This window comes from Triturus cristatus, chromosome 7, assembly GCF_964204655.1.
Source record: "Triturus cristatus chromosome 7, aTriCri1.1, whole genome shotgun sequence".
Lineage (NCBI taxonomy): Eukaryota > Metazoa > Chordata > Amphibia > Caudata > Salamandridae > Triturus > Triturus cristatus.
Genome location: NC_140590.1, coordinates 40,026,741 through 40,148,636, shown reverse-complemented (window position 1 = coordinate 40,148,636; position 121,896 = coordinate 40,026,741). Strand labels below are relative to the sequence as shown.

Sequence of the window (121,896 nt, the reverse complement as noted above, 5' to 3'; positions counted from 1 at the left end):
TTCTGGTAAAACAAGCTGCTTTACACTTCTTCTGGACTTAGCCTGAAGGCTGCTCTCCACAGCTACCACTTAAGAGTGCTGTCTAAGGTTGTCGAAGACCACTAAAATCACCATAAGGGTTGTCTGGATTGGTGCAAGGTGCCCACTTACATAAGTGTACACCATATACCAAGCCAGCTTCTCACAGACCCTTAAAAAGTAGTGTCTTAGGTACTAGTAAAACACAGACAGGTTTCTTCCGAAAGAGTTTATTAACATGAATAAAGAACAGTTTTAAAGGAACATAGTGCCATCACTCAGAACATGTGACAACAGTTTTGCATAAAATGACAGTACTACCGGAAGCTGTCCTAGTCGGGCTCCCTGTACCGTTGCGGCGGTCTCCATCCGTGGGGTGCAGAGTGGGTGGTTTAAGGAAGGAAGAAGACGAGAGTCTATTAACCATTTCCATATCTCAAGGAATACTAGTAGAGAAAGACTGGTGTGACGTCCTTATCTGCATATTAAAGTGGTGGGAGTGCAAAAGAGGCCTAGAGGGCACAATGGTAGCAGGGGCTGAAAAAAACAGGCCTATATCGGTATATGATGGAATTGCAGAGGCTAACATGGTATGTATCTGTACATTAAAGCAGTAGAGCTGCGTCGGGGGGAACTGGGGGCTGGAAAGCAGATCTAGATCTATAGATTAGGTTAGGCTTCTAAGGATACGGTAATGAGACAGCAGTGATTCAAGGGGCCCCAGGGGCTGGCAAGCAGGTCTGCATGCATACAGTGATACGACAACACTGATTAAAGGGGCCCCATGTCTGCATGCATACAGTAATAAGATAGCACTGATTCTAGGGGCCCTGTGTCTGCATGCATATAGTGATACGATAGCACTGATTCTAGGGACCCCATGTCTGCATGCATATAGTGATATGAAAGCACTGATTCTAGGGGCCCCATGTCTGCATGCATATAGTGATATGAAAGCACTGATTGTAGGGGCCCCATGTCTGCATCTATACAGTTATACGATAGCACTGATTCTAGGAGCCCCATGTCTGCATGCATACAGTGATATGATATCACTGATTCTAGGGGGCACAGGTCTGCTTGTATACAGTGATATAGCACTGATTCTAGGGGCTCCTTGTCTGCATGCATACAGTGATATGATAGCACTTATTCTAGGGGCTCCAGGTCTGCATGTATACAGTAATAACAGTGATTTAAATTGGCATCTACAGCTTGTAAGCAGATCTGCATCTGTAAATTCAGGGTTTTGGGTGATGTATGGGGGAGTAGGGCATGAAACGTCTATTAAGGGGGCAGGGGTCGAAGTATATCTGAATCTGGTAAATAAAGGGTAGGGGTGCTTCAGTGGGTCCTGGGTGAGTATGGGTCTTGGAAGGTGGCCTGTTTCTCTATATTAAGAGGATGGGGGGGATTAAGGGTTACTGGAGACAAGGGCAGTGGATTGGGGAGAGGGTGCTTTGGTGGGTGCTGGGGGAGCAATGGTCGTCTTGGATGTTGTTCTGTTTCTCTGCCGTTAGACGATGGACAGCGGGTTGTGGGGGATGGGGGTGCTTCCTTATATCCCTCACATTGATTAGTCCTCTAGGGTAGTGTGTGGACCTTCCCATTGGAGGCCGCCAAACAGTGAACCCCTCTGATGGGAGGAAAGCGTGGACCACGATTCGCGCAAATGTCATGAGTGCCGGAAGTGACATCACGCACTCATTGACCCCGTACGATGTCACGTTGTTGACTCCTTCAACTGCCTCGTATGTACTGCTGACGGGCTGGACAGAGAAGGAAGCAAGGGAAACTGCTAATAGTTCAAGGATTCCTGGGCCTTGCTCAAGGCCTCTTCCTGCCTCAGCCTGGGGACCCTGGGACCGGGCAAGCCAGGGCAGGGCTAGGGTGCCCGTTTGGCACCCCTGGGGAAGGAGATGATCATTTTAGATGTCGGCATCTGAATTATTCTATTCATTTCTTCACGATAAGGAAGGATCTGTGGGTAGCAAGCCTTGGCACAGTGGACATTTTGGATCAGAAATCAGCAGGAGGGACCCATTCTTTGGATAGAGGTGGCCAACACTCTTCCTCGGCCCATTGGTGGCCTCAATGCCTCCTCTTCAGCTCCCTTGCCATCTGGCAAAGTACGCAGTACCCACAGAAGCACTGGCAGAAGAAGTCTCGGCAGATGGAGCCCTGTGGAAGGAAACAGAAGAAGTGAACAAGTGTGCCCCCTAGCTGCCACTGCCCTCCTGTTGCGTTACAATGGGTGTAGCCCACTGCTGCAACACCCCCCTTGCGACACCTCATTGGGTGTGCCCCACTGCTGCCACCCTCTCTGGCTGCCTCTCCCTGAGTGTGCCCCACTGCAGCCACCCTACCTCCAGCTGCATCTCACTGAGTGCCCCACTGCTGCCACCCCCCTCCAGCCTCATCTCACTAGGTGCGCCCCACTGCTGCCACCACTCCTCCGAGCTGTATCGCACTGGGTGTACCCTACTGCTGTCACCCCTCCAGCTGTATCTCAACTGGTGTGGCCCCCTGCTGCCACCCCTCCAGCTGTGTCCTACTGGGTGGGCCCCCACTACTGCCACCCCTCCTCCAGCTGCGTCTCACTGGGTGTGTCCTACTGCTGCCACCCACCCTCCAGCTGCATCTCTCTGGGTATGCCCCACTGCTGCCACCTGCCTCCAGCGGTGTCTCACAAAGTGTGCTCCACTGATGCCAGCCCCCTCCAGCCGCATCTCAGTAGGTGTGCCCCTGTGACGCCACCCTTCTCCAGCAGCATCTCAGTGGGTGTGTCCCATTGCTGCCACCATTCCTCTACCTGCATCTCACTGGGTGTGCCCAACTGCTGCCACCCCCTCCAGCTGTGTTTCACTGGGTGTTCCCCACTGCTGCCACCCCCCTCCAGCTGCATCTCACTGGATGTGCCCAAACACTGCCACCCTCCCTCCAGCTGTCTCTCACTTGGTGTGCCCCACCACTGCTTCCACCCTTGTCCAGCTGCATCTTACTGGCTGTGCCCCCATGCTGCCACCTCCTCCAGCTGCATTTCATTGGGTGTGCCCCACTGCTGCCACCCCTCTACAGCTGCATCTCACTGGGTGTGCCTACTGCTCCCACCACCTCCTGCTGCATCTCACCATGTGTGCCCCACTGCTGCCACCCCTCTGCAGCTGCATCTCACTGGGTGTGCCTACTGCTCCCACCCCCTCCTGCTGCATCTCACTGTGTGTGCCCAACTGCTGCCACCTGCCTCCGCTGCCTCTCACAGGGTGTACCCCACTGCTGTCGTCCCTCCAGCTGCATCTCACTGGGTATGCTACACTGGAGCCACCCCCGCTGCTGAATCGCACTGGGTGTACCCGAATGCTGTCACCTCCCTCCAGCTGCATATCACTGGGTGTACCCCATTGCTCCCACCCCCTCCTGCTGCATCTCACTGGGTGTGCCCCACTGCTGCCACCTACCTCCAGCTGCATCTCGCTGGGTGAACCCCCACTTCGGCTACCCCCCTCCAGCTGCGATTCACTGGGTGTGCCATCTGCTGCCATCCCCCTCCAGCTGCCTCTCACTGGGTGTGCCCCACTGCTCCCACCCCTCCTGCCTCATCTCACTAGGTGTACCCCACTGCTGCCACCACTCCTTCGAGTTGTATCACACTGGGTGTGCCCCACTGCTGCCACAACCCTGCAGTTGCATCCCACTGGATGTGCCCCACTGCTACAACCCCCTTCCAGCTGCACCTTACTAGGTGTGCCTCACCGCTGCCACCCTCTCCAGCTGCATCTCAAAGTGTGTACCCACTGCTGCCACCCACCTCCAGCTGCATCTCACTGGATGTGCCCCACTGCTGCCACCCTCCTCCAGCTGCATCTCACTTGTTGTGCCCCACCACTGCCACAGCCCTCTACAGCTGCATCTCACTGGGTGTGCCTACAGCTCCCACCCCCTCCTGCTGCATCTCACTATGTGTGGCTCACTGCTGACACCCCCCTCCACTGCCTCTCACAGGGTGTACCCCACTGCTGTCACCCCCCCCAAGCCATCTCTCATTGGGTGTGCCCCACTACTGCCACCCCGCTCCAGCTGCATCTCACTGTGTGCCCACTGCTGCTAGGCCCAGATCTCTGTACTGGGGTGAATGTATGACATTGTTCTATCCATCAATTGTTCTTTTTGCATTTGTCACCCCTCCAGCGGCATCTCACTGGGTGTGCTTCACTGCAGCCACCCCCGCTGCTAAATCACACTGGGTGTACCCCAATGCTGTCACCTCCCTCCAGCTGTATCACACTGGGTGCACCCTATTGCTCCCACCCCTTCCTGCTGCATCACACTGAGTGTGCCCCACTGCTGCCACACCCTTGAAACTGCATCTCACTGGATGTGCCCTACTACTGCCACCCTCCATCCAGCTGTCTCTCACTTGGTGTGCCCCACTGCCGCCACCCCTCCAGCTGCATCTCATTGGGTGTGCCCCACTGCTGCAACCCTCTGCTTCTGTGTCTTAGTTGGTGAGCCTCACTGCGGTCACCCTCCCTCCAGCTGCATCTCACTGGGTGTGCCCCACTGCTGCCACAGCCCTCTACAGCTGCATCTCACTGAGTGTTCCTACTTCTCCCACCCCCTACTGCTTCATCTCACTGTGTATGCCCCACTGCTGCCACCCCTCTACAGCTACATCTCACTGGGTATGCCTACTGCTGCCACGCCCCTCCACTGCCTCTCACAGGGTGTACCCCACTGCTGTCACTCCTCCAGCTGCATCTCACTGGGTGTGCTCCACTGCTGCCACAGCCCTCTACAGCTGCATCTCACTGGGTGTGCCCCACTGCTGCCACAGCCCTCTACAGCTGCATCTCACTGAGTGTTCCTACTTCTCCCACCCCCTACTGCTTCATCTCACTGTGTATGCCCCACTGCTGCCACCCCTCTACAGCTACATCTCACTGGGTATGCCTACTGCTGCCACCCCCCTCCACTGCCTCTCACAGGGTGTACCCCACTGCTGTCACTCCTCCAGCTGCATCTCACTGGGTGTGCTCCACTGCAGCCAGCCCCGCTGCTTTATCGCATTGGGTGTACCCCAATGCTGTCACCTCCCTCCAGCTGCATCGCACTGGGTGTACCCCAATGCTGTCACCTACCTCAGGCTGCATCGCACTGGGTGTACCCCAATGCTGTCACCTCCCTCCTGCTGCATCTCACTATGTGTGCCTCACTGCTGCCACCCCCCTCTGCTGCCTCTCACAGGGTGTGCCCCACTGCTGCCACCCCCTTGCAGCTGCATCTCACTGGGTGTGCCCCACTGGTGCCACACACCATCCAGCTGTGTCTCACTGTGTGCCCACTGCTGCTAGGCCCAGATCTCTGTACTGGGGTGAATGTATGACATTGTTCTGCATTCTATCCATCAATTGTTCTTTTTGCATTTGTCACCCCTCCAGCGGCATCTCACTGGGTGTGCTTCACTGCAGCCACCCCCGCTGCTAAATCACACTGGGTGTACCCCAATGCTGTCACCTCCCTCCAGCTGTATCACACTGGGTGCACCCTATTGCTCCCACCCCTTCCTGCTGCATCACACTGAGTGTGCCCCACTGCTGCCACACCCTTGAAACTGCATCTCACTGGATGTGCCCTACTACTGCCACCCTCCATCCAGCTGTCTCTCACTTGGTGTGCCCCACTGCCGCCACCCCTCCAGCTGCATCTCATTGGGTGTGCCCCACTGCTGCAACCCTCTGCTTCTGTGTCTTAGTTGGTGAGCCTCACTGCGGTCACCCTCCCTCCAGCTGCATCTCACTGGGTGTGCCCCACTGCTGCCACAGCCCTCTACAGCTGCATCTCACTGAGTGTTCCTACTTCTCCCACCCCCTACTGCTTCATCTCACTGTGTATGCCCCACTGCTGCCACCCCTCTACAGCTACATCTCACTGGGTATGCCTACTGCTGCCACGCCCCTCCACTGCCTCTCACAGGGTGTACCCCACTGCTGTCACTCCTCCAGCTGCATCTCACTGGGTGTGCTCCACTGCTGCCACAGCCCTCTACAGCTGCATCTCACTGGGTGTGCCCCACTGCTGCCACAGCCCTCTACAGCTGCATCTCACTGAGTGTTCCTACTTCTCCCACCCCCTACTGCTTCATCTCACTGTGTATGCCCCACTGCTGCCACCCCTCTACAGCTACATCTCACTGGGTATGCCTACTGCTGCCACCCCCCTCCACTGCCTCTCACAGGGTGTACCCCACTGCTGTCACTCCTCCAGCTGCATCTCACTGGGTGTGCTCCACTGCAGCCAGCCCCGCTGCTTTATCGCATTGGGTGTACCCCAATGCTGTCACCTCCCTCCAGCTGCATCGCACTGGGTGTACCCCAATGCTGTCACCTACCTCAGGCTGCATCGCACTGGGTGTACCCCAATGCTGTCACCTCCCTCCTGCTGCATCTCACTATGTGTGCCTCACTGCTGCCACCCCCCTCTGCTGCCTCTCACAGGGTGTGCCCCACTGCTGCCACCCCCTTGCAGCTGCATCTCACTGGGTGTGCCCCACTGGTGCCACACACCATCCAGCTGTGTCTCACTGGGTATGCTCCACTGCTGCTGGCTCCTTCAAGCTGCATCACACTGGGCGAACCCCACTGCTGCTACCCCCCTCCAGCTGCGATTCACTGGGTGTGCCCTACTGCTGTCCCCTCCAGCTGTGTCATACTGGGTGTGCCCCACTGCAGCCACCCCTCTCCAGCTGCATCTCACTGAGAGTGTCACTCTGCAGCCACCCGGCTCCAGGTGCATAACACTGGGTGTGCCCCACTGCTCCCACCCCTCCTGCCTCATCTCACTAGGTGCGCCCCACTGCTGCCAACACTCCTCAAAGTTGTATCAGACTGGGTGCGCCCCACTGCTGCCACCCCCTTGCAACTGCATCTCAGTGGGTGTGCCCCACTGCTGCCATATCCCTGCAGCAGCATCCCACTGGATGTGACCCACTGCTCCAATCCCCTTCCAGCTGCATCTCAGTAGGTGTGCCTCACCGCTGCCACCCCCTCCAGCTGCATTTCAAAGGGTGTAACCACTGCTGCCACCCACCTCCAGCTGCATCTCAATGGGTGTGCCCCACTGCCATCCCCCTCCAGCTGCATCTCACTGGGTGTGCCCCACTGCCACCCTCCTCCAGCTGCATCTCACTTGGTGTGCCCCACTGCCAACCCCCTCCAGATGCATCTCCCTGGGTGTGCTCCACTCCAGCCAGCCCCGCTGCTTTATTGCACTGGGTGTACCCCAACGCTGTCACCTCCCTCCAGCTGCATCGCACTGGGTGTACCCCAATGCTGTCACCTCCCTCCTGCTGCATCTCACTGTGTGTGCCCCGCTGCTGCCACACCCCTCAAGCTGCGTCTTACTGGGTGTGCCCCACTACTGCCACCCCCTTGCAGCTGCATCTCACTGGGTGTGCCCCACTGCTGGCACACACCATCCAGCTGTGTCTCACTGGGTGTGCTCCACTGCTGCCGGCTCTTTCAAGCTGCATCACACTGGGTAAACCCCACTGCTGCTACCCCCCTCCAGCTGCAATGCACTGGGTGTGCCCCACTGCTGCCACCCCTCTCCAGCGGCATCTCACTGAGTGCCACTCTGCAGCCACCCGGCTCCAGGTGCATATCACTGAGTGTGCCCCACTGCTGCAATCCCCCTCCAGCTGTTTTCACGGAGTGTGCCTCACTGCTCCCACCCCTCCTGCCTCATTTCACTAGGTGTGCCCCACTGCTGCCAACACTCCTCAACGTTGTATCAGACTGGGTGTGCCCCACTGCTGCCACCCCCACCAGCTGCATCTCATTGTGTGTGCCCCACTACTGCCCCTCTCCAGCTGCATCTCACTGTGTGTGCCCCACTGCTGCCACCCTCTAGCCATCTCTCATTGAGTGTGCCCCACTGCTGCCACCCCGCTCCAGCTGCATCTCACTGAGTTTCTGCTCACTGCTACTACCCCCTCCAGTTGCATCTCACTGGGTATGCTCCACTGCCACCCTCCTCCAGCTGAGTCTCACTGGGTGTGCCCCACTGCTGCCACTCCCCTCCAGCTGCGTCTCACCGTGTGCCCCACTGCCAACCCCTCCAGATGCATTTCACTGTGTGTTCCCCACTGCTGCCACCCCCACCAGCTGCATCTCACTGTGTGTGCGCCCCACTACTGCCCCTCTCCAGCTGCATCTCACTATGTGTGCCCCACTGCTGCCACCCTCTAGCCATCTCTCATTATGTGTGCCCCACTGCTGCCACCCCGCTCCAGCTGCATCTCACTGAGTGTGCCCACTGCTGCTACCACCCCCTCCAGTTGCATCTCACTGGGTATGCTCCACTGCCACCCTCCTCCAGCTGAGTCTCACTGGGTGTGCCCCACTGCTGCCACGACCACCTCCAACTGCATCTCACTGGGTGGGTTCTACTGCTGTCACCCCTCCAGCTGCATTTCACTTGGTGTGCCCCACTGCTGCCACGCTCCAGCCATCTCACTAGGTGTGCCCCACTGCTGCCACCCCCCTCCAGCTGCGTCTCACTGGGTGTACCCCAATGCTGTCACTCCACTCCACCTGCATCTCACTGCTGCGTCATCCTGTACCTGCCTTCTGTGATGTAACATTGTTGGCAGCACCCACACTCAGAACATTTTTTTAAAACTACTGCCCTCTCCAGACATCCCATACCTCCTCCAGACTTGGTTCTCTCCTCACCCTCACTTCTCCTCTCTGAAATAGTTCTCAAATAGCCATATTTCAGCATGTCTGCCTTTGCACAAACACCCCAAACACACCCTGACGAAAACAACTCATCCCTGACACCTAAGAAAGCACAACCGTCACACAAAAACATGCACCGACACACACGGCTGTCAGACATTTACACATCAGAACATCATGAGACAACAGAGCCCACGTGCACAGAGGATGACATTCCAATATTTATACCCACCACACTCAAATACACCCAAGCACATCCTCACACGACTAAACACACACAAACACATCTTGACACACCATAGCAACCTCCAACACAATGGCATACCAACGTGCACAACCACAAAAAGCCAGGTAGTGTGAGGTCTCAATTGTGCTCAAGGGTACTGGCCAGGGAGTGTGAGGGGTCACTTGTGCTCAGGGGTACTGGCCAGGGAGTGTGAGCTCTCACTTGTGCTCAGGGGTACTGGCCAGGGAGTGTGAGGGGTCACTTGTGCTCAGGGGTACTGGCCAGGGGGTGTGAGCTCTCACTTGTGCTCAGGGGTACAGGCCAGGGAGTGTGAGGGGTCACTTGTGCTCAGGGGTACTAGCCAGGGGGTGTGACCTCTCACTTGTGCTCTGGGGTACTGGCCAGGGAGTGTGAGCTCTCACTTGTGCTCAGGGGTACTGGCCAGGGAGTGTGAGCTCTCACTTGTGCTCAGGGGTACTGGCCAGGGAGTGTGAGGGGTCACTTGTGCTCAAGGGTATTAGCCAGGGGGTGTGAGCTCTCACTTGTGCTCTGGGGTACTGGCCAGGGAGTGTGAGCTCTCACTTGGTCTCTCAGGTGGTGGCTAGGGAGTGTGAGCTCTCACTTGTGCCCAGGGACACTGGCCAGGGAGTGTGAGCTCTCACCTGTGCTCAAGGGTACTAGTCAGGTATTGTGCGCTCTCACTTGTACTCTGGGGTACTGGCCAGGGTGTGTGAGCCCTCGCTTGTGCTCTGGGGTACTGCCCAGGGAGCGTGAGCCCTCACTTGTGCTCAAGGGTACTAGCCATGCAGTGTGAGCTCTCACTTGTGCTCAGGGACACTGGCCAGATGTGAGCTCTCACTTGTGCTCGAGGGTACTAACCAGGTAGTGAGAGTTCTCACTTGTGCTTAAGGGTACTGGCCAGGTAGTGAGAGTTCTTACTTGTGCTCAAGGGCACTGGCCAGAAATTGTGAGCTTTCACTTGTGCTTAAGGGTCCTGGCCAGGGAGTGTGAGCTCTCGCTTGTGCTCAGGGGTATTGTCAAGGAAGTAGGATTTCTCACTTGTGCTCAGGGGTACTGGTCAGGAAGTGAGAGCTCTCACTTTTGCTCAAGGGTACTGGCCAGGGAGTGTGAGCTCTTGCCTGTAGTCAGGGGTACTAGCCAGGGAGTGTGAGCTTACACTTGTGCCCTGGGGTACTGGCCAGAGTGTGAGCTCTCGCTTGTGCTCAGGGGTCCTCACCAGGGAGTGTGAGCTCTCACTTGTGCTCTGGGGTACTGCCCAGGGAGTGTGAGCCCTCACTTGTGCTCTGGGGTACTAGCCATGTAGTGTGAGCTCTCACTTGTGCTCAGGGGTACTGGACATGGTGTGAGCTCTCACTTGTGCTCAGGGACACTGGCCAGTGTGTGAGCTCTCACTTGTGCTCGGGGGTACTGGCCAGGTAGTGAGATTTCTCACTTGTGCTTAAGGGTACTGGCCAGGGAGTGTGAGCTCTCACTTGTGCTCAGGGGTACTAGCCAGGGGGTGTGAGCTCTCACTTGTGCTCCGAGGTACTGGCCAGGGAGTGTGAGGGGTCACTTGTGCTTAAGCGTACTGGCCAGGGAGTGTGAGCTCTCGCTTGTGCTCAGGGGTATTGGCAAGGAAGTATGATTTCTCACTTGTGCTCAGGGGTACTGGTCAGGAAGTGAGAGCTCTCACTTTTGCTCAAGGGTACTGGCCAGGGAGTGTGAGCTCTTGCCTGTGGTCAGGGGTACTGGCCAGGGAGTGTGAGCTTACACTTGTGCTCAGGGGTCCTCGCCAGGGAGTGTGAGCTCACTTGTGCTCTGGGGTCCTGCCCAGGGAGTGTAAGCCTTCACTTGTGCTCAAGGGTACTAGCCATGTAGTGTGAGCTCTCACTTGTGCTCAGGGACACTGGCCAGATGTGTAAGCTCTCACTTGTGCTCAAGGGTACTAACCATGTAGTGTGAGCTCTCACTTGTGCTCGGGGTACTGGCCAGGTAGTGAGATTTCTCACTTGTGCTTAAGGGTACTGGCCAGGGAGTGTGAGCTCTCGCTTGTGCTCAGGGGTATTGGCAAGGAAGTATTTCTCACTTGTGCTCAGGGGTACTGGTCAGGAAGTGAGAGCTCTCACTTTTGCTCAAGGGTACTGGCCAGGGAGTGTGAGCTCTTGCCTGTGGTCAGGGGTACTGGCCAGAGAGTGTGAGCTTACACTTGTGCCCTGGGGTACTGGCCAGCGAGCGTGAGGTCTCACTTGTGCTCAGCGGTACTGGCCAGAGTGTGAGCTCTCGCTTGTGCTCAGAGGTCCTCGCCAGGGAGTGTGAGCTCACTTGTGCTCTGGGGTCCTGCCCAGGGAGTGTGAGCCTTCACTTGTGCTCAAGGGTACTAGCCATGTAGTGTGAGCTCTCACTTGTGCTCGGGGGTACTGGCCATGGAGTGTGAGCTCTCACTTGTGTTCTGGGGTACTGGCCAGGTAGTGTGAGGTGTCACTTGTGCTCAGGGGTTCTGTCCAGGGAGTGTGAGCTCACACTTGTGCTCAGGGGTACTGTCCAGGGAGTGTAATTTCTCACTTGTTCTCAGGGGTACTGGCTAGGGGGTGTAAGCTCACACTTATGATCAGAGGTACTCACCAGGAGTTGTAAGCTCTCACTTGTGCTCAGGGATACTGGCTAGGTAGTGTGAGCTCTCACTTGTGTTCTGGGGTACTACTTAGGGAGTGTTAACTCTCACTTGTGCATCAGACTTGCGCTGGCATTTCTGCCTCACAATGACATAGTCTCCTCTTGTGAACACAGTGCTCCTAGCACATCGCTTTCTATCCATGTAGATCTTCATTCTTTGTAAGATGAATCAGCAGCACGGAGATTATTAATGCCAATAGATCTTTCAGCGGTCCATTGTGGCAACTTGGTTCCTGTAGCTCTCCTAAACATTAAGGTAAAAGGGCGGTCACCCGTGGTGGAATGGGTGGTGGAATGGAAGTTGACCTGTATGCATGAAGCGCAGACTGAAGAACTGATTTGATTTGAAGCTTTTCCAGCGCAGCGCAGCGTGCTGAACGGTCTTCTTGAGGGTGCTCATGAACCTCTTCACAACTCCAATCGCCAGCAGCCAGAGAAGTGTTCTTTTCTGATGCTTGATATTCAGATGAGTGAGAAAATCTTTAAATTCAACTATTGAAAGGCGGGCCCTTGCCAGATTTCAAAAATCGAAAGACCACCCCATGTTGCAAAAATACTTTATCTCCCAATGACTGTCATGAGTAGTTGATGACAAATCTTCTACAAGGGGAATACTCACTGACTCAAGAATGTGCTGATCATCTTTAATTGGTAGACTGGATCATTAACTGCAGAAGGGGCTCTATCCAAATTGCAATAACTAGCTCCGTCATGTCGAATTGCGCAGATATGTACTGAAAGCGCGGATGTAACACATGATGATTCTTCATTATAACGTATGGATGTTACATTTGTGAAAGGTAATAAAACAAAAACAACCCAATAGGAGACGAAAAGGTAGTAATGTACCTGCAATTCTCTTCCTGGTCGAGTTGGTGATATTCTTTGCTCAAATCGAGATCGGAAAAGTCCTGGGGTATATTTACAAGGGCATTGTGCCACTGGAATGACACTTTTTCCGACATTCCAGTGGTGCAATGCCCTGCTCCATATTTACAAAGTGGTGTTAAGCCACTTTGTATGGCTTAACGCCGCCGTCTAAATATCATCCCCTCACGCTGCGAGAAAGGGGCGTGCAATGGGTGCTGCTGTGAGCATTCCACTGCAACACCCATTGCTTTTTGATGGATCTGTAAATCTGAGGCAGCGCCAAAAACTAACACCATTGAATAGCAGGCGTTAGCTTGGTGCAACGAGGAGAAATACTTTAATGTCTTCTTGTGTTTGCTCTTTCTATGTGCGCTGCATTCTTCAGCACGCATAGAAAGAGAAAACCGCCTTTAAAGATTGTTTATGTGTAGGAAGGGACACCTTCCTGCACATAAACAATCAACCTTGCAACACAGGCTCACTTGCACCATGGTGCAAGAGTGCCTACGTTCCATGGAATCATCCGGCCACGCAGGCGCCCTTGCACTATGGCGCAAGGTTGTCTGTGTTGGCGCTAGACCGCTTTTATTAGCGCAATGGAAAACACAGGGGTGCGCCATATTCTTGTAAATATGGCACATCCCTGCGTTTTTTAAAAATAGTACAGCACTGCTAAATGACGTGCAGCGCCACACTATGCTATTTCCTTGTAAACATACCGCACATTCTCCACTCAGCTGCTTGATCATGTCAGCAATGTGCGGACATGGATGTCATTCTCTTTCAATTGCCTTGCTTGCTTGGCGCATATCAACGCAGATGCGCACAGCTCCTCCACTATGGGGGATACCCATGGTATCAGACCAGTAGACAACTCAATGATGTCTTGTTTCAAAAATGTCTCATTTCTTTCTCAACGGCCTCTTGTAAATGAAATTCAGAACGACAATGTCATTGAGTAACAACATGTGTCCTCATTTATGTGTAGCTGTACTTTCATTGTGTGAAGTCTTCCTAGTCCATGAAACAACAATGGAAAGCGTTTCACTATCCCAGGGTAGGCATTGATTTTGTAGTTTACAGAAATCAGCCCCATGTCAGCAGCAATGCTAAAAGTGAATAAACAGGAACTCGATAAAGTACTTGGCAGGCCATGAATTGGTGCTTGTACTTGTCTTTTTATGTTTCACGGTTGCTATAAATGAACCTTGACTTTTCTGTGCTGTTGATGCAGCCCATGTATACACTCTGGTGTTCGACTGGGTTGTACGGGGCACTGGAGACAGTTCATTGTACTTTGCCACTGGCATAATGTTGATCGATGCACCACGTCTATAGTAAAAGGTATGGAGCACCCATTCACTTTCATTGTTTTACATTTTTTCCCCATTAAATCATCACCAAAACTTTAATTACATGAGAATTTCATGAGAGTAAATGTTAAACAGCAACATATCAGAAAAAACTTATATTATAAGAGCTACAATTAAACTGGGTGCAAAAATAGCAACTTCATCATTATTAGAAGGAAAAATAATTTAAAGATGGGAAAAATAAAGAGACGATTATCTTCCATACAATCTGGTTGCATACTGGTACCTTTTTTATACATTTAATTACCCTCCTTCCATCTCTTTAGAGGGGCCCATATGTTTTCTCCTTTTCTTCTTGCTTTTGGGCCTTTTTCTCATATACCCCTTTCTCTAGGTTATAAGTGGCTAATAGTCTACCTAACCATTGCTGAAATCCGGGTGCCGGAGGATCCAACCAAGCTGAGGCAATGCATATTCTAGCAACTGCCATGGCTATGAAAAGAAAGGGACGATAGTCCTCTAGTGCATCATTTTTGCTAATTCCCAGCAGTACAAGTTGGGCTGTTAGATGTATTTTTATTTTCTGTGATAAATTCATAAACTTTTCAATTTCACCTAACCAAGTACCTAGAGCGGGGCATGTCGCAAACATATGTATCAAGTCGGCTTCAGTACTGCTGCAGCTAGGGCATGCGATTCCATCCTGTCCACCCCACTGAGCAATTCTAGCCGGGGTATAGTATAATGAGAACAGTGTTTTGTAGTGTTGTGCCTGTAATCTTGCCAACCTCAGCACTATCCTTCCTATTTCAGGGACTCCCAAAAATATATTGTGTTCTGTGCCCAGCTTCTGTTCACATTTAGACCCAGGTTTCTCAAGGTCATCCTGGATAAGCGTAGCCAGCTCCGAGTAGATCGGACTCATTGTGCACCCTTCTTCAGAGCGGACCACATCCACAACTCCATTATTGTTGAAACCTATGATACCCCCTTTCTTTTGGGTTAAATAACTCCGGACTTGTAAGTATTTAAAAACGTCCCTAATATGTATCCCAAATCTGATTTGGATATCACTAAATACTAGTATACCCGATGTATCTGGAAGATCTCCTATCGAGCGGATTCCTGCATCCTCCCATCTTGACATAATATTATCTTCCGAAAGATCTCTGGCATAGTTGGATTTCTAAAGAGTTGCGTGCAGAGTTTTAAATCTAACTTTTTTATAGTAACTTGGCTCAGTATAGTTCAGGAAGCAACCCCGTGCGGCCTCCCCTATTAGTAGTTCGTACACATCCTCCGACCCGGGTTGGTTCTTCTGCTCTTCTGTTTTCCCTCCCAACAATACATTTGGAGAGTGGCGGCCCAATAGTATAGTCTTAAATCAGGGACGCCCCCCCCCCTCCTCCTTTCTCCTTGGCTAATGTCATGAGTTTGAGTGCCCCTCTAGTCTTACCGTGCGACCAGATGAACCTGTTGAGCATATTTCTTATTTCTTTGAACCAGGACTACCCAAACTCCAGGGGGATGGTCCTGATGAGATAAAGTATCTTGCGGAGAAACAGCATCTTTATTATGTTGCATCTACCTACAATAGAGAGGTGAAGATTGTGCCACCTGTCAAAGTAATTTTTCCCTTTCCTTATTATTGGAGCAATGTTAACCTCCACTAATCGCTCAAGTTCAGATGTAATATTTATCTCTAGATATGTAGCCATATTTGTGACTCGTGGACACGTAAAAGCGGACACCATATAGACAACTATTTGGGGTTTTTGCTGGTTAAGCTGATACCCTGAGATTAGCCTGATTCTGCTCCTTCGTTACCCATTTCAGTGACTGCAGTTTGGGGGTCAGGTGTAACAACTGCCAAATTGTCCACATATGCGAGGATTTTTGTCTCCAGCGCCTGAAATCTGATTGGTTTAATTGTACAGTTTCCTTCAATTCTTTGTATCAGGGGTTCGATGTATATGGAGAAGAGTAGGCGGGAGGAGGGACACTCCTGTCTAGTTCCCCTCAAGATCTGTATTGGTTCCGTATACCATCCCATTGACTCTAACGCAGGCCGCCGGGTTCTTGTAAAGGCTCATAATTGCCTTAATAAATCCTTCTCTTAGCCCACACCGTTCAAGTTTCCCTACAGGTAGACCTGTTCAGTGGTTCCCCTTCCAGGTGTAAACCTGTGCTGTCGTGAGTGGATTACCTTACTTATGATGGAGCTTAATCGAGTAGCAAATACTTTCGAGAAGGTTTTGGAGTCACTGTTCATTAGAGTGATAGGTCTGTATGATCCTCGTTCTCACGGGGGTTTGCCTTTTTTTAAGAAGACGACTATTACCGCCTGAGCCCAAGACTTGGGTATAGAGTTCCCCCCTTGTGCCTGTCTAAACATTTCTAACATGTCCCGTTTTAATAGATGGTAAAAGATTTTATAAAATTCCAAGGGGATCTGATCCGGCCCCACCGCCTTGCCCGAAGGGAGATTCATCAGGGCCCTGTGTAGTTCTTCCACTGACAAATTCATCTCCATAAGGTCTATATCGTTAGTGGCAAATCGCTCTATTTGGATGTCTTTCAGATATTCACTAACAGAGTGACGGGACGGCTCGAGTTCCTCCTGGTATAGTTCGCTATAATATTTATGAAATAGCCCATAGGTTCTTTGACCAAATTCCCATCTTTGTCCTGTATCTCGGCTATCTCCCCCATCACCCATCTATGCCTTGTCCGAACGGTCAGCATATGTCCTACTTGCTCACTAAGTTCATAACACCCCTCGCGCCATGCAAGATATTTCTCAGCTGCCTTGGTTAATGAGATTTCCCCAATTTCAGCTTTAGTCACCGCGATTTTATGTATCCAAACCTCTAGTGGTGCCCCTTGTGCTATTGCCCTTATCAATTACTCTTCTAGAACAGCCATTGCATAATATAATGTATTAGCTCGTTCGGCTTCTTTTTTTCTCCTTCAAGAGCTATAGCTAAGTGTCTCAACTCTGACCCCAGCTTTGAATGTTTCCCAGACCACTCCACTACTAGCACTGTCCATATTTATTTCCAAAAAACACTCAATTCAAGTATTCATGTGTGCAATATAGTCTGGGTCTTTTAGTAAACCTCTCTCGAATGTCCAGACTGAGTCTTTCCTCTCCGCCCCAATGAGATTAACAGTTAATACTAGAGGGTTGTGATCTGAGAACACTCTAGGGTACTTTTCTATGGCAATGTCTGAGGCCAAGTGAGATGAGGTAAAAAAAATAGTCTGATCGTGCTACCATTTTATGCGTTGCGGAATAATACGTGCTCCCAGGATCTGGAGCTTTAGTCTGTGCCCAGATTTCGACAAGTCCGTTATCTTGAATCAGCGACAACAAAGCCCTACACGCCTTGTTTTTATGGCCTGAGTATTTGCTGATGCCCCCCCCCCCCCCATCTAATGCCCAAGCCATTAATGTTTAAGTCACCGAATAGTAGGACTGGTGTTTCTCGTGAAGCCAACTCTGAGTTCACCTCCTCCAAGACCTCCGGATCATCACCCGTAGACTCATAGATGCAACAGCACCCATTCACTTTCAGTGTGATTTTGGGGCAGTGCCCAAGTGAATTTTACCAGCATTCTTCCTTGCAGGGAGCTAATCCTACATGGGCAGGTTGTTCAGTGGTCAAGATTGACATTGTGCACCCATCTTCCTCACGGTCGCTCGACAATAACGGTGACTAACTTTAGACAAGTAATTTTACGACAATCGACTTTGTTCAGTTTCTACTTACTGCTTGCCATTTCTGATGTTGCTGATTGGTCTTATGGGTGTGACTGGAATGTTTCTGGAATTATCCAACACCCATTTTGTTTTCTCCAAGTGACGCACTTGATCTTTCCTCCATGTTGTTTCCTCAACGTGACGCACAAGATCTTTCTCTCGTTTTTAAAACCATTACAAAATGTTTCTCTTTATTGCAGCCTTTGCTTAACTATCCAACGGCGCGACATTTAAAAATCCACATCAAAAACACAACTTCTTTTTCTTTGCAGTCACTGCTCTCCATCCTTCTACCTTGTATTTCACCTTGCTTTTACATTCAGCACTGATAGCTGGTTGTCTGTCAGCTCTTTCTTCCCCTCTCACAGCCATGAGTACTCACTCCAAGCTGAGTGACTCTTTCAGCATTCGTTGTCTGAAGGAATCGTAGAGACAACTGCCTATTACTCTGAGACGCATGGCCTCTTCAAGCATTGCAAGTTCAATGAGTTCAATGATGAACAGCAAATCAAGTCTTTCAACAAACTCATCCATCGTTTCATCAGTTCTCTCCCTGTTTCCTGACTGAAAATGTATCTTTCATAGTCAACATTTGGCATTGGACTGAACTTGGTGTTTAACGCTTCTTTGATGGTACGTCACTTCACCACTGAGTGGTATTTTCTTTATCGCTTCTTTGACTCCTTCACCTGCCAAATTCTTTCGATATTTAATGATCTTTTTGTTTCTTCCAGCGCATCAATGAAATCGTCAAAGGTTTTGAAACAGGCAGTCCACCTGTCATCAATATTCTGCTGTTTGGTGGTATCGAAGGGAGGCAGTGGTTTTAAGAAGGCGGCTGCATCATAACCTGTGGAACTTTCTGCTGCCACTAGTGGCGCCTGCTCCGACAGTGTCGGCTGGCCACTTTGACTGGCACCTTGGTTGCGAACTAGCTGTGCAGTAACATTTGGGTCATAGCACCTACTCTCTGGTGGTGAAGTGCGGTCTTCTTTGGTGGTGAGTAGCAGTTTTGTTTCTTGCACAGGATCTTCACCACTCTTTGCATTGCACCTGGTTTCTACTGACTCTAGCATTTTGTTATATTTGAAATGTTTTCCGCTTTTAGTGCTTCCTTTCACTCGGCAATCACTGCCTTCAGCGCTTTTCTGTACCTGGTTGTCCCGGTCTTTAGTATTCCTTCTTTTAACAACAAAGGTGACCCAAATAAAGTCATCTAGGGACCCTGGGAATCAATTATTTAACACAACAGTGGTCCCTAGGGGAGAATATGAATGAGCAGAGAGCAATGAATACAGACCCAATCAGTGCTGTATTAGTTAAACTTATCCAGCCGGACAGTGGTTCAATGTTTAATTAATCGACAATTCTTTAATCGCCTTGAAGATTGGACTGCTCTTGTATAACCAGAGACACTGTACCATATCTGTGAATATGGTCTTCTGGTAATAATTCCTGTAATCCTTGTATGCACTGCATATGATTTTAATTATGGCTTCACTTTCACTTCCCATAATGAACAAATGTTTTAAACTTCCGCTTCACCTTTATCACATGTGCCTCACACTTGATGCAGCCCTCACCACTGAGTGCTCACACCTGACCACCTAACTCCCTGGGCTAGCTTCACTCCATTCCAAGACGGCCCCCGCTCTCACCTATTAGGTCTTTTTTACTTTCCCATCCCTCCACCTGATCACATGACTCATCGCCTATCCGTGCGCGTCACTCCCCATTTGAGACTGAGCAGGTTTTCCTTCCTCTCCGCATTCACGGACGCTGACCCCCGTTATAGTACGCCGCATCGACCGGCTCAAGGTAAGCCAATTGAACTGCCAAACCCGAGTGTCCTCGAGTACCTCGCCCCCCTTTTTCTCCCCCTGTTAACGTTCCTTTAGAGGCCATCACGCCGTTTAAAAGCACACGACTGTGGCTCTTCCATTGGGACGCCTATTATTCGCCCACGCTGCCTCACACCACGAGGTGAATTACCATTAGTTGCGCCAACCTTGATTGCCATCGCACACCCTTCCCGCGCCTTGATCCTTACCCTTTTTTCCAGGCGGATGCATTTAATACTCGCAACCACCACCCATGCCGCCAGCATTGAGGAACTCTAAACCATTGCTCCACGGACTATACACAACTTTCGCTGGTAAGCACTTTGCCTCACCTCCCCTTTGCCTCACCTCCCCTTTGCCTTAGCAACAAATAACCCTTATCGTCCGCCAACCATTACATTGGGTTCCCTTCCACATCTAGGTCACCCCTCGCGCGCTGGCCTATCCCCGCACTCCTCCTTCATGGAGGATTTGCTCCGAGAAGAATGCTCCCAACAAGTAAGAATGACTTTCCACCCCTCACGCATGGCCCATCAACCGCCCTACATGCCACTAACCGACCTTGGAAGGTTCCGATACCAGTAGCTTCCAACACTGCATGCAATCAAAGATGAATGCATGCGAGGAACACCCTGTTCAACTGTTATCTGCACCGTCACTGCGCCGTAAACCCCCCCTTATATCAAACACCTTGTCAGTGCGCCGGCATCTTTTTGCTAAAATCACTCTGTGGACCAGAGAAGAGCGGAACGAAGGAGAGGCTATTGTCCACGCTGGATGATCTGGAGGTGCTATGCCGAGAGCTGATTGGCAATTTCCGGTTTCTGGAAAGCGCCAACATCTCACAGTCTGGGGAGGAGAACCAGGTGGATTGACTTCAATGTGTTCATGGCTGCCAACTTTGCTAAATCTTTATACCATTGTCTTGGGCTGAAGTGGAAATCTTGCGCCTACCTCTTTGATTTCCTCCTCCTCGACGTCTCTGTTGCTGCCCGAGTCTCCCTCCCGCCTCCCGCCACCGCCACCGCGTCTGCCATCCCCGCGGCCGCTGTGTGGTGGGAGACTACAACTCCCAGGCTCCTCGGCTTCCCACTACCGGAAGCTGTCACACCATCATCCGCGCCTGGAGGCGCCTTAAAAACAACTCTACCCCCAGCGTCGCGGGACCGTCTGTGGCCGGCCGGGGCAGGCCGTGGCTGGGCTGGGCCATTCCATTAAATTACCCCGTTATCGCCCTGGTTGAGAGGCTGATAGTGACTTTGATCTTCGGAGAGTGCTCCAGCACTGCCTGTTCACAGGTGATCTACTTATAACTGGACATTCCGCCTTGATTAATCATTGCTTTTACCATCCTGTACTGCAATATACCAAAACATTGACTTTACTTCTGTGTTACCACTGTTATAGTGATTGAGGGATCATGACTTCACGTATTACTAAGCCCAGAATATCAACGGTGGGCGGTTCAGTGAGGGGAACCTTGGATCTCTTCATAACTAGAGCAGCCTCAGCGCTGGAGCACGAAATAGCTATCACAGAACGACGTTTATCTTCTGAACCTCTGTACAAGAAACGTTCCTCACTGGGTAACATCCAAAGGGCTATTACACCTCCCCCTAATAAAAGGAACAAAATAGATCAAATACATGACCACACTACACCTATGGAGTCACAAGATTCAATTACTTCAAATCACGGGAATGTAGAAGATTTGCATTCTACCTCTACTCCCGAAGCTATTAGTGTCGATCAGGTTTCAATTATATCTATAGACGACCCTAACGGTCCAATATCCCATAAAACACGGGTGCATTCCGCACTGAAAAACACAAAGATTAAAAATGGGATCACTCAGCCCAGGCGGTCCGTTAAAGTATCTAAGAGGAAAAATACCTCCCTAGTTAACTCTAATCAAAGAACGGAGAATATCATTACAGAAAGTTCCTCTACATCGCCTAAATCATTAAAAGAACTAATAGGCTCTATGGAACTACTAGTTAAAGCACTGATACTGCCACTTATAGACAGAGTAAAAAGAATGTCTGTTCAACTTGAGTCTATGGAACAAACAATTAAAACCAACACTGAAGTGATCAGGGCTTTTGCTAAAGTTACAGACCCAAATACAACGGTCCCTAAACCTCCCCAAGAACGATCGGGTGATAAATCATCCATTCAACATTCTCTACTAGGGAACAAAGCTTTACCAACGACTCCCCGGACTCATAATAACCCTAGCATTAGACTTAGTGTAGATCGTGAGGCGGGTAATTACAAGATTTCCAATGAACAGGAGAAACAATATAAACCCATGAGTAGACCTCTCCCAACTAATGACATGATAAGGGGTAAACAACAAATAATAAACCTCCCCCCGGAAGCAGCTCCTTATGTGGTGGTACTGACTGGGGTTCCAGAATTAAAGGGACCAAGGATTGAGGGGCAGCAGGAACTTAAGAACAAAGTGATTCATTGGTTAGGCTGTAATAGACCCTTGCCGGCCCACATTGATGGAGAAATTCTCAATGTAAGGAGACTATGGTGGTTGGGACACAGACCCAAGGATATTAGAGGCGACCTCATCATTATTAATTTTAGAGATAGCAATGTGGTTAGACACATGGGTGACTGGTCGAGGGAGACGCAATCTCCACTTGAGCTTTAACTTATTTCTATACCCAATCTATGTTGTCCAAATTTGACAGAGCCTGTCCCCGACTTGGTTACATCAGAGAACTACCTAGTTATAGTGTCCCTATTTTCAATCGATACTCCGTGCTTTCGGGAATGGAAGCAGTGGACTGACGCTCTATCCAGGTCCCCGGGGAAACACAAGTTGAAAAACTACAATCCCACAAAATAGCAACACGCTCACATAATGGCAAAAACCCCATAGTTCAGTTGGGCAGCAATAACCTAATTTTATTAACACCTTTGAAAGATTTGTTAATCCGTCCCGAACTGCCCCATATAAGTCTAGATTTGACGGAATCGAAAACGCCCAGTATCCTTGGAAATAATTCCATCTTTACTAGACCTATGGAATCTTTAACATCAAAACAGTTTAAAACTCAGTCGGAGACAACTTTACATAAACAAGGTCTACCAATAACACTGCTTTTTTGGAACATAGCAGGTTTATCCCCTAAAATTGAAAATGGCCAGGGCCCTACACTTTTTGAAAATTCAAATATTATCTGCCTACAGGAGACATGGACTACAGATGCAATTCATATCGTAGGCTACAAAACCTACTTTTCATCTGCTGTCTCTACATCCTCTGGCAGAGCAAAGGGCGGTCTAATCATCTATATTACTAACTTGCTAGGAAATGTCCAAATCATTCCAGTTATCCTAGATGTCCATTTTCAAATACTGAGCATTCGCTTTGCTAAAGGGGAACTGGCTCTCCTTGTTAATTTTTACAACAACTTAGAGTATGAATTACGGGTAGTTCTCCGACAGATCTCCTTTCATTTAACAACATTGATCAAAGCATCCCACATGGGTGCAACCATTATCTGGGGAGGTGATTTTAATTTACATTTGTGTAAAATTAACAAAGGTATATTGTGTGGGCTAATAGATGAACAAGAGGAACCAACTCTCCATTTCTCGCATACCGGTGCAGGTCCTACCTTAAATGAGATACTAATCGATATGGACCTCGTAATTGCTAATAGTAGGAATCCTGAAACCGATTGGCCGGAGTCGACTTTTATAGGTAGAGGAAGCCACTCTATTATTGACTTTATTTTAATTTCGAACTCAGTGGGAAACCGGATGAAGGATTTTGACACACATATCACTGTAATAAGTGACCACTGTGCCTTGACCATAACATTTTTACCATTATATGAATCCCGAACTCAAACCTTATCTAGTATATTGAGACAAAACTTCCTTTACTTGGATAAGCTTAACGGTTATGCTCTGAAATCGGAAAAGGTGGACGCAGTAGAAATATTAAGCAGAATAATGAAAGAGGTCTCTAACGACATTGTAAAATGCCTAGATTTGCACATCACGGAACCTGAACTTTTGGCCCACTTTGGGGAGATCCTGAAAGCAACTAATAATGCTTGGTTTGTGAAATCAAAAAAACTAACCCATTTGAAAAAACTAGGTTGGTTTAACCACAGATGCACAGTTGCCCACTCCAAACTTAAAAAAGCTTTGCAAAAGAAAGACAGGGTGCCCCAGGAAATAATAACCTTGAGAAGAGAATATAATTCAGCCCTTAAAGACAGAAAATCTGAACTCAAGTCGGATCTATGGGCGCAACTCCAGAAAAGCATTAAAAATAAAAATAGTTCTGCTTTCTGGACCATTGTCAAATCTCCTTTTTTTAGTAACACTAACGATTCGCCAACTATTGAGGTGGCAATCGATGCGGGGGCCTGGGTAGAGCACTTTTCAAAGATCTTTGCAAATAACTCCATGGAAGGGGACACTCAAGACCCGGTAGTCTTAACATCTTCAGGAACATCCCATCCCCTAAATATCGATATAACCATGGAAGAAGTGATATTAGCATTAAAAGCTAGCAAAAATGGAAAGGCCCCGGGCCCGGACGGGGTTCCCATAGACCTATTTAAATCAAATCTAGAACTCTGGGTCCCAATCCTAACAAGGGTCCTTAATGCGGCATGCGGGGTGAGATTACCAGGATCATGGTCTAAATCAATCATGATCCCTATCTTTAAGAAAGGAGATAGTCAAGATGTCACTTGTTAGCGACCAATTTCACTATTAGATTCGGTGGGCAAAATGGTGGGGAGGATTATATTAGAAAGCCTCCAGGACTGGGCCGAGGATTCCAAAATTTTATCGGATATTCAGTTCGGGTTCCGGGAGGAGCTAGGGACAGTTGACCAGGCCCTAAACCGGTCATTAATACTGGGAAAATATATATCTGCTAAAGGAGGCAATGTCTATATGGTTTACGTAGACTTGTCTGCGGCCTTTGATTGTGTCAGCCATTCGAAATTATGGTCCACATTACGGGATATGGGAATAGACACAGCACTACTAAACTTTTTACACGAACTGTATTCTAATGCTTCAGCTAGGGTAAGGTTTGGGGTTAATGGAGAACTAACTGCCTCATTCAGTGTGGAGAGAGGAGTGAGACAGGGGTGTGTCCTGGCCCCCTTTCTTTTTACCCTCTATACTAATGGCCTGGAGAGAGCCATGTTGAAGGGGAGTCAGGACCTCCCACGTGTAAAGGATAGTCAGATCCCGGCCTTACTATACGCCGATGACGCGGTGATTTTGGCAAGAACCCCAATTGAGTTACAAACGGCCCTGAATAGATACTCTGATTTTATGGGCTCCTTAGACTTACGAATAAACATAAAAAAAACGTTTGTTATGTCCTCTGGCCCCAGTAAAAAAAAAAAGAAAAAAAAAACAACAAGGAAATTTATCTGAACCAAGAGAAAATTGCCACCACAGCCCAATATCCCTGTCTGGGAATTATTATTGACCGCAAATTACAATGGAAAGTAGCACTTGAATCTAGAAAGCTTCAGCTCGTACGAACTACAAAGGCCATTGTTAATTTTGCCCAAAAATTGGGCAAGAGACCTCCTGCGGAACTACTAAAAAGATACATTGCTAAATGTCAATCTGTAGCATTATATGGGGCAGGACTAGGGGTGGGCGGAATTTTCGAAATCCATTTTCGCAAATTACCGCGAAAATGTTTAAAATTATCGCAAACGAGCGGAAATTATCGCGAAGATGCGGAATTTTTTTTCCAGCATGTTCGTGAGATTTTCTGCATGGTTGCGGGTCGCCAACTTACCCATGTGGTTGCTTGCGGGCGCGGCCATCTTGTTTTGAGTTGTCTCGCGGTGCATGATCGCGAGAAGACGTGATCGCGCGACGCATGACGTCACTGCGGGCGCGAACTGTCGCGAGACAGCGCAAATGGCTAAGAACAATCCAACATCTCATGGAGAACGCGACCGGATCAAGAAAACTTGTCGGCCAACGCAGGGATTCAGGTAAGGCGATCGCGCGCATGTATTATTTTACAGCGCGAGCAAGAAACAAATTATCGCCAAGCTGCGGAAAGCGGAAATTGACATTTTCGCGCTCTCCGCGGAACGCGAATATGTCAAATGATCGCAATTTCCGCGAACGGAACAAAATTTTTGCCCAGGCCTAGGCAGGACTGTGGGGTTACATAGATACCCATTCACTCCAAGTGATCGAGAATGCCTTTCTGAAATACCTTTTATCTCTTCCTACGAGTGCATCGACCTTTGCATGTCACATGGAACTAGTCATTCCTTACATTTCAGATTTAGCCAGAATTCAACCCCTTCTACTCTGGCACCGCATCTGGTCCTTGGACAAGAATACTTTCACACAATTAATAATCCGAGACTCCATGGAGCTGGATTCCGTAACTAAAATTCGATGGCTAACTTACATAAGATCTTTTTTAACTGATTTAGGTATGGAAAAGTACTACCTAGTTCCAACCTCAATCATAGCGGTATCTAGAAATACTTTGAAAAAAGGAGTCTCTTAGCCACCTTGAAGAACTCCGGATTGTTAATGAAGGGTCAAAACCAACTGTACAACAAAGCATGGCCCTTGAAATTACTCCTAATATTCAGCCTTACCTAACCTTTGATATTACCACCTTTGAAAGATTTCTTTTGGTCAGATTTAGGCTGAATTTGTTCCATCGTTTGGTCGCCTTCCCAACAAATAATAACTGGGATAAGGTTTTATCATGTTGTCCTTGTGATAATATTTCCAAACAGGCAACAATTCATACTGTTTTCTTTTGCCAATTTTACAGTGAGTATAGGAAAAAATGGCTAATACCGCTTTTAAGACTCATCGGAATTAGAAGGTGCTGTCCAGCATTACTGGCTTTACAGCAACTGGATGAGGAATGGACAGCAAGGTCAATAGTGAAGTTTCTGAAATATATCTTTCGACATCGAATGAATCTATAACAACTACACGATGTTTCAGTTCCACAGAAGTTCCTTTCTTTTAACTTAATTTTATCTTTTTAAATGTCTTTAAGAAATAGCTGCTATTTTAATATATATATATATATATATATATATATATATATATATATATTTGTACAAATTAGTGATGTATTTTTATGTGACTGCTTTTATGGTTTTCACAATGATAAAAGCCGAAGAAAGTAATTTCATTCATTCATTCACTCTGTCACTGCGACAATTTTCATTCTTTTTGTGCTAGTTGAATGATACTAGGTCACTTTACAGTTGTTTTTGTGCTCTACTAAGTCGCTACTTCATATCGCTAAAATCGCTCTGTCACTGCGTCAATTTTTATTCAAATTGTATTCTTTTTGTACCAGATGGATGACATTAGGTCACTTTACAGTGTTGTTTGTGCTCTATTAAGTTGCCACTTCAGTTTGACAAGCGCACCAAGTAATATGAGGTTATGTTTACTTTACATACATCCGTCTAACTCTCCCTTTTCATGTTTGCCTTTTTTCCCCTCTGTAATTTTACCTTTTTGATGGTTAATGAATAATATACTAATCTTAGGCACGTATTAACAGGCACGCTTATCTAATGTCCTGAAGATGATCCTTGCACTGTTCTCTTGGATCGAAACGCCGTCGACACCTCAAACTTCTCATACATACACTGTGATGTTATTATCTCTTATGTAGAGTTCCTTGTGATTTGTTTGTCTAAATTGATGATTTGTCTTGGAAACAAACCATGAGCATTGCCTGAGCCTCCCCTAAATGCTTCTCAAACTGTATGTCTATGTCTCTGTAGTAGGACTCAGGCTTGTGTCCCACTTTCAGTATCCTTGTCCGCACATTCCCTAAAGAACTGTTGATTAATTAAACATTGAACCACTGTCCAGCTGGACAAGTTTAACTAATACAGCACTGATTGGGTCTGTATTCATTGCTCTCTGCTCATTCCTATTCTCCCCTAGGGACCACTGTTGTGTTAAATAGCTGTCTTTAGTATCGTCATACTGTATGAATGATGGCTCTGTTACGCTGTGTCACAGTATCGCTGGTCTCAACTTTGCCAGCAAATTTCTAGCCGACAAAAAACAAACTCTGTACGGCCTTTATTTTTTTCACAGGCACAGACCATGCATTGGCTGGAGTGGCGCTTTGACTCCATATATGCCAACCGTCGATTCTCTTCAATTGAGGCACACGTGGCATGCTTGTGCAGTTTGCTGGACTACGGCAAACTCTCCGGGAGAGCACTATCGGTTCTTCGGGTCACAGGGTTTACGTAATCCCCTATCTCATCCCCAGCCTGGTTACACGTCAAGGATCACACCACACACGGAGCTTGGTATTACACATCTCTATTCCTCGTGGTGTAACCATAAACAAAACATTCTACAGCATGAATTCAATCCCCAAGCACTTATGTCACTGTTCTATGGAGTCCTTCAGGGACCAAAAGGGTCCCATCATCTCTAACTCACAAGCCACTATCACTGTGCATTTATGGTATTCTGAGAGAGGGGCAGAACTGCTCCAGCATTTTATTCCCTGGTAATGATTAGATTTAGGTTATCAAAAATCAGCTCACGTCATCTCAGCCTAAGGAAGCCACACAAATGGGACCTCCACTCCTGTCCGAACCCCACAGAGCCACGTGCGTTATACAGGCGAGGAGCTTTGGGAAGCCATGAGAGTGAGACCGCCACACCTGCCCTAACCCCACAGTACCATGTGCGTTTTGATGGAGGAGTGCTTTGGGAAGCCAAGATAGTGAGACCTCCACTTCAGTCCGAAGCCTACAGCACCACGTGCATTTTAAAGAGGGGGCGCTTTGGGAAGCCAAGAGAATGAGACCCCAACTGCAGTCCGAGCCCCACAGCACCACGTGCATTATCAAGGGGAGACACTTTGGGAAGCCAAGTGAATGAGACTCCCCTTTACTGTCCAAACCCCTCTGCACCACATGGGTTATACAAGGGGGGGGCTTTGGGAAGCCAAGAGTGAGACCCCCACTACTGCCTGAACCCCACAGCACCACATGCATGATAAAGGGGGAGTGCTTTGGGAAGAGAAGAGAGTAGACCCCACTCCTGTCTGAACCCCACAGCACCATGTGCGTTATACAGAGGAGGCGCTTTCGGAAGCCAAGACACTGAGACCCCCAATTCTACCCAAACCCACAGCCCCATGTGTGTTATAAAGGGGAAGTGCATGGGGAAGCCAAGAGAGTGAGACCACCCACTCCTGTGAGAGCCCCACAACACCAGGTGTTATAAAGGAGAGGCTCTCCCAGAGTAAGTGTGTAGGCATGCCACACAGCCTAGAACAAACAGAAAAGCAGACACACACCCAAACACATACTGACACTCTTAACGAAGCACATACAGACACACACACACATAAACACATGTGCGCACACACACACACCTGCCCTAACACACTGAAATACCTTAACACACACAAACACTTAATGATACATACAAGTATATCTGTTACGCCTAAAACACTCAGAAAGGTTCACCACTCTGTTTTTGTCCCATCTCCCTCACTCCCTTCACTTATGCCAGGCCCAACATACCCTACCACATGTTGTTGTACCATGAGTGTTCCACAGAATGCCAGCCCCTGAGAGGTGAGGAGCAGTCAGGGTGCCCCCTTACCGGAATGTGCCAGCGCTCCCTCATGGCAGTCTGCAGGGCAAGGAAGGTCCCAGGCAGACATGGCAGGAAGAAGTTCTCCCCGAAGTCCTTGGAGACTTGGCACATCAGGATGCAGGGTACAAAGGTGCCACAAAGACCTAGAAAGAGAGAGAGGTCAGTACACTACACAGAAGTAGCTTCCTGAACTAGTCTTCCAGGCCTCCTTCCATTCTACCCTCCCCATCTACAGAGAGATTTAGGGGCCCCCACAAACATGCTACAGCTTCACTGTGTTCCCCCTCTTCTGTGGCTTTTCCAGGGGGCCCCATGCTAGTTTGTCTTCAAGACAGTCCCTGCTTCACGGCCTCGAGAGGTGTGATTCAGTTGTGTGACAGAACCACACATGCCTTTACCATGCATGCCATAACCACGTGGGCAAAACAACAAACGCATTGTTACCACGCCTTCATTTAGTACACAAGTCATTACAGCAACTTGCCTTAGAGGTCCACACCCTCCTTGACCGAAGCAAAACTGCAGCCCTCATCCTCCTGGACATCTTGGCTGCCTTCGATACTGGTTTTTCCTGCACCCTACGCACAAGACTCCATGACGCCGGCATCCACAACAAAGCCCTGGAATGGATCCGCTCCTTCCTCACCGGCTGAACACAGAGTCAGGCTAATGATCAACTCTGAACCCACAGAGATCTGTGGAGTGCCTCAGGGCTCCTACCGGAGCCTCACTCTCTTCAGCATCTACATGGCCCCGCTCGCAGCCATCGTCAGGAACCACGGACTCAACATAGTCTCCTACGCTGATGAGACCCGGCTGATTCTCTCCCTCACCAACGAATCCACAGTCGCCAAGAACAACTTTTATGATGGAGAGATGAAAGCTGTAGCCACCTGGATGAAGAACAGCTGTCTGAAGCTCAACTCAGAGAAGACCGGGGTCCTCATCCTGGGCTCCTCTCCCTCTGCCTGGGATGACTCCTGGTGGCCCACAGCACTTGGAACCCCCCTCACACCCACAGACCACGCACAGAACCTCAGCATCATCCTGGACTCCTCGCTCTCCATGAGCCGCCAGATCAATGCAGTCTCATCATCCTGCTTCCACAACCTACGCATGCTCTGAAAGATCTTTAAGTGGATCCCCATTGAGTCCAGAAAGAAGGTCACCCATGCGCTCATCAGCATCAGAATCGTCTACAGAAACACTCTATGCTGGCATCGCACACAAATTATAAAAAACTGCAGAACATTTAGAACACCTCCACCAGACTCATCCTCAACATCCCCTGCCACAGCCACCTCACCGGCCACCTGAGAGACCTCCTCTGGCTCCCAGTCAACAAAAGAATCATCTTCAAGCTCCTTATACACTCCTACAAAGCCCTGCATGACACAGGACCTGCGTACAGTAACCACTACCTCGCAATTCACTCACCCACCAGAGACCTCTGCTCCGCCCAACTGGCCCTGGCTACTGTCCCACATATCCGCAAGACCACATCCACAGGAAGATCCTTCTCCTACTTTGTAGCAAAGACCTGGAACACCCTGCCTCTCTACCTCAGGCAATCACCGTCACTGCCCCCAATCAGGAAGGACATCAAGAACTGGCTCTTCGTCTGAACAACAGTGCCTTCGACAGACCAGCAGTCCCCTCCCTCCCTCCCAGCACCTTAAGACCCTCACTAGGGTGTGTAGTCACATTTTACAAGTCACTTGATTGAGAATCGCTGGACTTTGGAATAGTATAATTTGCTATTCCAACTCAAGTCTGTGTAACAGTGAGGAAACTTTTGAACTTAAAATCCAACACCAGTCCAACAACGCGTTCCCTAAAGCAAGTTGTTGTAACGACTTGTGTGCTAAAGGAACACGTGATAACGACATTTGTTGCAGTGCCTGTACTGTAAAGGCACTACGTGGTCTAGACCGCATTGTAGATTATGTTTCCCATCTGATTTGCGTGAAGTCCAGTGGTCATCGGAGGTAAGCAGTGGGCTGAGCCAATCCTGCTGCGACTGTATCCGAGCCACCAACACCCGCATCCCAGTTGCAAAGCAGGGGCTATGTGCACTATTTACAGGTCACAAAATATGGGTTGCAATTTGCGACCAGTAAAGAAATTTAAAGAATTGACCTATGTACTGATAGGTCAGTTCTTAATGTTGTGAATTGTATTGGGTCATTCATATTAATATGGTAGGTTGCAAATTCTGACTCACTTTTAATACTTGTAGATGCCCGTGCATGTATTGAAGTGCACATGCTCCTGTGTACATTATGTGGGTGCAGTCTAATGACACAGATGCTATGTGATCCAATCAAGAGAGAAGGGAGCTAGAAGAAATAGTCATCCATTCTTCTTCCTTAGCTTATATCATGAATCAAAGAGGGGAATGGATCACTTGTAACTAGAAGTAGGGGTTCTAAAAACTTTGTTTGAACCTTTAACACCTAAATAGGTATTATGAGAACCCTCAATCACGTATTTTAAGGTGGTGTTGGCGGTTTATCTTGATTCTCCGCCTTCAGAATACGCGTCAGCATTATCATTGGGTCTCTTGTGTTCAATGCCGCCTCCACCTGGAGGGAACCACTACTTCTTAGTAGTGATCAGTAATATTGGTGCAAAATAGTGATAGTGGAGTTAAAAGTGTCTTTCCCACACTGCCCTCAAAGAACAATATTTAATCTGTTGGGTGTGTGGGGAGACTATTAAAAATAAGAAAAAGTGGTGCTGTAGGTTAAATAATGTAACCAAAGCACATTAGGTGTCCATATCAAGAAAGGTCGACATGTTTCTGCCCATCTAGTGCCCCAGGAGGGGGTCGTGGGGCATTCTTCAGGACCTAGTCGTAGTGAGAGCCGGTGATGCCCAGTTCTAAAATTTGGAATTCAACTGTCTTCATAAATATGATAGCTAGCAATGTCTCAAGGTTTTTGTTACCTACAAGAAAATAGGAGTGAAGTTAATAAGAGACAATCAATGATATGAGCATCATACTTGGTGTTTCTGAAGTAGATATTAATGGAGAAAATTAGTGAAAAAGTTAATGAAAAAATGGCAATTCTTTGTGATACTGTAGAGCAACGTATACAATGGCAAATCTCTATTATACTCAGTAAGAAACGGCCCTGGGAATGGATATTTAATGATGTGGTACGTGGATCAAAGTTCCGGGCACGTTTTTCCGGTATGTTTCCCTTTGTCTGTAACCTGTTTATTGCGGTAAAAATCATTGTTCCAATGAGTAGGGTTTGTACAGAGCATAGCGCTAAATCGTCACAACATGATTCTGTGATGAAGATCATTGTGTAATGTGGACGATGTTACATGTTTGCAATCGAAACACTCATGGATAGTAAAAGCATTCACTCGGTGCAAACAGGGAGGAAAATAAGAATATAAGAAAAGGGCGGGTTACCTTAAAGCGTGTCCGTATTTCGGCTTTGCCTTGCCACCGTTAGCGTCTCGCCTATTTGGTAAAGAAACGGGGAAAGGCAGGAGAGACAAAGGAGGGGGAGGCAGGGAAGGGAGAAGGGAGACGAGGACGTGGGAAGTTACGAGTACCGTTAGGTAGTTGTTTGTGAAAGCGGCTGATTATCGTCGTAAGGATTCTCCTTCCGTACCTCCTTTGCGGGCTGAGCACGACTTGTGCTGACGCTGGCTTGCAGGGCTCGTACTGGACGAGATCCCGTGTTTCGCCGATTTTTACTCTGTGGGTAAGACTATCCAACATACACCAAACCTAAAGTGGACTATAAAACAGCATACCAACTGTAATACAGCCTTTGTTATCTATATGATTACATGTCCGTGCAATCTAAGGTATATCGGAATGTCATGCAGGAAAGTAAAGGTGAGAATCTGCGAGCACAGAAGCAATGTGAAATGTAAACATGAAACTACCAAAATGAGTCGTCATTACATTGAACAGGAACATTCTGTGGATGATTTAAAATGGATCATAATCGAAACATTGGTAGGATCCAAGAACAATGCTGAAAGAATCCTTTTTGAAAGAGAGCAGAGGTGGGTTCATCGTCTCAGTACAGATACTAAGGGTTTGAACGACAATATACCTTGGCTCACTTTCAAGTAATACATTTTTTTTTCTATATGCTACCCATGTACATGTCACCTGACCAGTATACTTTGATTTATACGTCAGAAGACGGCTTTTCTGACTCGCTCCATACTTCTTCTTTTAACAACAAAACATATACATATACCAGCCACACAGGCTTCTCTAATGTACCCACTGTACTAAACGGTAGAAATCTTCTAGAGCCCTGGCATCACAAAATGGATGCCATCAGCACAGACACTGGGCTGCCCTCCTGCTGCTGACCGAAACTCGCAGTGGAGGAAGCCCAACAAAGGGTATCCTGTCACAGGGAGGTGTCACCACCTCCCAGACAGAATTTAGTGTATTGGAGCTGGGTGGGTGCACTCCTAGAGTGCTTTGAAGTCCTGCACTGGGGGAGCAGTAGGCTCCTCTGTGCATATGCCAGCTCAAACCGGTTCAGGGGCTACCTGCCCCTGCTCTGGCGCGAAACTGGACAAAGCGAAGTGGGTGTACCTACCCACTACCCTGACCCTCCTAGAGGAGTGGTCATAGAGCTAGTCCCTCCCCAATCTTCACTATAAGATACCAAGCATTGCCAATGCAATTCAGATTAACCCTGGACGACGCTCTACGAAGAAGAATCCTGGCCCTTCAATGTTCCACTATCTCTGGAAGACTGAAGAATCTCCCTTGGAGTCAAGGAGTGACTCCCCTGCTTGGCAGGCACCAGTAACTTTGATCAACGGTTGCAAACTTCACCACTCCCGCTGGAGTCCGAAGTCCCTGCGTCCCCTGAAGTGGATTTCCTGACTGCTCGATGGCCATTTTGAGTCCCCAGTGAAGCTGTGGCATCTGGACCCCACGAGTGACGAGGAACAGCAATACCAGGGAACCGTGCACTGATTTAGAGTGCAAACCCTAAACCACGTTCTGCGAACTTGTGCTTTAGACGGTCTGTAGTCCAAGTCCCTAGCAGGTCTGGTACCGAAAATCAGCAGCCTACCCCATCCCGAGTGACCGTGGGCTCCTGTGGAACTTTTCCTGCAAAAGCGTCTTTGCAGTTGCTTGCTCGTTGGCTAGTGACTCACCCAAAGACTTTCTGATCGACTTCAAGGGCTCTTCTGGTTGCTCCGGGCCTGCCCTCACTTACCCTTGCTGGGTAGATCCATCAGACCTTGCTAGTCTGCATCACCGTCAATCTTCATTCCACACGAGACTTGTAGTTGCCAAGGCTTGTTGGCTCCAATCCGGTTGCGGATACTGTCATCAGCTGCAGACATTGTGGGACCCTCCGAATCCAGCTGCTGGTCATCGTCGATCTCTCCTGGACCGCGTGAGCGAAGAGACAAATCACCATCGATGACCTGAAATGACGCAACATCAGTGGTCATCCATCCTGCTGGCCACCGGTCACTGGCAAGTGACTTTGAACACTGTCCCCTCAATTTTCAGGTCCTCTTCAACTCCAATCCGTCTTCGGATTCCAGCGGACACCTCTCCAGTCGTCACAAGCAGCAAGTCTTCAGTGATCTCCATGGGAAACAGCATCGCGACCCGACACCAAAAGACACCTATGCACCCGGCTTCCGTGGGTGAGGTAACTCGTGCACTCCGGTACCCAAGTGTGTGTTGGCCCTCGAAATACTTACCCTGTAAGTGGCTTGCTTGTTGACTTCTTCGAAGTGCCCTAAAACTTTAAATTACAAACCGCGACTTGTGCCATTGAAACCAATAGGAAACTCGCGGCTGTGTTTAGACACTGCACGCGTCTCCCGTGGGCTGATTACTTACCTGCTAACACTGCAGAAGTGAAGCCCCAGCTATTCCCAAGGCCCTAGGCCTTTTCATTTTGCAAGTCGAGTTTGTTAAACCATTTTCTTAGTATATGGTCTGGTACGCCCCTAGGGCTCCCGCCATATTTGTGCTTAATTTATTGAGAAGTGTTGACATTTGAATGTGTATCTGGGTTCTAATCTCATAAAGAGATTAGTATAGTGTATCTAGAAATAAATACACATATATTTGATATATATACACCTGTGTGGTGTCCTTTTCATTTGGTAATTCAAGAGATTATAAGGTAAAGCAAGCTGCTTTACATTCCTCAGAGACTTAGCCTGAAGGCTGCTCTCCACAGCTACCACTAGGATAGCTTTCTTTAAAAGGTTGTCTTAAACCTATCTACCATAAGAGTCGAATTGGACTGGTGCAAGGTGGCCACTATAACTAGTGACCAGCATATGCTAGGCCAACTTCACACAGATGCTTGAGTGTGTGTGCCTGAGTGCACGTGCCTTGTGTGCAGTGTGTGATACTCACAGATGCTTGATTATGTGGGCTTGAGTGCACGTGAGGTGTGTACGGTATGTGATACTCTCAGATGCTTGAGTGTGTGGGCTTGAGTGCACGTGACATGTGTGCAATGTGTGATACTCACAGATGCTTGAGCTTGTGTGCCTGAGTGCACGTGCCATGTGTGCAGTGTGTGATACTCACAGATGCTTGAGTGTGTGTTCCTGAGTGCATGTGCCATGTGTGCAGTGTGTGATCCTCACAGATGCTTGAGTGTGTGTGCCTGAGTGCACGTGCCGTGTGTGCAGTTTGTGATACTCACAGATGCTTGCATGTGTGGGCTTCAGTCCACATGAGTGCGTCCAGGGTGTGGTACTCACATATGCTTGATTGTGTGGGCTTGAATGTACGTGCTATGTGTGCAGTGTGTGATACTCACAGATGCTTGAGTGTGTGTGCGCCTGAGTGCAGTGCATGTGCAGTGTACTCAGTGGGTAATACTCACAGATGCTGGAGTATGTGGGCTTGAGTGATTGTGATGTGTGTGCAGTGTGTGATACTCACAGATCTTGAGTGTGTGGGCTTGAGTGCACGTGACGTGTGTGATACTCACAGATGCTTGGGTGTGTGTCCTGAGTGCACGTGCAGTGGGTGCAGTGTGTGATACTCACAGATGCTTGAGTGTGTGGACCTGAGTGCACGTGCTGTGTATGCAGTGTGTGATACTCACAGATGCTTGAGTCTGTATGTCTGAGTGCATGTGCCGTGTGTGCAGTGTTTGATACTCACAGATGCTGGAGTGTGTGTGCCTGAGTGCACGTGCCATTTGTGCAGTGTGTGATACTCGCATATGCTTGTGTGTGTGTGCCTGAGTTCACGTTCAGTGTGCTCAGTGTATGATACTCACAGATGCTGGAGTGTGTGGGCTTGACTGCAGAGGCCGTGGATGCAGTGTGTGATACACAGATGCTGGAGTGTGTGGGCTTGAGTGTATGTGCCATGTGTGCAGTGTGTGATAATCACAGATGCTTGAGTGTGTGGGCTTGAGTGTACGTGTCATGTGTGTAGTGTGTGATACTCACATATGCTTGAGTGTGTGTGCCTGAGTGCACATGCCGTGTGCTCAGTGTGTGATACTCACAGATGCTTCAGTGTGTGTGCCCGAGTGCATGTGCCATGTGTGCAGTGTGTGATACTCACAGATGCTGGAGTGTGTGGGCTTGAGTGCACGTGCAGTGTGTGCAGTGTGTGATACACAGATGCTGGAGTGTGTGTGGTCCTGAGTGCATGTGCCGTGTGTGCAGTGTTTGATACTCACAGATGCTGGAGTGTGTGTGCCTGAGTGCACGTGCCATTTGTGCAGTGTGTGATACTCACAGATGCTTGAGTGTGTGGACCTGAGTGCACGTGCTGTGTATGCAGTGTGTTATACTCGCATATGCTTGTGTGTGTGCCTGAGTTCACGTTCAGTGTGCTCAGTGTATGATGCTCACAGATGCTTGAGTGTGTGGGCTTGAGTGCAGAGGCCGTGGATGCAGTGTGTGATACTCACAGATGCTGGAGTGTGTGGGCTTGAGTGTATGTGCCATGTGTGCAGTATGTGATACTCACAGATGCTTGAGTGTGTGTGCCTGAGTGCACATGCAGTGTGCTCAGTGTGTGATACTCACAGATGCTTGAGTGTGTGGGCTTGAGTGCACATGCCATGTGTGCAGTGTGTGTTACTCAGATGCTTGAGTGTGTTTTTGAGTGCGCGTGCCGTGTGTGCAGTGTGTGATAGTCACAGATGCTGGAGTGTGTGTGCCTGAGTGCACATGCCGTTTTCTGCTCAGTGTTTGATACACAAATGCTTGCGTGGGCCTGCACACGTGTCGTGTGTGCAGTGTGCGATACTCACAGATGCTTGAGTGTGTGGGCTTGAGTGGACGTGCAGTGTGCTCAGTGTGGGATACTCACAGATGCTTGAGTGTGTGTGCCTGAGTGCAGTGCATGTGCAGTGTACTCAGTGGGTGATACTCACAGATGCTTGAGTATGTGAGCTTGAGTGCACGTGACGTGTGTGCAGTGTGTGATACTCACAGATGCTTGGGTGTGTGTGCCTGAGTGTACATGCCATGTGTGCAGTGTGTGATACACAGATGCTTGAGTGTGTGTGCCTGAGTGCACGTGCAGTGTGTGCAGTGTGTGATACTCACAGATGCTTGAGTGTGTGGACCTGAGTGCACGTGCTGTGTATGCAGTGTGTGATACTCACAGATGCTTGAGTGTGTGTGCCTGAGTGCATGTGCTTTGTATGATACTCAGAGATGCCCATGTGTCTGTGTGCACGTGTCTGTGTGTGTCATTTATGTGCAGTGTGTGATACTTGTAGATGTCCTTGCATGTGCCGAAGTGCACATGCGCCTATGTGCATCATGTGTGTGCAGTCTGTGATACTCACAGATGCCATGTATGTGCGCCTGAGTGCATGTGTGCAGTGTGTGATACAGATGCCCATGTGTATGTGCTCGACTGCACATGTGCCTTTGTGTGTTGTTTGTTTACAGTGTGTGCTGCTCTCAGATGCCCATGTGTATGTTGTGTCTGTGTGCACGTCTGTGTGTCTTTTATGTGCAGGGTGTGATAATCGCAGGTGCCCATGCCGAAGTGCACATGATCCTATGAGCGCCATGTGTGTGCAGTCTGTGATACTCACAGTGCGCATGTGCCTGTTTATGTGTGTTTTTCGTGTGTAGTGTGTAATACTCACAAATGCCCATGTCGTCAAAACAGTCCATCACCTCGGAGTGCCACTGGCTCGTCTGTGTGTTGTAGCCCATGCTCTGAGGCTGGCTGCTGACTGGATGACTCATGTTAGATCCTGTAAGAGGACACAAGAATAACAAGATTTATAACTAACTGCTTTGTCCAAATGGACATATTGTCTCAAAAGATAGTAGGTCTAGAAGAAATGTGTATAACTTCCTCTGCAGATAATATGTGGGATGCCAAGAAATAATGCCAAATTGTTAACAAACTTCAGGTTATCCCAGTGGGGCTACCCGGGTGGTCCTGGGTGTTCCTAAGCATCTTTCTGCTAAGGAGGGTTTGCGCTCACTGCACTGCCGACCCGTGAGGGAGGGGTGACCTTCAAAGCTTTCTGCATGGCCTACAAGGCTCTCTGCCAGCAGGACCCGTTGCACCGAGAGACAGCTTTGATCTGAGGGCTGAGGAAGGTCGCCCTTCTCAGGTTCCGGAAGGTTCGATGGGGAGCTGCGCTTTTTCTGTGGTAGTGGCCATGTTATGGAATATGTTACCTATAGATATTGCGAGTCTGAATTCCTACACTGTGTGCCAGATGTACGACCATTGGAAATTGCGAGTCGCAAATTGCGCCAAATTGCGAGTCGTAATTTGCAAATCGCAATTGCCAATGTACAACAGTGTCTGAGACACTGTTTGCGATTCCCAATGGGGTCGCAAATTGCATGCCTCATGCATATTAATGAAGCTGTCACCATTTGCGACCCCATTGGGAATGGCTAGCACTCCCAGGGATGGCGGCATGCTGGGGTCAGCAGACCTCCATGTCTAGGACTGCTTTTCAATAAAGATGTTTTTAGGTCTCGCCTACGCAGCGCGCATGCGCTGCTTAGACAAAAAGACGTTTTCCAATCGCCATGGCTTTTCAGCCAAACATGTGCACGTGTTCCATTGCCTTCAATGGCAACGTGTGCACGTGAGGCGATTTACTTGCGGGAGCGAGCGTCGCCATATGGTAGCAATGATCGCTCCTGCATGTAAATCACGCAGGCCCCCCTCCTCCCCCCTGCTTCTAGCGCACGCGCACACAACTCCAGGGCTTGTTTTTTTTTTTAACTTTAAGCGCGAGTCGCACATGCGGCCAATGCTTGTTTTCTTCTCCTTCCTCTTCTCAGTACAGGGAAACTGAAGCATCTCTGCTAGCACCCACTTGTGACAAAACGGGGCCTAAGTGGGCACTTAATAAATGCCCCGACTTCCTAAAAAAAAAACACCAGTGACACTTCCTATGGGCTTGCACAAACAGAGCGTGGCTGATGTACGAGCCGGCCGCGCCATGAAGCGGAGATACCGAGACAAATTATAAACAGAGCGAACCAGACAAAACAGTCTGTTGTAAGAAGGCTTTCAAGAGCCACCAAGCTCCTGCCTCGAAGGCTCCTGGCCGCGGGCCAGCCTGCCTAATGTTTTCAATAAGGGGGAGGTGTTTTCGTCTGAGCCCCCTGACCTCTGTCGAGTCTGCTACCGACATTTCCTCCCCTGCTGTTATTCTCCTTTTCTGTAAGATGATCTGAAACTCAAAACTTTTATTGCCCACTTTTAAAGGTCCTTTACTGCTCCCGGCCTGCTTCATATAGTTTCCTCTTCAGTAACGCTGCAATAGTACTTAGACAAGTTGTTGCTCTGGTTCTTTGCAGAATGTTTTTCATTTTTGATGAGTAAGCCAGTGCTTTTTTGAGCCGTAAATTTAAAGCAACGAGAAATATGTGTCTGCTTTAGTGATTTACCTCTCAAATAAAGAGCAAGCGTGTGGGCTCTAACAAAAGATGTTATGGTTCTGGCGATGGCAAAACACCCTTCATTTGCAACACAACCAGACGTTTTCAAGATATTCAGTTCAGCTGTTTAATGAAGTTTAATTGAGCCCGGCAGGATTGCCCGTGCACGGGTGAATTGTTTTATGAGACATTCCATACAAGATGAATCAACATCCGAGCACAACTAGTTATATCCATCACAATGTGAAAATCACAATATACAGTATAATGACAATAGGTAGAGCATATGTAAATATCTTCTCTTTATTCTCTCATTCGTTGGTCCAGCCAACACGTGTTCCGTCGCCCGGGAGTACCCACGACTTCCTCAGGGCTGGAAAATAAATATAAGGTTTCTGTGTGACACGTACAAAACGAAACAATAACAACTGTTGTGTGATACAAGTGGAGCCTACACAATTGAACCAAGGCATGCTCATATGTAAACAGCATGTAGTGTGGAAAATCACAACAGATTAAGTTAACGTGACAAGACCCGCGTTGCTGAGAAAGAGTGTATTGATAGTGAGGAGATATCCCAACTATCCAGCCCATTCAATCAGTGAAAAGGATAAATTAATGAGGTCAAAATATAGTTGAGAAGCACCGCATTGCAGTGAGATGGTTTATGGGAATTAAAAAAAACCTATAAGATGCATTGAACAAAACTAATACAAAGCGGCTCCAAGATAAGCACCATGAAGTGAGCAAAGATGTAAGTGAGAATAATATGTACAGCATATCACGTACCAGTCGAAGAAATAAGATCAGCATAAATTCTAAATAGTAAATGAAATAATGACTCCATATCCGGTCACAAGAACGATCGTGAAAAACACAAATGAAATATAAATGGAAAAGATAAAATAATAAACTAAAAAAACTACCTCAACGCCAGTAAATCCGTCCTGGGCAATAATTAGGACTTAGCGGTGAATAAATATCAATGCAAATAAGTAAATCTGAAAAGAACACAATAAATTATATTGTAGTAATCAATATCACCACGACTCTCCATCTAAGTCCAAGAAAATCAAGGTATGTATCAGTAAGGCCAAGTCTGATAATGAGATAAACTAACAGTGTCAAACTGTGCTTACATGTGACGTAACTAAGTTGACATATCTAATTACGAAATCAAAATTGCAAAAAAATATAACGAATACACCGTCCTGAATCAACTATAACACCCAAAACATTTGTATACCACAACATTCACTATGAAGGAGATCTATTACAGGTGAGAATCAAATACTGCTGCGCACACGTAAAGTATCGAAAAAACTACAAGTTACTTACAATCGTTTATGTGAAGATTATATGTAGATTAATGCGTAACTTCAGTATCCCATATCTAGAAACTAAAGAGAATATCACATAGATTTAGTGACATTGAGCTGCCACATAGCTTGAGACTAAAGTAGCACATGAGAACCCCTCCCGGAGCAGCTAACCTGAATAACGCTGACTTGAGTAGCAGTCCGACTCGCGGTCTCGATTTCAACGCGGAGTAATCTGACCCGGAAGCGCAATCAGCTATATCCGGTTCACGTATCGATAGAGTATAACGCTGCCTCCCCATATGAGTATTTAAAGTGAGGAAACGACGGCGGCCATATTAAACAAAGAATCGAGTACGGAAATAAATTTAAATATACCGTGAGGACTATAGAACCAAGTTGTATAAATAAATCGCAATATGCAGAATTTAAATTTTGACATAAGCAGATGTCAAAAGGCAAATTGTTAACATGTAAGGTAAAAGCTATATTTAGTGAGGATGGGAAAATGTATGGCAATTCCACAGTAATATATTTAAGATAACATTGCATGATAACAATGCATGGACTCTGTTTCAGCAACGCGATTCATGTGAAATCGAAATCAGCAAACATGACCAATCTTGATGTATTACAACATGGAAATCTCACAAACCAATACAACGTGAATGACAGTATGGAAGTCACGAAAGCAAAATTCTGAATAGTCGAACATGTGAATCAAGCATACTTATCAGCATAAGGAATTATTTACATCAGACTGAATCTTTATAATATTCATGAAAAACAGGTGGCACAGGAAAGGCAGCCAGGCCAAATGTTAAATGGTGGATAAAACAAGTACTATGTCAGCATATTTCAACATGTGTATAGTATCTATACTATATAAGATACCAGATTCTGCAGCCAACAAGCCTAGTCCCCCAGGAAATAATGTAATTCCTGGTCTAAACTAAGACCGTGCTCAACCGCTAGCATTTTCATGATCCAAATTGCCTCTCTACGTCTGAATTGTAATTCCCTGTTTCCACCCCTGGGATCCAACTCAATTTTTTCTATACCACAAAAAGTAAATGTTGTGTGTTCCTTGAGAAATACAATCATTAATGTGAACTGCAGTGGGATATCTTAAATCATTGCATCTAATAGCTCTACTATGTTCACCAATACGCTGTTTCAAGGGTCTAATAGTGCTGCCAATATAAAATTTGTTGCATTTACATTTAAGCATATAAATAACATATTTGCTGTTGCAATTGATCATTTGTCGAATTGTGAAGACCTCGCCTATCGGGTTGGTGAATTCTCTCTTTTTATCCATAGCCTTATCACAAACACTACAGGTGCCACATTTGAAAAAGCCTAAACAGCTGCGAGTTAGCCAGTCAGTGGAAGGGTTTGGGTCTCGGATAACTCGGACTTAGTAATGATCTGACGGCATGATCTCTCCTGTATGAGATCAATGGAACATTGGTTATCTGTTCCTCTAGATGTTTATCTGCTCTGAGTACATGCCAATGACGTTTCATGCTGTTCCTAAGTACCCCAGAAATCTTATTGTAATCCGTCACCATTCTCACTACTCGTGAGCATTTCGTTCGACGTGGAAAGTCCTTGAGTGTATCTGATCTGTTGGTTTTTAAAATTCTTGTTTCAGCTTTATTGATAGTGCGTATATCATATCCTCTAGCACTGAAACGTTTTCTCATGTCCCCCACACATGTTATAAAGTTGGTGTCAGCGCTACAATTTCTTCTAGCTCTAACTAGTTCACCATATGGAATAGAATCTTTTTGATGTTTAGGGTGTGCACTTTCTGCATGTAATAGTGCAGTGCACGAAGTGGGCTTACGGTGCAGTTTACTACAAATGCGATTATTTTCAATGAATAGGACTACATCCAAAAACTCTATTTCTTTATCGCTGTAATTGTAAGTAAACCGTACACCCATGTCATTAGAATTCAGAAAATCACCAAACCTTTTAAGACTGTCCATTGTGCTCCCTTAGTATACATTATGGATAGAGAAAAAGCAGCAGAAGATCTATTTGATAGCCTTGCAAGGGGTGATACAGTGGGGCTCTCTTTAAAAGCAGGTGACCCTCCACGTACCACAGAGGGTCTCCGTGACAAATTCATTCAACTTGAGAAATTGAAAAAAGCCGAAAATTCCAAATGGTGGGATGGGGCAACACTCAGACAATATATGAAACAGGGTAGAATACCGAGAGGTCTGCGATCGCAGATCCTACCAACATATGATGATCTAGAGGAAGATTTACTTCAAAGTTGGGAGAAGGAATTAACTTCCAACTCAAATAAGTTAATGGAAATTCTTATTGAGAATGCAGACCGCAAAGTAAGGAACTTACAAATTGAAATCAGCAAACTTGAAATAGAGATTCAAGAATTGGAGTTGAAAGAGGCAACCGATAAAAACTATATCATTCTTAATGATATAATAAAAAAACATCAGGATGAAATCAAGCAGAGAAAGGTTAGGAAATTAAAGAGGGATGAGATTGATTATAAACAGGAGAGAGTTTTTACATTCGCCAGGAAGTATGATTATTTGGTGGACTTGGATAATAAGGATACAAATAAACTCTCTCAGCTTCCAACAGTAGCTACTTCCAGCTCGACCTCCTTAAATACTGTACCTTCCAGTGAGAGCGAGCCTGAATCCCTATCGTCGATTAATAACACTGAGAACCGTTTTTTACGGGAGGTAAAGAGGATAAAAAGAGGGAACAGGGATCAGCCTCGACGTCAGGATATGGTACAAAAAAAGACCAGGAGGAGTAAGAGAGGAGGGTCGGGCAGAAGAAAAGTCAGGCATGAAACTGAGATCGTCAGACAAGAAGAACTGAATAGTTCCTGTTTAGGGGTAGAAGTCATCAACTTAAGTGATATTCAACTGACAAATGATAGGATTTCCTTATTGAAAAAAGGTATGGGTTTTTGTCCACAAAGACGAGGAGATCTGTGCAATACTATGATAGATCTCTTCAAATTTGTGAGAAATTTGAAACTGAAGAGATTTTTTGCTAATGTGCCTAGTATGAATAAAGCAATCAAAACATATCCTCATGATGTTTTTCCTGAAGTAACGACTATACAGGACATCAGGGATGCTGAAATACTTTTATCATTGACTGATGTTGATCGTGATCACATGTGTATTGAGGAATTACTTTTGGATCATGATATTGTTACAGATTTCAATTTATCCAGTGGACTGAAACGTAAATCTGGTTGGACACCTACTCTAGCTAGTGACAACAATATTGATGTTTTTTATAAATTGGTTACCAAAGATCTTAATAAACTATTGGGACCTAAGAATTATTGGAAGTATCAGTATAGTGATAATCTGACAAAAAATGAACGACAAGCTTTAAGGGATCTTTCACAAATGACAAACATTACCATTAGAGAAGCAGATAAAGGGGGTAACATTGTGATTATGAACACTAAGGATTACAATCAGGAGATCATATCACAATTAGAGGACCCTATCTGTTACACTAAACTTAAGGTAAACCCTATTCTGACACTAACGACTAGAATTAACACTCTTCTGATCGAATGGCGTAATAAGGGACTCATTGATCAAGATGAATTTCTGTATTTGAAAGTTGACAGACCTAGATTCCCTTGTATCTATACTTTACCCAAAGTACACAAGAATCAACAATTTCCACCGGGTTGACCCATTATTTCCAGCATTGGTGGTCGGACTGAGCATCTTTCACATTATGTGGATTTATTTCTGCAACCTCTAGTAAAAAATCTACCTTCCTTTATACGGGATACCAAACACATCTTAGGCATCCTGACAGATGTCGCTTGGGAAGAAGGTATGTTATTGGCAACATTTGATGTGACCTCTCTCTAAACATGTATTAGACAGGATCTTGGACTTAAAGCCATAGAGAAATTTTTAAATACAAGACCAGCTAAACAATGGGAACATGTTAAAATGTTACTTACTATGATTACACTGATTCTTAACCACAATGTTTTCCTTTTTGACAAACAATGGTACAGACAAACGCAGGGAGTTGCGATGGGCTCCAGGTTCTCTCCTTCTTATGCCAATCTGTTCATGGGTTGGTTTGAGGAGGAGTGGATCTGGGGCCCGAAAGGGACAACATGGGGAAACTCCATTATTTATTGGGGAAGATATATCGATGACTGCATTTTGATTTTGGCAGGCACAATGGACAGTCTTAAAAGGTTTGGTGATTTTCTGAATTCTAATGACATGGGTGTACGGTTTACTTACAATTACAGCGATAAAGAAATAGAGTTTTTGGATGTAGTCCTATTCATTGAAAATAATCACATTTGTAGCAAACTGCACCGTAAGCCCACTTCGTGCACTGCACTATTACATGCAGAAAGTGCACACCCTAAACATCAAAAAGATTCTATTCCATATGGTGAACTAGTTAGAGCTAGAAGAAATTGTAGCGATGACACCAACTTTATAACGTGTGGGGGACATGAGAAAATGTTTCAGTGCTAGAGGATATGATATACGCACTATCAATAAAGCTGAAACAAGAATTTTAAAAACCAACAGATCAGATACACTCAAGGACTTTCCACGTCGAACGAAATGTTCACGAGTAGTGAGAATGGTGACGGATTACAATAAGATTTCTGGGGTACTTAGGAACAGCATGAAACGTCATTGGCATGGACTCAGAGCAGATAAACATCTAGAGGAACAGATAACCAATGTTCCATTGATCTCATACAGGAGAGGTCATACCATCAGATCATTACTAAGTCCGAGTTATCCGAGACCCAAACCCCCCACTGACTGGCTAACTCGCAGCTGTTTAGGCTTTTTCAAATGTGGCACCTGTAGTGTTTGTGATAAGGCTATGGATAAAAAGAAAGAATTCACCAACCCGATAGGCGAGGTCTTCCACAATTCGACAAATGATCAATTGCAACAGCAAATATGTTATTTATATGCTTAAATGTAAATGCAACAAATTTTATATTGGCAGCACTATTAGACCCTTGAAACAGCGTATTGGTGAACATAGTCGAGCTATTAGATACAATGATTCAAGATATCCCACTGCAGTTCACATTAATGATTGTATTTCTCAAGGAACTAACAAAACATTTACTTTTAGTGGTATCGAAAAAATTGAGTTGGATCCCAGGGGTGGAAACAGGGAATTACAATTAAGACGTAGAGAGGCAATTTGGATCATGAAAATGCTAGCGGTTGAGCACGGTCTCAATTTAGACCAGGAATTACATTATTTCGTGGGGGACTAGGCTTGTTGGCTGCAGAATCTGGTATCTTTTATATAGTATAGACACTATACACATGTTGAAATATGCTGACATAGTACTTGTTTTATCCACCATTTAACATTTGGCCTGGCTGCATGTATTTCCTGTGCCACCTGTTTTTCATGAATATTATAAAGATTCAGTCTGATGTAAATAATTCCTTATGCTGATAAGTATGCTTGATTCACATGTTCGACTATTCAGAATTTTGCTTTCGTGACTTCCATACTGTCATTCACGTTATATTGGTTTGTGAGATGTCCATGTTGTAATAGATCAAGATTGGTCATGTTTGCTGATTTCGATTTCACATGAATCGCGTTGCTGAAACAGAGTCCATGCATTGTTATCATGCAATGTTATCTTAAATATATTACTGGGGAATTGCCATACATTTTCCCATCCTCACTAAATATAGCTTTTACCTTACATGTTGCCTTTTGACATCTGCTTATGTCAAAATTTAAATTCTGCATATTGCGATTTATTTATAAAACTTGGTTCTATAGTCCTCACGGTATATTTAAATTTATTTCCGTACTCGATTCTTTGTTTAATATGGCCGCCGTCTTTTCCTCACTTTAAATACTCATATGGGGAGGCAGCGTTATACTCTATCGATACGTGAACCGGATATAGCTGATTGCGCTTCCGGGTCAGATTACTCCGCGTTGAAATCGAGACCGCGAGTCGGACTGCTACTCAAGTCAGCGTTATTCAGGTTAGCGGGTTCGGGAGGGGTTCTCATGTGCTACTTTAGTCTCAAGCTATGTGGCAGCTCAATGTCACTAAATCTATGTGATATTCTCTTTAGTTTCTAGATATGGGATACTGAAGTTACGCATTAATCTACATATAATATTCTTCACATAAACGATCGTAAGTAACTTGTAGTTTTTTTCGATACTTTACGTGTGCGCAGCAGTATTTGATTCTCACCTGTAATAGATCTCCTTCATAGTGAATGTTCTGGTATACAAATGTTTTGGGTGCGATAGTGGATTCAGGACGGTGTATTCGTTATATTTTTTTGCAATTTTGATTTCGTAATTAGATATGTCAACTTAGTTACGTCACATATAAGCACAGTTTGACACTGTTAGTTTATCTCATTATCAGACTTGGCCTTACTGATACATACCTTGATTTTCTTGGACTTAGATGGAGAGTCGTGGTGATATTGATTACTACAATATAATTTATTGTGTTCTTTTCAGATTTACATATTTGCATTGATATTTATTCACCGCTAAGTGCTAATTATTGCCCAGGACGGATGATTTACTGGCTTTGAGGTAGTTTTTTTAGTTTATTATTTTATCTTTTCCATTTATATTTCATTTGTGTTTTTCACGATCGTTCTTGTGACCGGATATGGAGTCATTATTTCATTTACTATTTAGAATTTATGCTGATCTTATTTCTTCGACTGGTACGTGATATGCTGTACATATTATTCTCACTTACATCTTTGCTCACTTCATGGTGCTTATCTTGGAGCTGCTTTGGATTAGTTTTGTTCAATGCATCTTATCGGTTTTCTTTAATTCCCATAAACCATCTCACTGCAATGCGGTGCTTCTCAACTATATTTTGACCTCATTCATTTATCCTTTTCACTAATTGAATGGGCTGGATAGTTGGGATATCTCCTCACTATCAATTCACTCTCTCAGCAACGCGGGTCTTGTCACGTTAACTTAATCTGTTGTGATTTTCCACACTACATGCTGTTTACATATGAGCATGCCTTGGTTCAATTGTGTAGGCTCCACTTGTATCACACAACAGTTGTTATTGTTTCGTTTTGTACGTGTCACACAGAAACCTTATATTTATTTTCTAGCCCTGAGGAAGTCGTGGGTACTCCCGGGCGACGAAACGCGTGTTGGCTGGACCAACGAATGAGAGAATAAAAAGATATTTACATATGCTCTACCTACTGTCATTATACTGTATATTGTGATTTTCACATTGTGATGGATATAACTAGTTTTGCTCGGATGTTGATTCATTTATGAATGTGACCTGTTGGGATCATTATTGAGAAGGGTGGATGACCCCTCACTCCTTGAGCACCTACCAGATACTTCCCTCGTACTATTATACGGATAAGGGTGAGCGCCTGTACTCACTAGGTTCCTTCATCCGTTTGAATTAATCACTAATTCCATACAAGATGCGGTGGGTGGGATGCCTTCTACCTGCATTTCCTTGCCAATGGAGCTACGGCTGCTGGCAAAATTGAATCCTTTGGAACAAGAAAGGTTGGCTGCATTGCTGGATGGAGTTCTCCTGGGCTCTTGCTCTCCACGGACCTCTACTGTGAAAGAGCGAGAGGATAGAAGCATCCTAAGCAGGGGAAGCTGCATCATATATTTGAGGAGCCCAAGTTGACAGCATCGCCAGCGAACCCGATAACGTGTTTAAAGCGTCTTCCAATACTGCTCTGTTTTTTAAAGGAAAGGAGAAGCCAATGACTAGCGACAGTATCATGAATGCGGCAACTCACAGCACCTCGGCCTGACCTGCTTCGGATTGGTGTTTTGAAACTAGGGCGACTGAGTTCGGTGCGTCGGCTGCGTGCTACGTGCAGTGCGCATGGTGACTTGAGAGGGCACGTGCGGCGGTGATGGTGCCCAGAATGTGTTCTGCTGTGGACGCTGTGTGCTGGCCTCATTACCCCATCTGCCCGTACTTCCTTTGTTTAAAGAGTTCTTAAAGCTCACAGCAGCACACGCTGTCTCTGTTTTCATAGACCATGAGTACTCGCAAACATTTTCCCTGGGGGCCAAAAAGTTTGGTGCTTGGTATGACCGAGGGCCGCACTGATGGCGGCAGTGGAGGGCTTATAGTGGGTGTGAAGAAGCGAAGCATGTACGGCTAGTTACTAAACTGAATTGCACAATGTAGAACCAGAAGACATGGGAGGAATGCCAGCTTCCCCAAATTGGGTGATCCTGGGCAATTGTTTTATTTCTATTTCCTGCCTTTTCTTTCATTGTTACACATAAAAGGATCTCAAAATACATGACTTCAGGATGCGTGCTGTACAAAACCTATTCTTGTTTGGATTTAATTACTAATGGCATTGTTGTCAGGGTGGGGGCGGAGGGAGAGAGGATGACGATTTCCAAATTCATGTTTAAAAATTATCCTTTTAAAAAAATACTTCTGAATGCACTGCTAAAATCTGATGTACTAAGGTGAAACAGTTCTGCAGATTTATGAAATAGACTCTTCAGAATTCAAACAGTGTATCATATTTTTACACATTTGCGGTCTTAAAATACAGGTGTTCCTAAAGTTATAAAGTTAAGGGGTGCAGTACACCCCAGTTACTTCCTTTCTTTAAATATATTTGACCTTTAAATAAATGCTTGCTCTTTATTTAACATTGTTTTAATATTTCTGTAGAGTCAAGTAAAAAGCAGCCCAGTGTTGCTGTTGCCCAGGGGTCTGCATGCAAAGGTCAGGAGGGCTGCATGCCGCCCCTGGGCCATACTTTGAGTATCACTACTCTGGGCGCTCAGCTTGGAGTTGTCCTCTGTGCCCTCTGCCCCATCCCTCAGCCTCGTCACCCCCCAGTTATTCCCAGCCAGGACAAGTGTGGTGCCCTATGTCTTTAACAGCCAATTGGGTTTATGGCTGAATGTGTAGCATGCATTATGTGAGAAATATTGGATGATATGTAGATCAGTATAAGGTGCACTTTATCCTATGGCAGAAACACTATGGAGCAGTCTGGCAGCCTTTGTCCTGTTTGCCTAAAAATAATGTTTTGCTGTACGTGTTACAAAGTGTGGCAGAGGAATGTGTCTGTAAAGATAATCTTTTGCTTATGGTTGTGGCTCAGGCCAGTGTGTATGTTGCTGAAATGGCAAGTTTATCTGGATGTGTGTAGCACATTTGAATGTAACTAGGTTAGTGTTGGTGTGGTTAATAAAGCTGGTTGGTGTAGTAGCTGACTTTTTAGGTCTCGCTGAGCCAGCACATGCGCTGCCCTGCGAGACATTTAGTTAGTGGCTTTTCAAAGTGCCACCACAATCTTTTCCTGGCCTCAAGCTTGCGTTCACGAGCGCGTGCACGCGCGCAGCCGCCATGTGGCTTTAATGGCTCATTAAGCCTTGCTTTCCCAAGCGCCTCGCTCTGCCCCTCCCCCACCACAGAGCGCGTCCCTGCCATCACTTTCGCTTTCACGGCCGTAGGGAGGAGAAATTATAACAAAAGAAAACATTTAATTGGAGTTTTTGGGGAGAAACTCCTTCTAAACAGACAGCAGCTAGTGGAGAATTACAATCAGGTCCATCTCATTGCTGTAACTGATCTAATAATCGCCTTTACCGTATGACTTTTTTCCAAGAACCCACATGGATCTCTCTGAAGCGCTCGTCCACTAGAATGGAGTAGATGCCTAAGTTAAGTGCGGGTCAGGTTGGGTTACACATATACGGTAGCATCACTGAAACAAAGAAGTCCATGAAGGAGTTTTAAATTGCGCCTGGGTTTACTTAAATGGCACAACCATTCCCTTACGTTACCATCCTAGTCTTTTTCTTCCTTTACTTCTTAAAAAGTTAACCTTCCACCTTTCACTCTAAACTGCTGCTTTTCAGACGTTATTGAATTCACAATAAGAAACACAATCAAGCTGTTCTCACAAATACATACCCACTATCTGTATGATACTTATCTGTGTGACTTCTGGATCACATGTGGGTTGACTTCACAAGTGCATTTTTAGTAAATACCAAACACTCCTTGTGGCTCTGATGACAACAGTCACCACAACTACATTCTTAGGAAATAAGTTATTCTGTGTCCCTTGTGTTTGACACCTGGGTCGACCATACAAATGCACATTGAGGAGCTAAGCAAATCTTTGTTTCCTTTCAAGTATACAGTGCAAATACTACTATGTTCTGAGATTTTCAGTAATGTCATACGTTGCATTTAAAACCCATATTTTAATGTGTCTCAAATACTAATACACTTTGAAAGAGAGTAACCCTGTATTTCTTGTATTTCACTTATAGGAAGAACTTAAACAAGCATTGGCATAGCCAATAGGTCTCGCCTTTGGGACCTTAAAAGTGTTTAACTATGTAACAGTTAATGTTGTTGCACCAAGGATATTATGCTGCATAACTAAATACTTATAAGGTCCCAAAAGCGAGACCTATTGGCTATGCCAATGCTTGTTTTTAATGCAGCACTGTTTCCTTAAAGGGAAATGGGATGAATTTAAAATAAAAATGTTTTTTTCTTCATTTTTTAAGGGCAGGTAGAGGTCCCTGGGACCACTTCCTGTTCTGAAAAAATGTTTGCGCACCCATTCACAAAGGGGAAGTGGTCCCTTGGGGACCTCTTCCCGTTTGCGAATGGTTGACCACCCTCTTGAAGAGGGTGGTAAACTGCGAGTGTTTTGTGACCGCATTTGCGGATTGCAAAACATTCTTACATAGGGTTCAGACTCGCTATTAGGAAGGGACGCCCTTGGAATGCTCCTTCCTAATAGTGAGTTGCCTACCCTATTTTGCAAGTTGCTATTTAATTAGCGACTCGGAAAATAGGGTTAGGACATGGGTCATAGGTTTTTTGTATGCGCAACGGGGTCTAAAAACCATATGAGCATGCAAAAATCCGTCGTACATCTGGCCCTGTGTTTCATAAGCAACTCAAAACCTGGTTATTCTCTCAACCTTAATGATGCTCTTGCGGTCTCACCTTGGTTGTTTCTGACCGGCGCCAGCGCTTAAACGCCTTTTGACTTAATGCGCTTTACACAAATCTAAATACAATACAATACGCCTGTTTTTTTTTTCTCTCAAACATCTGTTTATTGGGGAAAAAAGAAAATACAAATATCATACAGTCCAGCACGAGGCCACACATTATCCCGCCAGCACCCCCTCCAGCTAAAGTGTACACAGTGTCTTACAATGCTGGAAATCTGAAATACACTTGCCTCTTCAGGCCCCTGTTGTGCCAACATTACAATATCCGAACTATGAAAAACGAAGAACTTAGGAAAAACCTCATCCCATACCCAGAAAGTGGTTCGGGTGGAGGGACTCAAGTAAGCATAGGGGGGGGGGGTCTGTTCTTTTTGGGCTACCAGAGAACGTACCAGTTAGTCCTACCCACAATAGCCCGATCAATGTGGAGCCAGTGTTTGTCCGATTCCCTCTTGGACCATTCCGACACCACTCTTAAATGTGCCACCTTATAGTACAACCCAAAGTCTGGTAATTCTATTCCCCCTTCAGACCGTGGTTTGCTCAGCACCTGGAATGGTAGGCGAGCTCTCCTATTTTGCCAAATGTAGCGCAGAATCATGGAACGGACCCTGGGTAGGAAATCTTTGTCCAATTCCATAGGGAGCGCTTGGAACAGGTATAATAGTTTGGGAAGGACAGTCCTTTAACTGCGTTTATCCGCCCCAGCCAAGAAATGAACAGTGGCTTCCATCTCTTAAGCTCCTACTGTACCTGGGAGACCAAGGGCAGAAAGTTCGCTTTAAATAAGCCGTCTATGCGTGGAGTAATGTGAACCCCTAGGTATGTTATTGTGTGTTAGGCCCAAGCAACAGGGTACTCTCCCTGAATTTAAAGACTTTCCCCCTCCGTCAATGTTCAATTTAACCCTGCCGATTTGGTCAGGTTGACTCGGAAACCAGCGGCAGCCTCAAATTTCTTCAATTCCCTCCCATTGTCTTTGGTTTTGGCAGAGGATCTATACACCGGTGAGTAATTTCTGTGCCTGAGCCTCATTTTGTCCGATCTTTCAAAATGTGTCTCCTGAAGGGCCACCACCTCGAACTGGTGATCCAACAAATATTTCCAAACTTTTTGGTGCTTAAGCGGCGAGTTCAGCCCTTTTACATTCCATGAAGCAATCTTTATCATGTCACTAAGCTGTGTCTGTCACCCACCCATTGTTTCCCCTGAAGAGCCTGTTCTCTTAGATCTGTCCGTACCTGATCCTTCCCCCTACCTATCTTGAGCCCCCCCTGCAGTAAGGTAGATCCTACTGTAACTCCCATGTCATGCTTCTCCGCCACTCCCCCCACAATAAAATAACACCCCATTTAGAACAAACATCTAACTTAGAAAAAACAAAACCTGATAATTGGGACCACCGTTCAGGGCAGTGGGCGTCAGCCTTAGCCAAGGCCCGGGCCTATCGCCCCGCGGTTGCTATAGAGTTTACAAAATAGCAACTCATAGTCATAGTTCAGTGTGCAGTAAGATCTGACAGGCCACATCGAAGCGTACGACCAGGATGTCTTTGCCTCAGTTCATCCCCAAGGGACGAATCCAAAATGACCTAATTTGCGCCACAGCATCCCCCCCATTTCAGGACTCAGTCCTATAGCCCAACCTGTGGCTAAGTAGCTGCACTTCCTTGTCTTGGATCAAGTCTTAGTTTGGCGACCTTTTGAACCCGCTCATCACTGTGCTGTTTTCGGTCAAGACGCTGCTCCTGCCTTTTCCCCTGTGCTGGAGGCGTCCTCGTCAGGTAGTGGCTTCCCTTATTATGGCTTTTTTAACTTTGAACGAGTGGAGTTTGACCAATATGTCCCTAGTGCACCTGCTCTTCCCGGGGACAGCTGGACCAACCCTGTGCGCCCTTTCCATTTTGATCTTCATCTGCTTTGGCGCAAGGATCTCTGCAAAGAGCCCCTCTATAAAAACCTTGAGGTTGGGTCCCTCCGCTCCCTCCTCCAGGTCTCTAATATGTATATTGTCTCTCCTTGACCTGTTTTCCAGGTCCTCGTTCTTCAGTAGTGCCAAATGTTGCTGCGTGTGTAGGTGCTGAACCTTATCTTGCGTAACCGACATTTTTATCCAGCTCTTGTGTTTGGGCTTCCGTCTCCAATAGTCGTGTCCCTATAGAGTCTACGTCTTGCTGCAATGTGGTCATCTTTTCTGATAGGTCCACTTTGGAGATCGCCCTTCAGTTCACTACGCAGTTTCATCTTGAAGTCCTTCAAGGATGTCAGCAAGTCCTCCTTAGACAGTGCCATTCCAGAATCGGCACTCCTCTGTTCGCCCGTTTGCTTTTTCTCAGTAGGTTAAAGTAGTTAGATACCTTGGGTAGTGCTTTTTTAGGTGGCATAGATGCGGTCGTCGCCCTCTTCGAGAATCCCGAGCCCCCTCACTCACCAATGAGGCCCGCAATGATACTTTGCATCTTGTCGTGCTTTTTGGAGAGGCTTCTCCGATGTGCCCCATATCTCTTCTTAAAGCATGCTACGGTGGAGCTCCTCATGGTGAAAGTCTTCCCTGGCGACCACCTTAAGGTCAGGCAAGGAGTGAATACCCCTGTAGGTCCTCACATCTGGGTCCTTTTCACAGATTGCTGAGACCATTGCTCACGCCCTGCTATTACTGCTTTCCCCCCTCAAGGGGGGAGAGACGGCTGCCAGTTTGGAGTCAGGCAGGGCACCCTAGAGTCCCCTCTCCTCTCAGTCTGCCTTCAATTCTTGGACCCCCCTTGCACCAGGACCGTAGCTCCAGAGTCTCTGTGCACCGGGGGGGGTGGGGGGGGGGAGGGGAGGTCCCATCATGCCCAGTCTGCGCCTTGATGTGTGCCGCGCTCTGGTTGGCTGGTTCTTCTTCTTGTGTCCCTGGGCTCCGCTCCACTCTGTCCATCTGGTTTCTAGCCTTCTATCTGCCACGGTCACCCCCTTTCGAGTGTAGACAGTCCCTCTGAGCTTCTCCTCTGCCAGTGTTCAGCCCTTGCTCTGGTCCGCAGCCTAAATCGCGGCAGGACGGCGCCATCTTGATTCGCACCTCCTCCTCTTTTCACCCAACTCATTCTCGATCAGAGTGCTCACCGGCAAGTCCAGTAGCTTCCCCAGTCTCCACGCATCTTCACAGCTCTGTATCTGTGTTTTCGGGCTATGTTGGGGCACTAACACGCTATATAGCAGCGGGCTGCGACGGAGCTTTAACGGATCACATCAGTGCGGCCATCTTACTTGGCCACGCCCCTGCCTGTCTTTTTAGTGCAAAATGGGTTTCCATTTTGGATGTGAGGACGTATTTTGTGCTGAAAAACAACAACAACAAAAAAAAAAAAATCACATGAGATGTGAATAACAGCAAATTGTGTACTGATAGTTCAAATTGTTTCCGTGCTCCCACAATAGGTTTCATACTCTAACAACAACTCAATTACCTGACAGGCATTACAATCTCAGACAATACATGTAACAAGTGTAACATAAAATGCTGGAAATGAGGCAAGATTAAGGTGGTTTATGGCATTGTAAACAACATTTTGCATAGGCCCAGAGGATAGACAAAACTTGTATCCCAATTCACATGCATACAAACAGTTAGGCCCAAACTGAAGTAATACACAGAGCACACACATCCCCCCCAAGCAGTCCACTTCACACTACCCCTCCAAAGAGGAGAAGCGCCCCACGTGTGCACCCACAAACTGACAACAGAAACACAACACTCAAGTTTAGTATCCAGTTTCACTCACTCCTCACACATATTCACTTCCCTGTTCCTATAATCGGCCACTCCTACTTTCGCCCCGAAGATTCTCTGTTCAAAGACGTCAAGACGAATAACCCCATCAGACTCAAAGCAGTATTGTTGACAGTTAAGAGCAGTTTTCATGCCTGGGGAATATAAAATCATTAATTGCAGTCAAACAGGTAACCTTATGGAGCCGTATTAAACAGAGTGCCCGGGTTACAGAAGGGGCCACAGATGCTTGTGCAGACCATTCTGTAATACTGATAGCACTGCCACGCAAGCGCTATAATCAAAGGGCACTTCCTCATTTGCATGGGGCGTGACCCCATGCAAAAAAGGGAATCGTTTTGCCTCTTAGCCCATCCATATTCTGGACACAGGTGCAGAGGCAAACCGACACAAATTGCGGGAAACAAAAGCAATCATCCAGACTAACAGAATACTCCGCCATGGGGAGGTTTTGTACCAGTTTGAGCCGAATGGTCCATGAAGTGCATTTGCGTCTCTCGGGTCATGTCAAGTTGGTTTGTAAAGCACACTCACCCAGGAGGGTGTCCTGGCGCTGAGCAGGTGTGAGATTAGCCAAACCTAGGGCCTAATGTGGTTACTTTAAAAGCCGGGTCTTCAGCTTCTTGTGGAATTCAATAAATGAAGAGGAGGCCTGGATGTGTAGTGGCACGTCATGTCATGCTTTAGGAGTGATGTAGAAGAATGCTCAACTGCCGGATCTGGTTTTCCATATGTACAGGTTGTGAGCAAGTAGCAGTCTTGCTGAGCTGAGGAGTTTGGAAGGTTTGTGAAAGCAGATGGTATTGTTGAGGTATGCTGGGCCACAGTGTTGTTTGGGTGAGGAGTTTGAAATGTGTTTGTTTTGGTACGAGTAGCCAGTGTAGCTCCTTGAGGCGAGGTGTGAGTGTTGTGGGAGGTTGTGAGTGATTCTGGCTGCCAGGTCTGGATGTTCTTCAGCCCCCCCCGATCAGATGCTTGTTTATCCCGGCATAGAGGGTGTTCTTGTAGTCTAGGTTGCTGGTGGCAAGAGTGTGGGTGAGGATTTTCCGCATGTTTACTGGGAACCATTGGAAAATCTTCCTCAGCATCTTCAGTCCGTGGAAGCAAAAGGCACTGACGGCGTTGACTTGGGCGGTGATGTTGAGTGTGCAGTCAAGGATGATCCGAAGGTTCTTGGCCTGGGTTATTTAGTTCTGCAGTAAGTCTAAATAAATATCATTAATGCCACCGGGCGTATATCATCCTACATTTCATAACCCATGGTAGCCCTTTATTGAAATGAATTGTGACCAGTTCCAGTGTAAGTAGCTGTGGTTAGACAAACAGTATCACCAGGGCCACTGAATTCATGTGGGAGGGGAGGACCAAATTATGCAGCTGAGTTGACTAAATTATGCAGCAAGATGAGGCAAATTATGTTCTGTAACGCAGTGACATTTTGTGATAGTATTACCTCATTATTTTTCTTATTTTAGTACACTTGTCATCACTGTCTGGGCCGAGGTTGCTTCTCATTAGTACAGTTTAACACGCAAACATAGCAATAAGCAACGGAAAGGTGAACAGTCAACCTTTGCAAGGGGTCTTCAACTGAGCTACAACATGTATTGCATAACTATAGACAAAAGGAGTAAATCCATAGACCAGGTTGAGATCTGGGTGAGGAAGTATAAACAAGCAACAATATCGCAAACAGTATTATTATTGAGAAGACTAGTTATCAAGCATGCACAAAACATTGCAAGAAAGGAAAGTAGGGAGACGCCAAAGGGATTTTAAGTGTGCCAAAGGCTTCATATATTTAACGGCTTCATATATTTAACGGAGTGCAGGATTTTGGAGAAAAAAAACGTAAAGAAAAGGGTTGTGAAAATTGGAAACAGTTGTATCAGCACTGTAAGCAATTGTTGCATAAGTAACCCTAAAACTTTGTGCACGCAAGTGCTCGCGACACTCAGGGGTGGACGGAACAGGTGACAAGTGAAGAACACAGCGGTGGCGCAGAGTGGATAAGTGACAAAAAATATATATATATACAGGCACTAGTGCTTCGCAGTTAATTATGTACATCAATTTGACAAATTTATAGCATTTTTAGTTAACCACAGAGAATAGGTGCCCGAGGTTGCGCTGGTATGTCAACAGCATTTCGACCCTAGCGATTGAGGGTCATCATCAGGACGGGTTACTGAATGAAGGTGCAAAGGGTGAAGTGCAGCGAGGGAAGAGGATCTGCATGAATGAGATCAGTCATCAATGGATGTAAAGAAGGTGGAGGCACAGTCCGGTTCAGAAAGAATCGAGGGCGGCAGTGGCGATTGGTGTCCTAGTGGTATGCAGGCAGGTCGGGCCCTGGAACGGATCCCCGATTGGCAAGAACCGGTCTCCGGGACTGGGAAGTGAGAGACGACCAGCAGTGCCATTGCCAAACATGAAAAAGCACCCGATGCCAGAGGCCGCTGGATGTCGGTGTGCTGGACCAGGTTCGGGAACCGGATCCGGTGGCTGCCTCGATACTGCGCAGGTGAACCCTCCGAGGTGACCTTTTATACCCCACGCCCCTCACGCAGGAATTCACCCCACATAGCCTGGTGATTTACCACACGGAGCAGTCCCTGCCCCAGGGCGGGTCCAGGCTGCCGACGATCACACAATGAGCCCTTTTATTCTTCAGGTGTTCACTATACCTGGTCAGGAGGCCCCACTCTCTCTGAAGTGACGCACTGAAAGGAGGTCTTTCACTAATAACAACTCTTTAAAGTTATGCCCATTGAAAATGAAGTAACAAACGGGTACAGCCTGCATACTAAGCCTTCCTTTTCAACGACGTCCCCTGTCTGATGTGATGAAAAGGCTGAGGTTCCCTTCCTCATGTTAGACCCTCACCCGCTCTAGCGGTGGCATGTTTCATCATCAGCTCTCATCCTGGTCCCTAAAAACCAGGATGGGCTCAGCCATATTCCAGGGAGCACTTTGAATTTTTCCGTGACAGGGGTACCTAAAATATAAAAATACCTCAAACCAACCTTGGTTTCCATTATTGGAGATTGTTTGGGTATGGTTAAAAAAAATCTAAATTGGGGCAAGGATAGACGGGTCATAGGACCCTAATACATTGTCAACATGTTTCAGCCCCTCCACTTGGGTCCAGGGCTTTCATCAGGACCTCAATCATACACTGCCCCGGATACACAATCACTCCATTTGGGAAAGCATGCAGTGCTGACTAGCGTGCAAGGTGAGTGTTTGCTCGCCTTTTAGTGGCTGTGAAACCCCGATTCCTACAGTAGAAATAAGAATTGTTTATCAGCTGCAGAGTAACGCACAGGACGCAAAGAATCATGTGTTTCCCAGTTCATTCGATATTGTTGATCATCAACCGAAACTTCTGACGTTGAGCGAATGCTATGGTGAGACTGACCTGCATCCAATATGCAACTGCGCTAAATCCACGCAAACACATTTTTGTGAACGCTATTTCTGTCGAACTTTGTGATTTCTTGATGTCATGACTTAAAAAAGAGCCAGCAGACCATGCACAGCAGGGAGAGGTGGGGCCTTTCTGAGAAAAGCTAGGGTGTGTTCTTACTGAAAATGATGGACTTACCCTTCCTAGGAATCCTACTAAACCACATGGGAGGAGGGGGTGGCACGCCCTGCAGGCCCACACTATAGGCATTTGTCATCGTCAACTCTGAGAAACCATTTTGAAGAGCCATGTCTTTAGGAAGGGTCCAAGTGAAATGAGACATCGGTGCGAGTGCGCTCTCCCCCTCAAGTACCCCTCCAGCAAAGAACACAGGAATTGTGAGATACACTGGACCATAAAACAAAAAGTGACACATCGTAATGATAGGACCAGGACGCTTCTGGAGAAGGAACATCGTTGACTCTACGAACTAAAAACCCACAATGTAGGCCTCAATGAAGACATGCCATGGAACCAGTTGAATCCTTTACATGTTTGATTTCACGCTTCTTCTTTGAAAGAAATGAAATACAGGAGGGCGGCGTCTTCTGCTTATCGTGTAACGAATGAGTGTCCGCTCTAATGCCAAATAAGTCCAAGACTATCAATTAATCAAATTGGATTTGTAAAGCGCTGCTTAGCACCGGTGAGGGTATCAAAGCGCTGGGTGTTGCTGCTGCGGGGTGAAGTCAGTTGAACAGCCAGGTCTTTAAACCGTTTCTGAATTGCTGCATGGTGGGAGAGGTCCGCAGGTGGAGGCGGGCCGTTCCAGGTCTTGGCGGCCAGGGATGAGGGGGCGCGGCCGCTGCTCCTGCTTCATGGACGTGGGGCATGAGGGCAAGGGAGGGGGAAGTGGAGCGCAGTCGTCTGAGGAGCTATGGCTAGAGGGTCCCAGTATAACCAGTTCTTAGACGTCACAGCCTACCTGACCAGTCTTGAGAAAAAATGAAACATGCATGTATACATGTGACCGGGGGTGTCTGAAATTAGAAAATGTATGACTCTGGGGACTCTTCCTTCCCAGCACCAGAACACCTGCAGCAGGCTATTTAGCAGTGGTGGCTTCTCGAGAATGTGCTGTGGGCGGTGGGGCGGGGGAGGGGCAGGGTGGGGGTAGTAAACTCCGGCATACGGCTGAACAGAGTTAAGTAAATAAATAAAACTAATTACATTGCGTGCGTTGCATCGCCGAAGCCTCTCTAATATTGTTTGTAGATAGGGTTTTGCATCAAAAAGCATGGGTGGTTGCCTGGGAACGCCTATGTACCACCCATGTAATGCCCCCTTAGTGCTTTGCGCTGCTTTGCGCTACTTTCAGGTTACTTTCCAGTACAAAACAAGTCTTGCACTGGAAAGTAAATTAGGAAACAAACATTTTGTGCTGGTTAGCGTCACTTTTGTGACACTAACCCAGTGCAAAATGTTTGTAAATCTACCCCTACATTTCCCGGGATTACCCTCTTGTTTTTACACGTTGGATATCAATATTAGCCGCACTAGTCTTTAAGGTTGCACTGTTGACAACAAGATTCTTTTTCCTTGGAGTATCCTTGCGCATTTATCCACTCTGTACTCGCATCGCCCACATGGATCTTAAAAGTTGCGCTTGTAATGAAACACCATCCGATGATGACCCGGACAGGGACGGGACTCCAATCCCCATAAGCACGCTAGATAAGCATGACTTCATCATCGCTTGGGGGGGCATGACACAGCCAACCGTATATACAAATGGCCAGGGCACAAGCCCTAATAAATGAAGTGGGGGGACTCTCCAAGTTAGATAGTATCACAGGAAGTGACATCATGGAGCGTGGCATTGCAAGAAGTAACATCACAGGAAGTGACATCACAGGAAGTGACAGGTTCCCAAACTAACTCTGCTGCCAGCCTACTCCACCAGGCGTAATATTCCATGTGCAGCACATTTCCATGTAGATGTGATTGCTTTAACTGCCTGGCGGTTAACACGTTTGATGGAAAGATCTGTTTTTGTCTACTACTAGTAGTGACTTAAAGTAGCATACAGGGTTAATGCGCCTTCTGCAAAGCACATCATGTAACATGCAGATGGCAGATTTTATTTTCTGTAGGTAGGTAAGTAGGTTACGGCTTTGAACACAGATCCTTTTGTTACACGCAGTTGCATTGTAATCCTACTAGTATAGCACAGTGAGCTATGAAGGATGATATGTGACTCCTACACCCAGTAACCCTCACTGTCTTATGTATCACTTCCTGTACAATGATTTACAAACTTGTGTGATTTATTGACAATATAATATGTAAAATGCTGAAAAGTGATATGCCACCCTACATTAGGATGTCTAGCGCTGTAAAAAAATAAAACATCTTGGTATTTAAATTGTTATTTTGCACTGGGACTCAGTAGTGCATCTGACATTCTTGCAGTGCATGAATATCTACTATATATGGGGGTCCGAAAAAAGTCAAAATCGTGCCTCTCTTGTTTCCCTTCCTCTGCATTTACATCTAGGTGTGAGTCTACAGGCAGCCCCCAGCCTAGATACTCGGACAAAAGATGGGCCCTTAAGTTCGGCCTTTGTTATGGCCCAGCTGAAGTCTCAAATAACAAAAGCCCCCTCGCCGTCTTCACGTTGCTGCTCGGAAGGAAAGCAGATAGCGAACGAGCGCTGCTGAATGAATCCTGGTGTCTCAAACTTACACCGGGACGAGTTCAGCATATTTTAGAGTGGGCTCAACTTCTTGGCAGGGTGGACGGCATCCACCCTGTGAAAAGAGTGGGTGGATGCCGTCCACCCGCGTGTACCCCCGACTCGAGCCCTGTGTATGGCATTACAGATCAGCCCTCCGTAAAACACAGGCATGGCAAGCCTGGTGACAACGGGCAGTCTGAATAGGTAACAAGCAGCATGCTACCATTGAAGAAGTGAGTCCGGCCCCCGCCTTACAGGGATCTTTCATGGCGGAGAAATACCTTTAGAGGATATCGCACTCTAACCACTGTCTCATTTCATTTAGTGCCTTGCGACCCTCACGGGTTACTAGCGGTGCTACACAAACACCTGATTGATTGATTGATTTCTCTTGTACCCTTCATCAATATGTGCCTCTTCGATACGGTTTTCCAGTGTTGACGACAAACGCCTACAGTGTGTGACTACAGGGGCGTGCCACCTCCCCCTCCCATGTGGCTTGGTAGGATTCCTAAGTAGGGTAAGTCTATCATTTTGAATGAGAAGGCACAGATGCTTTTAACAAAGCGGACCCACCTCTTCCTGTTGTGCATGGTATGCTGGCTCTTTTTTGAGGCGTGACATCAAGAAAGCACAAAGCGTGCCAAAAAAAGCGTTCACAAAAAATTTGTGTCTGTGGATTCAGCATGGTTGCATAGTTGCATGTTTGTTAGTCTCACGATAGCATTCGCACAGCGTGAGAGGTTTCAGGTGATGATCACCTATGTTATCACCAATATGAAATGAAGAGACTAAGAACAACAGCAGACATTCAGAACCCGCACGTCCCACACTGTTCCGTAAGTAAGAATTCGGTGCACTCCTTCCTCAGTACTGGCCAACAATTGGTACTGCTGCCTCAGCAGAAAGCACCTAGAAACAAACAATGTGGAATGGCGCACCCAACCGTTAAAGAATCCATAATTCCGAGTATCTTAAATTTTTATTTGATTGAGTTCCTTTATTTCGTTTCATCAGAACAGCCAGACAACAGCCAACGCGTTTCGTCCAAAAGATTTGATCTTCCTCAGGCTTCCTCAAGATCTTTACCATGCGTGCAACTAGACACTATATTGGTGACGATTGACACTGATCTGGGTGTCAACAATGGGGTGGAATCCCCTCCTTTGGAATTTTGGAAGACTTTCCAATTTGACCATGACTTATGTGATAATTGAAGCGTTGGATTGGATTATTGTGTGAAGATACTCACATTATATTATAAAGAGCCCTGAGGAAGTTCAAATTATTTGAACGAAATGCGTTGGCTGCTGTCCGGCTGTTCTGATGAAACGAAATAAAGGAACTCAATAAATTAATATGTCAAGATATTCAGAATTATGGATTCTTTAATGGTTGGGTGCATCATTCCACATTGTTTGTTTCTACCAATATTGAATGAACCTGGAAACATATGATTGTTTGTTTTCCTGTTTTTACCCTGCAGCTGACAAATGATTGTTCTTTCTACTGTAGGAATCAAGGTTTCACAGCCATTGAAAGGAGAGTAAATACTCACCTTCCACGTTAGTTAGTGCATCATACTTTCTCAAATGGAGTGTTTGTGTATCTGGGGCAGTGTATGATTGAAGTCCGGATGAAAGCCCTGGATCCAAGTGGCCTGAGTGTAGGGGCTGAAACATGTCGACGATTTATGAGGGTCCTAGGCCCCTACTATCCTTAGCCCCAATTGATATTTTTTTAACCATATCCAAACAATCTCCAATAAAGGAAACTGAGGTTGGAATCACGTATTTTATATTTTTAGGTTCCCCGATCACAGGAATATTGAAAGTGCTCCCTGCAATATGGTCCAGCCCATTATGGTTTTTAGGGACCAGGGTGAGACCTGATGCAGCATGCCACTGCTAGAGTGAGTGAGGGTCGAACATAAGAAAAGGAATCTCTTCCTTTTCGGTGACATCAGACAAGGGACGTAGTTGAAAAAGAAAAGCTTTGTATGCAGGCACAGGATACCTGGGGCCGTATTATGGATGTGCCCTGGGCACACAACGGGCACTTGCACCTGCTCTCCACGCCCCAGGGGCATTTTGGTGTTACAGAAGGGGCAACAGATGCTTGTGCCTCTTCTTCTGTAATACTGAATGTGCTGGCGCACATCCAGCACCAGTGTGTCCTTAAGAGGGTGTTCCCTCATTTGCATGGGGGCGTGGCCCCCTGCAAATGAGGGACTCCCTTTGCCTCTGCGGCTGCGTCACATTACAGACACGGGCGCAGAGCAAAGAAGTTCTCAGGAGGTGCAGTCAGCGTGCGCCATCTTAAAGGTGGCACACTGTCAGTGCGAACCCCCTAATTGCAGCTCTCTGGCAGGGGTAAAGGGGGTCCGAAGGACCCCCCCAGACATCCCATTGCAGTCAGTGCAGTAACTGACTACACCCACCTGCAAGGGGATCTCCAATTCCCTTCAAACGTGCAGGCGGGTTGCCGCCTGCACTGTGAAATATGGAGTGCCCTCAAAGTAGCCGCTCTGTTTTTCACATGAATGCGCTGCATTCAGGGCAGCACAAGTTTGTGGCTGCCCTGGGGGCAGTGCATTCACCATGATGCAGCGCATTTCCCTGGATTGCACAGGGAGCCCCTTTTGAAAGGTATACTGCAACCCTGATATTTGGGAGAGCCATAATGACCAAGTTGCCTCAATGGACCAACAGAAGATAATAGACTGCAACAGGTGCTGGTCATAAGTAAAGAGTGAAGATGTACGCTGACAAAAGACGCCATGCGAGAGATTTCACTTTCAAGCGAGGAGATCGAGTACTGGCTCAACAACTGAGAAAACGAAAATCTGATGCTCCCTCTAATGCTGAACCTTTTACTGTTGTGACCACTGAAGGACACATGGTGACTGCCAAGCAATTCAGGATTACATGAGGTTATATGTATTTTGTAATATTATTTAATTTATATTTTACAATTTTGTAAACATTTTTTACAACAATGTGTGAATAGTTAAACATTACAAAGAATTTACTACATTTTTTATATTTATACACTTTTTCCATTCATTTTGTTTAACATTATTTTAACATTTTTTATTAGTATATAATAAATAATTGTATACATTTTATAATAATATTTAATTTATACTTTACAAATTTTATAAATTTCACAACTTTTGTTCTATGACAAGTTTAACATTTGAAAAATCTGTACTTCCATTTTTTTTAAACACATTACACATGTTACCATATTTCCTATTGATTTATATGGGGAGATAGTCTTTTTATTAGTTTCATTTGGGTGGGCGTTTTTCTTCTAAGGCACCGCCAAAAACCAGCCCGCCAGACAGGAGGAAACTTCTAATCTGGTGGGTGGTGTGACCCCTGATTTGAGGGTACGGCGGCGGTCGGACCCCGCCCGCACCGCCAAAGTTATAATCAGGCCCTTAGTGGTGTTTTTGATAGTGTTTTTCACTGTTTTGTCGTTTTACGTTTTGTAGAAATGAGATGTACATATATGAATGTTTTATGTTATATTGTGTTATATGTTATGTATATTTTGATGATTACGGGTCTAAATACGAGTCTGGTGCCGAACCGGTGATGGTGGTCTTCCTGCCGTATTACAACTACGGTGGTGGGACCGCCACAGGACCGCTGCAACCTCGCAGAGGTGTGAGGCTGTAATATGCTGGTGGTGCTGCTGCACACCGCCAAGCATATTACGAGTTTCCTGACTGTAACCCTTTTTATCGCGGTGAGCCCACCATTAAAAGGGTGCCAGTTAGGAAACTAAGGGAGCCCTACAGGCCCCCCTGTTGCGTCTGTGCATGGGGTGCATGCAGGGGGCACATGGTGTTCCCCCTGTCTGTATACACCCCTTTTCCTGCATGAATTCCAAAATGTAACAGTTTGAGAAAGTTTTAGACAGGGATTTGTACCATAATGACATATCTACAGTATCTGAAAATAGTAGAATGAAAAAGTGAGTTTAAATGATTAATATTAACTTTGTGCATTTCAAAATGTTATGGTCAAAAAGGTAAACAATGGAAACGGAGTTACCAAACTTTTTTCTATAAGTAGCCAAGTAGGAGGATTATTAAGGTGAGAATGATTAAGCCAAAGAGAATTTTGTTTTAAGATAAACGCTTTATGATAGTTTAAAAAGTCTGGTAAACCAAATCCTCCATTACATTTTGTCATTTTTTGTTTTTTATAGCCAATACGAGGGGACTTATTATTCCAAAGTAACTTAGAAGGATGCTGATGAACAATTTTATAAAACTTCAAAGGAAATTGACTAGGAATCATAGCTAGGAAATAAAACTAAATAGGCGCTTTAGTCATTTTTATGGAGTCCATTCTCCCCCACCATGAAAGGTAAAGTGAAGGCCATTTAGATAATATATCTTGAATATAATTTAAAATAGATTCACAATTTAATGTAATTGTTTTTTTCATAGACGAAGAGAACAAAATGCCAAGTTACTTGAACTTATCTCTTTGCCAAATTATTTCTTTTATGGGCAACATCTGGGGTACAATGGGGATTTTAAAGGAAAAAATTCTGTTTTATTGGTGTTTAACGTATAACCTGAAATTAGGAAATATGAAGAGATAATTTTGAATAACGGAGGAAATGAGGATTCAGGATTACTAATAAACAAAAGCATCATCTGCATATGCTAATGTTTTAATGGTGACCTCATTAATATTAATACTAGTGATATCACCACATTTTCTAATGGAAACAAGCAAAGATTCAATAACAAGAAGAAATAGCAGCGGGATAGTGGACAACCTTGTCTAGTACCTCTAAAGAGAAAAAAATTGATTGGAAATGTGCCCATTAATAAATAAACGAGCGGTAGGGGTAGAGTATAGAGCAGAAAACATGCGAATAAACAAATCACCAAAATTAAATGCTGTTAAAGTATGAAATAGAAATTGCCGTTGGACTTTGTCAAAAGCTTTTTCAGCATCCAATGCGAGTACTCCAGACGGTAAGGATAGAGTCGACCTGTTCAGTAGCATGTCGTGAGACTCGTGTTGTTGACAGAGTATCTATGTTTCATAAAGCCAGATTGGTCGGGATGGATAAGGGAATTCAATACAGAGGTCAGTCTGGATGCAAATATTTTAGCATAAAGTTTACAATCCTGATTTATTATGGAAATAGGGCGATAGTTTGAAACAAGTGACGGGTCTTTGTTAGGTTTAGGAATAACTACAATTAAAGCTTCAGGAAAAGAACCTGAAGTGGATCCTGAATTACTAAAAAAGGTAAAAAGTTTAAACAAATGGGGAAAAAGTTGCAAATTAAATTCTTTATAAAATTCTGCTGGAATTCCATCAGGGCCTGGGGATTTATTTAATTTAAGGGATTTAATATCTAATTGAATTTCTTCCTCGGTAATAGGTAAATCTAATTTATCTTTGGTTATCTGAGGAATTTTAGGTAAATCACATGTAAAAAAAAAAAGAATCAATCAAGAAAAAGAATCAATCAAGGAAGGATCATCAACCTGCGATTTATTATATAGGGTAGATTAATAATTTAGAAATTTCATTAACAAAGTCTGTTTGAGACGCTGCTTCTAAACTCTATATTTTGTCCCTATTTAGGAAATCCATAGGTTTCCTTGATACCTATTTTGTGACACTTGATAACGCTGACTGGGCCGAGGTCGCTTCTCATTAGCACAAGTTTAACACCGAAACATACCAATAAGCAACTGAACGGTGAACAGTCAACCTTTGCGATGGGTCTTCAACTGTGCTACATGTATTGTATCATTTTTTTTTTCTTTTGATCGCTTTGAGTTTTAATTATTTTTTTAATTTACAGTTTATGTAGCAGATGATAGATTACATAGAACAAAGGCGGCAAATCCATAATTTTGCTGAAAACGCCACAGCCATAAAATTGTATAATTTCAGTGGCGCTGACTATAATCTGGGAATGTGCCATGCACTGTAACAAGATATCAGAATATGAAAAGCTCACGTTTGTAACTCTGCCATACCGGTGAGAACAAATTCAGCCCAACACAATATCCTACTTGAGATAACACCTGGCCTCATTTTGATGTTGGTGGGACTGCCACCGACAAACTGTCGGTGGTGGTTCCACTGACATCCAGGCCATTGGTCCGACCGCCGCATTAGGATGCGGAAGGTCGGACCGCAGAGGGCAGGGGGACAGACTACCACCTCCAACAGGCTCAAACAGCACATTTGGGGAAGTGGTCGGACACTAATCCCTACAGGGGAGGCGGTGCCTGCGCCGGCACTGCCAATGGGATTAGGATGTCCATTTCCTACAGCCTTTTCATGGCGGTCCCACCATGGGGGCCTGAACAGAAGGGCTCTCACTTGCATTCATGTGTGGCTCAGCAGTGTGAACTAATCTGTACATTTTTTTTAAATCTAAAGGAAGTTAATAAAACATGGCCCCCCCACCCCCTTGCTTTTCATAAAACTTCGCTGAAGAAGTGTTTTGCGGAAAGGCAATACGCAAATGTGGGCCTGTTTTTTTTGTGGTGTGCTCTGGCCGATTTTTGATCCCAATCCAACCCTGTGCATACCCCATCTTACAGAAGCCAAAATACATAAACACTCAGAACCCCACACGGACCATAATGGAGGTGCAGAACGCTGCTCACGGGCCTGGGCCCTGGTGTCACTGTACCTGCTGCATCGTTGGCAGGTAAACCTCTGTCCCACGCTCCCAACTAGAAATGGGAACCCACTGAAATCTTGATCCGTGCTGTGCCTGAAGCCTGAAGCCTGGCTCTGGCTCAGCTCTAGGTGCTGTTGGAACTTCGAGCCCATAACGAGCCGAGCTTTCATGTACCTTCTGCCTGCCACCCTCAATCTAGCCAGGATGTGGCATTGGGGCGAGAGCTTCCAACTTTGGAACTGAAAAAGCCAGGTTTGAGTCTCGGCGTTGGCTCAACATCCTGTGATTCTGGACAAATCTTCAAGCGCTTCAATACCTCTAGGTCGAGTTTGCACCATGTAAAAACTGTAGAAAACTGCACAAAGAAGGACAAACAAACCACTAACATTAAAAGGAGAGACACAGCCATTTAGTGGCTGATTTGTAAAGTGAAAACATGAAACCTGAATAAATTGCAGATTCCCACTTAAATTGTGTGATCTTGGGCAATATTTTATTTCACCCAAACTCTTTTTTCTTAATATTTGTGCTTGAAAGCACGTTCAAATGCATGATTCAGAAAAACAACCATACAAAAACCTATTGTGTTTCAATAGGCTAATGGCGCTTTATAATAACCTGGGCCGCATCCAGGGTCCAGCAGGCATCTGTCTTTCCTGTAGGTTCACTCATAGCGCTGTCACCAGTGTGAGGTCAGGGGCAGAAGTGACTCTAAATTGAAAACTATCACTTTTAATAAGTACTTCCCAGTGCACTTCTATATTGTGACACTCATTTCAAAGCTCCCAGGTGTTAAAGAAATACATTTTTTTTAATTTTAAGGGACCCTATCATGTTACACATGTGTGTTGTATATTTTACATAGTAAACGTTTCCAGGGCTCGGCACGTGCATGGGCTCTACGAGCCAAGCCAGAGCCTTAACTTGGCTCTGGGGCTCTGCCTGCCAATGTGTTGACTCGCCCAGCTCCACCCCCAAAACACAGCACCCAATGTCATTTTTAAAGACTGTGAAAAAAACATGACAGCGTTAGAGATGGAGAAAGCACTTAACAGGTTCCTTCTGCAAGGCCTCTTCTGCCATGATTGGGTGGGTCAAAGGTCATGCTTGGGTGGGCCTGGCCCACCCTGCCCCAGACACCCCACGAAAGCTCAGCTCGTTATGGGCTCGAGGTTCCAACAGGACCTCGAGCCGGGGTAGAGCCAGGCTTCAGTCGCCCCCTCCACCCCTCTCTACCCACCAGTTTGAAACCACTGGACATCTCCTCCTGCTATGTCCCTCTTCCTTTCAACTGTTCCTTACTCTGCAATGCCCCCTCGCCCTCTCACTGCACGTGCTGGAGAGGTCAGTCACGCGCCCACAGCTCGGGGATCGAGGTTTCTAGCAGACCAAGAGCCGAGCCAGAACCAGGAGCCGAGCCAGAGTCAGGAGCCAGGAGTCGAGCCAGAGCCAGGAGCCAGAAGCCAGGAGCCAGAGCCGGACGCCGGGCTCGAGCTTTCGGTGCTTGCACTTGTAGCAGCGTTCACCAGTACGGCACGTGACGGCCTCATGGGCGGTGCTGGAGGGGTGGGGGGTGGGCAGGGCAATGAACGGGACCACCATTTTAAAGGAAAGTTAGGGGGTTCCCACAAGGATAATATTTTGTTCAATTCAGGACCAGGGGTGCACATAATTACCACTTGTTTCTCGAATGAAGCGGTAACTCTTCTGGGGTGACACCGGAGCTCCACGCAGTATATTTGTTTATTCTCCCCTTTTCGTTTTCCCTTTCTTTCAGGTCAACCCTTTCCTAGTCATCCTGTCTTGAAACGAAGTCGCTTGTCACTGGCCTAGCAGTGATGTCAGGCACATTTCCTTTGACTGCTCCTGAGAGATCACGCCCGGCGCGTGAGGGACGGACAGGAGATGATCACACTCCGAGCTCACCCCGCCCTGCACACCTCTGTGACTGCTCCTGAGACATCACGCCCGGCGCGTGAGGGACGACAGGAGAGGATCACACTCCGAGCTCACCCCGCCCTGCACACCTCTGTGACTGCTCCTGAGACATCACGCCCGGCGCGTGAGGGACGACAGGAGAGGATCACACTCCGAGCTCACCCCGCCCTGCACACCTCTGTGACTGCTCCGGAGACATCACGCCCGGCGCGTGAGGGACGACAGGAGAGGATCACACTCAGAGCTCACCCCGCCCTGCACACCTCTGTGACTGCTCCTGAGACATCACGCCTGGCGCGTGAGGGACGGACAGGAGAGGATCACACCCAGAGCTCACCCTGCCCTGCACACCTCTGTGACTGCTCCTGAGAGATCACGCCCGGCGCGTGAGGGACGGACAGGAGAGGATCACACCCCGAGCTCACCCCACCCTGCACACCTCTGTGACTGCTCCTGAGACATCACGCCCGGCGCGTGAGGGAGGACAGGAGAGGATCACACTCTGAGCTCACCCTGCTCTGCACACCTCTGTGACTGCTCCGGAGACATCACGCCCGGCGCGTGAGGGACGGACAGGAGAGGATCACACTCCGAGCTCACCCCGCCCTGCACTCCTCTGACTGCTCCGGAGACATCACGCCTGGCGCGTGAGGGAGGACAGGAGAGGATCACACTCCGAGCTCACCCCGCCCTGCACACCTCTGTGACTGCTCCCGAGACATCACGCCCGGCGCGTGAGGGACGGACAGGAGAGGATCACACCCCGAGCTCACCCCACCCTGCACACCTCTGACTGCTCCTGAGACATCACGCCCGGCGCGTGAGGGAGGAGAGGATCACACTCTGAGCTCACCCTGCCCTGCACACCTCAGTGACTGCTCCGGAGACATCACGCCCTGCGCGTGAGGGACGGACAGGAGAGGATCACACCCCGAGCTCACCCCACCCTGCACACCTCTGACTGCTCCTGAGACATCACGCCCGGCGCGTGAGGGAGGAGAGGAGAGGATCACACTCCGAGCTCACCCCGCCCTGCACACCTCTGTGACTGCTCCTGAGACATCACGCCTGGCGCGTGAGGGACGGACAGGAGAGGATCACACCCAGAGCTCACCCTGCCCTGCACACCTCTGTGACTGCTCCTGAGAGATCACGCCCGGCGCGTGAGGGACGGACAGGAGAGGATCACACCCAGAGCTCACCCCGCCCTGCACACCTCTGACTGCTCCGGAGACATCACGCCCGGCGCGTGAGGGAGGACAGGAGAGGATCACACTCCGAGCTCACCCCGCCCTGCACACCTCGTGACTGCTCCTGAGAGATCACGCCCGGCGCGTGAGGGAGGACAGGAGAGGATCACACCCCGAGCTCACCCCGCCCTGCACACCTCTGTGACTGCTCCTGGGAAATCACGCCCGGCGCCTGAGGGAGGGACAGGAGAGGATCACACACCGAGCTCACCCCGCCCTGCACACCTCTGACTGCTCCTGAGACATCACGCCCGGCGCGTGAGGGAGGACAGGAGAGGATCACACTCCGAGCTCACCCCGCCCTGCACACCTCTGTGACTGCTCCCGAGACATCATGCCTGGCGCGTGACGGAGGACAGGGGAGGATCACACCCCGAGCTCACCCCGCCCTGCACACCTCTGACTGCTCCTGAGAGATCACGCCCGGCGCGTGAGGGAGGACAGGGGAGGATCACACCCCGAGCTCACCCCGCCCTGCACACCTCTGTGACTGCTCCTGAGAGATCACGCCCGGCGCGTGAGGGACGGACAGGAGAGGATCACACCCAGAGCTCACCCCGCCCTGCACACCTCTGACTGCTCCGGAGACATCACGCCCGGCGCGTGAGGGAGGACAGGAGAGGATCACACTCCGAGCTCACCCCGCCCTGCACACCTCTGACTGCTCCTGAGACATCACGCCCGGCGCGTGAGGGAGGACAGGAGAGGATCACACTCCGAGCTCACCCCGCCCTGCACACCTCTGTGACTGCTCCCGAGACATCATGCCTGGCGCGTGACGGAGGACAGGGGAGGATCACACCCCGAGCTCACCCCGCCCTGCACACCTCTGACTGCTCCTGAGACATCATGCCTGGCGCGTGAGGGAGGACAGGGGAGGATCACACCCCGAGCTCACCCCGCCCTGCACACCTCTGACTGCTCCTGAGACATCACGCCCGGCGCGTGAGGGACGACAGGAGGGGATCACACAGCACTCCAAGCTCACCCCGCCCTGCACACCTCTGTGACTGCTCCTGAGACATCACGCCCGGCGCGTGACGGACGGACAGGAGAGGGTCACACTCCGAGCTCACCCCACCCTGCACACCTCTGTGACTGCTCCGAAGACATCACGCCTGACGTGCGAGGAAGTGACAGTCGAAGGTCAGACACGGACCTCAGCGGCACTACGCCACTGGAGTCAAGCTATCCTGGCTGAAGAGGGGTGAAACCCCGAAACCGGTCCTAGAATGCTGGACTCTGGTCCAGGGAAGACATGGCTTGGCAGTTCCGGCTGGACTGTTCCCATGAGGCACAGGGTCAAGACTGATTTGCATATGGCCATGTCTGAACTGGGTGGCGTGGTGAGCAAAATAACGATGGATTAAACCCAGATCTGTGACTGGGGGTGAATGTGTTGCCAATGTGCAACATTCCGTCCATTATCTTGTGTGTTTTGCTCAGCGGCACTCTCCATTGACTGCTTCTGAGACATCACACCTGGCTGGCAGATGAGAAAGACAGTCGAGGATCAGGCTTCTGACACATTATCCCTGGTGTGTGAGGTGTGTGGTGAGGCCCAGAACTCGGGGGAAACTCTCGTTTGATTGCCTCTGGGACATCACACCTGCCAGATGAGGAAATGACAAGAGAGGGTCGAGCCCAGAACTCAGCGGGCACTCTCCTTTGACTGCTTCTGAGATAGGACGCTTGAGGAAGAGACAGGATAAGGTCAGGCACTGACCTAAGCGGACAATGCTTTTGAGACATCGCGCCCAGCGCGTGAGGAAGAGACAGGAGAGGGTAAGGCAGATTCTCAGCAGCTCTCTCCTTTGTTCCCGAGACATCACGCCAGGCGCGTGAGGAAGAGACAGTGGAGAATCAGGCACAGACCTCAAAAAGGCACTCTTATTTTACTGCTTTTGAGACATCACGCCCAGCTCGGGATGGAGGAAGTGACAGGGGAGTTTCAGCACAGACAACCCCAGAGGCAGACAAGGTACTGGAAGAGGCAGAAGTGGCTGGACCTAGAGAGAGAGCGGTCACATTCAGAGCCGGCCGTTGGCATGTGCGAGCTGGGCCCGCGCCCAGGGCGCTGACTACCAGAGGGGCGCCGCGGAAAGGCAAACTCATTGCCCATTCTTCAACACTGTGGCCCTAACGAACCCCTCTACAGACCTCGGAGAAGGAAATAAATACGAACATGGCTTTAAGTGGGCCGGGTCTTGCCGGTGCTCGCCCCGGCAGTCCTTAAAAGCAGGTGCTTAGACGGGTCCCAATCGAGCTCTCCATTTTTGCCCTCATCCTCAGGGTTCCAGTGCCCCTCTGGAGGTGTGCCCGCTGCCTCCCGGTATCAACATGACAATGGAAAATAGGCACCCCAAAATCTATGCTGATAGAGAGACTTTTATTTCAGATGCAGCAACCGGGAACTAACTTGTGTAAATCGTGAAATAACTGGGGAATAAATATAAACGCAGAGCGCCTTTGCATTATTATACTCAGATTAATGACATAAAAAATGAAGGGCCAGATTTACAAGGCCCTTGCGCCACTTATGCGTCATTTTTAACATGGGAAAAGTAACGCAAGGAGCTTCTAAATACGCCCCGAGGTTTTTACGAAGACGCAAAATAGTTACTTGAACTAGAAAGAAAACGCCCTCCGAAACCGCGTGTGCAAATGCTGAAACGAACATTGAAGCGGCTCGGAAACGAGCGAGGCTGCGCGCGCACCTGCTGGTACCATTGAAAACAAATAATGAGGAATAACAGACCGAGACATACAGGTGAATATGTGTGACCATCAATCAGTGCGGAAGAATAGAACGGACTCAGAAGAAACCAGTGCTTTAAATTGGCCGGTCCTCACTGGTACTGAGTACCGGCACTTCTGAATTTTCTGGCCCTCAGTACCGGCACTTCTCATTAGCCAGGGAGAGTACCGGTACCCTAATAGAGCACTGCAGGCTCCCGTTGTTTATCTCCTCTAGAGCTGGTAAGCGCGCCAAGCCTCTGGCAGAGTTGCTGCTGGAGATTCCAGCAGCTTCCATGTGAATGGCCTGAGACTGCAGGGGTCTAAGAGGGCTTGCCGTGTGTCACGCTGTGACTAACAGTGCAGGGTCTAGACAGACCCTTCACTGTCAGTCAGTTGTTTATCTTTCCGAGGTCGATAATTGGCTTAAGTGACTATAACCCACATTAATCACCACCTAAAGCGCGTAGACTTTATCAGTTCATTTCTGAGCACTATATGCTCAGCATACACAGAGGGACGCCTGTCTTACAGTCTGAGCTATTAGCAGCAAAACTCAGGCTGCAGAGCCAGTACTTTGCATTACTTTATCTGGAACTAAACATGCAATGAAAGCAGTTTCCTTTAAGATCCTGGCAATTGTTTAAAATGTATTTAAACTACTGTCTGGCGATCCATCGGGTGTGAGGGCAGTTGAACGGAGTATTCGTTAAGAAGCGCAGCAACCAGGGAGGGAGGTGAAAGTGTGGGAGATCATCAGAAGGTTCTTGGAGAATATGATTTAAAGAAATATAAGGCGTGACAGGGAGGGGTGAGAGATGTAATGGTGTGATAACTCCTTTTTTAATCATAGAGAACACCCGGCGCATAAGCCTCAGCCTGCTCCCCAATGCCTTTAGATCCGCTTTGCAGCAGGTTTGTGGAATCAAAGTGCGCAGGCTTTCATAAGGCACATTTCTGTAAAGTCATAAATCTGGTGTGCTGTTAATCACATTCACACTATTGTGTGAATTTGTACAAACACAGGTATGGAGGTAGCACATGGACTGCGGCAATGTAGAAAATCATGGGAGGTAAGGAGTTTAAAATTGTTTTGTTCCCACCGAGACTTTTTGCGAGTGTTTGCTTATGTCTGTGCGCTTTTCGACTTGTGTGTGTGCCTGTTTTTCTGTGAGAGAAAAGAGAGAGAATCAGGTCACTCAGTAGATTTTAGAGGGAATGCGTAGAATGTGTGTGTGTGCGCGCGTGTACGCTTAAGTGTATATAGTATTGTGCCAAACACCAACAAATAACAGTATGGCATTAAGAAGCAGCAAATATTACAAAACGAGGAACTGTTGACATGTCATCCTATTTGGGTTTCATTTTGTGTAATGAGTTAACCTGTTTCGTTTACATAAACACATTTCTCATGTGTTTTTCATAGTTGCTGCAGGGATATAGAAGTCATTATGTATCATTATATGTCGCCATAAGCCCCGCCCCTAGCCCCGCCCACTCACCACGCCTCTAGCTCATATTAATGAGTACCTGCACTTATTTTTTTCCATTTAAAGCACTGGAAGAAACTGCATGGACGTGAGAATGTCCATCGTGTTGGGGTGAGGCAACACACACCGTTTTCACGATGACTTCAAAAAGAAGCGGATAGGGTACATCGCATAGGGATGCAATGACAGAAGCAGCGAAATACCAGTCAGGTAGCAGAGCACACTATACCAAGCACAGATTTTTAGTTTATGTGTTTTTAAGCCACGCCCTATATTACATGGGCCACGCCCCTGTGAGAGACCCCCAGTTTTCTCATTCCACTTAAAGCCCTGAAGATGAACATGTAACAGAGAGATGTATGCAGCAAGTGCTGAACCGGCTGAGGTATCCCATCCGGATTTAGGCAGCAAGGGCTTAAGGAATGTGTAAAGCAACACCATAAATTAAAAACATTAACACGAAAGAGGGACGAGTAGAGAAAGAGTGGGAAGAGGAAGAAACACTGGGAGAGGAGAAGAAAGGAGTAAAAAAAAAGCGGGGTAAGTCGCCCCACGACGTGCACACTGCCCGCATATTACCACCTTGGTCGTCTGTCGGGAGCTGAGTGCCTTCCCGTCTTTGTAGTTTTCTGTACTCTGTGGACGGTGCAATGTTCGCTCCTCAGTGGACGGTGTATATTTCTCTCCTCTGTGGACGGTACAAGTTTCTCTCTGTGGAGGGTGTAGTTTTGTTTCCTCGCTCAACGGTGTAGTTTCGCCTCCTCTGTGGAGGGTGTAGTTTTCCCTCTATGTAGGGTGTAGTTTCGTCTCCTCTGTGCAGGGTGTAGTGTTTTCCCTTTCTTCGAAAGCTGCGGTTATTCCCTCCCTGTACCTGCTCTGGGTTTGTCTCCCCTCCTTGTGGACGGCGCTGTTTTAGCCCCCCCGTGGGAGATGCTCTTTCATCAGCTGTGCAGGGTCCGGGGGCCTCTCTCTCCTGCAGAGGGCGCTGTTTGCTTCCTCCCTTGTGAGGGGCGCTGGGTATCTCCGCTCCTCCCCGTGGCTGCCTCGATACTGTGCAGGTGAACCCTCGGAGGTGACCTTTTATACACCACGCCCCTCACGCAGGAATTCACCCCACGCAGCCTGGTGATTTACCACAGAGCGCAGCCCCTGCCCCAAGGGCGGGTCCAGGCTGCCGACGATCACACAATGAGCCCTTGTATTCTCCAGGTGTTCACTATACCTGGTCAGGAGGCCCCATTCTCTCCGAAGTCACGCACTGAAAAGAGGCCCTTCACTAATAGGAACTCTTTAAAATTATGCCCATCATATCTGAACTCACAACAAACGGGTACAGCCTGCATACTAAGCCTTCCTTTTCAAGGACGTCCCCTGTCTGATGTGATGAAAAGGCTGAGATTCCCTTCCTCATGTTAGACCCTCACCCGCTCTAACAGTGGCATGTTTCATCATCGGCTCTCATCCCGGTCCCTAAAAACCAGGATGGGCTCAGCCATATTCCAGGAAGCACTTTGAATTTTTCCGTGACAGGGGTACCTAAAATATAAAAATACCTCAAACCAACCTCGGTTTTCTTTATTGGAGATTGTTTTGGTATGGTTAAAAAAATCTAAAGTGGGGCAAGGATAGAAGGGTCATAGGACCCTAATAAATTGTCAACATGTTTCAGCCCCTCCACTTGGGTCCAGGGCTTTCATCAGGACCTCAATCATACACTGCCCTGGATACACAATCACTCCATTTGATAAAGCATGCAGTGCTAACTAGCGTGCAAGGTGAGTGTTTGCTCGCATTTTAGTGGCTGTGAAACCTCGATTCCTGCAGTAGAAATAAGAATTGTTTATCAGCTGCAGAGTAACGCACAGGACGCAAAGAATCATGTGTTACCCGGTTCATTCGTTATTGGTGATCATCACCCGAAACTTCTCACGTTGAGCGAATGCTATAGTGAGACTGACCTGCATCCAATATGCAAATGCGCTAAATCCACGCAAACACATTTTTGTGAACGCTATTTGTGTCGCACTTTGTGCTTTCTTGATGTCATGACTTAAACAAGCATTGGCATAGCCAATAGGTCTCGCTTATGGGACCTTATAAGTATTTAGTTATGCAGCTGGTCCCAAAGGCGAGACCTATTGGCTTTGCCAATGCTTGTTTTAAACATCTAGAGTGTCTCTAAATATCAGGTGAAGTGTTTGAATGCAACTATGGGGAAAAAAGTAAAAGTGGATTTAAAATAAATAATTGTATCTCAGTCTTGTACTCTTAATGGCAACTCTATGGCAGCCAGTAGTTAGAAGTGACCGGTATAAGTAAAGGTGTACACTTACGCTGGACAGGAAAATATTGGTCCTTTCTTGTAACTTTAATGGAACTATTCAGCCACGATATTTCCCCAGTGCTGTTACTTCAGGGATATGGAAACAGCAAATGCCAACTCGTGAATCTCACGCGTAAATAGATCTGAATAGTACTCCTGCTGCGAGCATCGGCAGACCTCAACAAACGGATTAGTGGACCCGATTCACAGAACTAACTTAAGACAAAATCCTAAATTTACTACCATTTTGGTATTCACAGAAGGCACTTACTCATTTCGATATTCACAGAAGTTAGGAGTCCTAACTTTAGGACTCCTAAATGCCTTCTGTGAATACCGAAAGTCTTAAAATTAGGATTTTTCTCAGTTTAGGAGTAGTAAAGTTAGAACTCCTAACTTTAGGACTCCTAAATGCCTTCTGTGAACACCGAAAGTTTTAAAGTTAGGATTTTTCTCAGTTTAGGAGTAGTAAAGTTAGGAGTCCTAACTTTACTACTCCTAAACAGAGAAAAATCCTAACATTAAGACTTTCGTATTCACAGAAGGCATTTAGAAGACCTAAAGTTAGGACTCCTAACTTCTGTGAATACCGAAATGAGTAAGTGCCTTCTGTGAATACCAGAATGAGTAAGTGCCTTCTGTGAATACCAAAATGGAAGTAAGTTTAGGATTTTGTCTTAAATTAGTTCTGTGAATCGGGGTCTTTGTCTGTAATGCTAATGCAGCTAAGGGCCACTAGAAGGAGCTGTTGCTCGATATTACTTTTTTTAATGCGATCCGTAGTAAAACACCACATTTATTTGTATGTAAATTACACAAAGGAGTTTAACGTGGAGAAGCCTTCAGTAGCACGGCCACCAAACTTTTAGTTTAATGTCATTACATTTGTATTAATCCCAAAATATTCTTTTAAATGTAGATGACGTTATTTGAAGTGTAAATGTATCAGAAGTAGACGCGAAATGTAGTTGTGAATGCAGCGTTATCAAAAGAAAACGTTCATCAAGGTTAAAAATGTAATGTGCAAAAATGAAATAAAAAAAAACCCACGAGTGGTGACGCGAGTTGTGTGCATGCGCGCAACGGGAAAAAGTGCTGTGCACGTCGTGCGCGCTTGTGCGCGTAATAGCAAGCTGGTGGCCGGCAAGGTAGCACTTTCTAAGCAACTACTAAATGTCTCGCCAGACCGCGCATGCGCTGGCTCAGGCGAGACTTAAAAAGAGACAGACCATGCACAGCAGGGAGAGGTGGGGCCTTTCTGAGAAAAGCAAGGGTGTGTTCTTACTGAAAATGATGGACTTACCCTTCCTAGGAATCCTACCAAACCACATGGGAGGAGGGGGTGGCACGCCCTGCAGTCACACACCATAGGCGTTTGTCGCCGTCAACTCTGAGAAACCATTTTGAAGAGCCATGTCTTTAGGAAGGGTCCAAGTGAAATGAGACATCGGTGAGAGTGTGCTGTCCCCCTCAAGTACCCCTCCGGCAAAGAACACAAGAATTGTGAGATACACTGGACCATAAAACAAAAAGTGACACATCGTGATGATAGGACCAGGACGCTTCTGGAGAAGGAACATCGTTGACTCTACGAACTAAAAACCCACAAAGTAGGCCTCAATGAAGGAATCCCATGGAACCAGTTGAATCCTTTACATGTTTGATTTCACGCTTCTTCTTTGAAAGAAATGAAATACAGGAGGGCGGCGTCTTCTGCTTATCGTGTAACGAATGAGTGTCCGCTCTAATGCCAAATAAGTCCAAGACTATCAATTAATCAATCAATCAATCAATCATTTTGGATTTGTAAAGCGCTGCTTAGCACCGGTGAGGGTATCCAAGCGCCGGGGGTTGCTGCTGCAGGGTGAAGTCAGTTGAACAGCCAGGTCTTTAAACCGTTTCTGAATTGCTGCATGGTGGGAGAGGTCCGCAGGTGGAGGGGGGGCCGTTCCAGGTCTTGGTGGCCAGGGATGAGGGGGCGCGGCCACTGCTCCTGCTTCAGTGGACGCGGGGCATGAGGGCAAGGGAGAGGGAAGTGGAGCGCAGTCGTCTGAGGAGCTACGGCTAGAGGGTCCCAGTATAACCAGTTCTTAGACGTCACAGCCTACCTGACCAGTCTTGAGGAAAATATGATACATGCATGTATACATGTGACCGGGGGTGTCTGAAATTAGAAAATGTATGACTCTGGGGGGCTCTTCCTTCCCAGCACCAGAACACCTGCAGAAGGCTTTTTAGACCAAGACACAAACAGGATTTTCTAGAATATCCATGTTGGTAGTCCCCTTTTCATGATTTTTCACCTATTGAGGTAACATTAGGGCCCCACTATTTTGCGAGGGGCCATTGATAACATAATATTCTCCTGTCACTCCTAGGGTGAGCACTGGACTACATTTCCCATGAATCCTTCTGTCTGCCCATTGTGGTAAGTGTAGCCCTACTACTTTTGGAGGGTGCTTCCACATCATATTACTGTCCCATCACAATCCGTATAGGGAGGAGACTTCGGCCCAGATTCTCAAAGGTGTCACGGAACACAGCAGACAAAAATGCTGCGCTGCGTTGCGTGACAGGGAGGGAGCAGGAGAGCTCCATATTTGCAGAGATATGACACTGTCGTCCCACCTCCCTAGCGCGGTGCTAATTTCAGCTGCCGTGCGCCAGGCACACACCTTAGCCTGAGTCTACCATGGGCTTTGTACAAGAAGGGCACCTTGCCTGTACAAAATACTATGCCTAGACACTTCAAGGCGTTTCATACTTTGTCTGTGTGCTGCACAGTGCAGCGCGCATGCAAAGTCAGAAAAGAAAGGAGAAATAAAAACATTTCTCCTCTTAGCGCCTCTTTTCAAATGGCACTAACTTTTGGCGCCAAAGCCTCTCTAGTATTGTTTGTAGCTAGGGTTTTGCATCAAAAAGCATGGGTGGTTGCATGGGAACGCCCATGTACCACCCATGTAATGCCCCCTTAGTGCTTTGCGCTGCTTTGCGCTACTTTCAGGGTACTTTCCAGCAAATTAGGAAAAAAACATTTTGTGCTGGTTAGCGTCACTTTTGTGACGCTAAACCAGTGCAAAATGCTTGTAAATCTACCCCTACATTTCCCAGGATGACCCTCTTGTTTTTACACGTTGGATATCAATAATAGCCGCACTAGTCTTTAAGGTTGCACTGTTGACAGCAAGATTATTTTTCCTTGGAGTATCCTCGCGCATTTATCCACTCTGTACTCGCATCGCCCACATGGATCTTAAAAGTTGCGCTTGTAATGAAACCCCATCCGATGAGGCCCCGGACAGGGACGTGACTCCAATTCCCATAAGCCCGCTTTATAAGATAGACATTACTTCGTCTTCGCTTGGGGGGTGCATGACACAGCCCACCGTATATAGGTATGGCCGGGGCATAAGTCCTAAAACAAGCATTTGCAATGCAATAGGTCTCGCATTTATAAGAGTTTGAGCTATTGGCATTGTAAAATTACAATGCCTTTTATTTATGTTTTGGTTTTAAAACAAATAAAAGGCATTGTCATTTACAATGTCAGTAGCATAAACTCGCATAAAAGCAGTTTGTGGAGTGCAGCAGTGTGCGGCGTGCAGCAGTATGCGGCGTGCAGCGGCGTGCGGCGTGCAGCGGCGTGCGGCGTGCAGCAGCGTGCAGCAGCGTGCGGCGTGCAGCAGCGTGCGGCGTGCAGCAGCGTGCGGCGTGCAGCAGCGTGCGGCGTGCAGCAGTGTTTCGTGTAGCAGTGTGAGGCATGCAGCACTGTGGCGTGCAGCGGCGTACAGCAGTGTGCGGCGTGCAGCAGTGTCGTGCAGCATGCAGCAGTGAGTAATGCAGCAGTGTGCAACAGTGTGTGGCGTGCAGCAGTGTGCGGCGTGCAGCAGTGTGCGGCGTGCAGGAGAGACACGTGGAGGGTGAGAGGAGACACGTGTGGAGGGTGAGAGGAGACACGTGTGGAGGGTGAGAGGAGACACGTGTGGAGCCTGAGGAGGAGACACGTGTGGAGGGTGAGGTGGAGGGTGAGGAGGAGACACGTGTGGAGGGTGAGGTGGAGGGTGAGGAGAGACGTGTGGAGGGTGAGGAGGAGACACCTGTGGGGGGTGAGGCGGAGGGTGAGGCGGAGGGTGAGGAGAGACCGAGGTGGAGGGTGAGGAGAGACCGAGGTGGAGGGTGAGGAGAGACCGAGGTGGAGGGTGAGGAGAGACCGAGGTGGAGGGTGAGGAGAGACCGAGGTGGAGGGTGAGGAGAGACCGAGGTGGAAGGGAATCAGAAGTGGAGGAGATGGAGAGGTGGAGGGTGAGGAGAGACAGTGGTGGAGTGGGGGGAGGGGAGGATATCACTTTTACTTCCTCTCCTAGTGTAAGGTAATGCCCCCACCCCACAGGCCCTGCCAGGGCCGAGAGCAGATCACTGTTCGCATCAGCCGTCACCCGAGACCGCTCCGTACTTGTTGGTAAATAGAGGTTCACCATCTGTTGATAATGGGATTCACTTGGGGGGCTGACTTACCTCCTCCACCCCCAGGGCCAACACTGAGAAGGCATCAGAGACCTGGTGCTGCCTATGCTGCAGTACTGCGAGAGAGAGGGATGGGGGGGTGGGCAGAGGAAGAGGAGTGGGGTTAGAGAAGGGACAGGTGGGGAGAGAAAGAGGAGAGAAGGGACAGACAGAAAAGGAGCAAAAAAAGAATTAGAGAGAGTAAAGAGGAGAGTTGGGGAAAATGAAAACATTACGAGAGAACATGTAGCAAAGAGGTGGAGAGAGAAGATGGGAGAGAGTAAGGACGCAGCCAAGAGATAGGGCAGAGACAAAAAGAATCGAAACAATACAAAAGTATTTTCCAAACTCGTAAATAACCACGGGCCAAACAACTGATCTGCAATGAAGCATCCGAATCCGGTATATCATGACGTTAACCATGCAATAAAAAATAAATTAAAAAAAAATTAAAAAACACCAAAAAACACGTATACACCATGTTGACCCTTTTCCATGCAACGTATTCTAAAACGCCATTCTCATTCATACATTCACAGCAAACCTGTTCACAAGAGTGACAGAAAATGTGGTATGAGTGTTAAATTTTTGTTTACATCCATACCCGCTCACTTATGCAATTAAAGGATTCATGACCACACTGTTAAACAAAACATACTGATTGGCCTTGCCATGAAGGAGAAACACGTGTTGACACACACTCCCGATCTGTGAAACGTTCACCCCACTTTCTCGAAATTGAAACCAGTGCATGTGTCGGACGAACTTCCTGCCGCTTATCTGAATGCACCAGTGGCAGAAGATAGTCACCATCTTGCAACAACACAATTAAAGGGAGGCATGTCTGTCTCGCCCCACGTCTCTGAGTCTTACTGTCTCATGCGAGATCTCCCTCTAGGAGACAGCTGACACCGACTCTTCCCCTGAGACAGTACGGGAGATGCGTGTGTGTGCATAGTGTGTGTGTCTATATGTATATATCTGTGTGTGTATGCATGTGTGTGTGTTTGTATGTGTATATGTTTGTGAATGCATGTGTGTGTTGGTGTGCAAGTATGGATGTGTCATTGTGTTCATTTGTCTTCATGGATGTGTACACATATGTTTGTGTGTATACCTAGGTCTGTGTATGCATGTTTGTGTGTATGTATATGTGTTTGAGTATGTTGGTGTGCGTGCTTGTTTATATGTGTATGTGGGGTTGGTGTGTTGGTGTGCATGTATATGCATATGTTTATGCATGTCTGTGTGTGTTTGTATATGTTCATATGTGTGTGTAAATGCATGTGTGTGTTTGTATGTGTGCATAGTTGTGTATGCATGTGATCAGAGGGAAGAGTGCACTTGAGGGCAAAGAGGAAAACATACAGGGAAGAGTATGTGAGGGCAGAGAGAAAAAGAGAGGGAAGAGCTCATGTGAGAGCAAAGCGAAAAATACAGAGGGTAGGGTGCATGTTAGACCGGAGATAAAAACAGAGTGAAGAGAGCATGTGAGAGCAGAGAGAAAAATAGAGAGAAGAACACATGCGAGGGCAGAGAAAAAAATACAGAGCGAAGAGCACATGCGAGAGCATAGAGAAAAAATGCAGAGGGAAGAGTACATGTGACGGAAGAGAGACAAATACAGAGGGAATAGTATGTGTGAGGAAAGAGAAAAATGGAGAGGGAAAAGCACATGTGAGGGCAGAGTGAAAATACAGAGGGAATAGCACATGTGAGACCAGAGAGAAAAACAGAGGGAAGAGCATATGTGAGGACAAAGAGAACAAGTACAGGTTATGCCAAGCGGAAGTGATCGCGTTTGCGATCAAACATCAAAGTGGCGAAAGTGAAAGTAATCGAGCAGAGCATCAAAGGGCTGGGTGAGAAGGGAGGGGGGAATGCAAGGGTCAAAGCGGCTAAAGTGAAAGTAATCGAGCAGAGCATCAAAGGGCTGGGTGAGAAGGGAGGGGGGAATGCAAGGGTCAAAGCGGTTAAAGTGAAAGTAATCGAGCAGAGCATCAAAGGGCTGGGTGAGAAGGGAGGGGGGAATGCAAGGAGCAGGGGAGCAGCTGTGCACGTGCACGCCATCGTGCACTCAAGCCCTAGGCCAGCAAAACCATGTGGGTAGCACTTTTGAAAGCCCACTTACAAAATGTCTCAAAGAGACAGCTTGCGCTGTCTCAGCGAGACCTAAAAAGAAGTGGGGGGACTCTCCAAGTTAGATGGTATCACAGGAAGTGACATCATGGAGCGTGGCATTGCAAGAAGTAACATCACAGGAAGTGACATCACAGGAAGTGACAGGTTCCTTCACCCAAGGATTGACAAACTAACTCTGCTGCCAGCCTATTCCACCAGGCATAATATTCCATGTGCAGCACATTTCCATGTAGATGTGATTGGTTTAGCTGCCTGGCGGTTAACACGTTTGATGGAAAGATCGGTTTGTCTACTACTAGTTTTGACTTAAAGTAGCATACAGGGTTAATGCGCCTCCTGCAAAGCACATCATGTAACATGCAGATGGCAGATTTTATTTTATGTACATAGGTAAGTTGGTTACTGCTTTGAACACAGAGATCCTTTTGTTACACGCAGTTGCATTGTAATCCTACTAGTATAGCAGTGAGCTATGAAGGATGATATGTGACTCCTACACCCAGTGACCCTCACTGTCTTATGTATCACATCCTGTACAATGATTTACAAACTTGTGTGATTTATTGACAATATAATATGTATGATGCTGTAAAGTGATCTGGCACCCTACATTAGGATGTCTAGCACTGTAAAAAAATAAAACATACTGGTATTTAAATTGTTATTTTGCCCTGGGACTCAGTAGTGCATCTGACATTCTTGCAGTGCATGAATATCTACTATATATGGGGGTCCGAACAAAGTCAAAATCGTGCCTCTCTTGTTTCCCTTCCTCTGCATTTACATCTAGGTGCGAGTCTACAGGCAGCCCCCACCCTAGATACTCGGACAAAAGATGGGCCCTTAAGTTCGGCCTTTGTTATGGCCCAGCTGAAGTCTCAAATAACAAAAGCCCCCTCGCCGCCTTCACCAAGCGCTGCTGAATGAATCCTGGTGTCTCAAACTTACACCGGGACGAGTTCAGCATATTTTAGAGTGGGGCTCAACTTCTTGGCAGGGTGGATGGCATCCACTCTGTGAAAAGAGTGGGTGGATGCCGTCCACCCTCATGTACCCCCGACTCGAGCCCTGTGTATGGCATTACAGATCAGCCCTCCGTAAAACACAGGCATGGCAAGCCTGGTGACAACGGGCAGTCTGAATAGGTAACAAGCAGCATGCTACCCTTGAAGAAGTGAGTTCGGCCCCCGCCCTACAGGGATCTTTCATGGCGGAGGGATACCTTTAGAGGATATCGCACTCTAACCAGTGTCCTATTTCATTCAGCACCTTGAGACCCTCACGGGTGACTAGCGGCGCTACACAAACACCTGATTGATTGATTTCTCTTGTACCCTTCATCAATATGTGCCTCTTCAATACGGTTTTCCAGTGTTGACGACAAACGCCTATAGTGTGTGACTACAGGGGCGTGCCACCTCCCCCTCACATGTGGCTTGGTAGGATTCCTAAGAAGGGTAAGTCTATCATTTTGAATGAGAAGGCACAGATGCTTTTAACAAAGAGGACCCACCTCTTCCTGTTGTGCATGGTATGCTGGCTCTTTTTCCAGGTGTGACATCAAGAAAGCACAAAGCGTGCCAAAAATAGCGTTCACAAAATTTGTGTCTGTGGATTTAGCATGGTTGCATAATTGCATGTTTGTTAGTCTCACAATAGCATTCGCACAGCGTGAGAAGTTTCAGGTGATGGTTACCTATGTTCTCACCAATATGAAATGAAGAGACTAAGAACAGCAGACATTCAGAACCGCACGTCCCACACAGTTCCGTAAGTAAGAATTCGGTGCACTCCTTCCTCAGTACTAGCAAACAATTGGTACTGCTGCCTCAGCAGAAAGCACCTAGAAACAAACAATGTGGAATGGCGCACCCAACCGTTAAAGAATCCATAATTCCGAATATCTTGAATTATTTGATTGAGTTCCTTTATTTTGTTTCATCAGTACAGCCAACGCGTTTCGTCCAAAAGATTTGATCTTCCTCAGGCTTCCTTAAGATCTTTACCATGCGTGCAACTAGACACTATATTGGTGACGATTGACACTGATCTGGGTCAACATTGGGGTGGAATCCCCTCCTTTGGAATTTTGGAAGACTATCCCATTTGACCATGACTTGTGATAATTGAAGCGTTGGGATTGGATTATTGTGTGAAGATACTCACATTATATTATAAAGAGCCCTGAGGAAGTTCAAATTATTTGAACGAAATGCGTTGGCTGCTGTCTGGCTGTTCTGATGAAACGAAATAAAGGAACTCAATAAATTAAAATGTCAAGATATTCGGAATTATGGATCCTTTAATGGTTGGGTGCATCATTCCACATTGTTTGTTACTACCAATATTGAATAAACCTGGAAACATAGGATTGTTTGTTTTCCTGTTTCTACCCTGCAGCTGACAAATGATTGTTCTTTCTACTGTAGGACTCAAGGTTTAACAGCAACTGAAAGGCGAGTAAATACTCACCTTGCATGCTAGTTAGCACTGCATGCTTTCTCAAATGGAGTGATTGTGTATCCGGGGCAGTGTATGATTGAGGTCCTGATGAAAGCCCTGGACCCAAGTGGAGGGGCTGAAACATGTCAACGATTTATTAGGGTCCTATGACCCTACTATCCTTACCCCAATTTAGATTTTTTAACCATACCCAAACAACCACCAATAAATTGAAACTGAGGTTGGTTTCAGGTATTTTAATATATTTTTAGGTACCCCGGTCACAGGAATAGTGAAGTGCTCCCTGCAATATGGTCCAGCCCATTATGGTTTTTAGGGACCGGGATGAGAGCTGATGATGCAGCATGCCACTGCTAGTGTGAGTGAGGGTCTAACATAAGAAAAGGAATCTCTTCCTTTTTGGAGATATCAGACAAGGGACTCAGTTTAAAAAGGAAAGCTTTGTGTGCAGGCAGAGGATACCTGGGGCCGTATTATGGGAGTCCTCTAGGGGCATAATGGGTGTTTGCCACCCGCTTTGCGTGCCCCCGGGGCAGTTCGGTATTACATAAGCTTGTGCATCTCCTTCTGTAATACTGAAAGCGCTGGTGCACATACAGGGCCAGTCCTTTCTCAAGAAGGTATTTCCTTATTTGCATGGGGGTGGCATCATGCAAATGAGGGAATCCCTTTCCTTCTGCACTTGCACCGTATTGAAGACGCGGGTGCAGAGGCAAAGAAGCCCTCAGGAGGTGCATTGAGAGTGCACCTCCCTGATTGCAGCCCTCTGGTGGGGGAAGGGGGTCCCACGGACCACCAGACATCCCCATGCAGGCGGGTGCAGTCACTTCCTGCAGCCGCCTGCAAGGGGATTTCTAAACCCCTTTAAAAGTGCAGGCAGGTTGCCGCCTGCACTGTGAAAACACAGAGCAGCTTTAAAACAGCTTGAAAGCAGATGTTCTGTTTTTCACATGAATGGGCTGCCGCCAGTGCAGCATGAGTACATGGCTGCCCTGGAGGCAGAGCATTCCCCACAATGCGGCGCATGAACCTGGATTGCGCTGGCCGCACCTTTTGAAAGGTGCATCCAGCGAAATTCAGGAAAATGCACCGCATCCATAATACCGCCCCTTCTTAGGTCTCGCTGAGTCAGCGCGCATGCGCTGCTCGGAGAGACTTTAGTAAGGGCTTTAAAAAATACTACCGCTGGTACAGCTTGCAGTGCATGAGCGCTTCAGCAGATGCGCCATATGGCGCGATTACTGCTGCGAGCGCACCACTCGCGCACATGCACTGCAAGCTGTGGCCGGCGGTAGCATTTTTAGCTTGCTAATCGCGGCACCGGTGCTTTAGAAATAGAAACAAACACCTATTTCTTTACTTTTGCTATAATCGCGGCACCCGCGCTTCACTTTTAATGTTAAAAGTAAAGCACCGGTGCCGCGATTAGAAAGAAAACAAGCATTGGCATAGCCAATAGGTCTCGCCTTTGGGACCTTATAAGTGTTTAGCCATGCAACAGTTGCATAACTAAATACTTCTAAGGTCCCATGCCAATGCTTGTTGTTAGTTCTGATGATAGTAGGGAGAGCGTATCCCTTGGCCTGATGATTCAATGACTTCCCCTTCCTCCCTAGGAGAAGGGCTCCGGCGTGGTTTCTGCTTGAAGTTTATTGGTTTACGATCATTGTAACCTTTTCTCGGTGTCACGGCATCCAAGGCATTGCCTTCTGCCATTTTGAAAGACCCTTTTGGTAGTCATTTTCTATCAGTCAGAGGGTTCGTGGCAGCAAGCCCCACTCCAGTGCTGTTCTGATCTGTGGGCATCTGGTGTTCACCAAGGCAGTCTGTTGAGGACAAACCAGTGGGGATGGCACCAATCCTTCACCAGCCGCCCCACGCCTCCTTAGTGGGGTCACTCTGTCCCAGCATGCTTCTCATCTGCAGACACATGCTATATGCTACATACTACACCATTGTGGCCTCATCCCTAGCCGCACTCTCACCATTGTAGCCATTATCATTAGCCGCATCCCCTACTCAATCTTTAGGAGCATTTTGTATACTATTGTGACCCTTACTGTTAGTCGCATCTCCTACTCCACCCTTAGCCATATGTTTCACAACATTGTATCCCTTATCACTAGCTGCTTAGCCTACTCCTGCCCTAGCCGCATGTTCTACACTATTGTACCCCTTATCATTAGCCGCATAACTTGCTTCACCCCTAGCCGCATGTTCCACACCATTGTATCCCTTATCATTAGCCCCATAGCCTACTCCACCCCTAGCCGCATGTTCTACACTATGATTTTCCTTATATTTAGGCCCATAGCATACTCAACCGCCAGCTGCCTGTTCCACACCATTGTATTCCTTATCATTAGCCGCTTCCCCTACTCCACCCCTAGCCGCATGTTCTACAGCATTATATGCTTTATCATTAGCCCCATAACCTACCCCACCCCAGTCGCATGTTCCACACCATTGTATCCCTTATCATTAGCTGCATAACTTACTCCACCCCTAGCCGCATGTCCCACACCATTGTATCCCTTATCAATAGCCGCTTCGCCTACTCCACCCCTAGCCGCATGTTCTACTCCCCTGTGGCCCTCATTGTTATCTACATTGCCGATATCATGTTTAGCCGCCACTTTTGTAACCCTCATTATTAGCAACATTACCAACTTCATTGTTAGCCACATGTTCTACACCATTGTAGCTCTTATTGTAAGCCACATCACAATCTTCCAACCGAGCTGCATGAGCTAACCACTACAGCTCTTATCAAGAGTCACTTTGCCAACTGTATTCTTTTCTTCATGATCTGCATCATTGTGGCCCTCATCGTTAGCCACATGTTCTATGCCATTGTGGCACTAATTGCCAGCTACATCGCCCGTTTCATCCTTAGGTGCATTATCTGCACCCTTGTGGCCGTCCCGTTAGCCACATATTCTACACCTCTGTGACCTCACCATTTGCATCTACACATTGGTGGCCTCACTGTAAATGCATGTGCTACTCCTCTGTGGCTTCAGCATTCGCTGCATATTCTCCCTATTGTGGCCCACTGTGGACACATGTTCTACACATCTGTGGCCTCAGCATTCGCTGCCTATTCTCCCTATTGTGGCCTCACTGTGGACACATGTTCTACACCTCTGTGGCCTCAGCATTCGCTGCCTATTCTCCCTATTGTGGCCCCACTGTGGACATGTTCTGCACCTCTGTGGCCTCAGCATTCGCTGCCTATTCTCCCTATTGTGGCCCCACTGTGGACACATGTTCTGCACCTCTGTGGCCTCAACATTCGCTGCCTATTCTCCCTATTGTGGTCACCTGTGGACACATGTTCTACACCTCTGTTGCCTCAGCATTCGCTGCCTATTCTCCCTATTGTGGCCCACTGTGGACACATGTTCTACACCTCTGTGGCCTCAGGATTCGCTGCCTATTCTCCCTATTGTGGCCCCACTGTGGACACATGTTCTACACCTCTGTGGCCTCAGCATTCGCTGCCTATTCTCCCTATTGTGGCCCCACTGTGGACACATGTTCTACACCTCTGTGGCCTCAGCATTCGCTGCCTATTCTCCCTATTGTGGCCCCACTGTGGACACATGTTCTACACCTCTGTGGCCTCAGCATTCGCTGCCTATTCTCCCTATAGTGGCCTCACTGTGGATACATGTTCTACACCTCTGTGGCCTCAGCATTCGCTGCCTATTCTCCCTATTGTGGCCTCACTGTGGACACATGTTCTACACATCTGTGGCCTCAGCATTCGCTGCCTAGTCTCCCTATTGTGGCCTCACTGTGGATACATGTTCTACACCTCTGTGGCCTCAGCATTCGCTGCCTATTCTCCCTTTTGTGGCCTCACTGTGAACACATGTTCTACACCTCTGTGGCCTCAGCATTCGCTGCCTATTCTCCCTATTGTGGCCCCACTGTGGACACATGTTCTACACCTCGGTGGCCTCAGCATTAGATGCATGTTCTCCCTATTGTGGCCCACTGTGGACACATGTTCTACACCTCTGTGGCCTCAGCATTCGCTGCCTATTCTCCCTATTGTGGCCTACTGTGGACACATGTTGTAGGAGAGTGGCATCGACTGCATAGTTGCCCCCAACTGTTTGCTGATGTTTTGACTGTTTTATGACTCTAGCCAGGCTGTGGCCCTGCTATCCAGGACCCCAGCGTATCTGCTTCCTCTAAACCGATGCGAGTACCCTGGGTACATACCAATTGGACACTGAGGACACCCTATCAGCCCCTTGTAGATGGTACCCAGGGCATGGGTCCCTCAGAGGCCTACCAGGGGCTGCAGCACTTATTGTGCCACCCCTGGGACAGCCATACAAACTGACACCACCAGACCACTACTGCAGTCTGGGTAAGGTGGTGCTTGCACCCCTTACAGGGATATAGGTATCCTGTATCCCACCTAATACAACACATATATCCTCATAGGTCACCCCTATAGCAGGCCTTGCTAATCCTACAGGGCAGGGTGCTGAGATATGGGTGAGGGGGAACCCCTACCTGAGTATGGCCCCTCTGCAACCTTCGTAAAACTATTACTGGGTTGTTTGTAGTGCAGCCATACCATATACTCTTAACCGCATTATAAGTAATCGCGATAGCGTGATAACTTGAGTGGCTGCACAGAACCAGGTCGTGTTTGGTGTCAAACACGTAGGAATCATACCCCTAGTCCAGCCATGGGCATGAGGGCATGATTCCCCCCTGCTAGACGTTTGATATGGGAAAAGCGGCAGAATTTAGACACCAATTTTAAAAGTGCACACATAGTACAAAATGGATGCTACCCTCCACCCACACGACTCTGGCTGCCTGTTTCTGGGCAGAACTCCAGCCACGGCAGCTGGACAATAGGGATCTTGTTGCAGGGAGGTGCTCCCACCTCCCCAGACAGACTATGTGGATTGGAACTGGGTGGGTGCACCATAGGATGCCATTCAGAGTTGCACGTAGGCTTCTCCAGTGCCTACATTCTGCATACACCGCCTGGAACCAGTTCAGGGGCATCCTGTCCCCTGCCCTGGCGGGAAACACACAAAGGGGAGAGGGTGTAGCCACCCTTTCCCGCCTGAACTCTCATTGGTGGGCTCTGATTAAGCCACCCACCTATACCTCTGGATAAAGGTGGGTGCAGGGTCCCCAGAGCCTCAGAATATTCTTGGACTTCACAGACTTGAACTTCGACTTGCTGCCGCACAGCTGAATGAAGAAATCTCCCTTGGGGTAAAGGAGTTATCCCCCTGCTTGGCAGGCACCTGAAACACTGCAAGTGACCCGGTTGGAACTTTGCTGCTCCTACGGACATCGACGACTCCCATCTACCTTGAGGTGGGTTTCCAAGCATCCCAGAGGCCAGTGAGTGTGCACAGCAAAGCTCAGCACCGTGGACCCCGTGGGTGCCGAGATCCCCAATACCCCAGGACACCGGCCACCTCTTGCACAGCACACGAACCTGACGAGTGGGGAAGGTGTTTTGGATCATTATTGAGCCAACCTCTCAGCATCATCTGTGCCAAAGATCGACGCCCTAGCCCCCTCCGGCGACCCGTGGGCGCATCTTCATGAACGCCAAATCGCTGCCTCCTGCCGTCCCTTGTCTCTCGACTTGTGGGCCCTAGCGGAGGTCGATCTTTACTTTCAAGAGTTCCCCTGGTTGCTCCAGGCCTGCTCTACAATCTCCTTGCTGGAGACCTCGCTCAGACCTCGTGGGTCTGCACCAGCAGCTGTTTTGTGAATCTTGCGTGGGTTGCGGTTGCCAAGGCTTAGTGGATCCAATCCGGACACTAACACCGCAGCGACCCTCATCCTGCATGGGACAGTCGCCCTCCAGAAGCTGGCCTTCCTTGATGCCTCCCGAAGCCCGTGGCTGCTGATCCAAGCTACACCTCTTACACCTGGAAGCACCCGACATTGAAGGGCTCTTTCTCCTGAGCTCCCTGGTCACTGTGCCGTGACCCAGACTCTGTCCCCTCTGCTTTCAGGTCCTTCTCTTCAAGATCAACATCTTCAATCTTCACGACATCGACGCCGCTTCTTGCTAGCAGCAGTTCTTCACGTTTTGCCATTGAAAATCAGCCCGCGACCCGACATCGAAAACGACCTATGCACCCGGCTTCCCTGGGGCAGGTAACATGGATACCTCGGTACTCTCGTGGGTGTGGGCGCTTCAGATGCTTAACTCTGAAGTCTTGAACTTGAACTCCTGCTAGAAGTGTTTTTAATCTTGTAAAGTTCAACCGCGACATTCTCCATAGGCTTTAATAGAGATCCCGACAGCAGCTTCAGCCACTGCACGAGTCTCCCGTGGGTCCCCTTCCTCACTACCTGGGGTGGTTTCTTAAGGGGCCAGCGACCCTAAATGCCCTAGGCATTGTCTGTAGAATTGTTGTGGTTCTTATACCACTTTAATATATGGTTTGGTCCTCCCCTGGGGCCCTAGGATTCCAGTGCTATTTATTGTAACTATCAATGCTTGTTTGAATTGTATCTTTACCTCCAGCCTCATAAAGAGGCTAGTGGGACTATTCCTAGAATAAATACATATATTTTATATATATACACCTGTGTGGGCTACTCTTTCATTTGGTCATTCAAGAGGTTATCTATGGTAAAACAATAAGCTTAACACTCCTACCACTAGGATAGCTTTCTTTAAAGGTTGTCTTTTAACCTATCACCTTAAGAGTCGAATTGGACTGGTGCAAGGTGTCCCCTATAACTAGAGGACAGCATATGCCAGACCAACTTCTCACACAGGTTCTACTCCTCTGTGGCCTCAGCATTCACTGCCTATTCTCCCTATTGTGGCCTCACTGTGGACACATGTTCTACACCTCTGTGGCCTCAGCATTCCCTGCCTATTCTCCCTATTGTAGCCTCACTGTGGACACATGTTCTACACCTCTGTGGCCTCAGCATTCCCTGCCTATTCTCCCTATTGTGGCCTCACTGTAAATGCATGTTCTACACCTCTGTGGCCTCAGCATTCGCTGCATATTCTCCCTATTGTGGCCCCACTGTGGACACATGTTCTACACCTCTGTGGCCTCAGCATTCGCTGCCTATTCTCCCTATTGTGGCCCCACTGTGGACACATGTTCTACACCTCTGTGGCCTCCGTATAGAAGCTGGATCTACATTTTTGTGGCCTCACCATAGACACAATTTCAGCAACTTTATGGCCTCATCGATGTCGCGTATTCTGCACTTTTGTGGCCTCACAGTAGTGGCATGCTCCTCATCTTCGTGGCCTTGCTGTTAGCCACATATGCTACACCTCTGTCACCTCACGTTAGCATATTCGACAATTGAATGGCTTCACCATCAGCCGATTGTGGCCTCAACTTTAGCCACATAATGCCCACCTTTGTGGCAACACAGACATATATTCTACACCGTTGTGACCTCACCATAGACACATGGCGATCACACTTGTGCCTTCTACTTCAGCTTCACATTCTGCACCTTTGTCGCTCACCAGAGACCCCTATTCTACACTATTGTGGCCTCACCCTAGATGCATGTTCTACACCCTTGTTACCTCCCTTTACACTCATGTTCTAGATCTTTGTGACCTCACTGTTGGCTTATGTTCCTCACCTTTGCGGCTTTAAAGTATATGCATATTCTACACTTTTGTGGCCTTCCTGTAGACACGTGTTCTACACTTTTGTGGTCTCCCTGTTAGTTGCAAATTCCACACTTCTGTGGCTTCGCCATTAGCAACATGTTCTACACATTTCTGGCCTCACCACAGAAGCATATTCTACGCTATTGTGGCCTCACCATACACATGTTCTACACTTGTGAGAAATGTGGTGATTGGTTTAGGGGGGGTGAAACCCTACTCCAGCAAGGACTACAATCCCCGTCACGGTACACCACAAATAAGTCATTCAATTATTCAGTGCTTAACTCTGGTACCTCGGCACAAAAGCGGTCAGGCTTAAACGAGAGCCAACATGCGATTATTTATGCAGTACACAAGCAGTAATAAAGTGGAAATACAGCACAAGAACAATCTCACTCCAATTTAGAAATAGAGTAACATTTATTAACTTATTTTACACCAAAGCAACAAAAATACAATCAGTAGAACAGGACATGTGCAGCTTCAATGATTTAGGTAAGTATTGCACCTAAATAGACAAAGCGCCACATGAGTTATCTGGTAGTACTAGATCGGCGGGAAGTCACAAGTTCAAGCTGACCGCAATGGAGCATGGGTCGGATACAAGGGTCGGACACAAGGACCAGGTTAGTCCCACTGAAAAAGTTGCCTTCTCAAACTCCAGAGTGAAGCGTACAGTTCGCTGTAGAGGAGGCTGTGAGAATCGGGGACAGCATTACTGAGGGCAACGCTGTAGCACAAAGAGCAGGCTGGGCATTGCAGGCGCTCGTCAGTATAGCGTGAAGATCGTATTGGGTGGCGCTGATGGTCATTGCTGGAGCTTTGCGCTAGTGGTCACCGTTGGCTGTTGATGCTGTAACACGAAGTACAGATCTCATGTTGCAGGTTGTTGCTGGCGGCCGCTGTAGCGCAAAGAATTGGGTTCACCAGACCTTCGCATTGGGACTCCTTGTGAGCCGTCTGATGTCTGCACAAACAGGCCCATTCACGGTCCCGAAGAGCCCAAAACTTCAGGATTTCTCCTTAGTGCCCAGAAGAGTGTACTTTGATGCCAACCAAGGGTCCAGGACCTGGAGAGGCACCTTTTGGAGATCAAGGACCCACTCTTGCAGAGTCAGCATGGCTCAGGTTGTAGTTGCAGGTCAGGCAGGTCCAGTTGCAGCGAGTCAGCTGGGCATGGCAGAGAGGCCCCTGAAGCTCGTTATGTCCCTGTGGCTCTGAACATAAGGTCCTTCAGCAGACCACAAGAGTTACTTCTGGTAGCCTGAAATTAAGGCAGCAGGTCCAGTCATCCTTCTCAGGCAGAAGTGAAGTTCTCTGGCATCAGCACATTCATTCTTCTGTAGTATCCACAGGCCCAGGAGTGTACTGAAGAGAGAGTCTCAGGGTCTCCAATATTTATACCTGGAGCCTGCCTTAAAGTGGGAGAAACTTCTATAGTTTCCCCCAACTGATGGTTCTGGAATTCCCTACCTCTCAGCCCTGGTCCCATAATGTCTGGGGTGACAAATGGCAAATATTAGATCCTCTGTGAGTGTGCTGAGGCACCTCCTTTGAAATTATGAGTGGTAGGTGAAAGCTCTGCCCCACCCATCCTGTCAGGATTGCCCATCCTGCCAACAACCAGTCCCCCTTCATAACCCAGTCTGTGGGGAATACAAAAAGGCTAACTGCTAACTACATGTGACACATGACACAAGGTGCAGGCACCAAATGACAATGACAAGAAAATGCCAACTTTTTCAAAGGGGCATTTTCAGAATTGTGATTTAAAATTATAATTGAATGGTATTTCAATGTACAAATTAATTTGAAACTAAACAAGATAGTGCTACCTTCTCCCAAACAAAAATTACCACCTATTATATGTAATAAAGGAACTCAATGTTATCACGTGGGAGGGTTAGGCCTCAAAGTAATGAAAAACAAATTTGTGAGTTCTTCACTATCAGAACACGCAAAACCTAAATGTACATGTCCAAATTTTTAAATACAATGCTCCTTGCTCAATGGCTGTTTGAGGCCTACCCTAGGCATGCCTTATATGTATTAAAAAGGAAGGTTTAGGCCTGGCAAAAGGTTCATTTTCTGAGGTCTAAATGGCAGTTTAAAACTGCATGCAGGCGGCAATGGCAGGCCTGAGACATGTTTAACGCGCTACTTAAGTTGGGAACACAATAAGTCCTGCAGGCCAACTCATTGCATTTAATTTAGAGGCTATGTGTACATGTAGTCCATTTTACTTGGGACTTATAGGTAAATTAAAAGTGCTGATTGGGTGTAAGCCAATTTTACACCCAACATTTAAAGAAGTGATCAAAAACACTTTACCACTGGATATCCCTTGTAAAGTGCACAGGGTACTAAAGCCAGTAAAAAGTGTTCAGAAAACAGGGAGGGTGAAGGCAAAACGTTTGAGGGTGACCCTGCAGAGCGGGCCAAGTTGAACGACACCTTTGTGGCCTCCCTGATGATGCATGTTCTGCACATTTGTGATCTGACTGCAGACGCATGTTTTCCACCTTATGGCCTCACCATAGATGTATGCTCTACACCTTTGTGGCCTGAGCTAAGCAGCATGTTCTACACAAGTGGCACTCATAGTTCGGTCTGTGGGCTGCTAGTGGCCCGGCAGGACTTCCTTGGCGACCCACGGACCTTGCTGGTAATTTACCAATATTTACTTATGTTTTGAAAAAAAGAGTGTCAGTAAACACTAAAGAGGGCCACTGGCGCATGCGCTCATATTCTCTACCTATTCACTACGTATGCTCCAGCGGTCCTCTTCATTGTTTACTGACCGCCTCTGTGGCGTCACACATTTCTATGACTGGAAGCAAAAGTCCTTTAAAAGTCAGCTGTTGCACTTTCACAGATGACTTTCAAGGAGCCATTTGGAATGCTTCTTGCTTCGCCACGGACGTCTTCGCCCTCAGCTTGGTGCTCTTCGCCTGCAGCTTAGCACTCTTCTGACGCCATTAAGTCTACAGCAGAGGGCCTCCCTGAATCAGGCCAGCCTGCTTCCCTCTTCTCCGCCCGTCCATTTAAGGTAGGGTCGCAGGGTGCTTTTTGCTTGTTCTTCCTTCCCTTTTTCACTGCTTTCTCCTTCCTTCCTTCCCCTTTTCTGAGTGCTTTCTTTGGCTTTTTCCTCCCTTTTCAATGCGTTCTCCTTCCTTCCTGGAAAGCTCCACAAATCTGTTGTTGGTTGATGGTAATGCTATTGCACTGGGAAGTACTATATCTTAAAAGACAATGTTACATCAAAGTGCACTGTTTCTGAAAACAGGGGTGATGTAGTTTAAAAGAAATTTGACTTTTAAGGAAGTGCAGTGGTCCCAGGGAAATTAAGAATGAAAAACTAGTGAATGAATATAGACTCGATCAGTGCTATATTGATTGGACTTGTCCAGGCGGACAGAGGTCTGATATTTAATAGTTAGTAATTTTTAGAAAATAGTTACAAACAAAAATGCACAAAGTGGGACACAAGCCTGTATCCTACTAAACCAACAAAAAATATACAACACACACAAGGAGGCTCAGGCAAAGCCCACGGTTTGTTGCAGAAAAGAGTTTCACAGTGTTAGAGACAAATCGCAAGGAACACCTTTACATATCCAAATATAGAATTTTTGTAAAGTATAAGGTGTTTTAAAGTGTCGACGACGTTTCGATCCATGTGGGCAATGCGTGGATCATCATCAGGACATTAGATACATGCCTGTGTAATAGAGCCTTAGTTGCCTGAAATAATTTACATTTAGGGAGGGAGGGAGGGGGAGGAAAATACAGAGAAATAAAATTAGGAGGGGTTTCTTCAGGGTTACAGGACCACAACATTTGGGCTCGTTAGATGCACCATGCAAGAATCGGGTGACATTTGACTCAACAGGCTGCAGTGGAGAGAGATCATACTGACAGGATTGTCAGGATAAATTAATGCGCAATGACAGGGTGGTCATAGAAACGACAGAGCCTATACACACCGTGATAACAGGTCACTTTTTAGCATGATAAATGTGGTCAGTTTAACTTTCGGCGCGGTGACACAGATCACAGGGAGCTGGTTAACGCTCGACACGGCATTTAACTACCATCCGGGAGAGGTGTGGGTGCGTGGGGGACAGGGCCGGATAACCAGCCGTGAAGCATGCGTAGCAAGGGATGTGTGGAAACATGGGACCCGGTATCAGTGCACCAGTAAGAGGAGAGTGCGGCACAGAACCGCGCGCTCACTAGAGCTAGATAACGCTTACTTAAGAGTTCCGCAGGCGAGACTGCGGGTGAAACGTGAGGTTAGGAGTGCGGTCCGGTGCTCGTGCAGCCGACTCCTAGAGTGAAAGAAAGAGACTCCGAGCTTGGCTGACAGGTCACGAGTATGGGTAATATTGAGGGTTCGGATGTTTGGGTGGCTTACTGGTAGATCCTGCAAATTAAGGACTGGAGTGGGAGCGTCGTGGCGGCTCGCAGTGACGTCTAAAAGAGAAGGACAATGAGGTAGTCCGGGTGGGAGCCTATCGTGGGGTCGCATAACGAAGGGTGGAAGGACTTAGGAAAATTGCGATGGGCGTCGGGTCCGCGGTGGGATAGTAAGGGAGCCACATGCGTGTACTCGCTCGGCGCGATGGCCTAAACATGAACGAGGAGTCACACATGGGGGAACTGCGGTGTGAAGGCCCTATGCACCGTGTGCAGATGGACGGAGTACCTTACCTAAGAGTGGTTAGCCACAAGCTGTCACGCAGGGGGTCTGTTTCCGGCAGTGCGGGGGAAGGAGCACGGGGGAGGTTAGGTTTAAGAGGGCGTGGGTGGGCGGTGATAGGCAGAGACCAGTCAGCTGATAGAACAAGCATTTGCAGTGCAACAGGTCTCGCATTTACGCGAGTTTGAGCTATTATCCTTGCAAATGACAATAACTTTTATTCTTGTTTTCCTTTGTAAAACATACATAAAAGGCAGTGTCGTTTACAATGCCAATAGCTTAAACTCGCGTAAATGCGAGACCTATTGCATTGCAAATGCTTGATTATTTTTTAGAGAAACAAAACATTTTTTGCTGGTCAAACACTTCAGCATAATCAGAGCGCCAGGGTTTATGTTTTTTCAGGCGCACACTCCGCCATTCGAGTTAAAAGCTGTTAGCTGGAAGGACATCTAGAGAACTCTGCTCTCCCCTTTCAAGGCAGCATAACATTGAACGCTAGGAACAGGCCAATCACATGGCATTTTAAATGACTCCATGGCTTGTGCACAACTTGTAACTGTTCTTTATTTTAAATATGTTTGCAGCTCACAAACATGGGCCTTTTTTAACCTGCCTAATATTCAGGTGTATCTCTAAAAATGATTTGCACTGCCATTTGGAGGCAAGGAATACACCCAGTGCGCCCCAATTTAAAGAACGGAATAGGCACGTATACTGCTTTTTGCCATAAATATTAGAAAACTATTGAGAGCTACCAGTGTTTGATTATCTTGGTTGCTATGAAGATTTGTTTAGCCCTGCTGCAGCCATAAGGCAACCCACTCACAAGCTGTGATCCCACATAATGCAATGACCGCATTAACGAAAGACCTGCTCCTTTCAGCTCCCATGATGAGCGGCCAGAGGAAGGTAAACATGTTTGAGACACACAGATCATGCTACAAAATGGAAATACTTCAGAGTAATTAAAATCTACTGCTGTCCGGGGCCAGCTCTGAGGCACAACCTTCACAGGTTGAGAGGAAAGTCGTTTATTACATGCAGAAATGTTTCACGTGGTCCTGTGACTTTAAATTCTTAAATAATTAACAACCCGTTTCCCCTGGTACCACAGCAAAGTAAATACATATTCATGCTTGCTTGGAAAAATATTTGAAACTAAACACATTGGCCCACAATGTCAAAGGGAGTATGCGAGACAACGGAACAGATCTGCATAAACGTTTAGTTAAATCGCAAAGCTTCCGTTCGCTTAACGTCTTAAGTCGAACTATGTAACAATGAAAACTAAATAAGTGACCGGTTTAAAAAATGGTAAGGAATATATACTGGCAAGCCGTTTTAACGGCATCTTCACGAGTTGTGATTCTGTCACATTGCGGATACATTTATAGAATGCCTCCGTGTGCGTCTCGTCACGACGCTATCATGCGTCGATATTATTTGACAGCGTACTGACAAAATATGTACACATTTTTCATTTAGTTGGACTGAGCAAGAAACACCTAGGCACTCTTCAAAGCTTCAAACTAGAATGTAACATAAAGAGCTCTCTGTACAGTTGGCACACAGAGGGGGGCCACCTCCCTCCAGGTCATGCACAGTTTCCAATCCTGAACTTTTGTATGAGAGTCTAATGCATTGTGGGTGTTGTGGTCTTATTTTGCTTCAATTTAATTAATTAGACTTACACACCTGAAATCAATGATTTGAAGGTTATTAGGCGGCAACCCAAAGGGCGCAGCAGACAGGGGGGGAGAATGTGGCCTAAGGGGTAGGGCAGTCTCGGCAGGTACGCTCAACATTTTGTGATTCTGGGCAAATCTCTTAATCTCCCAGTGCCTAACATAATGAATGCGTATGTAAGGTAACTGGTGCTCATGTGAAGCGCTCTGATACCTCCGGGTCTAGTTAGCGCTACATAAAACTCCACACAAAAAACAGATTCCATGGAGTGAATTGGGATTATAAATGGGTAACAAGGGCGGAGTAATTTGATGATGGGGTGAAGGCAGGGGCCCCTGGATAGGGGGGCACCTGCTGAGGACCGCCGTTGCCCTCAGCAGCTTTGACATGTGCGTAGCTCCCCTGGCTGGGCTGTGGCCCAAAGCTCCGTGTTTCTTGTGTGCCTGCTGCTCCGTGAACGCGTTTATCTTCCAGCCAGCACAAGCATCCGAAGAACAGAGCTCTGGGGGTATTGTTTGTAAGTGCAGCTTCGTTGCACGTGTTAACTTCAGACTCTTTTGGGAGTGTTGGACAGGCCACATGAAGGGCTTGCTCCCTCCCCGCATGACAAGGCCCAAGCCCCGGACTCCCAGGTGTTACCCGCAAGGGCAACCCGCACCCCGTCTCCCAACGGAACTCCTGCCCCCGGACATCCATGTATCATGGGGCCGAACCACTACCGGCTCCCCCGGCCGGATCAGCCGCCATCTTGGACACTGCGCCACGAGGCCGCGTGGCCTCAGCTCGACCCTAACCCTGGGCCTGGCCGGCACCGACATCCCGGCACCACCATCCACCCAGGAGGTGAACGGACCACTTGGCAGGTCAATGGGAGAAAGAAGTGTCGATGGCTCTCCCCCGCCAGGTGCCGATCGCCCTCCAGCTCCCCCAGGCGCTGGCTCCACCCCCTGCTGGGTGTCTGGACTCCCTCATCCCGGACCCCCCGACCTCCAAGTGCGAGGGTCCGGACATCAAAGGGCGCCAGACCTATAACTAGGGCAGCTCCAGAGCAGGAAGGCAGTTGTATCCTGGAGTCGAGAGACACCGAGAAGAACTCAGCCTTGACGGACTACTGGCGCTGCCGTAGCTCTGCCTTGTGAAACATCGTCCTGCCTGCTGGCGCTGCCGCGGCCTTCTGCATCATCCATCCTCGTCGGGACCTGCTGGCGCTGCCGCGGACCGTTGTAATGACCACCTTCATCGGGACCTGCTGGCGCTGCCGCGGACCGTGTAACGACCACCTTCATCGGGACCTGCTGGCGCTGCCGCGGACCGTGTAACGACCACCTTCACTGGGACCTGCTGGCGCTGCCGCGGCCCGTCCAAGCTAGAACACCGAGCTCGAGGATTGTGAGCTATCCACCATACCATCTCAGCTACCAGATTGGTAACCAGACTGTCCCGCTACCCCCTTTTCCCAAACCAAGAGACTAGAATCGAGGGGACCCCTGAGTCCAGACCTCCTTGTACCATTTCATCGTACCTTAAGAAAGCACCTATAAAGAACGTTAAATCTTATCCTTGTGTGGTGTGTATCTGTGGGGGGGTAGTTACTCATCTGTACGATCGCTGGAGACGGCTCTCCCCGGAGACCTCTCCCCTTGTCCTCGGCCGACCCCCCCGGTCCGTCTAACATTGGTGGCCAGCGGCGCGATCCGAATCAACGCGTAATCATACAGAGAGTAGCTCACCCCACGACAAAACCACGATGTCAACCAAAGAGAGCGGATCCACCGAGAAATTCCAGATGGATAAATTGGAAGAGTATAGCCATCATGAACTGAAACAATTCTGCATGGAACTAGGCATTGCTACCACCGGCCTGAGTACCAAAGACGATTTTAAGCACGCCATTGAGTCGTGGGCAGAAACCGGGGTCGCCGGATCCCCAGACCAAAACGGGGCAGCATCGGAGAGGAACGCCACGGCTCCCGAGGAGCGAGGAACGGGCCTCTCGCAGGAAGAGATCCAAGAAAGAGAAAAAAACAGATTACATGAGTTGGAAATGGCACGACTCAAAATGGACGGTGAACTAAAATTAGCCGAGCAAAAACTGAACCTAGAACATCTGCGGCTCCGAGAAGAACGGGAAGAAAAACAGAGGCAGAGAGAGCTCGAAGAAAAAAGACTAACATTCGAACACGAGCGCAAACTGGCAGAAATAGAACTACGGAAGCAGAACAAAGAACCGGAGGTGCCCGAGCGACCGCGCACCCCGGGAGCAACCGAAAAGAAAGTCCACATCCCCAAGGATGTTGTCCGAGAGTATGTCCGAGAGGACGACATACAACAGTGGTTCAAAGCCTATGAGATCGCCATGACCTCCCACCGGATCGATCGGAGTGACTGGGGAGCCGGCCTATGGGGGAGGTTCGTCAACGAAGGCCGCGATGCCCTACTGCAGCTCCCAGACCATCAGATGTCATCCTATGACCACATGAAGGCTGCCCTCCTCACCCGATATGGGCTCACACCCGAAATGTACCGCCAGAGGTTTCGGGACTGCACCCGGATCCCGGGTACAACGTGGGTGGAATATGTCAACTATTTCAGCCGAGCCTTCGAGGGTTGGATCAAGGGAAGCCACGTAACGACCTACGAGCAACTTTTTAATCTCATGGTGTGGGAGCACCTGTCTAACAACTGCTTCGTCGAGCTCAGGCAGCACCTCCTCGACAGTAAATTGACTGACCCACGGCAACTCGCCGCCGAAGCTGACCGGTGGGAAAGCACCCGAGTGGGCCGGAGAGGGCCACACGAGCAAAACCGGAACAACCAAGGTCAGCACCGTCCCCGAGGAGGAGGAGGAGGCCAGGGGCGAGGGAGAGACACCGTCCCGGCCACTCCCGCGGCCAGCACCCCGCCCCCGGCCGGCCGGGGCAACCCCCCGATGCGCCCGGGGTTCCGAGCCAACGTCACGTGTCACCGATGCCAGCGAGTCGGCCACTACGCCAATGACCCGAACTGCCCGCAGAACCAAACGCCAAAACCCCGCCAGGTAGCTGCCGCCGCCCTGGGGAGAGAACAAATCTCCGAGGAACAAGAAGAATATGAGCAGGCCCAACAAGAGTGGGAACCGGCCGCCATGGTTCTAGCGTGCCTAGGGGGAAAAGACATGGTCCCGCGGGCTCCCCTACCCGCCAACACCAGAAAATATAGCCAGTGGGTGAACATTAATGGGCGCCGGGCCGAAGCCCTACGTGACACAGGGGCCAGTGTGACGGCCGTCCGCTGTCACCTGGTAAAACCAGAGCAGATCCTGCCGAACATTCTCTGCCCCGTCCGCTCAGCCGACAATTCCGAGAGTCTATGTCGGATGGCCTGCGTCCCCTTCGAATGGGGAGGGGTCTCCGGCATGTTGAAGGTGACGGTCCGGGATGATGCCCCCGTGGACTGTCTCCTGGGGAATGATCTTGAGAGTTCCCCGTGGGCCGCCGTCGAAAGAAGAGAGCCCCTGGGGATGCTGGTCCTCCCGGACTGGGCGTGCGTAACCACCCGGTCCATGGCCGCCCGTGCCATCCCCCGACCAGAAGAACCAGAATGGCCTGCACCTCCTCCCCCGATCGCTCCAGTAGAGGACACCGACTATACCGACCCCCCAGAGCCAACCCCCGAAGGGGTCGCCCAGCCCCAGGACCTTCCCGGCCTGGCTCAGTGGCGTCAAGAAGGGGGGCCCACCCAGGAACAGTTCCGCCAGGAGCAGAAGACCTGTCCCTCCCTCGAGGGACTCCGCCAGCAAGCCATCGCCCAGAGCGCAGGGGACTCCACCGGAGCCCATTGGGTCTATTGGGATAACGACCTGTTATACAGTGAACAGAGAATCGCGGAGTTAGGGGCCAGTCGAGTGCTGGTGGTGCCCCTCCGTTTCAGAGACTTCCTGCTAAATTTGGCCCACGATGTCCCCCTGGCTGGACACACGGGCCAGGACAAAACCTACAGTCGCCTGGTGACCCACTTTTTCTGGCCGAGGATGCGAAACGACGTCCTCAACCACTGCCGGTCCTGCCCCACGTGCCAGGCCAGCGGGAAGAGCGGCCGCAAACTCAAAGCACCTCTGCAACCCTTCCCAGTGGTCACCACCCCGTTCGAGAGGGTAGGAATAGACATTGTGGGGCCCCTGGACCCCCGCACAGCACAAGGACATCGGTTCATCCTGGTACTGGTGGACCACGCCACCCGCTACCCCGAGGCTGTGCCCCTGCGAACTGTAACAGCTCCGGTGGTCGGCCGGGCCTTAATGGGGATCTTCTCCCGGGTGGGCTTCCCCCGAGAAGTCGTCAGCGACCGAGGCACAAACTTTATCTCGAAATATATGAAGTCCCTCTGGCAACAGTGCGGGGTCACCTACCGATTCACGACCCCCTATCATCCTCAAGGGAACGGACTAGTTGAGCGATTCAACCGCACACTCAAGGGAATGATTGGGGGATTGGAAGAGCCCCTCCGTCGCCAGTGGGATGTACTACTTCCGTGCCTCCTCTTCGCCTTTCGAGAAGTTCCCCAGAAGTCCCTCGGTTTTAGCCCTTTCGAACTCCTGTACGGGCACCCTGTGCGAGGGCCCCTCAGCCTAGTCAAAGAAGGTTGGGAGATGGCCCCCCTAAAGACCCCTCCAGACGTCTTCAAGTACCTCCTGGCACTACGCAATCAGACCCGGCGATTCAGGGAAATGGCAAAAGCGAATCTTGAGGCCAGTCAGGAGGACATGAAAAAATGGTACGATCAGAATGCCTCCTCCATCGAATTCGAACCTGGTCAACAAGTGTGGGTGATGTCCCCCACCGAACCATGTGCCTTGCAAGATAAGTGGACGGGGCCCTTCAAAGTGGTCGAACGCAAGAGCCCCGTCACCTATCTCATCGATATGGAGTCTCCCCGGAACCCCCTCCGGGTCCTCCACACCAACAGACTCAAACCCCACTTTGTGCGCTCGGAACTCAGCCTCCTGATGGCTACCGACAGTGGGGCGGAAGAAGACTCCGAGCCTCTCCCTGATCTCCTGAAGACTCAGGAGAAAGACGGTTCCGTGGACGGGGTCCGGCTCTCCGATGCCCTCACCCCAGAGCAACGCCAGGGCTGCCGGGACCTCCTGCTGCAGTTTGCTACTCTGTTTTCCCTCACCCCAGGGGTCACCCCCTGGTGCTTGCACGACGTGGACACTGGGGACAGTCCCCCTATCCGACACCGGGCCTACCGCGTACCAGATCGGGTGCGGGCCTGCATCCAAGAGGAAGTGTCCAAGATGCTCACGCTCGGGGTCATCGAGCCCTCGGACAGCCCCTGGGCCAGCCCGGTCGTGCTGGTCCCCAAAGCCGCTGCCCCCGGCGCCACTCCTGAACTCCGATTCTGCGTCGACTATCGGGGCTTGAACGCTGTCACCAGGACCGACGCTCATCCCATCCCCCGAGCGGATGAATTGATCGACCGCATGGGGGCTGCCCGCTACCTCAGCATCTTCGACCTGACAGCGGGCTACTGGCAGATCGGTCTCACACCCCGGGCCCAAGAACGGTCCGCCTTTTCTACCCCCGATGGCCACTACCACTTCAAGGTCATGCCCTTCGGCATGAAGAATGCCCCAGCTACTTTTCAGCGACTAGTGAACCAGGTCTTGGCGGGGCTCGAAGAGTTCAGCGCCGCCTACCTGGACGACATCGCTGTATACAGCCGCCACTGGTCTGACCACCTCCACCACCTCCGAGAGGTCCTGCAAGCCCTCCAGCGGGCCGGCCTCACAATCAAGGCTGGCAAGTGCCAAATCGGTCAGGGGTCCGTGACCTACCTCGGACACCAGGTGGGGAGCGGTCTGGTGGCCCCTCTGCAACTCAAAATTGCTGCCATCCAGTCCTGGCAACCCCCAGTCACGCAGACCGAGGTCCGAGCCTTCTTGGGACTCACCGGCTACTACCGGCGGTTCGTGAGGGACTATGGCAGCATTGTGGGGCCCCTCACGGGTCTCACGTCCAAAAACCACCCGAAGAAGATTAACTGGACCCCCGAATGTCAAGCGGCCTTCGAGAAGCTGAAAGCCGCCCTGTGCACCGCCCCGGTGCTCCAGGCCCCCGATTACAGTCGGGAATTCATTGTGCAAACGGACGCCTCCGACCACGGCATCGGGGCGGTTCTCTCCCAGCTGAACCCCGAGGGTCTTGACCAGCCGGTGGCCTTCATCAGCAGACGCCTCCTGGCCCGAGAACAGCGCTGGAGCACGATCGAGAGGGAGGCCTTCGCAGTAGTGTGGGCCCTCAAAAAGCTCCGGCCCTATCTCTTCGATACCCACTTCCGGGTGCAAACCGATCATCGACCCCTGCAGTGGCTAATGCAGATGCGGGGGGAAAACCCAAAACTATTGCGCTGGTCCATCTCCCTGCAGGGGATGGACTTCACTGTGGAACATCGACCGGGCCAAGACCACGCCAACGCAGATGGCCTGTCACGCTTTTTCCGCCTCGACGAGGAGAGTCCCCAAGAGGATGGGTGACTCTCCCCGCCTTCAGCTGGGGGGGACGCATGTTGGACAGGCCACATGAAGGGCTTGCTCCCTCCCCGCATGACAAGGCCCAAGCCCCGGACTCCCAGGTGTTACCCGCAAGGGCAACCCGCACCCCGTCTCCCAACGGAACTCCTGCCCCCGGACATCCATGTATCATGGGGCCGAACCACTACCGGCTCCCCCGGCCGGATCAGCCGCCATCTTGGACACTGCGCCACGAGGCCGCGTGGCCTCAGCTCGACCCTAACCCTGGGCCTGGCCGGCCCCGACATCCCGGCACCACCATCCACCCAGGAGGTGAACGGACCACTTGGCAGGTCAATGGGAGAAAGAAGTGTCGATGGCTCTCCCCCGCCAGGTGCCGATCGCCCTCCAGCTCCCCCAGGCGCTGGCTCCACCCCCTGCTGGGTGTCTGGACTCCCTCATCCCGGACCCCCCGACCTCCAAGTGCGAGGGTCCGGACATCAAAGGGCGCCAGACCTATAACTAGGGCAGCTCCAGAGCAGGAAGGCAGTTGTATCCTGGAGTCGAGAGACACCGAGAAGAACTCAGCCTTGACGGACTACTGGCGCTGCCGTAGCTCTGCCTTGTGAAACATCGTCCTGCCTGCTGGCGCTGCCGCGGCCTTCTGCATCATCCATCCTCGTCGGGACCTGCTGGCGCTGCCGTGGACCGTTGTAACGACCACCTTCATCGGGACCTGCTGGCGCTGCCGCGGACCTTGTAACGACCACCTTCATCGGGACCTGCTGGCGCTGCCGCGGACCGTGTAACGACCACCTTCACTGGGACCTGCTGGCGCTGCCGCGGCCCGTCCAAGCTAGAACACCGAGCTCGAGGATTGTGAGCTATCCACTGTGGTAAATAATTTAATTACCGGGACTTAATTTGATGCGGAAAATCTATAATAATAACTCAGTAAAATAAGAGGCAGAATCCGTGGTACTAGAGGTTCAGAACGGGCTTTATTCCTATACAAAGGAACATAATTCGAATTATGGGCCTTCTATTCCATCACCACGAGAGTTCAGGAAGGAAGGAACAATACATTATTGACAAGTAATCATTTTTATAGAAAAGGCATTACAGTGAAACAGATGCAAGAGGCGTAACAGTTGAAAACAGAGATAAAAGCATACATGCGTAACTAAAATGGGTGTAACTAGGCGTAACTAAAGAACGTCATTAGATGTGATGTCATAAATGGGTGGTTCCATGAAAGAATTTCGCAATGTCAGCAAAAATACTTGCCAGAGATGCGCGCGCAGCAGCATGACGTGTGATTTGACGTGCAACTAGAGGGTGAAAGGGATTTGACATTTAGCTCTATATGTGGAGACAGAAGTCTGGGGTTATGTCAACCTTATCCCAAATCATATCTAATATCCTATGTTTAAAGAACAGTGTTATCCAAAAAGAGAGGTCTCTTAGGATAGAATCTTATTCTATACTGACTATACTGACTATACTGACTGTTAGTGCGTGTACAAGCGTCTAAGTGTCTACACTAGATGCGAGGGGGTAGGAATATTCCATGGTAACAGGGCTATGAATTACTTGCATGAGGGCAGCGAGGCCTGGCCCTTTGCACGGTAGCTGGAGGAATGTTTACCTAAACTACTAGACAGGAATGCATCGGATGAGGAGCGGAGCAGAGCAGATAATCTTGAAGGTGAAATACAGTTTTTGGCAGGCAGATAGGCCGAGTCAGGCACCGTTAGCCGCGCAGGGAGTAAGACAAAGTTCATGGTCACAGATGCAAGCTCAGACTGGAGCTTTCAGAGGCAGAAGGCAGGAAAAACTCAATGGCAGAATCAGGCCTACTCGCCTGGACTGTAAAATGGGATAAATGAACCATATAAAGCCGGTGGCCTTTCATACTTAGGAATAGAATATCCGGCCCATTCATGGCGGATCTAAAAGAGGACATGTTGACGGTGGACGCACATGTGTTTGCGTCTTCATAACTGGAACTGGAGGGATCATACATGTACCCGTGATTCATACATGAAACCGTTGGGGTCCAAGATAGGGGACACAACCGACCACAAAAATCCACATTTCCACATTCCCTCCTTGTCCCCTACTTGCCCTTAGGAGATATCAATCTTCATCAATCCATCAATCTGTTCATATAACATCATTTGTTCTTCTTTCTTCTTCCGGGATCTTGAACGAAAACTTGGATGTGGGATACACGAGGTGGCACATAGACCACAAATCGCTGGCCCACATTGTAGACATAAGCAGCAACTGAATAGTATGAGAAAGCCAATACCTAGGAAGGATAGTATTCTCCATCCCCAGGCTGACAACACGCCCCAGAACCAACCGGACCAAGTCCAGGTGCCTGGATTCTGGTGTATCTGGCTTACAATCTTATGAAGGCGGGTTATGGCTTTATATACTGACGGCGAATTTTCTGGTATGAAAATGCAACAACTTGATCCGATGACCCTACAAGCTCCGCCCCTATCGGCCAGGATGACGTCAAGGACAAGACGATTTTGAAGCACAACAATCCGCATAGCAGACTGCTCTTCTGTCAAATTGCCTAAGGCGGAAATAGTTTCGTTCACTACTGCTTCAAGGGTTCTCGTTAATCTACGTATCAACTTACTATTAGTGACTGTACCTATATAGGGAAAGAAGCCTTTATTGAAATCTGTATATTTTTCCCATGCTGTTTCAGTGTAATCGACTATTGGGAGATCTCTCTGCTGTCTATTGTGTACTAAATGAGTATTTCTATGATAATCAGGAGGAGCTAGGAAAACAGGTGGTAGAAGGAATGCTATGTAACAGGTACCATCCCAATCTAAAGGTAGGCGTATATATGCGGTCTGGCCACATATAAAGTAGGAATGACGAGAAGCTCTAAATGTAGACTTGCCTTGATCACTGAATTTTATCACAGTGGTGCATTTACTATGGCCCATGTGTATGGAGCCATTCTTGCTTATGCATAGTTCCCCTTTAACTGGGAATACGGACATGGCGGGCAAGATTGGTGTAGCTTCAGATTCAACGTTCAGGATCATGAGGTTAAGTGTAAAATTACCTAATCCATATACTTCATTTTCTAGATCAGTTCCTGTTCTTTTGGGAAATCCCTCCTTGTTAGGGTAGCAGACTTTAAGCAAAACTAAGTTCAGGTTTCCCCATACCCAGTTGTCTTGATAAACTGCTGAGTTTGAATCTAAGGAATTAATTAAACTAAACCATGCTCCACAGGAGCCATTGTGTGTGAACGGATATGGAAAGAGGGGCAAAACTCCCTTATAGTTCTGATAGGGAGGGAGTCGGCCACATATCCAACAATTTGTAGCATTGCTAGTCTGATGGGAATGATGTAACATACTAATAAAAGTGTTGTTGCGCAGCGCAAATCTATAGGACAACTCATGCGGGGGTAATTCACTAAAAGAATGTTCAGCAGTAACATTGTAAACATGTTTAGAAATAGGACAATATATGTGCAACAATATACTTGCAGCGATTATTAAAAGACATAAGAAAAATAAAATTAATAACGTCACTGTGCAATGACTACGCAGTGATTTACAGTACGCATGTTTTTTCAACTTCATTTGATTATTTCTTTCTCTATTCCGGTCCAGAGGATACATGTCAGAGACAAATTCAACCGATTCACCTTGGAGAGGACTTAAACAATCAAATTGTCTGACTGACTGGACCTCAATTTTAGTCTGTATAGTTCTGAGTTCGTTTGCTCAACCAAAGGGAGCTTTGAGTCTGTTTTTGAAGAAACACAGGGTTTAGTCTTTATATCGGATGGTAGTCCATGAAATTTCTTGATATGACTCGAATGTATCCAGCCTTTGCGACCTTCGATCTTCACGGCTGTCCTCGTGGTGAGCAGAACGAGTTGAGGCGATTTCCACCTCGGATCCAGCTGAGTCTTCCGGTCAAAATTACGTACTAACACCAAGTCCCCGGGAACTACGTCATGGGGTTTCACCTCGGTGTTGTCGGGAAAGGCTGCAGCTACCTGTGAACGACAAGATTGTAGTGCAGACATCAAGGAAGCCAGGTAATCTGTCAGCATATTACAGTCAACGTCAGTTATTTTACGAGGTATAGGCGTCCCCCACATATTTGGTGGTCTACCGAAGATCACCTCATACGGGGATAGCCCTGTTCGAGAATGTGCTACCATTCTCATGTAAAAGAGTGCAACTGGTAAGGCTACTACCCAATCGACACCTTTCTGTTTACATATTTTGGACAATCTAATTTTCAGAGTTTGATTATGTCGTTCCACGAGACCTGCTGCCTCGGGGTGTCGGACACAGTGAAATCTCCATTGATAACCTAACAAAAGGGAAACGTGTTTCATTAGTTCGGATGAGAACGGCTGGCCGTTATCTGAGTAGACAGCACGTGGTAAACCGTACCGTGGGAAGAATTCTCGAACTAACTGTTTGGCAGTAGTCGGGGCAGTGTAATCTGAAACCGGGTATGCTTCTGTCCAACGGGAAAGAGCACAAACAACTACAAGAACATATTTGAATCCTCGACATCGTTCCATCTGGATATAATCCATCTGGAGGACTTCAAAAGGGTGATCAGGAGGCTGAAATCCACCCTGTTCTACGGGAATGCTTTTACCTGGGTTAAACTGACAACAGATCATACAGGTACGAACGTTTTGTTTAGCTGCTGCTCGTAAATGTTTGTTGAACCAAATGTGTTGAATGCTGTCTAGCATAGCCTTTTCTCCTAGGTGCGCTGGACTATGTATTGTATTAATGATAACTTGGACCATTGAGTCAGGAAGAAACCATATAGATTTTTCCTTCGTCATCCATCCCTGATCAGTTTGGATCCCTCCTAATTCAGTCCATTTCTTTATTTCTTCTGGTGTAGCATGTGTCTGTATGTCAATTACGTCAAGAGCAGGATCCTTAACTGTCATGCAATGTGTTGGTGTCAGAACTATTGTCTTTGTCATGTCAGATGTGTGAGTTTTATTCTGAGCAGTCTGTTTAGCTGTTCTGTCAGCTAGGTCATTGCCTTGGGAAATGATATCAGTAACTTTCGTATGAGCTTTACATTTCATAATTGATATTGCAGTGGGTAGATGTATTGCATCTAATAAGGCATGAATGAGGGGTCCGTGCTGAATGTGGGCACCGTGAGAAGTTAAATAACCTCTCTCTCGCCACAGTACGCCGAAGTCATGTACAACTCCGAATGCATAACGTGAATCAGTGTATATGTTGACTTTCTTATTTGTGGCTTGAATACAGGCTTGTGTCAGAGCGATGAGCTCTGCTGCTTGAGCTGACAAGGTATTAATACGATTTGTTTCAATGACTTCAGTGTCTGTTGTAACTGCATACGCGGCCACTAGCTCTCCTGTACTTGTTCTCATACATGAACCATCTACATACAACGTCAGGTCTGGATCTGTCAATGGGACGTCTGTCAAGTCTTGTCTGGGTTTCGTCGTGATAGTAATAACTTCAATACAATCATGTGCTAGTGGGTCTGTTCCGTTTACTGGCAAAAGTGTGGCAGGATTCAATGTACTACAACGTCTGATTTCTATGTGTGGCTGAAACAATGTTAGTTCGTAACCAGTGAGTCTCGCTATAGTCAAGTGTTGTGTTTGCGTGCGGTTCAAGAGAACCTCTACTGCGTGTGGTACTTGTACTGTCAATGGATGTCCTAACACTATGGCATCGCTTTGTCTGATTGCTAAAGCTGTCGCTGCCACTGATTTCAGGCACGCAGGCAGAGCCTGAGCTACGGGATCTAATGTACTAGAAAAATAAGCACATGGTTTGTGTGATCCTGCTTGTTCCTGTGTGAGTACTGACAAGGCAGTACCTTCGCGTTCTGTAACAAAGAGTGTAAACTGTTTACTGTAACATGGTGTTGCTAGGACAGGTGCTTGACATAAAGCTTTCTTTAAACTTTCAAAGGCGTGTGTATGTTCTTGAGTCCAAGGGAGGACAGTCGATGTGGCCGCCTCCTGGGTTGTCAACTGAATAAGTGGATTTGCTAGAAATGCATACTGAGGGATCCACTGCCTACAATATGAAGTGAGGCCTATAAAAGCCCGCACCTCCTTTTGTGTCTTGGGTGCTGACATGTTATCAATTAACTGTATGCGGTCGGGTGTAAGCTGCCTTCCCTCCTTGGACAGCGAGTGACCAAGGTAAACAACTCGCTGGACACAGAATTGCAGCTTAGAAGGGGACACCTTGTGCCCCTTTTCGGCCAAAAAATGTAAAACCGTCAGTGAAGCCTTTTCACATTCAGGTTCGCTTCTAGCGGTGATCAGCAGATCATCGACATATTGAAGCAGGGCAGTGTTGACTGGCATGTGGATACTGTCAAGTTCTCGTTTCAGTGCTTGGCTATAGATGCTGGGGCTTTCTGTGAATCCTTGAGGTGCGCGTGTGAATTTAAAGCTTCGTCCATTTAAACTAAATCCGAACAAGTATTGGCTTTCCGGATCTATTGGGACGCTGAAAAAGGCATTCTTGAGATCAATTACAGTAAAGAATGTTGCTTCAGAATCAATGGCTGTCAGTAATGAAGAAATGTCTGGAACTACGGGGTATTGTGGTACAATACATTTATTTAATTCGCGCAGATCAATAACCAATCGATATACTGGCGGGGCTTTTGGATCAGTTTGTTTAAGAATCGGAATTATCAGGGAATTACATACATTGGAGTCGGTTTCCACAACCACTCCTTGGGTAATAAGCTCGTCAATGATTTGCAGTAAAGCCACTACAGCATCTGGGGGTAACTTGTATTGTCGCATTCGTGGTAGTACCACTCCTGTCTTTAGTGTGACTCGATATGGTGTAATGTTCATGCAACCAACATCTGTAGGGCCTTGTGCCCATAAATGTGTGGGTAAAGTCTGCAGTCGGTGATCCATGTCTCGGGACACATAGTGCCCTTTGAAATCACGTAAAAACAATCCTACTCCTTCCGGAGAACAACATATTATAGCTCCTAGAGCTTTCAATGTTTTTATACCTAATAGGTTTTCTGGACATGATTTAGTAAGCAATAAATCTGTAGTTCGTGTCAAAGGACCAATCGTAAGGGGAAGAGGCTGTGATACTTCGTTAATGATAGGTTTTCCTGAAAAACCAAGGGAAATATTCTGTGAGCCTGAGAGGGGTGCCCCTGGAACTTCACTACGTTTTATGGTTGTTCGGCTTGCCCCTGTATCAAGTAAAAATTTTCTATCCTGGCCTAATAGTTCACTGTGTACATAAGGTCCTTCTTGATCTACAGGGACCTCGATAAGGGGTAAGCCAACTTCCCTCTCTAGGCTGTTTCATGAGTATCGTTGATAATCAGGGTAGTCATACTGTGCAGTCTGGTACATTTGTCGTGTCGTTGTTGGTGTGGCAGCAATAGGCTGCGGTGGTGGAGCTGGCATAGACTGTTGCGGAGCTGGCATGGCCTGTGCATGCTGTGGAGCTCCTTGTTGGTTCTGATCCTGTCTAAGTGGTCGTGGTCTTTCTTTTGTATTACCTATGGCGATATTATGTTTTAAAACTGGACAATCGTGTACATAATGACCTGGCTGTTTACAATAGTTGCATGTCCCTTTTACAGAAACTGCTGAAACACTGGACTGTGTCATACCCCTTTTATGACCGTCAGCTGGAACTGTCTGGGAAACTAGCATTTTCATTTTCGTGTCTTTCATGCGTCTTTGTTCATGTTCTTGTTCCTCTCTAATTCTATTGTGATGGTACTGTAGCATTTGTAACATTTGTGACGGAGTGTTACCTTGCCAGGTACTCTCGAATTTCAATACTCTATTCTTAACTTGGGGCAGGGCATTTTCAACTAATTTTGTCACAAACAGATGTGGATAAGATTCGCTACTTGCTTTTATTCCACTATTTATACCAAAACATTTTTCGAATCGGGCATAAAAGTCACTAGTGTCTTCATCTTGCTTTTGTTTACAGGCTGAGATTGCACCCCAGTCTTCCTTTTTCGTAGTTAATAAACGTGGCAGTACCTGTACTAGCAAACCTGGTAGTATTTTGGTCTTCTCCCCAAGCCCTAGACCTGGACCTCGAGCTGTTTCTTCGTTTTCTAATGCTGTCCAATCTATCTTTTGGTCTCCCACCTCCCAATCCTTTTCTTTCAGTTTTTCATAAATGCCCGCAGGCATTAATACCTTTAATATTTTCATAATGTCGGGATAGGTATACTCTCCCATGAGCAACATGTCTTTAATTTCACGGTGGAAACCCGCTGGGTCTTTGTCATGACTGGGTACCACTTTCTTCATTTCTAATAGTTCCATTTTAGATATGGGTGTGTATACAAACACACGTTTAAACTGGTTGTCATCACCTTTTATCGGGTGCACTTCGCGTAAGGGATTCTGTCTATCCATATAATACGTCGTTCTTTCCTTGATGGGCAGTGAGACATGTTCGGGGCATACAAAAAGAATGTACTGCTTTCTGTATTCTAGTATTTCTCTAATTAACTCAGTACCTGAACTTCTCCATTTATTCGTGAGTAATTCAGTTAACATATCAGGTAAGGGACCAGGATCGGAGTGTTGGCTTTTATATAATACGAGGAGTTGTTGAATCATATAGATACCAGCTAAACGCTGTTCATCTGGGTTGAGGTTCAAAAACGTGTGTGCTAGTGTATCATCACTATATTTTCCGGGACTGTCAACCCAGTGAACGGCTGACCTGGCTAATTCTTGTTCGTCCATAGAATCGAGTATATGATAACCCCTTCGTTCTCGGAGTAATTTGTCAGCGGCTTGGAACGAATGTTCGGGGGACCTTATATTTATTATTGGGTTTTGGAAGTTTCTGTTATTATCTGGACGTATCGGACGTATCGGATCAGTAAAGCATCTAGTATTATTGCAAGATCTTCCTCTTCCTACATAGGCCATAGTTTCTAACTGTCCTGTGGGCAGTTCTAATTCTTCCTCCTCTTCGGTTTGTTCAGGCTGGTCTACTGCTAATCTTTCTTCGTGTAATCGTTCTACTTCTTTGCGGATCTTTCGGCACATAGCTATTATACTTAATCGTTTATCATGTCTCCCTTCTGATATATTCCGACTCCATGTGGTAAGAATTTGCATTTCTTCCGGATTTACCCCTGGTCGGTCTTGATTTCTGACCACACAATTTATGAGGAAACGTAACAGTTCTCCCTGTATCTCCACTTTCTGGTACTCCATGGCTCTATTAATACTTTCAGAATCTCGCCCTGATTGGACAAAATGATATATATTTTCTAAATGTGTAGTCATTCCTGGTAGCCTCCCTAAATATATTGCAGCTCGTCGGATACGTAATGATGCCAGCAGCATTTCATCCTTTTTGCCGGGCACAGGATCATATCTACAATCTATTAGAAGTTCCTTAAGCGTGTCGGGAGTTACTAGTTTGGGCGTACGTTGGTGAGCTAATTCTTGAAAGGAAAGTTTATTTACTCTGGGTGGCGTGGAAAAAATGTTTGTTGTACCTCCTGTAGCACCGCCTGGGGTGCTGGGTGTGAAAGGATTCGTTGAACGTGATATAGCAACCATAGGTGTCGGTACAGCTGTAGAAACAGATGTGCTTGCCGGAACTTGTGTCGGAAATTGTCGTTGCGGAGGTACAGACGGAGGGTCTTGGCGTTGAACCCCCTCGGCAGGCGGTCTATGTGGTGCAGTATTAGCATACTCGGGAGCTGCGTCGTCTAAATAAGAGGAAAGGAAAACGTCTTCTGCTGTTCTGGGATGCCCTTTGGGATGTGCTTTTATCGGAAACAATGGGGGTGGCAAGTCTTTGGGTATCTCCAGAGTAGCCTTAGGTAACCCTTCGGCCAGAAGAGGATACATACCATTCAGAAGGGCATTTCTTTGTCTGTCTACTTGTTCTGCTTTTGCTCGGGTACCTTCTTCAATTAGTAGATTTTCTCGCATTTTATCTGAATTCTCCTTACTCTTCTCTTCCTGTCTACGTGCTTTTTCTGTACGTCTATACGATTCTTTACGCCATAATTCAATGGCATCTTTCTGTGATTGTCTAGCTTTCCTTTTCCATAATTCTTCCTCCACTTTCATGATGCAATCTGCATCCCAGGTCCCAGTTGCGGGCCACCTCTGACTTTCTGGTAATTCCTTGGTGTAGTCTACCCATAAATCAAGAAATAATATGGCGTCTAGGCCATGTTTATGATACATGAAGTACCCTGGAGTGTCCCTAGGAGGAATGGGAACAGCTTCTTCGAGTACCCCTTTTCTAGTTTTGATCTGTCTTAATTTCGAAAAGAGCGGCATATTGAAAACTGATCTGATACCTAATTCTGAACACGTTTAATACAACAAAACACAATAATGAACAGTCATTCACACCACAATATGCAGAACGTATTTAAAACATTTAACATTTAATGAACAAAAATGATGGCCATTTAGGGATCTAGTCACTAAGCATAATACTCGACACTAACTAGGTAATTCTGAATTATATACTAGACATACTTGATATACTGCTGAACAGTACAGATACACTGCTGAAACAGTGCAGACCGGATTTGTGTACCCAAACCCGTCTTGACCGGCACAACCTATGTGCACGTCAGAACGCCTCCCCGATAATGGTACTCACCGGGTAGCTCGGAACGGAAGGCCTCGGAACTGAACTGAACTGGACTCGGACTCGGACCGGACTGGACTCGACTCGAAACTTCGGAACTTCGGAACCTGGTGGGCCTCTGTATACCTCGGATCTTGCTCTCTCAGCTAGGCTCTGGTCGGGATACTTCGCACTTCTCACCGCCTCGTCTGGGTGTTGATCGCAGCCTCAGTTACCCCCGCTCGGCAGGAGGGAGATACAGGAAATCCTGTGGGTACGCGTTGTTGTCCGTCCAGCTGTGACAGGAGACCGGGCCTGCAACGCACCGCCGGCGCGTGAGATGAGAAAGTGTCCCTGTTCGGGCGCCATTTATGTGGTAAATAATTTAATTACCGGGACTTAATTTGATGCGGAAAATCTATAATAATAACTCAGTAAAATAAGAGGCAGAATCCGTGGTACTAGAGGTTCAGAACGGGCTTTATTCCTATACAAAGGAACATAATTCGAATTATGGGCCTTCTATTCCATCACCACGAGAGTTCAGGAAGGAAGGAACAATACATTATTGACAAGTAATCATTTTTTATAGAAAAGGCATTACAGTGAAACAGATGCAAGAGGCGTAACAGTTGAAAACAGAGATAAAAGCATACATGCGTAACTAAAATGGGTGTAACTAGGCGTAACTAAAGAACGTCATTAGATGTGATGTCATAAATGGGTGGTTCCATGAAAGAATTTCGCAATGTCAGCAAAAATACTTGGCAGAGATGCGCGCGCAGCAGCATGACGTGTGATTTGACGTGCAACTAGAGGGTGAAAGGGATTTGACATTTAGCTCTATATGTGGAGACAGAAGTCTGGGGTTATGTCAACCTTATCCCAAATCATATCTAATATCCTATGTTTAAAGAACAGTGTTATCCAAAAAGAGAGGTCTCTTAGGATAGAATCTTATTCTATACTGACTATACTGACTATACTGACTGTTAGTGCGTGTACAAGCGTCTAAGTGTCTACACTAGATGCGAGGGGGTAGGAATATTCCATGGTAACAGGGCTATGAATTACTTGCATGAGGGCAGCGAGGCCTGGCCCTTTGCACGGTAGCTGGAGGAATGTTTACCTAAACTACTAGACAGGAATGCATCGGATGAGGAGCGGAGCAGAGCAGATAATCTTGAAGGTGAAATACAGTTTTTGGCAGGCAGATAGGCCGAGTCAGGCACCGTTAGCCGCGCAGGGAGTAAGACAAAGTTCATGGTCACAGATGCAAGCTCAGACTGGAGCTTTCAGAGGCAGAAGGCAGGAAAAACTCAATGGCAGAATCAGGCCTACTCGCCTGGACTGTAAAATGGGATAAATGAACCATATAAAGCCGGTGGCCTTTCATACTTAGGAATAGAATATCCGGCCCATTCATGGCGGATCTAAAAGAGGACATGTTGACGGTGGACGCACATGTGTTTGCGTCTTCATAACTGGAACTGGAGGGATCATACATGTACCCGTGATTCATACATGAAACCGTTGGGGTCCAAGATAGGGGACACAACCGACCACAAAAATCCACATTTCCACACCACCATACCATCTCAGCTACCAGATTGGTAACCAGACTGTCCCGCTACCCCCTTTTCCCAAACCAAGAGACTAGAATCGAGGGGACCCCTGAGTCCAGACCTCCTTGTACCATTTCATCGTACCTTAAGAAATCACCTATAAAGAACGTTAAATCTTATCCTTGTGTGGTGTGTATCTGTGGGGGGGAAGTTACTCATCTGTACGATCGCTGGAGACGGCTCTCCCCGGAGACCTCTCCCCTTGTCCTCGGCCGACCCCCCCGGTCCGTCTAACAGGGAGCTTGTAATTATTTGACCTGACCTCATGCCCCTGACCCGGTTGCTCCTAGTCCTGCAGTGTATCAGGTGTTTGACTTGACTGCAAGCTGGTTCACTGTCAGTTACAAGAACTTTGTGATGACTTCATTTACAGAAAGATGAAAAACACTCATATTACCAATGTAACGAGCCCAGCACAGCAAAGGAATTTCAAAGTAAGCTAGTTTCAAAATGATTCAACAGCACAGCGTACCTTGGTGCAATCGGCTTCAGGGGATATATGAAAGCTTCTATCGTTTTCCAACAGAGTACAATTTTAGTTCTAGAAACTCTAGAATGTTAAAAGCAGTGTACAAATATGTGTAAATGTAAACCAGAAGATCACATTCAGCGTTTACATCGCAGACAAGGAAATCAGGGCTGAAATCCTAGCCTCTGCTACTTCACCGCATTGTGTGGTCTTGGGCACATCATTTTAATCTCCGTCTCATTTACCTCATCTGACACAATGGAAACTGCTCAAACAACACAATGTGCACGTCATACAAACGCCTCAAACAATAATGGTGCCTCTCATAGAATAATAATATTGATACTTTGAATGATAGGGCACAGCAGAAACTAATCTGTCTCTTGGTACCCATATCACAGAGTCACAAAAGAGGGTACCGATTCCAATTCAGTTTAAAGGTTTTCCTAATTGACTTTCGTCTTCAGTATAAAAGCAACATGTACATGTAATCGATCTTACTTCTGTATGTTGTAGGGTGCATTGTAGGAGGGAGGTGATGAATGCATTACGCATTTGCCGAGAAATGCGAGTGTGGCACAAAATAAAAAATCCTCCCATATGGAATAAAACATACCTCGAGAGGGCCCATTGTGGAAAGGACAATCGGTGGAAGGGAAGTGAGAAAAATCAACAAGACGCGGGGCCGCAAGACGCGATCTGTCGAGGGGGAGGAGCGTTCTAATTGACTTTCGTCTTCAGTATAATAGCAACATGTACATGTAATCGATCTTACTTCAGTATGTTCTAGGGTGCATTG

General features: G+C 47.6%; 1 protein-coding gene across 2 annotated transcripts; it reads right to left on the bottom strand.

Annotated features, from left to right (window-relative positions):
- Positions 1-232: 232 nt before the first annotated feature.
- LOC146808757 (cornifelin homolog A-like) lies at positions 233-100,228 on the bottom strand. 2 transcript variants are annotated; one of them, XM_085615571.1, is made up of 4 exons: positions 100,181-100,228; positions 38,207-38,317; positions 29,100-29,236; positions 233-2,199 (listed from the first exon to the last, which is right to left on the bottom strand). In XM_085615571.1, exons 2-4 carry the CDS (start codon positions 38,307-38,309, stop codon positions 2,110-2,112), a joined length of 330 nt encoding a protein of 109 aa, XP_085471697.1. In that variant the 5' UTR covers positions 38,310-38,317; positions 100,181-100,228; the 3' UTR covers positions 233-2,109. The 2 variants fall into 2 exon arrangements, with proteins under 2 accessions (XP_085471697.1, XP_085471696.1); XM_085615570.1 differs by lacking the exon at positions 100,181-100,228 and adding an exon at positions 76,956-77,429.
- Positions 100,229-121,896: the final 21,668 nt, after the last annotated feature.

Coding starts and splice junctions, on each gene's coding strand:
- LOC146808757 (XM_085615571.1), bottom strand. CDS start 38,309: ATGAGTCATCCAGTCAGCAGCCAGCCTCAGAGCATGGGCTACAACACA. Junction 29,237..38,206: donor TTTTGACGACATGGGCATTT/GTGAGTATTACA, acceptor CTCTCTTTCTAG/GTCTTTGTGGCACCTTTGTA. Junction 2,200..29,099: donor GGGAGCGCTGGCACATTCCG/GTAAGGGGGCAC, acceptor TTCCTTCCACAG/GGCTCCATCTGCCGAGACTT.